The following is a 135,325-nucleotide window of genomic DNA, read 5'->3' as shown; positions in this document are numbered from 1 at the left end:
AAAAGGTCACGGCAGATATAATTAGTTAAAATGAGGTCCTATTGGAGCACATAGACCCCTAATCCAATATGACTGATATCCTTATAAAAAGGGGAAATTTGGATACAGACAGGGAAAATGCCGTATGAAGATGAAGGCAGAAACTGAGATGATGCTTTTACAGGTCAAGGGATACAAGTTATTGACAAGAAAAACTAGAAACTAAGTGAGGGCTATGGGACGGATTCTTTCTCACAGTCTCATAAGGAACTAACCCTGCTGACACCTTGATCTTGGACTTCTAGTTTTCTGTACTGGGAGACAATAAATTTCTGCTGTTTAAGCCACCTACATACTTGTTTCAACAATCCTAGCAACTAATATAGGCATTAACCTATATTTGGACCTTTAATACCCTGAATTAGATTTACATTGCTGACCAAAGTGGCTCACTGGAAAATGACAGGCTGACATAGATCAATTATTGAAGTCTGACGTGCAGCCCCAGAAAACTCCTCTAGACTTTGCACTTAAATTGGGCAAGAATTTAAGGATATTTTCTTAGTAATGGTGCAACAATTGCCCTAGATTAAAGTGATCTCCTTAAAAAGAAGTTGCTGCTGTCCACGTCAATCACTTGTCAGCTAAAGTGAGCAAACCCCATGCCCCCAGTTGGAATACAGTGTTGCTGTGGCTGCTGAGTCAAGGGATCCCCACCTGCAGAGTGTTGTGCAGGTCAGACTTCGGAAGCCCATTTTGTTAAACCATGAGATGCCGCTATGTGCAAGAAACTAAAAGCAAATGCTCCTGGCTTAGTGGATTAGAGCCATTCTTGCTCTCTTTACCCCTTTACCCATCCTTTCTTCTCTACTCTGACCTCAGCAGCTTTAAGGAGAAAGACAATTACAGCTGACACCAAGGCCTCCCTGCACCCATGGAGAAACAAAGGTCATAAGCACCTATCTAAATATTTGAGAGGTGGGGACCTTTGGGGAGGGATAAGGAAGGAGATCAAAATTTTATACCTATGTTGTACACAAGTCACCATTCTACCTGGCCTTGTTGGAATGGGACAGTGAATTCAATTAATGGAATTTAGGCAGGAATCATAGTGGAGAAGGGAAGCGAATGTGCCTTGTGTTTGGGGCCTTTTAGGCTAATTCAATGCATTGTTGTCACATCAATATCTGAATGTATATTAGGTATTGATGTGTTATATGCTCATATTTCCCTGTTCCCTGAATGCCAGAAGGAATTCTCCTGATCAGTAAGAGCAGCATGTAGGTAAATGCTAGTAACTTTGGTGCCCTGCAACTTTAGCCTTATCTTTGAGCTACAAGTCTCTCCTCTGATAGTTTTAGTGATTACAGCCTCTGGTAAGAGGAGTCAGCCTTCCCCAGAAGTCCTCTTTGAAGTTTAGACTTATTGTCTCCCTGAAAGAGCGACTAAACAACTCTTACTATCAAACCTTTATTAGTCTGCCAGTAGGCTCTTGTCAAACTGAATGCCTTACCCATGAGGGTCTTGAGACCGTCCAACCTGATATTCCCATTTCAGAGAGAGTTGACTCAGATTCAGTGATTAACAAGGTGGGAATGGCTCACAAGCCTTGCTTGGTAAGTAGAAACAGGATGTTCAAGCTTGCAGCTAGTCTAACCCCAGTGGCATCTCAGCTTTCCATGGGAAAGTGGCAGCTATCACTGTGGAGAAACTTCATCCCCAACTCTGTTGCTTACAGCACAGCTACCGGCTCTGCGGAGCCTTGGTCCACCTACGTGTCTGGGCCTGTCTCACTGACAGTTTAGCCAAACTAAAACCCAGTGGTGCCCTGGTATAGTTTTACTTATTCCTGGGTTGTTGCTAATGTCCTAGCTCTTTGAACAATTACATATTAGCAAACTAAAGATACCCCTCTCTGGGGCCATGAAGAGTCAGAACAAATCACGATTGCTGAATGAGTCATGTAAACGCCTGCGATGAGGACCTGTTCTCTAAAGATATGGAATGGAATGCAGAAAGACTGAATGAAACTGCACCATTCACATTTCCACCATCACTACCCTGGATCCATCATTGTAGTGAACATAGCAACACATTCACCATCACAGCCCAGGCACAACAATCTCTTTCAGACCTTTGACCCCTTCGTGAAGCTATCAGTGGTGCATCACCAATGTTGACACTTTTTTTAGATCACAGTGTTGCGTTACAGCTGGATCAGCTCATTACAGTTACATTATTGTAGCCCTTGGAAATAAGCTCTGTATTGTTTTAGCTTTCTTGGAACATTTATAGTCTAACAATGGTGCATGTTTAATTGCAAAAGCTACTCAACAATGTGCTTATACTCAAATTATTCCACTCCATGCTTCCTACCATCCTCAAGTACCTGTATCATTGACCACTAGAATGAACTTCTGAAAAATTGACTAAAATTTTTTTGACTCTACTCCCATCACCTCCTCTTGGTTTACACACCTTAATAAAGAAGTTTGATTACTGAATACAGTTGTCTCAAGGTAGGAATTATCTCTTCTAGGCTGCTTCTTGAGTAATGAACAGAAAGAAAGGGATAAGGAGCTGCCAAATAGACCTAATTTAAAAATTCAGGACTTTGCTCTGACTTTTCCTGGGCATGAACTTCTTTCTGTTTGTAACAGAAATCCCAGGCCAGCATGGCTTTTTCCAGCCTCTGGGTTGGCAGCCCAGATACCATGGGACCTAGAAAATGCAGACTTAATTTGCCACTTAGATTCCCTTGTTGGGTTAACACGGTCCTAAATCATAGGGTGATCTCTTGATTGAGTATAATTTTTACCAAGTCCCCACATGGACCAAAGGAAGGAATTCAATCAATTTGTCTAAATTTTATTTAAAAATGCCCTTGTCAGGGCACCTGGGTGGCTCAGTCGGTTAAGCATCTGCCTTTGGCTCAGGTCGTGATCCCAGGGTCCTGGGATGGAGCCCCACATCCAGCTCCCTGCCGGGTATACTTCTCCCTCTCCCTCTACTCCTCACTCTGCTCACTCACTCTCCCTCTCAAATAAATAAATAAATAAATAAAATCTTTAAAAATTTTTTTTAAATTAAATAAAAATGCCCTTGTCTTTCACCATCTAGCCTTTGCAGGTGAATGGTCTGGGTGAAAATAGGGGGAAATTTACAAAAAAGTGAAGTTACAGCTACTAAAATAGGACTCAGATTCATGGTGATGAAGGAGAAGCAATAACCCTGGCCTGTGGAGAGCAAACATATTGACTGCCAGGAAATGTGGCAGAGGGGAGAGCATTAATGATCTTTATCATCCCTGGATCCTTCCTCATAAAAGAAGATGCTTTAGTTTGGTTCCAAACTATTTTAAATGCCTTAAATTTTGCTGACTACTGGCCTGCCATTTCCAATGAGACAGCTCTGAACATGAATTAATTACCATTCCCTTAACATTACTGAATCCATCAGACACAGGGGATGGCTCCAGCACATGCATATCCTACACAAACTATCATTCCCACCCCATTCCTATAGCTGTTGCTCAGTCATTCTGTGGACCTAATAAATACCATTGGCTGGTGGCATGGATCTTTAGGACAAGTTGGGCCAACTGTACTCAGTGCTTCCACAAACAAAAAAGTATTCAAATTGAACTGGGAACCCCACTGTCTACTAGCTTTCTGGGAAGCAACAGAGGAGAGGCATTATCAACCTGTTTCTCCTGACTAAAGTAGGTTCTACTTGAGAGATCCCAAGAATGGTAAACAAAACGATTTTCTTTCTAGGGCACCACATGCCTCCTGGGACTATACTCCTTGTGTGGAAGCACAGCATTAATTTTCCTTCATTCTGAAAACTCAGTGACTTGTACTGTAAGGTATGGAGTAATAAGGAAGGAATATGACACCTTCAAATGTCTAATGCAATGCCAAGCGTAGACACCTGCAGAGGAGTACAGAGATCTCTCCAGAGTGGGATCATCCTTGATTACCCAGGGAAGCTTCCTGGAGGGATAACTGACTGATTATCTATGCATACACTGCAAGCAGATGTCCTGGTGATGGCAGTCATACAGTTAGACTACAGTGCAAAAAAATTTTCCCCAACTTTAGCTGAAGTCAAAGTCACCATGTAAGCCCTCGAAGGCTTCACACCCAGCCTCAGTTTGCTGTTCTGGGTGATTATGAATATGATAAAATTGCCCTGGACTTTCCTCTTGCAGGTCAAGGTGGAGTCTATGCAATCTCTAACCTGATCAAGTGCAGAAGTCACTACAGAAACTTGAGGAGAAAGCCACCTGGCCTTCGAAATTAGACCTGGTGGTTTATGGGTCTTGTTCAGCTGTTTGGGTCTGGGATTCCGGGGCAAGGTTGAGGTCGGTATTCAGCATGGCCTCATTCTGCTGCCCAGAACGCTGTTGATACTAGCTATAATTAAATGCTGTATGAGCCAAATCGAACAGATTTGGACTCAGTTCTTTCAATCAGATTAATCAGGGTGCTATACTTGTAAAATTTACCAGAAGCCAAGATGGCATAGAAATTAGTGATGAATATTGTTGGGAGATACTTTTCCATGGACATCTCATATTTATGCATGTCTTATGACTAGAGTCTCTGACTGCCTTTATCCCACACTATCTTTTTCAAGGATGTTTGTACAGCAAACTACCTTGGAAGATACAGGTAGTATCTCACTCTGGAGCAAAGGAAGGCATACCTACAGTCCAGGATAAAAGACTCAGGTTCCCTAAGGTCAAGGTTTCTAGGTTATAATATAACCCACTGCATGCACAGGTGCCTCCTGGCCCACTTTGCATTATCCTGTGGGAATTGGGACTCAGGAAACTGGCTATTGCTATTGCTGTGAGTAATACAGTCCTTAAATCACTATCCCAAGAGTCTGACATTTTCTGCCATCACCCTTGGAACTGCCTCAGGCTAACTTTTTAGCTTGCAAGTAGGAAAACATTAGGGCAGAATGCCAAAATTTAAAAATTAGATGATTTTGCACAGAAATCCAGATCATAGATCTCACTAAGGGATTTCAGTATACTTAGCATTACTGGCCCATAATCTATCCTGCCAATGAAAGGCTGGAAAAATATTCATTTGGGCTAGAAAAATATTCACTGGCTCACTGCATTCCCCAACACTCCCTTTTGTCTTAAATGTACCCAATCAGTTTCATCACTCTTCTATTACCTACCCAACCCAGTGGGCTTTAGAGATTGTGGCTCTCACATATTTCTCTAGGATAGCAAACCTGCTTTATGAAAATTATGATAAAATGGAATGTTCACTGTATCAAAAGAGTCTTTCCTTTATAACTCATAGCTCATATTAGGATTTCATTAAATATCTACCCTTGATACATCTAAAAGTGATTTGATTTTATGGTCTTCAGAACTGTTATGTAGTTATCAAGAATACAGTTTCTATAAAGTGAGATTTATATTAGTACTGTTGCTCTCATAGTTCTGATGTGGGATAACTGTGTGTCACTATTTAAATTGTAGATGGCACAGAGTGGTAGGTTTGCATCCTGGAGCTGGCCCAGTACAGACATCAATAGTTTTAGGTTCAGTCCCCAGAGAGTGGTTGTGTCAATAACTCGAACATTATGACTCATGACAAACTTTCTGCCTGATGATTTTGAGACCAGATAAAGTCCCAGATTACACCTTTGCTTCCTGTTTACGGAAACAGTAATCCTCTTAACTGGAAAACTGGATTCTTAACACACGGGCAAGCCAGAGTCCCATACCCATTTGGATGGACAGAGTATAGGGCAAATAATGTCCTCAGCTTCCTGTCCTGCGAAGGTTGTACATGGTACAGGAGACAGAAGTATTACTAAGGTGAGCAATGCAATCTGCAAGCCCTCAGCTCGTACTGTGTTATTTAAGGTAGGCTAACCCTCAAATAAACAAAACCCAAAGTGTTAGTAGCCCGCGTGAGCTGTTTATCTTTTACAAAATGGGGGGTGGGAGGCAGGATGACATTTCATTAGTCATTCAGGGCCTGGACAGGCAAAACTCTCATCTTCAGCAACACCCTAAGCATAGATACCCATTGGGCAGAAGGGGAAAGAAAATGGAAATGTTTGTATGGCAGGTTGTTATGTTCGGGCTTGGAGGTGACATGTGTCCCTCTGTTCACATTTTGTTAGCTTCAACTGAGTGACATGGCTAGCCTCACTGCAAGGAAAGGGAAGAAATTGATCACATGAGTGACCAGCGCAGTTCCCAGCACAAAGATTCATTGAGGACATACTTAGTACTGGGCAGTGTTCTGCGCTTTGTGCCACCAGTTATTTGGCAGTCCCACATGGTCAGGAGATTGAATGTTTTTGGCCTCATCAGGCCCATCTTCAGGTCTGGAAGCAGTGTGGCACTGAGAGTAGGTGACAATGAAGGTAGAATCCTTTTTTTTTTAATTTAATTTTATTATATTATGTTAATCACCATACATTACATCATTAGTTTTTGAGGTAGTGTTCCATGATTCATTGTTTGCATGTAACACCCAGTGCTCCATGCAGTACATGCCCTCTTTAATACCCATCACCAGACTAACCCATCCCCCCATCCCCCTCCCCTCTAGAACCCTCAGGTTGTTTCTCAAAGTCCATAGTCTTGCATGGTTCGTCTCCCCCTCCGATTTCCCCCCTTTCATTTTTTCCTTCCTACTATCTTTTTTTTTTTAACATATAATCTATTATTTGTTTCAGAGGTACAGGTCTATGATTCAACAATCTTACACAATTCACAGCGCTCACCACAGCAGCCATTAAAAAAAATGAAATCTTGCCATCTGCAATGAAGGTAGAATCTTAATGTGGCAGCGCATGTAAGCCTCCAAGGGAAAAGCATGATGTACCTTCTTCCCTCTCTCAAAACAAGACAAAGTTGATGATGCTCTCTGGATTTTGCCCATCATCTGCTGAACCTACTGGACCAAGGCCTAGAACCCTTTATCTCCAGGGAAAGATGAAAAGCATCTGAGTGAAGAGCAAAAAACACCCTCCCTATTATAAACCTGGGGGGTTCCCAGGTGAGGGAGGTAAAGAACCCCAAAAAAGAAACCCAAATAATAAGTCCTATTATAACCTAGCAAAGGCAAGGAAATGTCTCTGATCCATAGGTGTCTTATGTGGATAGTGGGTGTCACCACTCTGGCTACAGTATGGGTTATGAAGGAATGCTGGAGGGGTTCATTCTCCTTTAATCAGAGCTCTGGCCAATCATTTCTTGCATGCTGGCTGCTTCCCACCCAACCAATTGCACACTGAGGGCAATTTTTTTCCAGGACAAGTTTTGCACTAAGAACAGAAATCTCACAGAACATCTGTTAATAGGAGCTCATCACTGCCAGAGCTGGAAAGAGTCTGTACAGAATTTTCTTGCAGCTGAAGCAACCTGCATAAGAATCTCTTGTAGTTATTTACAGGGTATTCCTTGAGCATTGGGTGTCATTCATTTTTAAACCCTGATACCAAGGGAGAGAAGACCAAGAGTACCATGCATTAGACTTCACCTGGGAACCAGACAGTGGACCTCTAAATGTGGACCACTTGCTTTAGAATCATTGGAGGAATGGGATGCTTGTTAAAATTGCAGAATCCTAGGGAAACAATCACAGACCTAACAATTAAAATAGCAGGATTGGGGCCCAGGGATCTGCATTTTACACAAAATTCTCAAGAATATTTTATCAGCATTTTCAGTCCCAGTAATCTATTATAGTTCTCCCCAAAGGGTTGGGGTAACTGTTAAGGTTTACCCCTGGGTTGCAAGATGTGCCAACAACTAATATTTTTCTAATCACATGGATTGCTTGGTAAGCATTTCAACCCACAGATCCCCTACTTCCTGTACCATAGTGATTTACCGAGGCAAGGAGCATGCACCTTCCTTGGATTCCTTCTATCTTGCTTATTCCTAGCTCTCCAAGGTTCAGTAGGTTAGGGAGATGATATGCACAGTGTAGTACACTGAGTCTAGAGTAAAAGAGACCCTAAAATGCCGGACCATACACCATACACAGGGTTACATCTGTGACAAAGACTAAATGATAGTTACTAAGAGTCTGTGCCAAGGAAACCATGAACCAGAAGATAAAATGGTAGAATTCAGACCTATAAAAGCCAATCAATCAATTGGTTTATAGGGATTTCACTGCATTTATTCTCAAATGATTAATCAGTATCTTTAGTGTAATCCATGATAAATAACCTTTTGATTTTTATTCACACACTCATCACTGAAATGTGACTCATCTTCTCTGGAATTTTTCCCTACCCCAAGATGATTAGTTTCATATGTTGCTCCCCTTTTCCTTTCCCAGCCTTCTAGTTTCACTGTTGGCTTTTTCTCAAGACTCATTCTCAACTCTCAGAATGAACTACCTCCCTCTATGTATTCCTGATGTTGAAATGCAATTTAAAAAATAGAAAAATTAATTAGTGTTGGGAAACAGACCAAACATTTTGGTAATGGTGTAAGGAAGGTTTCTAGCTCTGAGAAGACTGGCAGGAAAAACCTGCAGACCCTGTAAGGCACCTACCAGCACAAAAAGCAAAGATAATTTTTTAGTTCCCCCGGTCAAAAAGTATAAAATAATGCCATCTATCTTCTTGTAAAAAGGAAAACTCCCCAAATCTACATACTGATGTAATATCTACAACTGACTCAAATCAATAGCTTTTGGATCACTTCTCATGCAGGAAATAAATAGAATTACATGTAATTGATGTTTTTCCCACTATTTTTCCTGTCTTCTTTGTGACTCTGTGAATTACTCAGTATTCATATGTTTCCTTTTGTGTTTAAGTCAGCCACAGCAAGTTTCTGTTGCTTGCAATGCAGAACTTTGACTGATGGACAGACTAACAATTTCTGTGTCAATTAATTCTGGGGAAAGATCATTCTTTCAAAGAAGGCTGTGGCTAACCATAGGAGGGGGGCCTGTGATCCTAAATGAATTATAAGCTATATCAGTGTGATCCTTTTCTCAGTGAAACCTAACAGAGCCAACAGGAGAAGAGATCAATACATATAGTAATAAGATACGTAAGGAATAGAGTGGGAGATTTGCTACTATTACTGACATCTCTGAAAGATTAGCATAGAAATATAACTTATAAAAAAGAGAGATAGAGAGGGAAACAAATTCATAAGAGACTTAACAATAGAGAACAAATTGAGGGTTGATGGAGGGAGGTGAGTGGGGGATGGGCTAGATGGGTGATGGGTATTAAGGAGGGTACTTGTGATGATGAGCACTGGGTGTTGTATGTAAGTGATGAATCACTGAATTCTGCCACTGAAACCAATATTGCACTGCATGTTAACTAGCTAGAATTTAAATAAAAATTTAAAAAGAAAAAAAGAAATATAATTTATCGGTCTGTCTTATCTTGGGCTATTACAACAAAATACCATAGACTGATGGCTTAAATATCAGACATTTAGTTCTCACAGCTCTAAAGGCTAGAAAGTCTAAGATTAAGGAGGTGACAGATTCTGTTCCTGAAGAGGGCCCTCTTCTTGGCTTATAGATGTCTGTTTTCTTGCTGTATCCTCACATGGCTGGCCTCCTCCTCTTCTTATAAGGACACTGATCCCCTCTTAGGGATCCACCCTTATGACTTCACCTAAACCTAATCACCTACCAAGGGCCCTAATACTGTCACATTGGGAATTGGAAAAGGCTTCAACATATGGATTTTAGGGAACATAAATACTCAGTCCTTAACAAGATCTTCAAGAGACCTCAGAATTTGATTAGAAAAGCTACTGAGAAAACTGTATTAGTATCTTATTGCTGCTACAACAAATTAGCAAAAATTTAGTGGCTTAAAACAAAAGGTTATTACCTTACAGTTCTGAAGGTCAGAAGTCCTAAAATCAAGGTGTCAGCAGGGCTGCATTCCTCCTAGCAGTTCTAGAGAAGAATCCATTCTCTTGCCTATTTCAGTATTTAGAGGCCACCTGCATTCCTTGGCTCATGGCTCCTTCCTTGAATCACTCCCACCTCTGCCTCTATCACCACATCTTCTCTGACTTTGATACTCTTATCTCTCTTTTATAAGAACCTTTGTGATTATATTAGGCCTATTCAGAAAATCCAAGATACTGTCCACATACCAATATCCTTAACTTGATCTTGTGTACAAAGTCCCTTTTGCCATATACACAGGCTCTGGGGATTAGGCCATAAACATCTTAAGGAGAGGAAGAGGATGGAAAGGGGAGGGTATGATCCTGTCCACCACAGTATATCAAGTGTTACATATGTCAGAAGAGCCACATCACAGCTCAGGACTCCCTATTCAGGTCATAGTTCTCACTACACTACTGTACCACTTTTTTTCATATGGGACAATTCTTGGCTTCACTAAAATCACCTTTACCCTAGTTACACTGGAGAAACCACATATTTCCAAAGAAGGCCAAGAAAGTAAGTCTGAGTAGTCTTAGAAATTATGGTCATTTATTTACGGTCTTTTTTTAATGGGTCTCTTGGCAGAGGTGAAAATGAAAGGAAAGAAAGAAAGAAAGAAAGAAAGAAAGAAAGAAAGAAAGAAAGAAAGAAAGAAAGAAAGAAAGAAAGAAAGAAAGAAAGAAAGAAAGAAAGAAAGAAAGAAAGAAAGAAAGGAAGGAAGGAAGGAAGGAAGGAAGGAAGGAAGGAAGGAAGGAAGGAAGAAAGAAAGAAAAAGAGAAAAAGAAAGAGGGAGGGAAGAAGGAAGGAAAGAAGCAAGGAAAATGATTTCAATAAAATGAATGCACATTATTTTGGCAGATAAAATTTAAAAACATGGCCCTGGGTGGTTTGATTTTCATTCCCTTAGGATTATAAAATGGAATGAATCTAGAGCTGCTTTATTCTGCTGACTTTGGCTCCTATCTGTGGGGCTGGAGTGATAGTGGAAGGGATCAGGAAACCATGGCTTCTATTCTCTATAATGTCATTTAAGATTCAAGTGTTATCTTACCTCATGTTAAAGTGGACTATTTACATTTTTATGAATACATTTCTTAAATAGATTGTAAATTCACATTTGATGAGTGTTTACTGTGTGTCGAACACTGTATTATGTCATTTACATAAATTATCATATTTCTTCTTTACAGTTGCCTCACTTTCACAGGTTTAGACAGTTCAGTAGCTTGTCATAGTAGGGCCAAAGGTCAGAAGTCTTATGTAGCTCACTCTCATATCGCCTTTGTGGTATTTTCTCACAAGAACGTTCACAATTCATATAATTCAGACAGAAAACCATATAATAAAGATTGCAAATCCAATGTGCATTAAGTTGTACTGTACATAAAATACATTTATATGTATCTACTCACTTGATTCTTACCAAAATCCTACAGAAGGTATAAAAGGTACTATCTATTAACGTCTTTGGTTTAAAGACAAGAAAAGTGAAGATTATGTCAATTCTCTCTGATTTACATAGTTCATTGCAGATAACTTCTCTTTTGATTTCTTTTTATTCTATTATGCATTATAATAAACAAACACTAATTGTTGATTTCTCCAGACACATAAAGGAAAAGAATGATGTCTTAAGGAAGGAGCTATAGGTTAAGAATCTAATGATCTCCTTCGGGGTGAATGAGCAGAGCCATGACCCTTATCATTGTATGAGTCCCTCACTCCTCTGAGCCTTGGGTTCCCACATCTAAAATGAGCAAAACCCTCTCCCTCATAAACAAGGGGATGACGTGTATGAAAGTACTTGGTAAACTGCAAAAGTTATTTAGAGGCAAGATTTTTTTCTAACTAAACAGCATTAAAATCATTCTAGTAGAGCAAATGTTGTTTCACACTCTAATCTTTTCAATAGGGTATTGATGCTTCTCAAGTGAAACCTCATTACCAGCTCTTTGAATCTGGTTAAGCCAGTTTAGGACTTTTTGTTTCTACATTCCAGTTTGATGTTTTTTGCCATGTGGGGAGCCATCATATAGAGACAGCAGAAATCATAAAGATCCTTCAAAATGCATTCTAAATGACATTTTATTAAATACTTATGTTTTGTAAACATATTCATGATTACATTCAGTGAAATTGTTTTGCTGTAAATGTCAATGGAAATGAGTATTATTTTATCATATTGGCATGGGCTAATTTTAATTTTTTATGTTGCTGATAAAGTTCCGATTCAGAAAAAAAGAACCTCATGCTCTATGCAAATGGATCAATGGTCAATTTACTTCCTTTTCATTATTTTTACTCGTGTTAGAAAATGCATAACCTTATTGTATCATTTAGTTATGTTTGGATTTTATTTTCAACAAAAAAGAAAAGAACAGAGATATGAATGTCAAAAGTAGATGCAGCTGTTGGGAAGAAAGAATTTCCTATGCCCTCAAGATCCTTCTAGCTGGACCAAGAATCAAATTGACATGAGAGAGATTAACAGGAGGAAATCAAATTGAATTTCATACACATGGGGAATCCACATAGACATGAAATTCCAAAGACAGTGAGGCAACATGAGGCTTATATGAGCTAAGGAAAGGGATAAGAATCTGAGGATATAGAGGAGAAAGACCATTAGGAGGAGGGTGAAAGGAGATGTTGGAAGACAAAACAAATAGTTTGCATACTATTATACAAATAAGTCTCTTGGATAAAGAGGAATCTCTGTTAATAGCTCTCCTCCTGGTACCTGCAGGCAGTTAAGGGGAGCTTAGAAAGCTTTTTCTGAATCTGCTGGGTTGTGGTTGCTTGTAACTCAAAACAATGTTTACACCAAAGGGGCCCATCTTGGGGCAACCGGCCTTGGCCCCTACACAGCCAAGAGATAGTTGTCACTTGTCACTCAGTGCTTCTTTTGTGAGTCTTTGGTTTATTCAATTGTTAATTCCATACAATCAGTAACAGAGTGGGGTAGCTCTTTAAGGTTTAAGAGAAGCCTTCAAACATGTCTCATTTGATTCTTCTAGTACCTTAGTTTAGGAAAGTGGGCCAGGCGATGTTATCACCATTGTAAAATGGGGAATTTGGGACTCAGGTTAACTTGCCAAGCAGCAACTGACAAGTCTGATCTAGATCTTCCAATTGCTGTGTTTTTGCTCTTTTCACTATGCATTCATTGCCAGTGGTTGCCAGGTAACTTTAGGGCTGGCTAAGCCTACATTTCTGTAAGGTTTAAGGGACAGCCATCCTCACCCACAGACGCTCTCTGTCTCCTCCAGGGTAGGGTGAACTCCTTCTGCCGTGGTCCCAGGAAGGGCAGGGGGGCGCTAGGCTCCAGTGCATCCAGGCTAGTCCCCAGGGGTGAGGGTTCCGAGGCCGCCTCGTTCTGAGTCATCACTCCTATGGTGCCCGCGTCCCATTCACCATCACACGCACATGCACACGCTCACACACCCCCGGGTGGCTGCAGTGAGATGCCTTCCATCAATCCGGTCCCTACTCCGCACCTGTGGGGCAGGTGTGGCAAAGCATTCGGGGAGAGTTCCTAAATGCTGCTGGTCCAGGTGTGAGCAGGGTTGCCGTGCTGGCCCTCTGTCAGCTCCCTCCCGTGCGGGGCCCCAGAAGGCGCCCTCCTTTTATCCCCAGGATCAGCAGAGGCTGTGGCTTCCTGAGGGCCTGAGCTTCCTGCAGCTAGCCGTCCCCTGAGCTCCCCTGTAGCTTGTACATATGTGGTTGTGTGACACACCCTGGCCCCCGCGCTGTAACCACCATCCTGACGTAATGACTCCAGTTCCCTTACGTCCTAAACCCAAGTGTTAGGCTCTAGGCTCCTGTACTGTGTGTGTGCACTTAAAATTCTGTCCAATTAAGAAATAAATGTGGTTCCTTATGCAACACCAGGAAAAAAAAAAAAAAAAAACTCAGGGGGTTTAGTCACATCAATGGTTGATTGTAAAAACAGCAATAACAGCAGGAGCCCGGAGGGCCAGCCCCAGAACGCAGCAAGGCAGGGCCAGGTGCCGGCTCCCTGACGTAGTGAAAGGGTCGAGGAGCGCGTCTTAGAGGGACCTGGACCCAGGGCCCTGGGTGCCCTGAATCCTGCTTGTCTATGAAATGCAGTTAACACATCAGCTGGACCTATTTCCCTAATGCAGAGTGACTCTTCTATTATTTAAAGATGTAAAAAATGCTGGAGACTTGAGAAAAAGGGCCATGGAAGGTGCTATTGATGGTTCATCAATAAACCCTAAGGTGATTGTCAGTCCATTTCAGATACTTGTGGCAGCAAACAAAGCAGTTCATCTCTACAAACTGGGAAAAATGAAAACAAGAACTCTATCAACTGAAATTATTTTCAACCTTTCCCCAAATAACAATATTTCAGCTTTGAAAAAATTTGGTATCTCAGCAAATGACTCTTCAATTCTTATTGTTTACACTGAAGAGGGAGAAAAACAAAGAAATCAAGACCTAATATCTCAGGTTGAAGGTCATCAAGTTTCTCTAAAAAACCTTCCTGACATAACAAATACTGCAGAAGTCAAAAAGATATATAAACTATATTCACAAGAAGAAAGTATTGGAACATTATTGGATGGTATCATTTGTAGAATGTCAACAAAAGATATTTTGTGAAGTGACAAAAGTATTAAAAATTTTAAGCATCTATAAACAAACAAACAAACGAACAAAAAAACTCCAGCAATAACAGCAACAACCTCAAAAATAATATTAGCTGATAATTTCTCAGTGCATAATGGGTGCCACTCTTGTTTTAAGTATCACATTTGTATTAACAATTTGCTATTCACAATAAACCTGTGAGGTAGGTACTATTTTAATCTTCTCAACACTGGAGTGTATTGACCTACTATTTTTCCAATTTTATAAGTGATGAAACTGTATTCAAAGAACTCACATGACTTGTCCAATGTTTACACCACTACTAAATCATGGGGAGAAAAGCAGTGTGACTGAAGAATCTATGCAATTAACTACTTTACCATATTGTCCTCAGAGTTGGCTTTGATCGTTGGTTTTTTTTTTTCAATAAAGAAAAGACAAAAAGAGATGAATTAAGAGATGAATCAAACAAATGAATTAGTGGCTCATTCTCTCCTATTTCCTTTTGTATCGGTAATACTCAGTCATTAACTGAACATAGACTAGAAATATATAGAGGCTTTTAAGAATAGTGAACTGTTTTGGAATAGATACATGTAGCTCAAGTACCGGAGGCTCCACGAAGAAATATTAATTGGGCTCTGAACCATGCAGATTAAGAAGCATACAAATATAAATCAAATCAGAATTGTTGAAATTAAAGAACATACTGCTCCATGAAATGATCCAAAATAGAAGCCCTGATTCCATGGTGGGAAAAACTGGCAAAACACCAAAACTTGAAAAACACATGCACAGACCTGAGACCATCCTCCAAAAATGTGTTTCTTTTTATCACCAACCTAAGTTTTATTATTTTCACATCTCTGGAAAAGCCTTGAAAACAGTGGTTAAAATACATTTAATATTTAACTTACCAAACTAACTTATTGTCAGTCATTTCAGCTGATGTTTCTGAAAGCCACATACTGCCTTTTTATTTATTTATTTTTCATGAATTGAACTCATCTTCAAATAGTGTTAACTTTAGGGCTGGCCAAGCAATTCCTTAAGCTCCTCCTATTCCTACATAACCAATTCTTTTCAGCATGGGGAATACAGAGAAAAGGGTATCAGGGAGCAAGAACTCCTTTCCCCTTCAAGGATCCTTCTAGCTGGACCAAGAGTCAAATTGACATGAGACAGATTAACAGAAGATAATCAAATGTAATAGTATGTACAGGGAATCTACGCAGACATAGGAATTCCAAAGACAGTCAGGAAAATGAGGAATATTTGTCATCCTGAACTAAGGAGCGGGGGGGGTATTGGTCTGGAACTTGAGAGGAAAGGAATACAATTCACAGGGTAATAAGAAAAGCAGATGTTTCATAATTAGATGTTTGCCCTGCCATACAGATGGGTCACTCAGATAATATTTATGTCTGCTATTAACCCTTAATCTGGAAAAAATCTCCAACTTAGATTCTTCTATGCAGTTAAGGGAGGAGAAAAATTTCTCAGGAAACTATAGGGTCTCAATGGCCTTCAGCTCAAATAGTCTGCATGCCACGTGGCTCATCTGGGGGCAGCCTGCCCTTGGCCCTTACAGTTCCCTCCTCTGAAACTTCAGAGAAGGTGACCTGGTATACTGTTTCATGTCCTTGAACTAGTCCCTTACTTCCAACAATAGGTCAGTTCAGTTAAGTTCATTTCATGAGGCAGTGATGCAGTTGTGTTCTCAAAGTTAGGCCTATGGTTCCAGTAATCAAGTATTAAATGAAAAGTATTTCTATGGAAACAAAAGAAAAACAACAGTTAATGATTGGATCAAATTATAAACTGGTTTCTGAGTTCTCAGAGGTAGCCAGTCAAGATTTCTAGATGTCAGGCTCCAAGCATCTGCAGATAGTGAGGGCAAGCAGTGGCAATCTGACCGATTGTCCTGGTTTGTAGTTTAAGTGTCTGGGGATCTTTTTGAGTGGCCCACAGAGCAATAGACACAAAGATCATCTATACATCAACTATTGGGGCAATTTCCCTGCAGTTTATATCAAGTTGTTTATATTCAGTTTGAAGGGATTTAGAAAAAAGGGTAGTATTAGCTTTCAAATGATTCTAAGTCAAAAGATGGGGGAAAGCAATCGAATGTTAGTTTAGAGAGTTGTAGCCAGGCATTGGGGGACTAGAATAAACCAGGATTTAGTCCAGTTTATGATGAATAGTATCCAAATCAAATATCTACAAAAATGCACTATTGAAACAAATTTTCTCTCTATAATCGCTCTCATTTCTACCAAAGATAGCCAAATTAACACTACTTGCAAAATCAGTCTAGTTTCAAAAAACAAAATCAAAACTTGGCCTGATTATTTCCATAAGTCTTACAAGAACCATATAGATTATTTAAAAACTATTTACTGGAATTTTTCATTAGGAATCTCTAGACTGAACTTTTAACAGCCTCGGAAGGCCAGAACCCAAGCCAAATACTTGTTATCAGACTATGTCTACAATACATATAGATTTGGGTGAATTCCTTTCTTCTCGAGGTGCTCAAAGTATTGTCTCCTGCACCTGCTAGGAATGACCTTCTTTACTCACCTGGCAAGGCTCTGGGCAGTCTGTAAGCAAGGTACCAGGCTCTTATTTCCAAGGGGCTTTATTGACTCCATAAAGCCAAACTGAGTTCCTCAAAGCTGGTCATATCTGAGTGTATGCATGTCTCTCTCAAATATCACATTGCAGTCAAAACTTTAGTAATATAACCAATGAGTTCAGTTGTGTCCTGTCATAAGAAATATGGATTCTTACTGAACTTATGTAAATAAATATTTTGCCATAAAAATTTAAGAATACTACCTGAGAGTTTTTGAGTTCTAGAGGGTTCAGGCAGGGAGCAACATAAATGTTTCAATTTATTCACAAAGGCATATTTTATCAAATCATTGTCAGTTTGCTTAAAAGAAAAAGTTTTCTTAAATCAAGAAAAACAAAGCATTTTTTAAAAGTCAGCAATGTTACAAACAATAAGTTGTAAAATTTATAATTATATTCCTTAGTTATTCAAGTCCAATGATATTAATTCTTATTCTGCTTGAATTCAGTTTTTCTGGGCAAACCAGAAATTTTTACCTAGTTGAGTTTTATGATCTTAAGGCTATCAGACACCTGTCCTCAGAGTTCTTTCCATGAATCTCACTGAAGTTGAAGCATATCTGCAGGAAGCTCTTACAAGAGTGTCTGAGTAACAGTGTAACTGTCTGTAAATGAGAAAAGACTTAAAAATGGCCATGCTTAAAGAGCTGATTCGAATTCATTGCAATGCAATTGATAAGGAAATCTGATTATTTTGAACACACACCACCTCAAGATAAAAACATACCTGGTTATTATCATTAGCTTTCTAGGAGTTTTTTACAATTTTTGGAAAACTTATTTTAATAACATATCTCTAGAAATAGAATCTAAGAGGGTTTAATATCACTTTTTCTTCCCATGTAGTTTAACATATGAGATAAGCCTAATTAGTTTAATTTCTCACAATGTTATTGTTTGGAAATGTTTCAGGGGCCCGCTGGAAAATTTCAGTTAGATTGTGGTCCAAAGGCCTTATTTTAGAATTTGATTTTGGGAAGTATGTCAAAAAATGCCAAAAGGTTTGAATATTGATTAAATACAAACAGAAATCATTATGAAACAATATTGAAGTATACATTTAATCAAAGTGACAATAAAAGATATCAAAAGCAAATACAGAAGGTTACATAGTTGTGAGCAAAACTTAGTTCTTTTAATATCAACACTCAGTTTTCCTATGTAATCAAGGGCATACATATAACAATATATTATATATAATGAACATAGCAAATTATTTTGGCAAAACATGGAATCCTTTTTTCTTTAGGTAGATAACTTCAAAGGTAAAGAAAAACTTTCGTTTATCGCGTTTATATTTTCTTATTAAGAGCAAACCAATATTCAAGAAATCTTTGTCCTTTTAATAAAGAGAACACAAATATTTTGCACTAGTGTACTTTTTTTTTTTAAGATTTATTTGTTTATTTTAGAGGCGGGGGAGCAGAGGGAGAGGGAGAGAGAAACCCAAGTAGATACAGGGCTGAGCACAGCCCCATGTGGGGCTCCATCTCAGGACCCTGAGATAATGACCTGAGCCAAAACCAAGAGTCAGATGCTTAACTGACTGAGCCAACCAGGGGCCCCTGCATTAGTGTGCTTTTGGTATTAGAACTAATTTGCTTACTTAAATTTATCTTAATTGTAGCAAGCATTGATCACACATGTAACTCCTCTCTAACGATTCCCTCTCCACACACCTGCAACCTGTTTACATTCAGACTTTGTCCTCAGTCTTCCCTCCCCAAATAACCAGCCTCACTTTAGGACAAAACCACTTTCTTTTCCACCAAACAGAACCATATTCTTATTCTTTATACTTTTTCTTACTGAAATCACAAATCTTACTTTCCTTGCATGGAAAGTTGTTTCCCTTATCATTTCCAGTAGTCTTCATTATATTGATTAGATTTTGTAATGGTTAGAAACCTTAATTTCTCATGAAAGCTGAGTAATGAGCAATTTTGAACTGTCTGTTACACAAGAGTTCTTTTAAAAAAGAAAACATTTTATTTATTCATTTGAGAGAGAGGAGAGAGAGAGAGATGAATGCGCAGGAGCCCGGGAAGGTGCAGAGAAGCAGACTCCCCGCTGAGCAGGGAGCCTACCATGGGACTCTATCCCAGGACTCTGGATCATGACCTGAGCAGATGGCAGACGCTTAACCGACTGAGCCACCCAGCTGCCCCACAAGAGTTCTTTAGATTGGCAAATCTGTTAATATATTTCATAATTTTTAGAAACTTTTTCACAGTACAATTTTTCAATAAAGCATAAAGCATATTTACAAAAAGACCCAAATTTATCTTTAGTTTTTCTGTAATAAGACAAAAGTAGATAAACCCAAGTTTAGTACTTAATGCTTCATTATTTTATCTTATTTGGAAATAACCTAGATAGTCAACAAATTTAACTTGACTCATCATTTAACTTAACAGAACTTTGTTTTAGATTACCAAATATTTTGGGAGCTATTTAAAAGTTTATCCACTAATCTTTTCATTTATTTATATCTATTTAGTTTATTTGTTCTTAACAGTTATGTTTAGACTACCTATAAAACTTCATGAGACACTAGACACAGTCAGCCATTCTAAGCTTTTTTTCTAAAAAAAATTGCAACAGGGATATCATGACCTTATTTGACTTTCAGTCAACACAAGCAGAATAAAAGTTTTATATTTAATGCTGATAATTCTGAAGACAGACTTGTATATCTTAATTAAACCAAAGACGTTAAATTAACTATGATACCAAGTATTTTCCCAGATCATTTGAACCTGAAAACATCTGGGTTAGCTCTTATCTTTCTGAGTTTTAGAATAGCCAATCCTTACAAGGGCTTGCCTTTAAACTGATTAAATAGAGCCCTTTTACAAATTAATTTTAGCAACACCATCCAGAGGTAGAAAAAAATACCTCACATTTACAACATACATGGACACACATTTTAAAAATACACAGACAAGATGCAAACAAAATCTTACAGCTTTTGTTTTTACTAATATTTGTGCAGAGGATATTATAGGCTCAATTTTCAAAAAAACCTCTTTTTTTTTTTTCTGATGAAAAACTTCTCCCTTAAGTTTGCATTTCAAAGAAAGGTTCTCATTTCCTAGAGAATACATCACAAAGGCACAGAGAGACTATCCAAGATTTTTCCAAGGTGGATATTTGGAATATATCTGTCCATTACCTGAGGTGTTAGACTCTGTAGTTTGTATTTTAAAAAAGGCCTCTTTTATTTTTCTTTCTTCAGTCTCAGGCAACTGTGGGCTGTGTTTACATTTAAAAGATATAGTAAGATTTATAATTTGAAGGGACAGAGAAAGAATGTAATTAAAAAAAAATTTCCCTAGAGTTTCAGGGTAATTGCTATTTAAAATTTACCTTTTTTAAGTACAGAACAATTTTGTTCCAAAATCCTGATCTTTTATAATATCCACAAACATTTTGATAGGAATAGGTGAGCTTTAGTGATTGATAAAGATAGGTGGGTTTTGACTTGCTTCTAGAGCTGAGGTTCTGGTTTTGCAGAAACTTGTAAGACAAAAACAGTTGTTTCTAATTCCCCAAAGAACCGGATTACAGCCTAAATATCAAGGGACAAGTTAGTCTTTTTAACAGAATTTGCTTCTTTATTTGAGGGGGAATTTTTAAATAAAATAGGAACCAAAAGATCTATGCCTTGATGAAGTCTGTGTAATGTATTTTAACAAAACCCTTTTTTTTTTCTAGGTACATAATTCAATCTTGGCTCTATCAGCTCCTGAATATTGGCCTTCTACTGACCATTTGTAGGAGAGCATATGAAAAATTTTGGTCATCTTGTTTCCTCTCTGAAGGGAAGTTTGTGAATAGAGCCAAATAGTCTTTCTAAATTTGGTAGACTCTTTTGAAAGTAGAGATAAAGGGCTTTATAATTTAAAAGATCTGCTGCTGTCCGGGGAACACAAATTCTTTTGTGGTGGGGGTCTAGGATACACCTATAAAGGATATTGCCTAGTAATAATGTCTGAAATTGGCAGAGCCTGATTGCAAGAGCCCTGGAAGGTAGGCACAAAGCAAGCCCTATGGCCAGTCTGCGTGCTTTTGTTAAATTCATTTCTGGCTTTCAGCATTTACATGAACAACCTGTATACTTTATACCTAAAGATTAGGCCCAAGTGATCTCTGTAAATCTTCTAGGGAAATAAGGCTGGATTTTAAGAAGGGGATTTCACATTGGATAAGGACATTTATTTTTGTCCTAAGTCTGATTTTTGTTCTTTAATCTTGTCAAGGGAGTCCCTAAGATTAGCCATTATACTAATAAGACAAAAAGGGTGGTGTATTTCTGGTCTTCCATGAAAACATGAGATGTGTCGGATAAGGTCCACTAATCTGTGACACCAGGCTGGTGCTAGTGAGATGAAAATTTTCCAGCACCAACAAACAGTGAAGGTTGAGATGACAAAGGTTCCTATGGGCTCCTGCCTCTCCTGAGAAACTCCCCTAAGAGCTGGCACAGCAGGACAGAGAGACCCCAATAGACATTGGACTGGCCATCAAAGTGCACCCTATTAAGTGCATTCTTGGAAGGGTGGAGACCGAAGAGAATATTCTCACTGGTGAAAAAACAAGCTTTTAGGACATAGAACAAGATGAAAGAAAAACTTCCATGTGAAACAAAAATGAACTTTTGGGACTTCATCAAGATAAAAAGCTTTTGCACAGCAAAGGAAACAGTCAACAAAACAAAGAGGCAACCCACAGAATGGGAGAAGATATTTGCAAATGACACTACAGACAAAGGGCTGGTATCCAAGATCTATAAAGAACTTCTCAAACTCAACACCCAAAAAACAAATAATCGAGTCAAAAAATGGGCAGAAGATAAGAACAGACACTTCTCCGAAGAAGAAATACAAATGGCTAACAGACACATGAAAAAATGTTCATCATCATTTGCCATCAGGGAAATTCAAATCAAAACCACATTGAGATGCCACCTTACACCAGTTAGAATGGCAAAATTTGACAAGGCAAGAAACAAATGTTGGAGAGGTTGTGGAGAAAGGGGAACCCTCTTACACTGTTGGTGGGAATGCAAGTTGGTACAGCCACTTTGGAAAACAGTGTGGAGGTTCCTCAAAAAATTAAAAATAGAGCTACCTTATGACCCAGCAATTGCACTCCTGGGTATTTACCCCAAAGACACAGATGTAGTGAAAACAAGGGGCACATGCACCCCAATGTTCATAGCAGCAAGGTCCGCAATAGCCAAACTGTGGAAAGAGCCGAGATGCCCTTCAACAGAAGAATGGATAAAGAAGATGTGGTCCATATATACAATGGAATATTACTCAGTCATCAGAAAGGATGAATACCCAAGTTTTACATCAACGTGGGTGGGATTGGAGGAGACTATGCTAAGTGAAATAAGTCAGGCAGAGAAAGTCAATTATCATATGATTTCACTTATTTGTGGAACATAAGGAATAGCGTGGAGGCCATTAGGAGAAGGAAGGGAAAAATGAAGGAGGGAAATCAGAGGGAGAGATGAACAATGAGAGACTATGGACTCTGAGACACAAACTGAAGGTTTTAGAGGGGAGGGGGGTAGGGGGATGGGTTAGCCTGGTGATGGGTATTAAGGAGGGCACGTACTGCATGGAGCGCAGGATGTTATACGAAAACAATGATACGTGGATCACTACATCAAACAATGAATCATGGAACACTACACCAAAACAAATGATGTAATATATGGTGATTAACATAACAATAAAAAATTAAAAAAAACTAATGATGTATCGTATGGTGACTAACATAACATATTAAAATTAAATTAAATTAAAAAAAGAGAAAAACTTCTATGTGGAAAAAGTACATTAACTGCTTTATCTAAGCCTTGGATCTCTTGGAGCCACACTCATACCTAGGAGAGTTGTGCCACCGTGTGCTGTTTCATAGCACACCTCGTTGCGTGGAAGTTTTCTTGAAGGTGGTGGACCGCCTAGTATTAATCTGACCCATCTGTGACCAACTTCTCCTATCATGGGAGTCTTTCAGTTTGGTGGCTGAATGGTCTAACAGGTTTTAAATGCTCGACTCCTGCCCACCAGGTTTGTAGCTTTGCCTTCCACAGTTGTCCATCGACAACAGCCTTTACCTCATGCGCCCACATTCCAAGTCAGTTTGACCAACAACATGAAAGACACAGACAAAAGAAAACAAAGATGATCTCTGGGAGGAAAGGGATGGGTAACCAAAGAGTTGCTAAGCCAAGGGACTACTTCTACAGATATTTTCTCCTTCTAATCTAAATTTAGGAAGAGAGAAAAACGACTCTCACCACTCTTGCTCCATTGAACTCCGCAGATGGATTCCGGGGGCTGACATGGTGAGAAATCCTACGCTCCACGGCCTGTATGTCGGATTTCCCAGGATCTCTCAGCGGCAGCTATATCTAGGGCAAGCAGTGTCTGGCGAGTGAAAGGATCCCCGTCCACTATGCCAACTTTCCCGGAGCAAGAATTCCTGTTCCCTTCAAATGTTCTTCTACCTTGATTAACAGACAGATTCACAGGAGACGATAAAATGAACTGTGTACGAACAGGCAATCCCCACAGACTCGGAAATCACGAAGACTATCTGGCAAAATGAAGTATATATGTCATCCTGAACTAAGGAGAACGGGTCTGGGACTTTAGAGGAAAGCATTAAAAGACAAACACAGGCCCCAGATGGTGTCACTTCGTCAGAGTTCTCAAATCAGTGCTCAATACATAATCTTATTGCAGTTTCAATGTCTGACTGGGTTGGAAACCCAGAAATGTAGAAGTTTTTGGTCTGTGCCACTGAGTCTGCCACCTGGGTCCTCTCCATCCCCCAAAGAAAGATGAGGTAATCTGCATGAGACATCTTGCCTTCCCCCCTAGAAACCAGCTCACCTGGAACAATCTTTTTCTTTTGCTAATAACCTTCTTGTCCCCCATCATTCTCTTATAAAAATCTTCCATTTTGAACAACTCTTGGAGTCTTTGAACTCTACTTGCTAGAGAGGGTGCTGCCTGCTTCATGAACTATTTAATAAAGACAATTAGGTCTTCACATTTACTTAGTTTAATTTTGTTTTTTAACAGAAGAAATGCAATTCACAGGGCAATAAGAAGAACAGACATTTCATAAGCAGCTGTTTGTCCTGCCATACACATGAGTCACTCAGATAAAATTTATCTCTATTGGTCAACCTTATTCTGAAAGAAGACCCTCAATTTCGATTCTTCTATGCAGTTAAGAGAGGGGTAAAATTTCTCTTGAGCTTGCAGGGTCTCAAACTGCCTTCTGTTTGAAACAGTCTGCATACCAGGGGTGCCCCGCTGGCTCAGTAAAGCATATGACTCTTAATCTCAGAGTTGTGAGTTTGAGCTCCACGTTGGGGGTAGAGTTTACTTAAAAAATAAATAAAAGAGTTTACTTAAACAATAAATAAAAGAAAAAGAAAAAAAATAAGCAACCTTAAAAAAATAGTCTGCATACCGAAGTGGCCCATCTTGGGGTGGCCTGCCCTTGGTCCCTACAAAGGTAATACATTGTTTCTGAGAATACCATATAGACTACTTGTGACTGTATTCCTATGCTCCTTTGTCATAGGAATGGTGGTGGCAACAATGGGTAGGGTGTTGCAGAAGCAGAGTGACTTCCTTTTGGGATCCTCCACTGCTGGTGGGTCCCCCCTCTCCCCGAACATCATATCTTTTGTAGTATCTTCTGGGCCAAACAAAAGCTGGCAAACATTTGGTGAACAGAACTTTCTTTGGATTCAGAGTGAATATAAGAAATTAGAAAACAAAATAGCAAAATATACTTGCAAATGCAAATAGGTGTTGGACAGAAGGACAATCAATGCAGAAAGTTACCAGACAGAAGAACAATGATGGGGAATGTTTGAACTTCAGAGAGAGAGAACAAAAGTTGACAGGGACGCTCATCCTTCATTTCCTCTATATCTCTCTCCCGGTGGACTTTTCTTATTTTTCGTAATTAGAGAGCAGTTTCCCCTCTTTATCTTTTACCTATGAAAAGTCTAAGGTAGAGGACATCACAGCACACTCCAGACTGAGACGCAACAGGGGTCTACTGCTGGTCACAAGAAGACAGGTCAAGATATGATAAAAATTCTTTTTTTTTGGAAGATTTTTATTTATTTATTTGACAGAGAGAGAGAGAGCACAAGTAGGCAGAAGGGCCGGCAGAGGGAGAGGGAGAAGCAGACTCCCTGCTGAGAAGGGAGCCCGCCCGATGTGGGGCTTGATCTAACTTTGAGATCACAACCTGAGCTGAAGGCAGATGCTTAGCCGACAGAGCCACCCTGGTACCCCTGATAAAAATTCATTTTAACAAATTAAAAAATTATTACATCTTCATAGAAAAATATCAAAAGGTATAGAACATCATCTTACAAAATATAAAAGTCGATGTCTCCAGCCACTAGTTTGAATTATAGACAACAAGCAAATCAAAACTTTCCTATGCAACTCCCCAAAGGTTATGCTTACAGCAATGTGTGTGTGTGGTCTTATTACCCAAATAGCATTTTATCCTATATAACCAAAAAAATTACATTCATGTGTCATTTGTTTATTAAATAACATATTTTTCTGTATTGTTATGTATCTATCTTTTTCAGAGTTGTATAGAGTAATAGGCTATTTTAATGGTTAAAGAGTAATAGTTAATAATAAATAATAGTTTAGTATTTTATTTATTGTGTAAAGTGTTCCATTGTATGAATCTAATTGATCATTTCATCATTGATAAAATTAGTGTTTTTATAAGTTATTTGTTGTTTTGTTTATTTTCTATATAATTATTTATTTTTTAAGATTTTTAAAATTTATTTGACAGAGAGCACAAGCAGTGGGGCAAGCAGAGGGAGAGGGAGAAGCAGGCTCCCCACTGAGCAGAGAGCCCGATGTGGGACTCGATCCCAGGACCCTGGGGATCATGCCTTGAGCTGAAGGCAGGTGCTTAACAACTGAGCCACCCAGGTGCCCCTCTATATAATTATTTCTTTATCAATTACACCTCAATATAGATCTCTGGGTACCAATGCCAGTATAGTTTTCTTGCTTTGACATTTTCTCTACCATACTGAAATTGTTCTCACAGTAAACTATTCACATTACAGAATGGTATCCTGGCTTCTCAGGTCCACTTGAGACTGGTGACCTAGAAGTAATGCTTGTTTTCCCTTCCTTACTTTGGATCTAACACTAGTTAACCATATCCATGCGCCTCAGGCAGTTTTAATCAACAGAAAGTCCCTGTTCCTCTCATCTTTTCCCTGCGGTGGGCCTCAGAGCACTAACCAACATAAGTGTCTGGTAGAATGTTGACTGGGAGATAGATTACTTAAAAGGTTGCTCATTTTGTACTTTTTTTTTTTTTTCCAGTTCATCTGTTACCTCTGAGAAAGAGGAGCAGAAGTCAGTCCTGGACAGTTAAAAATTCCCTGGAGTCATGGCTCTTGTCTATGGTATAGGGTCAGGTGTCCCGCCAGGATCAAGCGCAGAACACGGGATCTTGTAGGGCAATTTAATAATGGGCAAAGTTGGGTTTGACAGGATGCTCACCAAACTGTATTATTATGCTCATCAAACTGAATGAATACTTTAGCGGGCTCACTCAACTAGTCTCATTAACTGCAAGTAGTATGTGTTAAGCTCAGTATTATTAGCTTTCAGTTTGCCAAAAGCTGTTGAGGAATCAAGCCACAAAGGAAATGTTTATCTGCAAGAGGACGATGAACATGAGGATGCTGACCATGAGGGTGTATTCCTTTTTAGGGCTTGACTGTTGCAACTCTCTCTCTCTCTCTCTCTCTTTCCTTAGTTTTTGCTACCCTTGAAGGCAGACCTTTGGGTAAGAATACATTTGGTGGGACCACAACGGCTGTATTCTTCCTCCCCCGGAATTCATGCAAGAAGCAAAACTGGGGCTTCTCCGTCGTCATGTAATGGCCTCAAATGAAAGCCTTGTCACCGGGGCGGGGGCTGGAAGGCACTGGAGCGCCCCAGCACAGAGAGCATCCGAATTCCCTCCTCTGTCGCTGACTGGTTGAAAACTGGGAGGCAACGACCAGCCTCCAGCTGCTCGACTCTCGATTGGCTGCGAAGAGGTGGCAATCAGGGCGGGCCGAGGCTCTGCACTGCTTCCAGCTCTATGCTGCCGCCGCGGTCCTGCTGCGCGGTCGCTGCTGCAGCCGCCACCCGGGTCCCTTCGACCGTGCCTCTGCGTGGGGGCTGCCTCCTCGGCTCGGGTCGCAGACACCATGGTGAGTGCCTCCAGCCGGGGCAGGCTAGGAACCTCACGCCGTGCCGCGCCGGGCCTGGTTGCCCAAGGGAACCCGCCGCGCCACCCGAGCTTGGAGCCGGGTCGGGGGAACGCACCGCCGGCCGCGGGAGCAGTCTCGCTGTTTTGCCTGTGTCCTGGGCAGGGGTGGTGGGAACGCTGGGGGTGGCGACGGGGGCGGTAAGTGCCTTCGCTCCTGAGGGGAAGGTCCGCCACTCTGCATCGCGCCGCGACTTCCCGGGTTCGGGAAGGGGACTTGCGGCTGAGGCGCGGCGGCTTTTCGGCTCAGGCGGACCCCACCGGCGTGGGTGGCTGAGGGCCAGAGGCGGGGGACGTGCCGGGTTCGCGTCCCCTTTGCCACACTTTCCCGGATGCCCACTCTGCTTCGGAGCGGTGACAGGTGAGCGGAGGGGTAAGAAGGTGGCGTGGCGATAGGGTGGACGGTGGCGGAAAGGATCGGCCTTTGATTGGGGTGGAGGTGGCGCGCGTCTGATGCCTCTCTTTAGCACCGAGTACCCCGAACCGAGCGGAGCTAGAGGACAGGGGACAAGGTTAAACCAGAGCTGTGGCAGCTGATGCTGCAGCCCACCCTCGAGCCCCTTCCCACCCACCGCTGGTCCCTGACGTTCAGGTTTCCCCTGTCCCTGCAGTATGGATTTGTGAATCACGCGCTGGAGCTGCTGGTGATCCGCAATTACGGGCCGGAGGTGTGGGAAGACATCAAGTAAGTGACTGGCCCCTCTAGCTTGGGCCCCGCTCTGGCGACGCGCGCTGCGTGTGCGTGTGTGTGTGTGTGTGTGCGTGCGTGTGCGCGCGCGGGGTGGGGTGGGGTGGAGTGGGGGTGGGGGGCGGCCCGGGGCGGCCCCGGCACTGTCCCCCGCGCCTCATTGCATCCTCCGCTTCCTGCCTGGGTCGCTGGCGCGCGTCCTCGGAGATGCCTCCGCCCGCCGCTCCCCGCTGCAGCTGCGCTCCCACGCTCCGGAGCGGGGACCCGGAGAGGAGCGGCGGCCGGGGCGGGGCTGCGAGGGCGAAAGCCAGGGGAAGGAGCCCCCGGGGTCACCGCGGCCTCCCGACCCGGCCTGAGCGTGGGAACGCTCTGCCAGCGCCCCGGCGGCTCCGAGCCTCTGCAAGCCGGACGACTCCCACGCGGAGAGGGGCCCCGGGGACCACTAAGGCCTCCGCGACGTTCAGAGAGCCTGAGGCCTTAGAAACAAACAGGAAACCTTGGCTCGTTTAGAATTCACACACCTCGCAGACACATAAAATAGTTAAGCCTTTTTAGTGTGCCCTTCTCTTGAGATGATTTCTTGAGCAACTGAATCAAGTGCATTTATTCATTTGAAATAAAGTAAAATTGGAATTTTTTTTCTTTCATTTTATCAAAATCTACCCCATCCCCCCCCCCCCCCTTTTTGGCTTCTACTATGGTGAAGGCTGCCTTGTAGGAGAGCATCCTAGTTTTAGTCTAGCGCCGGCGGTACTTTAGATGGGGATGGAAATAACCACAGCCACCTGAGACTTTAAGCCTGTTGGAATGATGGGTCATTTCCGCGGGCACGTTGAACATTTCGATCTAACAAAATTCTCTCTTCTCTTACTCTGGTGAAATTTGCGTTTGACTTGTATAGATGAGCACAACCCAACTAGCTACACCAAAACCATGTATAAGGGTTTTCATATTGGAGCGATGGAGCAACAATTGGTCACACTGAAATGGAAGTAGAGGAAATGATTACCTGGGTGGGCGGAGGAGAACACATTGTTATTCTTTACTTTCATTTCCTGACCTCACTGATTTCATTTTGTTATATCAAGTAGGTGGTGTTTTCATGCTATTTTTTTCTAAATACATTGCAACTGTTGGCAATCAATTCTAACAAGTCTTATTATGCAGTTACATGCTAATGAGTTCTTTTAAATATCCGTTTCCAAGGAAACGGCCAGGGTTAAATATTAAGCTCTAGAATGCGACTTTTCTCTCCCTTGGTTCTGTACAGTTGAGCGTGGTTTCATGTTCCATGAGCCATTTATGTTACCCACAGGGCATATCCACATATTATAAAGAGAAGTGGAGATTTGGAAATTATGGATTGAATCAAATGAGTATTTAGGTACTAAAGCTTACTTAGGGATTTGAATAAAGTAGATTTGGATCTACTTCATAATTTTTATTATGCTTGTTAGAGTTATAGAGAAGGCAGACGTCAAAAGCAAGATTTTAGAATGTAATTTAAGTATAGGATTATCTTTAAGCCAGTTTGTGAATTTATAAAAGCATCATGCATATCACTCACATGTTTTCTCGTCCATAATATAGAAATCTCCAAATTTCTGGGAGAATATGCTATGACAATATACTTGAAATTTGAGGGCACAATAAAAGATAGCTATTATGGCTAAATAGCTATTATGTGTTTTAACCAGATTTAGAGTGTATGTCCTACCCATTACCAACTTAAATCACTGTTAAATACAAAGATGAAAAATATGCTTTATAGAGAAATGTATCAAAAATTTTAAAAATTAAATTATCACTGATTTGTTTGTATTGGCCACATTTTCCCCAGAGAAGGTCAAAATATCGAAAAATATTCAAATTCCACTGGTGTGAGAACGTAACTCTGTCAAAGTAGGCTAAGAACTTTGTTACATTCTACTTTAAAAAATAGTGTATTGATTTTTAATTAAACATCAATATCTTTTAACTCACTAATTTATCTCTAAGTATTTCTGGACAGTATTCTTAATCTGTCTTAACACTTAACACTGTTCAAGTGTTGATAATTTAAATCACTCAAAATCTTTTTTTCCGGTAAAATGAAACAAATCATATGGGTCTTTTTATATGTACCCCTGCAACAATTATGTACCCCAGCAAGGGGAATACTGTTAGTTAAACTAGTGTTGTAATACAGGTGTTAACTTTAATCCTTTTTTGTCTGAGCATCCCTTTTGTTGGAGCCCTTATTGTCTTGGGTACCATTTAGGATCTGGAATAGAGAACATTGTTCAGTTTTCTGTGTTGAGAGGGATTAAAGCAGCTCATTGGTTTCCAACCCAGTCAGTACCCCTGAGGGGTGACTTTGTACTCCCTGGAAGAGCATTTGCTTAGCACAGCAAAGAGATTCTCACTGCCTAGGGGCAGGAGAGGAGAATTTGGAGGAGCTTAATTTGAACATGCTCCTTGGAAGATTCTGATGCCTGCTCTCAATTTCGTCTTCTACTCCAGGAGGGAAGGATCACTGGTTCAATATGCAAAATATACAATACACTTTCTGTTTTAACTTTTTATGAAAAACTAAATGTGTGTATTTTTTTTTTTTTTTTTTTTTTTTTTTGTCTCCGTAAGTACCAAACATCTCTATCTTCCGTTTTGGTCTGTGAGAAACTATATAAATCAATATTTATAAAACTTTATATAACTTTTTTTGGTCTAGTAGGAAATAACTATCCATTCTTCATGAGAAAGGATGCCAAACATTTAATGACAAATAAAACCCTAAGTAACAGATTCCAGACAGCAAATTCTAAGTGGTAGGAGCCAAAAATGCTTCATTGTAAACTCTGTATCCACTTACACTCTTACCAATCATATAACCATTTCACAGAGGCTTCAAATTCCTCCTTTTAAGAAAAAAAATCTAGACTAAGGGTCAGCAAACATTCTCTTAAAGGGCCAGATAGTAAATAATCCAGGTGCTGCAGGCCAAGAGTCAATATTGAGGATATTATGTAGGTATGGACATAACTGTTAAAATGTGACTCTCTAAAATATAAAAATGATTCTTTGCTCTCAGACCAGACAATTAGGGCAGTGGCCTGGATTTAATCCATAGGTTGTAGTTTGCTAACCTCTGATCTAGACCATCTATACATATGAAAAAGAAAAAGAGACCTCTGAATCTACTTTAAATCTTGTTTTCTTGGTTTCTTTTCAGTTTTCAGATGGTCCTTTCTAGAAGCCGTGGTCCCAAGGTGATGAAAAAAATCAATCATCATTTCAGAGAAACATGAAGTCAGAATATAGCTATTAGAAAAGCACTTAACTACTTGATATAATCATATCTGTTATTCTTCCATCATCCCTGGCAAAACTAATCGTTGCATCAAATTAATGGGTTCAATTTTAGATTGGTTTAACTTCACTGAAACATAAAGATGGATTCAAAAAACTGAAAAAATCTAAGATGATTAAAAGTTTATTGAAAACAAGCAAACAAAATGCCTTCCTAAAAACTACTTTGCCTCGAGTTGAGCAGGCCAAGGAACAAATTAAAAATAGATATGAAACTCCATAGTGCTATACAGTACATGGCTTAGCCCTTCTCTGTCTTAATAAAAGGTATGAGATAAATATTTGGATTGAAATTTTAGTATGAGATTTGAAAATGATGTAATCACACCATTAGTTGGTACGTGTTGGAGCAATTCCTCTAGAAGGCTGTCCATTATCTTCCTTGAATAAAGAATTCATATATGTTTAGTATGGTTTTATCTGATTTACCCACAGAAGGGCATCATACTTTTTCATTCATTGATTTATTCCTTTTTTTTTCATTTTCTAGTTAAGCTTAGTCTTCATGAGCATAGTGTAGTGTTTTAGGCACTGAGGGTAGAAAAGTAAGATATACTCCTTGCCTCTGAATAAAATCTTATGCTACTAACTCTTTTCAGAGTTATCAGGATATTTTTGTCTTATTTTTTCTTGACTTTTCTGCCTGTAACACAGACATGGAAAGATTTCTGCCTGTAACTCAAGCATAGAAACATGCTTATCTTCCGGTTTTGAAATTAATGTATCTAGTTGAATTTGCTAATCACAAATTAATCATTATGGTTCATATAGGCAAGTGCTTTGCTATAAGCTAGTTATGTGACTTTCCCAAGTTGCCTAAGTTTTCTAAGCCTCGCGGAGTAAGGAAAACATAATACCTATTGTATAGAGTTGTTGTAACATGTTGAAAAATATCTGAAAGTGCTTAGCACAGTTTTTGAAAAGGAACTATTTAATAAGTGGTAGCTATTATTAATTTCACTCTAGAACCAAAATTTTTCAACTTTTCTCTTCCCCAGCTCACCTGAAAGATACGAAGTTCTCCTTTAAGCAACAGTAGTAGCTCATTGAGGTCTACATAACTAAACGTTCCCTCATCACTCTAGGACAAGTAGTCACTTCCTTGTCATTTTCACTTGTTTTTCCCTTTTGTCCATTCTGTGCAACTGGTACCAGTTCTTTGAATTCGAAGTGCCCCTTAGACTCTCCTCTTCTTTCATTCTGGCTCCTAGCACTTTCCTTTGTCCTCTTAACAGCACTATGACTGGGTTCTCTGTGTCTGGTTTGCCCCACCCATCCTCTCCATTCTGCAGATTGTGGGAAGATTGTTACTTTCATGCCGCTGCTTCCACTTTGGAATCAATCTTACATTTTTCTCATCCTCCCTCACCTAATCCTTATTTATTGTTTGAAAATGTAGCATTTGCTCCTCATATATAGTTTATAAAAAAAAATTAAAACAAGCAAAATAAGGCACTGTTTTGCCATATTTTATTTATTTTATTTATTTTAAGATTGTATTTATTTATTTGATAGGGAGAGAGAGATAGTGAGAGAGAGCACAAGTAGGGGGAGCGGCAGGCAGAGGCAGAGGGAGAAGCAGGCTCCCTGCTGAGCAAGGAGCCTGATGGGGGCTTGATCCCAGAACTCTGGGATCATGACCTGAGCTGAAGGCAGACGTTTAACCCACTGAGCCACCCAGTGCCCCTTATGTTTTGTCATATTTTAATCAGATTTTCATATTCATGAGGCCATACAATTAAATTTCTATACCTTTCTGTACCCTTGTTCAAATAGGTTTTTATATATCACTGGTACTCTATATTTTAAAAATTGTTTAAAATTTCCAGTCTTTTCCTCTATGCAATTTCAGTTGAGTGCAACAGTACCCATTTGAAATTGGAAAGACTTTTCCAGCTCATTTTTTTCCTGGTTTATTGAGATATAATTGACACATAACATTGTGTAAGTTTAAGGCGTACAATGTGTTGATTAGATACATTTATTAAGTGTGAAATGATTGCCACCGTAGTATTAGCTACCACTTCTATTACACAGTTACCATTTCTTTTTTTGTGGTAAGAACATTTAAGATCTACTCTCTTAGTAACATTCAAGTATATGATACAATGTTATTAGTTATAATCAGTTTGTTAATCTTACAACTGGCAGTCTTACCCTTTGCACAACAGCTCCCCATTTCCCCCACCCCCACCCCCTGGTAACTGCCACTTTACTCCTTTCTCTGAGTTTGTCCTTTGTAGATTCCACAGATAAGTGAGTGCAATATTGTTTGTTGTTTGTTTATTTTTAGTGATAAAGCTGAGTTTCCAAGAGGTTAAAGGACTGTCCTAGGGGGTTATATACAGGAAGCTAAAAGGTCAGGACTCCAACCCTGCTTTTCTGGTGCCAAGATAGAAATGCTTCTCTTAAGATAGAAATAGGAGCTAATGTAATATACATATAAAGATGAAACCATATTGTCACACCCAGAAACTTCCTCGGTCCAAATAAAAAAATAATATACAGAAAAAATTGGTAAATTAGATCATTGTTAGGTTCGAGACCTTTTTCTGTAGGAAGACCTGCTAGTTAGCCTGAAAGATGGAGGTGGGCACAGTCTGTTGCTTGATAAGGTCACTAGCATTTGAAGTTATTCTTACTAGGAGAAAGATGTCCGTGTGTAAATCCCTCCACATATCTGCCAGTGAGCTCTTCACATAAGACTCTCCCGGAACCTGGACCATGTCTGGTGAGCAGCATGATGTGTGATAGGCCAGGTCATAGCCTGATCTCAGGGTATTTCTTTGATGATTTGAAGTATCTCTCTGAAATCAAGCTAAGTCTTTGTTTTACTTGCAATACTTGCAAATATTTTCTGCAATTTTTGAGAATTGAACACAAAATCATAGAAACATATTATTTAATTAGGTATTTCAGAGAAGGAGCTTTGCTCATTAACATCAGAGCCAGAGAAAAAATTAGAAAATCTGTATTCTCCCTTTTGACCTATCCAGACATAGCTGTGGCCGACGTTAACTAGACATTGCTACTGTTCACAAGGAACAATGTCCTTTCGACTCTCTTGCCTCTCTGCAGGATAAGGAACTTGAGCACATGTTTCTCTTCAGTGTGTTGGAAAGCGATAGTTATGAGTCGATAGTGCGTAGACATTAACAGGAAAACACACTTTAAGAAATCTGTATAACTGGCCCAGTTCAGAGGGTGACAACTCAGAAGACATGAGTACTTGCAGCTTTTCCATCTGCTTCTTTGCTTCGTTGTTCATTAAACAGGAAACAGTGGAAAATGGTGTTTTTGTGCCTAGTAAGATGGAGCACCTTTTTTCTGTCGAAAGATACTGAGGTTAAAGAAGTCTCTATTCCAGGTAAAAGGCAAATATTCTGAAGTATTTTTTGTACCTCTTTGTTACTGTGGTTTTGGATCCATTGCATATTCTGATCTACTTACCATTCATTGTCGAATGAAGAAGTGTTATATTTTTGTTTTATTGAAATTCTTTGTGATCAATTTTCATATCACTCAAACATGGGGATCTTTCAGTCCACATACCCTGCTTTCTCTCAGCACTCCAACCTCATGGGCCAGTTTTTCGTTCCTGAAGACTTTGAATTTTTTTTTATTATTATGTTATGTTAATCACCATACATTACATCATTAGTTTTTGACGTAGTGTTCCATGATTCATTGTTTGCACATAACACCCAGTGCTCCACGCAGAATGTGCCCTCTTTAATACCCATCACCAGGCTAACCCATCCTCCCACCCCCCTCCCCTCTAGAAACCTCAGTTTGTTTCTCAGAGTCCATAGTCTCTCATCGTTCGTCTCCCCCTCCGATTTCCCCCCCTTCATTTTTCCCTTCCTGCTATCGTCTTCTTCTTCTTCTTCTTTTTTTTTAACATATAATGTATTATTTGTTTCAAAGGTACAGGTCTGTGATTCAACAGTCTTACACAATTCACAGCGCTCACCATAGTACATACCCTCCCCAATGTCTATCACCCAACCACCCCATCCCTCCCACCCCACCCCTCCAGCAACTCTCAGTTTGTTTCCTGAGATTAAGAGTTCCTCATATCAGTGAGGTCATATTATGTGTCTGGATAACACCTGTGCTTAGCAGATTCTCCTCTTCACTCTCCCCATCCCTTACCCAGAAATGGAAATGTGTCTCGGCTCTGAGATGGCAAAACAAATGTGACTTCTTAAAGGAAGGCTTCTCTCACCTCCGAAACTGTGATTTTTCTTTATGGTACATACCAGGGTTTATAATTATGTATTTCTATTACTGATTAATATTTGTTTTGTCTCAGTAGATTCTAGGCTTTGTAACAGTTACCTAAGAAAGAGCCTGGTATATTGTGGTCTTTTTCTTCTCTCTCTCTCTCTTTCCCCCATGTGTATGTGTGTATGTGTGTATGTGTGTGTGTGTGTATGTGTGTGTGTGTATGTGTGGTATGTTATTATATATATAATATATTATATATATAATCCTTCACATTTTTAATTTCCAGGGACTAGAACACATACACATTCACAGATTTTTTTTTTGTAACCAGGATTTAGTATGTCAGATTGATGACATTTATAACCACTATTTAACACAATATAAACTCTGTTGAAATGGATTTTTTTTTTTTAATATCAGCAAAGGCAGAAGATCAAGTAGTATATTATAGCAGCTCCTTTTGGAAGAGTCAGAGTTCTTTTGTGTCATCTCTCCCTGTGTATGGATGTAATAGAAGATTGAAAACACTACTGTTGAATTACCAATTTCATATACCAAAAACCAGCTACTGGATTGGATTCAGGACAAGACTGAATCCTTTAGCAAGTGTCTAAAAGCTGGGTAGATACAGTGCTGTTGAAAGTCAGTGTTATAAACTGTAGATAATTGTTTGTAATACTGAAATTAAATTAAAAAAAAAAACCAGACGAGAATGCTCATCATGTCATTCAGTTTTGAACGTAACAGCTCATATATACCGCACACTTACCATAAGGTTCCTCAGTCCCAGTCCCCAGTGTTGAAAAGTGCTTTATACTCATTGTCTCACCTAATCCTCACAACCACCAGAGAAAATAGAGTTGTTCATTGTCCTTGTTTTGTAAGTAAGGGAACTGAGCCTTCAAGACTTTAAAACCCTGTGTCAAATCACTCAGCTGTTAATCATCACAGCAAGGATTTGAACAGAGGTAGGCTTGCAATGATTATATTATGTGCTTTCCCCCAAAGAGAAGAACCTATGACCTTCTTTCCAAAGGCAGCCAGTTTAGCATGGGCCTGGGCAATACGCATGTGTATTAGTACTACTCATTTTTTGTTTTTGTTTTCCTGGGCTTTTCAAGCACTTACACAGGTGATTTTGGCTATGACATTTTTAGAGGTGGTTTTATTCACCAACTAGCACATTTACTAAAGAAAACCAGAGCCTCAGAAATTTTGAGCAACCCATTTATTTTTAGAAGAGCTGTGACTCAGCAGGTCACAAGGTGAGTTCATGATGAAGTACACACACAAAGATCTAAGTGAATTCATTTGTCTGATGAAGCTACTGAAAATGGCTCATATGAGATGTTTATGAATGTGCCTTCAGAATTTGGGCAGTTACAAATGAGACCTGTACAAAGAAAGGAAATGCAATTATATATCAAGAGTGATGTCACTTTGCCTCAATATGTGTCACTCTTGACAGTATTTACTGTTACTGTTTATAGTACTTGGATGAGTGAACACATTGCCTTAAGGAGGGACCTTTATTAACTGAAAGAGACTCCAAGCAGGAAGCCATCACTGCATTTAAAGGACCCATCTCTTCCCTTGCTTCTCCCCTCTGCAGCTGCCTCAATCCAGAGTTTCTCCTTTGCAGGTTCAGACCTAGTGTGAATTCACTACTGAAAGTTGAGAGGTCATTAATACTTCACAACCACTCAGAAAAAAAACAATGTGAATTTTTAACTTTTTAGATATTATATAGAGTTACCTGTGTTTTGTAAGTGGGGGATTTCAATTTTAGTACTGGTTGGACACAACTCAACATTTATGATGTCCTTACTGTACACTAAAATAGACCATCTTGGGGCTATTGTCAAGGTGACATCTACATTCTGTTTTTTAATTAAACATGTTCTGTGATAATGGTTTTCAAAGATAACTGGCCAGGTTGATTGTTTGATATATGCTCACCTTTTCCTTCTGAGATCAGACCCTATTTTGAGACTTTATTTTTAAGGTGCCGGTATTCAGGGTCTACATCACAGAGCACCTGCTTTCTTACCTCTATGAGAAACCTCTTTACTTAAAAGTCAGGTCTTTCTAGTACACTAAACTTATCTGAAAAGTGTATAACAGCAGGAATTCAGCGTCAGAATATGAATTCAGGTTTTTGTACAATCACATTTCACAGTTAAGGATTAACTCCTTAAGTATGGAGTTATGAGAAATGCTGCCTGGATATTTATGACAAATTGTGTACCTAGTCTTTAAAAATTAAATAGTAGTTTGAAAACAAACTGCTCAGTTTTGCCAGTAATGTTTGATTGCTTGATTTTTAATAGGCAGTTTAGAAACATGTGAGGGAAATGGGTTTAATTAATACATTCACTTCTTTTAAAACATTCATACATTTATTGAGCACACGTTCTATTCCAGCACTTGGGTTAGGCACCAATAATTAGAAAAGCAAAAGGCAAAAGCCAAAACCACAGAACACCACAGTAAAAATACCTACTATTCTTTTGGGGAAAGGTAGTTAGTGTAAATAAAAGATCAACTTATATTCCAACAAATAGCCATCACTAAAAGTAGGAGGGGAATTGCTACTAGGAAAATTGTTCATGTGTGCCTACTTAATTTTTAAACACTTGCTGTGGCTTCAAATATACGGAACATGATGATTTCTTATTCCATCTCTAGGTGAGAGCTTGGTCTTTATTTTTAAAGTCCTTAGGGGGACAGGATTTATTTGTTCTTGGCTGTTTGAATTAAGAGAACTTACCATCAAATCAACAAATTAAGTGCACCTTTAGTTTGACTTTTTTGATGCTGAATACAAATTCCCAATATTTGATTGTCATTTCTTTCCTTCTCTTTCTCCACTTACCAGTTTGTCTTCCTCCTCCTTCCTCTTCTTCAACAACTAAAATATTGCCGGTTGGCTGTATTGGGCATTAAATGGGTGGGAGACACTATTCTAAATCCGTTATGTAGACTAATTCTGCCATCCAACAGGGTTACAGGTAAGTACTGCTGTTCCTCTATTTTACAGATGAAGAAATGGAAGCACTGAGAGGTGACCTGCCCAAGCTTAGTGCAACCTCCTATGGAAGTAGCTTAGCTGCTTCTTTTGCATGCTGCGTGAGAAAACACTCTGACTTATGGTACAGATGAAACCAGATGAGTTTCTCTGTCTAGGTTTACTTGTTAACCAAAGAAAGGGTCTTTTTTCCCCCACTTCATCCAACCTCATTTAAGCCACTTTAAAAATAAATCTCTCAATATGTCTTACCGTATGCTGACTTCTTTCATTGAATAATGCACCAAGTAGAAAAATGTAATGCTTAGCCCAAATACAGTTATTGAGTATACAGGTAAAGATAACACAAACTACTGCAAGTGATACTGTTTGGAAAGAGGGGGAAGACTGTATTCTTTAGGGTTATCCAAGAGATATTTAAAATAATAGGAAGCAGCAGGATATAATAACACAAACTCGGACATATGATGATAATAGTTCTATCGGTTGCATTTGATAAACGAACACTATTGAATATATTTTAATCCAGTTTACTTCTGGGTTCATATGATATTTGCTGTCATCTGCGAGTTATTGGGAAAAAAAAGTATGTCCAAAATCTTTCATTTTTGAGAAAATTTAAAATTGTTTCACAGATCAACCTCTGGCTTTTTTCACGTGTAAACTAAATATAATTTAGATAACAGGGAATTACACCCTTGCTTTGTGTATGCAACAATTTAAACAAAGTTAATGCTCAAAAAAATATATTCTGAAAGGTGAGTGATTCTAGAAAATTGGGTTAGTGTACTTGGCTGAATTTGGATAATTTAAGCACAAAAGAAATTCTGTCAAGAGAATAAACCTTAAATATTGTTAGAAATGTTATATCTATATATTTGAAGCATCCTTTACTTTTGCTTTTAAGAAAAAAGCTAGAAACTTATGGAGAATTATGAGGTGAGCTAATATTACATGAATTATAGAAATCATTTATGTAATCTGAATATTAGCTTACTTCCCAGCTTTTCTTTGCTGGTCACCCTCTGTGGTTTTAAGTAGGCTAGGGGAAAAAAAAAAATCTCCAAGAGGAGCAAAGGAAGAGTGTAATGTCAGAAGGAGGCCCATTGAAGCTTCCCTCAAAAAAGAGTGGCAGATATATCTTCAAGATGTATCTGAGAGATGGTTATTATCAACTCTGCACCCTCCGGAGGCTAAATCATTGACAGCATAAAGTCTGAACAAATACAAATTTGTCCAGAAGTTAGAAGAAAAGTAGTATTGAGAATGAAGACACATTGAGAAGGTATTTGTAGTAGCTTCTTTGATCTTATTGCCTGAAATTAATTATTTTGCATACTACTCCTTTTGCACTGTAAATTCTCTTTCCCCTGAAGAGGGAAAAAGATGAAGAATGATTTACAGAAGAATGGAAAATGGGTCCAGAAAGATTAGGTCATGGAGATCAATTTTACCACCTAAAATCTTGCTAGGAAATTAACTTTTCCAAGGAAGCCTCTCATAATCATTATTTTAATACTGTATCCTTCCCCTTCTTCCTACATCCCTACTCTCATCCCTTTATCCTCATCTACTTTGTTTTGTAACATTCATCACCTCATGATAGGTTATAAAATTTGAGCATATATTTATTGCTCATTGTTTCTACCAGTTAAAATGTAAGCTCTTTGAGGTCAGGGATCTTTATTTCCTTTATTAATATATTAAAAGTACTTAGAAAAGTGCCTAGGGCATAATAGGTGCTGAAATATTTGTGGCAAAATACCCCTTTCCCGGGTGAAGTGAGGGGAGAGTAATTAAAGAGCCACTCAAAATTCCAAAAGATTTCTAAGATAAATGTAAATAAGGAATCCTAAGTATTTTAAATAATTCATTAGAATTTAGTGTGACGTTTTTCAAAGAAGATAATTGTTTCCTTCCATGTACTACTGTTTAATTTATATTTCAACCTCCCTCCAGGGAGCACGTTGGGCTGATCATTTCAGGAAGTAAAGCTTAAAAGATAAGAGAGCTTATTTTATTAAAACAAGAGAAAGGAAAGAAGGAATGCATTGACTCATGGTTAGGGGTTTTCTAGGGAGATGGCCGTTCTTCTATTTTATGCAGAGGGATTGAGTATTCTGTTTGTACCTCATTCATTTAACTATTGTTATGGGTTATTGAGTGTTTCTGAGGAACTGAGTTTATTATAGAAATTTATGTCATCTGATTTATCCCAGTTGGAAGAGAGAGAAGAGGGCACAGTGAGAGCATAGATGAATTTATACTTTATTATATATTTAATTAAAATGTATCTATATTTTATTAGAATGCCCTAAGTTAGAGGTTTCAAAATTCTAATCTGTTGACCAATGCTATTTTGTAATAAAATGTTAGTGGCAAAATGAGAAAAATTAGGCTATCCATATCTTTCAAATCAGCAATCCCATTTCTAGGAATTTATTGTTTTTACATAGAAATACAGTTAATAGCTACAAAGACACCACTCATCACAACCTTGTTCATACTTGCAAAAAAATAAATCTCAGTATCTACTAAAACTTCAGTATGTCTATACAATGCAATTTTATGCAAAGTGTAGAAATGTATTGAATGAAATGAAGAGATATCCATCAAATACTAAGTCAAAAAAGGAGACTTTTAAGGCAGTATAATTGTGTGTGTCATCCATACAAGTATATTCAGGCATGAACAACTCCAATATAATATTAGCAGTGGTTATTGGGATAGGGGAGGATTCTTTAAAAGGTTTCCCTGCCTATATTTTATATTTTTATACAATTAGAAATTAGAATGTGTAAGACACATAATAGCATTTATCAAGAGATAAGTCAGTGTTTGTACATTACATCTTCAAAATTTGGGGATATTTCACTGACCTTCGGTATTAAAAAGACTTGAGGTTTGGAACATGTGTTCCCTTCATTTAATAGCTATGTAAGTTCAGCAAAAGGAAGACTTCCACATCTTATATGTGGAAGATATTCCACATCTTTTTAATTTGTTGAATACGTAGACATGGGAAGCACTATGGTCATTAGTAATACACACACACACACACACACACACACACACTCCTCAACAGCTTAGAACATACTTTTGCACACTGTATCTCTTAAAATGTGGAAGCTCGGTTATATTACAGCTCTTGTTTTTAAAAAGTGGGGGTTTAATGTTCATGTGCTTTGTCTGGGTTGTCCACGTTCATTCAGCTGGTAAATTCTGGGCTCTGAAATTCAGATCTCTGTGCCTACCAAAATCAGGTTCTTTTTTTTTTTTTATGCAATGTTATGCACAACTGCAGGCAAATAAATGGTATGCTCTTAAGCACACAGGGTACTTTTTAAGAATATCCCCATGCCCCCTGGACCTAATCCATGCCACCATTTGGAGTTCTTCCCTTGAGCAGACGCTGGTATTCTAGCCCGGAGAGAGAGGGGAAGGGACTGTGGCCTGCCTTGGCAGCATTTCATGAGTAGCTATTCGAGCTACTGTGTTGCAGCTTCACCTGATGATAGTGCTGGTTTGTCTTGCATTCTCCTGGCAGCCTACAGGGATTTAGATGAATTGGATTGAGAGTTAAATGGATTATATCCAAGCTCCACCTATTTGTGATTTTAACACTGGAAAAGATACCTGCAAACTTGTCAGTTCTCTTCTACAGCTGGCAATATTTTGAATAATAGATTTCTCCTTTGGGCACTTGTTTGAGAAAAATAATCCAAATCTTATCAAGATAAAAATACTTCTATGATCATGACAACTATTAAAAATGGTGAGTATAATTTCCTTTCATGAATACTGTATATATTTTGAGCTACTGTATTTAATAAGCTAAGGATATGTTAGGAGATTTTATCCATCCACTTGGCACCTCAAACCTGAGTTTTGGACATTAGGATGTCCAAAACTGCCCCCACGCCTGTTCCAGCCACACTGGCCTCTGCTGGTCCCCCAATGCCCCAGGCTGCTCCTGCCTAGCCCTCTTCCCCACATTGCTCTGGCTCACTCCCAGAGCTTCCTTCAGACTCTACTCAGTTGCCAGTATCTCAGCTTCTTGGCTTTTGTACTCAAGCTCCCTACCCCACTACCTGTCATTATTTTTCTTCAAACTACTTACCATTATATGTTACTTATTAGTTTTATGCCTGGTCTGTCTCCCCTCCTAGAATGCGTATGCCGCAAGAGGTCAGGTATTTTTGTTTATCTTGCTAAATGCTTGATACCTAATGCCTGGAACCATGCCTGGCCCAGTTAGGGACTCAACTGATATTTGCTATTTGTTGAACCAAAAGTTATTTCTTGATTATAGTTAATACCAGGCATTGTATTGGGCATTAGAGTACTATGTAAATGTTAGTCTTGCTAAACTATGCTTAAATATATCATGTTAATTTGGGGAGGAGAATGTGGAATGATTTCTTCTTAATCATTAGACTTTTAGGCAAATGGCATTGATTTAAACAAATTGGCCAAAAACATCCCATTTCAGGTGTCAAACCATCGTTTACGCAATAGTTTTAGCTATAGTAGCTATTTTTTTATTTCAGCATTTGCCTCCTGTCTGTTTTTGTTTTCCAGAAAAGAGGCACAGTTAGATGAAGAAGGACAATTTCTTGTCAGAATAATATATGATGATTCTAAAACTTATGATTTGGTTGCTGCTGCAAGCAAAGTCCTCAGTAAGTTGAATGTGACTTTCCTTCTTTGGCTGAGTTATACATAGAAGCCCAAAGGAGTACATGAACCAAGATCCCATTGTATAGTTCCATAGGTTGTACACTGCACAACAGCAGAGGGAAGGCTCAGGCTTTCCTGAGTCCTAGTTTTCCTTCACAAGCTCTTTAGAGAGTGGAGAAGCTCTCTGCACCCCCTCACAGAAAACCATGTGTTGGGGTGGAAAAAAATTATTGAGACTTCATGTAATAATAACTTCAGTTATGGTGTCAACAACACAGTAATTACAAAAGTGTAGTATGCAGAAAGTATTGTCCCCAAATCTCTCTTGCAATCTCGTGTTCCATTAACTATTGGTAAAAGAAAACAAGAAACTGAGGTCTACATCAGGGAAAGCTCATGCAAAGTAGGCAAAGTTCAAAAACAGCTTCATGGGAAAAAAAAGTTGTTCTCAAAATTATTCTCATGTGCTGAATTTACAACTAGGCCACAGTTTGGGTAGAACAGAAAAACTTTTGAGCTTTGCCACTGATAACTAGAAGAGCAAATACCTATTACAGAATACAAGAATTACAAAGAAAGAATGGTAATTTGTTAATAATAAAAATATTCAGCCTTGCTAGTAATCAAAATGGAAACAAATATGAAATTTTATTCATATAGATTTGGTAATTTTTAAAATTAAGTGTCTAGTGTAGTCAAAAGTAGAGTTAAAGAAGAAATCGCACACATTGTTAATCTGATGGTAAATTAAGACAACATTGTAGAGAATAATTTTGCATCATTAGTTAAAGTCTCTTAAAAATGTACAAACCCTTTAGGAATTTTTCCTAAAGGAATTTTTAGATCTATTTGCATTAAGATTTATGTATATTTTCATTTCAGGATAACTTGTATTATCAAAAATTGGAAAAGTCTACCTTTTTGATAAGAGTGGATTGGTTAAATAAATTGTTGTGTCCCTAAGTTAATGAGATGGCAGTTAAAATGGATATTACAGAAAAAACATAAAGATTTTAGGAAATATTAATAATTGAACATTAAGAAAAACACAGGATATTGGGATACATTTTACATGTAACCAACTTACTAAATATGCATATTTACATTAAGAAAACCATTTTTCACCAACATACTGTCATGTGCATTCTTGATTTTTTTCTGTGTTTTTCAGAAAAAATAAGTTAATACCTTAAATACAGATTTAAAAAAGTTCAAAATTAATTAAGTAGTTTGTTGTGAAAGCTGAGAAACTGTTTGGCACGTAGGTACACACCTATGCTGCTGACATGTCAATATTTTGTCTTCACAGATTTCATTGTATTGTTCAGGTCAGAATTTTTTCTTGTGATCAATGTCTACCTGCGCAAAAATTGAGGATATTTTAATTTTTTAATTATGCACCTATTTTCATTCTTCCCATTAACAATATTCTAGCTGTAATATGTTTTATTGTTGTTGTTCTCCCAAACCTATAAATAGATCTCAATGCTGGGGAAATCCTCCAAATGTTCGGGAAGATGTTTTTTGTCTTTTGTCAAGAGTCTGGTTATGATACAATCTTGCGTGTCCTGGGATCTAATGTCAGAGAATTTCTACAGGTAAGCAATTTGAAGTCTCGGAGTTAAAAGTTCTGAGTTACTGATTCTTAAACAGAGGCTCTAGAATACTTTTGCTCAGCCAGCTAGATGACGGTGTCTTGCTGCTAAAATGGAATCACAGTGAATCACATAAAATAATGGTTATTGGGTGGTATTGAATCCATTTTAGCATTTTTGTTTCATATATTTTTCTTTAACTTTTGGTTGCTGACCTTGAATGTTCAAGTTGTAAATTAATGCTCTCTGAGAATCTCAGCATGGCCTATTGTGATCTTAGTTTAACTGCCCCCTTTTTCATGATTTATATGTGCTAGTAGTTGTGGTTTTATGTTTCTGATATATAATGCGGTCTTCTTTTTCTCTTTTAAGGTATTCTCAGTTTGTAGAGTATAATTAAATAGTATCGATGACCTTCTCCGTGGGCTCAAAGTTTAGGAGAAAGCACGATGGCTTTCAGGTGCTCGGCCACCAAAACAAATTTGAGAAGCATTGCTCCCAGTTACCTATTAATTAAGCTACTGTAGAAAAGAAAATAGGAGAGCACTCCCAAAGTCAGTTTCTGTTCAAGTGAAAAAAATAATGTCCCCAAAGACCTTTGTCTTCTATGCTTGTTTAAATTACCTTAAAAGTTTTTACTAGTAAATTACCCATTTAGATGAGAGGCTATTTTTGGATTGACTGCCCTATTTTAAGCACAGGCATTTGTAAGACCCTCTTCTTGAAATGTGTTAACGTTGAAAATTATTTGGTTGTTTGTAAAGGATTATTTCTGACCCAGCTGCTGAGAGTGGCCAGATCTTGCTGGAAAATGATGTCAGCGCAATACTAGCTGAGCCGAAGCCCAGTTTGGAGGGAATGTAAACTACTTTCAATCCAGCTGCATTATTGATTTCATAGCCAAAATAAGAACTGTAGTGTTTAATCAAAATGTCTGTTGTTTACATAGTGACATTTTTCTTATAAACTTAAAACAGCACTAAATCAAGATGGAAACTGGTTTGCAATGCCCTGCCGTGGATTTATAGAACTACTGGTGTCAAAAAAAAAAAAAAAAAGCTGCCAATTCCAAATGAAGTCACTACCAGGAGATTTTTAAATTAAGTGTTAACAGGCTGTATTTAAAAGAGTTATTTTAAATGGATTAAAGTTTGGTATTGAAAGTTTATTGGGATTTTGGATTTTTGAATACATATTCCGTTTTTTAATACTTTTGTTGACTCCTGTCACCTTATTGGCAAAGTTGCAATTTGCAGTTCCTCTCTCTTACCTTTAACTTTTGTTCTCATGGCCACATCTCCATAACAAAACAACTATCCAAATGATTTTACAAAAAAAAATTTTTTTTTTAAGATTTATTTATTTGACAGAGAGAGACACAGTGAGTGAGAGAGGGAACATAAGCAGGGGGAGTGGGAGAGGCGGAAGCAGGCTTCCTGCTGAGCAAGGAGCCCGATGTGGGACTCGATCCCAGGACCCTGGGATCGTGACCTGAGCCGAAGGCAGACACCTAACGACTGAGCCACCCAGGTGCCCCACAAAAAATTTTTTAAACCTTTACTCCTTGTGACCCTCTACTAAATTTGTAACAGCACAGTTAGAGAGCAAGCAGCCTCTTGGTGGGTTTCCCTGTGTTCTAGAACTGCACCATCCAATAGGATAGCCACTAACCACGTGTAGCTACTAAGTATTTGAAATGTGATGTGCTATGGGTAAAATACAGAACAGATTTCAACAGCAGTACAAAAAGAATACAAAATTGCTGATAAATATTTTATATAAATTCCATGTTGAGATGATAATATTTTGGATATATTGAGTTCTATAAAAATATATCATGGACATTAATTTCACCTGTTTCTTTTTTTCTTTTTTAACTTTAACATTACTTATGTGGCAAGTATTTGTGCCTTGCTCTAGTGGCTTTTATTGCCTTCTGTTTCCATTGGATGGCATTACTTTAAGTAGCCCTAAGTCCTTTCTCCTCAAAGTCAATATGCAACTTTAGTTAATGTATCTTTAAATTGCATAAGATTTTTTCTTTCACTGTGAGTGTGAATAATGAAGAAACTAGAAAGTTAGAATACTGCGAAGTTTTCACCAAAATTGGATATTTTGTATCTAATTCTTTTGTCCCCTGTTTTTCAAATTGCATATCTTACCGGCAAATTGAATGGATTAAAATACTCCAGGTATTTGTCTTATGATTAGGCTACTTACATAGAAATTAAATGAATATTTTTTCTGTATAAGTGATTACAAAACAAAGCAACTGATTTTCATAGATTGTCTTAAGATCCTTGTTCCCAAATAAAAATTTACATTTCTCGGGGCGCCTGGGTGGCTCAGGTAAGTGGCTGCCTTGGGCTCAGGTCATGATCCCAGGGGCCTGGGATCGAGTCCCACGTCAGGCTCCCTGCTCTGCGGGGAGCCTGCTTCTCCCTCCGCCTGCCTCTCTGCCTACTAGTGCTTCTATCTCTCTGTCAAATAAATAATAATAAAAAAAAACTTTATAAAAATAAAAAAATTCACATTTCTCATTATATAAATTAATAAAACATTATTTTTTGTAGACTTTAATCCTTCACTAAAGAGTAAGATAAACTGGGTTTCATTTTAAAAGTTTAAAAACTTCTTTCTTTTTCACCCCCTGATTTTAATCAGTCATCAAAGCCTTAGAGTCAATTTCCTGAATACTGTATGTTGAAAATTCTACCACTTTTCTTCATTTCCTCTACACTTTTGTGAGAGCTATCATTCTTTAGAGATTGGATGGCTTCCCAGCCTCCCTTCAAGCCTCTTCTGATCTCGTTTCCATTCTATAACTCTGCTGTTTTTTCTGAAGTACAAATATATCCGATTATATCATTTTCTTGCTTAAATCCTTCAACGATTCTCAATTACTTGCTGGAAAAGGTCGAAAGTAATTAAAATGATTGAGACTACTTACATCCCCTGTCCATCCGTCCTCTTCCTGTCCCGCAGCCTGGCCAAAACGGAACTTCCTTTTTAGAATCTTTGTTTTTATCTTGCTGTCTCTATCCTCTGACCTTTGGCACCTGCTCTTCCCTTCGTCTGGAACACTGTTACTGCTACTTTCACCTAAATAAATCCTGCTTATCCCGTTGGTCAAATTACTTCTTCCAGGAGGACACTACTCCCCTCTCCAATCTCTGCCCTTTCTAAGTCAGGGTAATTGTCATTTCCCATATCTTCACAGTACACTTATTTCCCCAGCCCTCATAATTCTCACACTCTATTATCATTTCTTGTTTGTTGGGCTGGAATGTAAACTTCATGGAGCCAGAAACCATGTATAATGTCTTAATGATGTTATCTCCACAGATACAATCTGTATCTGAGAATGAATCAGTATCATTTTTGAAGCTTGAAGAATGAAGATTTGTTGTTTGTACAAAAAGAGGAAGCAAATACACCGAGAGCTCAAGATTAATTATTTTATTAAAGATAACAAAACTTATTTTTATTTTATTATTATTATTCTTTTGATGAGACGATATAACTTTTTTAGAGTTGAATTATAGTATGAAATATATAATAATAGACAACACACTAGACCAATTTCCACCTCGTGTGGACATGGCAAATTACTATTTATTGATTAATTTACAAGTTACATTATTTCCATCTAGAAACTTTAAAATGATCATTCTAATATCTCCATTTGGAGTTCCCAGGTAACAATAAAATAACTACTGGAATTATAACATGGAAAACCATTTGACTATGCCTTAGGCTGGGCAGCTCTGACCACTCATCATGGTTCCAGTGAGGAATTCCTTGGACGTTGTCTTTCCTCAGCTTCTCAGTTGGATACGTTACTAAGAATGGTTCTTGGGGCACCTGGGTGGCTCAGTCAATATAAGAATCCGACTCTTGATTTTGGCTCAGGTCATGATCTCACCGTGGTGAGATCAAGCTGCGCGACAGGCTCTGCACTGGGTGTAGAGTCTGCTTAAGATCCTCTCTTTCGGGGCGCCTGGGTGGCTCGGTCATTGGGCGTCTGCCTTCGGCTCAGGTCAGGATCCCGGGGTCCTGGGATCGAGCCCCGCGTCGGGCTCCCTGCTCCGCGGGAAGCCCGCTTCTCCCTCTCCCACTCCCCCTGCTTGTGTTCCCGCTCTCGCTGTGTCTCTCTCTGTCAAATAAATAAATAAAAATCTTAAAAAAAAAAAGATCCTCTCTTTCCCTCTCCCTCTGTCCCTCCCTGCTCCTCTCTCTCTTTAAAAAAAAAAAAATAGTAGATAAACCTTGGAATTTATTATCCTTTAATTTATTTAATAAACGGAAACATGATTTATCAAAAAGAGATAAAAACAAGAAGACATTTTGATTTTGATTTTTGAATTTTATACATTTTACTTGGGTATGTTGTCTTACAGATAAGATCATCTTTCAGCAAGAATTTTTCTTCTATTCTGCTATTTCCTTAATTGTAAATTAGTAATAAAATGTGCCGTTTCATGCTGGTATTGTAGTAAATTTCTATATGAAGCTTCTAGTGTATTGATTAAAACAGTGAAGAAAATATGGAGGATTTGAAACCTTCTTAAAAAAAAACTAGCTCATAAGGAATGTCCGATATGACAGTATTTGCACCTTAATCCACACTCATCTTACTTCCAATGTCCTATTTGCATTATTGCCGATCGTGTTTTCCAAAAATCACTGCATTAATATCTCCCACCTCACATGCTCCCCTGAAATATGATTTTGCCACTCCCATCACAAGGTAGAATTTGCCTTCCCTTGAATCTGAGTTGGCTTTAGTGATTATTTGACCAATAGAACATGGTAGAAGTAACATTTTGATACTTTCTAGGCTTGTTTATAAGAAGTCTTAAAGTTTCCACCTGAGTATCTGGGAATAGTTGCTCTTGGGATGCTCGCTCCAGGAGCCCAGCGTCAGGAAGTGAGAAGTCCAGCCCACGTGCAGAGGTCATGTGTAGGCTCTCAGACAGCAGTGTTTGCTCAACTCCCAGCAAAGGGCCAACAAGTACTACCAGCCTTTTGGGTGACCTGTCCTGGGAAAACAGCCTGGTAGAACATTATGATGACACCATCCCCAGCTTTATCTACCACAACCCAAGAATTTCCTGAGTCCAGAAAATTCACAGAGCCACTAGGGATAATAATATCTTATTGTTTTAAGCCAATAAGCTTGGGGTGCTTTGACATGCAGTAATGCATAATTGGAACAGCACTCTGTGTATTGTTTTGCTTTTCATTTTTTATATCTCTGTTAGTATGTACACGTGCACTTACACACATATTTACAGATGAGTCAAGAGTTTTGAACAGGCCATATTTGATAAGATAAGAACGATATATAGCCTCGGGGAATAAAACCCAAGTCAATCTACAGTGGGGTCCCCAATTCATTCTCAGTGGTGTTGTATTGCTATTACATTGTATATTGTTTACCTCCTAATACTTTTACAGAGGTAAAATGAAATTTAAATGAGCATGGAAAGCTGCCAGGTTGACTAATGAAAACTAAATGAGCAATGTGCAATCTTAGAGATTAGTCAGGATTTAAATTATGAGCCTGCTTAAATATGCCTCAGAATCTCAGTTGAATATCAAGCAAATATTCTGTTATCATTTGCTGGAAACACTGCTTCCTTCCACTAATTTTGGTATGGTGGCAGTTTCACTCATTCATTCAGTTCATATCCATGAATGTTCCTCTACCAGTACCTCTGTGCAGTCTGCAATGGGATTTTCTTCAAATTCAGGTGGACTCGAGGTTTTGGCTTTTAAAACACAGCAGTGATTTGGCCAGCCTACCAGAAGCAGTCTGGGATTGATGACGGATCTAAAATTCTTAAATGTTTGTGCGAAGTGTTATTTTGGGAAATATGAGGATTTTCCTGAACAGCTGTGAAATTCTAATACTTCCCTAAATTATTTATAATATTTCTTAGACAAAAATGCACCATTCATTTTATTTTTAACTTTTGAATTTCAAAAGGACCTGTTTCTCTCAACACCCAAAATGCCAATTTCTATAACCTGCAATTTTAAAATGGACAAGTAAGGACTTATAAGGGAAGATGAGTATTTTAGAATTGTAAGACTGTTTTCTCTTTGAATAACTGACATATATTTTCACAATTTTATAAAACATTGTCAATTGCAGTATATAAATGGGATATTTTTTAAGCATGAATTTAAAAGCAGTATAATAAGTAAAATATTTTACAGAGGTATGATTATTTGCCTTTTTTTCTTTAATTAACATACTTTTCTCGAGAGGATGGTAATGATAATTATATGTAGTTTTAACAATATTACCAGTGAAACGATTTTAGTGACTCTGATACAATTTCTTTTTAAACAGTGCCGTACATTATTTCTTCTTAAAAAGCTTGTATCTTTTCAGCTGGAAGGCTATTTCCCATGAAGTAGCTCCAAGAGGAAAAGGCAGGAGGGGTTATCATGAAAGCATTAACTTCTTAGTTGTTCTGATCTCATGCTGTTCACACCCCAGCCTTGGTGCTTCCCGTTATATGGGTTGGGTTTTCCACCTTTATTTAGGTGCTGCTTGTTTCATTTTTTGATGTTCAAGTTCTAAAATGACTTATGTCCCATAAAACTTGACAAAATATGTTTCAAATTGCATGCTGCTTTGTACACAAATGCTGGTGTTGGTCATGTTTTTCAGAAGTATAAGAAGTATAAAGAAAGGAAATGCTTGATCTCATCTTTCTTCCTTTAAAAAGAGAGGTTTGAAATGACTGATTTTGAAGGTTTCTTCCTAATCTAAACTTCAGTCATGTTCTCCAGTAACACAGGCCACTCCCTTCCCCCCATTCGCTAGGATAAGGCTACTTGGAGACTGAAAAATCTCTCTTAAAACTTTCAAGGCGACGACTTACTCCACCCGCTTAACATGTGGATCATTTAGATATTTTTCATTAGATGCCGAGGAGGCAGGGAAATGAGGTAGTTAATTCCTGGAAACTCTGCCTCTATAATTATGTATGAACTTATTTTTGCTGTGCATATTACAGAGACAACTTGCATTTATTTTGAACCATTCCAAGATCTTTGAAAATATGGAACTTCAAAGTATTTCTCAAAGGAATAATAAATTCTCGTTTGTTTCCTAAATCTGTGGATTTTACTAAATCCAGATCTCCACCACAGTTTCCCAGGATGCCACCACTCATTTTTCTTCTGTAAATAATAAATGCTAGGTGACAAGATGAATTGGACTTATGGATTAGCAGAATTCCTGAGTAGAAAAAGTATATTCGTTTTGCTTGTAGAAAAAGCAGTAAAATGATATCGGAACATAAGTGAAATGAAAACCTGACTCCTCTTTTTGGCATCTTGAAAGAAAATAGATAAATGAACCTGCTCTCTATCCCTTTCTTGTTTTCTGACTTTATAAAGCTAAGAAAAATGAAGTCAGAGCATACTTAAGCTTTGCTTTATTGTTCGCTGGGAATCTACTGTGCTAAAATATATGTTGTGTTTACATTTTTTTATGTCTCTTTTATGTACGTATACTTCTTTATAACTGGCCATTCAGGTCTTTTTTTGTATACCTATTCCCATGGTATATTTAGAAATAAAACAGAATACCAGTTTTAATATGAAACTCTTGTTCTCCAGACTACATTGCTACCGTCATGTGGATGAATAATTAGCTTTATATAGATCATATTATAAAAGGTGGACAGAGTTTTCCCTTGGCTTTTTTGAGAATCTTTTTTTTTTTTTGTCGTCTTTTAGGTTCCTGCAAAGAAATACAGTCTAACTATGAAGAAGGCTCATTTTTAGCAATAGAAATGTACTCAATGAAATCAATTTAATTTTTAATCATGAAGTCCATTTCTAATAGTAGACAGGCTGTGGTCATCACTTGAATTTTGAGAGAGTAAAACCAAGTAAGGAAAGCTGCAACTAAAGAAATCCTGAGAGTATTTTGTATGTTAGATACTACCTAAAGAAAATCAATCTCAGATTAAGTGTTGTTAAATCTTTTATGCTCCAGGAAAGCACTTTACTTGTCCATTTAATTAATAGCAAATTCAATAAAACAGGAAAACTCTGGAGAGTTGGTTACCACAAAAACTTAAAAGATGAACATTCTGGCTTGATGCGTTTTGGTATTCCACTTGCTTTGAAGTGATCAATTTAAGCAGTATTTTATTATCAATTTTAATACCTTAGGATTATTAGTATTTTTATTTAAATTAAAATGGGTCCACGTTTAAGATGCCGTGTCTACCTTTGTGTGACTCATGACCAAGGGTCTTGGGCTACCCAGGCCTATCCCTGGCCTTCGTTGGCATCAGTGGTGCTACTTATGTAAATGGTGTCAGTTACTGTCACACGCCATCTGTTTAGTTGCATATAGAAATGTGCTAATGGTACAATTTGACACAAGAGGAAAATAGGTGAGGATGGAAATGATGTTGGCATATTGATTTATGGTATATTTGAACATTTTGTAGAGGGAAAAATGTAAAGAAATCAAGATACATACTTCAATTTATCATTGGACTCAATTTCTTTTTTCTTTGAAATCAGCCACAGCATAGTACCTGGGACTGACTACATTAGGACGTTTCCTAAATGCAGCAACAAGCTCAATTTTTACTTTGTGAGAAATGGAAATAAGTACCCAACTTTTCTCGTGATGTTTCTTCTCACCAGATTTTCTCACATTTTTTTGCAACCCCGGTAGTTGTAGAAGGGATCTGGAAGAGTTATAAAGGAACAGCCTTCACGTCTTCCCTTCCCAGGGAAGAATTTTCATGAGGAAAACTTATAAGAACTTCCTACGACTCAACCAAGTAAAATAGTTTTAGGCCTTCAGTGGCTTGCAGTTTCTATAAACTGTCCAATACTTAGTGTCTGCCATATTGGATTCCTTTTATATGGCAATAGCAACCTCTAGAGGCAATCAGGACAAACTGAAACTTTTGTTAAGAGTGGGCCTGATTTGATTTTAACAGGTGTAATTTTCAGGAAGAAAACAAAAATCACTAGGCATGAAGGCAGTTGAAAAAGAAACCAGATTCACTCAACTGAGAAGACTATTGAAATAATTCTCTGAATCAGAACGTCAAACCTTTCATGACCTAGCTCAGGGCTTCTCTTCACCTTGAAGTCTTTGGACCCCATTCTTTCAGTCTGAGCTATTCGCTCCAATATTTATGCCTCAAGACCACTCTGCACATTTATTTGTGATATGAACCATGAGCTGCTTAAAGTCAAGGTCCAGGTCATACAGATTTGTGTCTGACCCTCTACCCTGCCCCCAGCTTGTACCTCATACAGTTCATAATATATAATGCATATGGAGTAACTACAGAATGAACGAATCATTGAATGGAGGGGACAGAAAAAAACTAAACCAGAGTGCCATCGGTGCCCTGGTGGAGTATTTCTCAAATCTGGGCACCCATGGAGCCACCTTGTACTCACTTCCTAATATCTCACTGGATTCGTCTCTGTTTTCCTAAATTGGCTTCTTTGAGACATTTGGAACTAGTTTTGGCCTCTCTCCAGCACCTTCTTTTTTGATGCGTTCTTTTATCCTCATGGGATTCTGAAACTATTTTATTTTACCTGTTTGTTTTTAGTGATAATGACCAGTTATTGATCGATTACTATTTGCTTGGTGTGTTAGTTTTTATTGCTACCATAACAAATCATCAGAAATATAAGTGCCTAAAACAACACAAATTTATTCTGTATTTTTTTGGTCAAAGTCCATTAAGGTCTCACTAGACCATAATGAAGGTGTCAGCAGGACTATGTTCCTTTATGTAGTCTCTAGGGGATAACTGTTTCCTTGCTCATTTAGGTGTTGACAGTTCAGTTCGCTGCTGTTATAGGGCTGAGGACAATGTCATGTTTTAAACCGAAGTCTACTTAATTCTAAAGCTACCTCACTCTTAATTCTTATACTGTGCTATGATGTGTGTATCTTACAACATGTGTGTGACACACACAGGCTAACACATTATGAACTGTTATTTGAAAGACCACGTTGGACCAAATAAAACATACAGTTTACACCATTGCTCCTGGTGCAATGGTGCAATTTATTATAAAATAAGTTTTGTGTATCAGTGAGTAAAACAGGATGCTGGGGAGTTTGGTATGTTCTATGTTAATGGCAAAGCTACAAGTCCAGAAAACATTTACTGGTAAATGTATTAGTTTTCCAAGATTCCATTCCAAAAGATAATTATTTCACAGGTCAGTGGTGATGCTGTATCTTGATTGGAGGGTACTAATAATATGAAACAATCCTGCTACTTTAACTTATAAAATGTTTTTAATTCTAAAATATTACCTCTCAAAATAATATGCTTATGTTTCATAGGCTTAATCATACTGCTTTAGCTTTACGTTCTCCATGGCTCTTACCTTACAGTTGTCCCAGGGCACAGGGGAAGGTTGTGTGCTCTGTGAACGTTCACTCAATCATTCTGCCAACTAACCTCAGATTTGGGCCCTGTTTCTCTATCTTGTTTTCTCAATGTCAGCTGCCATTGTGGAGGCATCATCTATTCGTGCCATTTCCTCTTTATTGCAGAACCTTGATGCTCTGCATGACCACCTCGCTACTATCTACCCGGGTATGCGTGCTCCTTCCTTTAGATGCACCGATGCAGAAAAGGGCAAAGGACTCATTCTGCACTATTACTCAGAGAGAGAAGGACTTCAGGATATTGTCATCGGAATCATCAAAACAGTAGCTCAACAGATACATGGCACCGAAATAGACATGAAGGTAATGGTCAGTGATGGAGACTCTTCTGAACACATCTGACATATAGAATATTAAGCATGATACCCTGTGAATTTACCTTTGGTTATCACTGCCAGTGGACCTCATTAGATATATATTTGAGCTATAACAGTGCTGCACCAGCAATACTCTACATTTGGCCTTGGAAATCATTCTACAGGATATTTTTTTTCCCTGTGGCAGCAGATATCTCTTTCCAATTATACATTGCTTAAGGCAACATGAAACCTAGTTTGCATCTCCTGTGAGCACACACCAGCTGGGCAGCAGAAGGATACGTGACTGGCTAAGCTGTATGTAACTGTATGCCTTCAGCATACAAAAAACCCATAATGTGGATAGTCAAATTCTAAGAGAATATAAAATCAGATATTGTTCTGCTGTTCATTATTTCTTTGTAGATTTTTTTGGTCTGTCCCTGAAATATAGTTGGAATCTCACATTTTGTGATGTAAAAATTTTGCTTTTTTAAAAAAAATCTAATTCTAAATCTAATCTATTTTTTTAAAAGATCTAATTCTAATTCTAATTCTTTTATTAGATTACAAGGTGAAAGAAGCCAGGTCTTATACTTTAAAAGTTGTGTTGCTATTGATAATACGCGGTCTTAGCTGTGTGCAATAAAGAGAACTGTTGTTTGACTCTTTGTGACCCACACGGTCTCTCCTAGTCAACTGCTTTTTGTGCGCTAAGCACATTCAGCCTTGAGAGCCATTTTTCAGTTGCCCTAAGTTAGAGAAAATTAGGGAAAGGGATACCCCATTTCAGCTTTTTTTCTTTATGGATATTTCCTAGGTGTCAGAGTTATGTTCTAGCTCATATGTGAAGCCCAAGCTTTAAGTACAGTATTATGCCAAATAAAAATTGTAGCATTTAAATTGATGACATTGGAAAAGTGTCCCGTTTAGTTCATCTAGTAGTGTTACATTAGGCTTTGTGGTTTTCTTTCTTTCTTTCAGGAGTTGGTGTCCATGCTTCATGGGGGCACTTGGTGATTCCCAGGTGCAGCCTTAATTTTTCTACAACCAGAGAGTGGGACTCTGTGTAACTTGACCTTATCAAATCCAGAGACATTTAAAAGTTAAATTAAAACCTTGGGCAATGAATACAAATTTATCCATGATTAGGAATCTCATTGGAAGTTAGTCAAAATATTAGATACCTTTCATTCTCATTTTTGATCCTGGTACCAAACTAACTGCATCTTTTTTTTTTTAAAGATTTTATTTAAATTTATTTGAGAGAGAGAATGAGATAGAGAGAGAGAGCATGAGAGGGGGGAGGGTCCGAGGGAGAAGCAGACTCTCTGCTGAGCAGGGTGCCCGATGCGGGACTCGATCCCGGGACTCCAGGATCATGACCTGAGCTGAAGGAAGTCGCTTAACCAACTGAGCTGCCCAGGCACCCCACTAACAACTACATCTATACTAAGTGAGACTTCATCAGGGGCTTTATGCACTGTGTCTTTCTACTTTTGGTTTTGTTTTTTTATTTAGGCAAGTTGAGCAAGAGACAAGTACAGAAACTTCAGGAAAGAAACACAAATTCGAGCACACTTGGATCCTGCAGTTGCTATGGTTATTAGTGTATTTGTCATGGAAGGTTGACAGCACACTCTATATAAAATTCAAGTTTTTACTTAATTATGTGCTTTACTTTATACAATATTTAGGTTGCCTTGTGGCCTTTATTGATTCAAGTACGCCATCACAGAATTCTGAAATATTTTCATTTTTAGTTATGTTTTGTATATTTAATTTTTGTCAAAGGCACTGTTTTAATTTCCTGAAGTATTATGTTGAATCTGTAAGCTTAACAGGTCCGGAGCTACCAGACAGTTTAACTACTTAAGGAATATTATACCATGTCAAGAAGTAATATGCCGAGGAGAGGTTAAAAATATGATCAGAAAGCAGTTCATTTTGACAATTTAATCAAAGCAAAAGAGCAGAATTGAGGAATTACTTAGTAAATTGAGGTTGCATATAATTCAGTTCCTGTAGCTAAAATGGAATCAGAGCAGAACATTTTAAAGATTGACTCTTATTTTGTTTATGAAACTTTAGAAAAAGCAACTTTAGTGGGATAGAATGCTTAAATCATAAGTAAGAATACTGATATTTAGCCGGTGTAGTAGATTAGGATGACACTGATAGTAGTAATATCCTAATTCCGTCAGGAAACTGTATTTGAAAGAATATATACAATAGCGGCCGTATTAATTGTGATTCATTCTGCAGTTTCAGAATATGGCGCAGTGAACTGAACAAAAAAAGCGAAAAAGAGCAACATTCTGCTTTCATTTAGTTGTAACTGAAGAACTCTTGCCCCAACTAGTTTCCATTTGGATTTGGCCGCAGTTGAGATACAGTATTTCCCTTTTTAAGGGGATGTGTTGTTTGTAGTTCCTTAAACTCAAAAGAAAAAACATCTTCTCGAAACCTTAATAATGTATTTGCCTATGAATAATATTTTAGAAATGTAGTTATTTCTTTAAATTACAGAGCTTTACTCACTATTATGATTACTTCCTCAGAATGAGTTCCTAGATTTGTAATTAAATCAGAGAATATAGAACTTTTTGGGGATTACTTATATATTATCAGTCTACCCTTCAGAATGTTTAATCAAGATCCCCTTCTGCTGGTGGTATTTGAGATGACTCTTTTTCTGTGTCTTACCCAATTTGGTATTTTGCATAATTGCCAACTGATGGATAAAAATGACACTGCATGTATTTTTTTAAAGATTTTATTTATTTATTTATTTACTTATTTACTTATTTATTTATTTATTTAGTGGGAGCCGGGGAGGGGTGGAGGGAGAGGGGGAACCTCAAGCAGACTCCTCCCTGAGTTCGGAGCCCCAACATGGGGCTCGATTTCACGACCCAGTGATCATGACCTGAGCCGAAATCAAGAGTCAGATGCTTAACCAATGGAGCCACCCAGCCACTGTGACATTGCATGTATTTTAAAATATATATCTCTATTAAATTTCATTTCTCTCTGTGAATATCATTTTTTATCATATTAAATAGAGCCACTTTGTATGCTTTGTAGGTCGTTCACTGAACAAGTGTACCTGGCTGAGTGGGCTGAACCTCCAGGACAAGGGGGTGCTTTTCTCCTAATTCTACCCAAGAGGCCATCTGGGCTACTAAAGGACCGATACCAGATTTGCAATTTTATTGTTAATAATTATTCAGTTTTCACATTGCACAAGACAATATCTAGAAATAGTTTCCTATTTAAGACATGCATAGTATTTGCATAGTTAACCCTCTAAGTGCAATTCTCATAACCAGTTTCTTAAGTATTTAGGTATTTTAACCAAACTGAAATGCAGACAATCAACACCATCTCCCCCTTTGAAATCCAGGTTATTCAGCAAAGAAATGAAGAATGTGATCATACTCAATTTTTAATTGAAGAAAAAGAGTCAAAAGAAGAAGACTTTTATGAAGATCTTGATAGATTTGAAGAAAATGGTACCCAGGAATCACGCATCAGCCCCTATACCTTCTGCAAAGCTTTTCCTTTTCACATAATATTTGACCGGGACCTAGTGGTTACTCAGTGTGGCAATGCCATATACAGAGTGCTTCCCCAGGTAAAATGACCTCACGCTTCCCTGAGGCTTGAGACAAAAGGCCATGAATACGCCATTGTTACATATGGTCATTTATTCATTTAACACATTGACTGTATATCATGTGATGTGCAACACATCACATATCATAAATTTTTCAAATGTGAGCTGAGTATATTTGAGCATACTGCAACTTTCTCTAGGAAAGCTACTTATTTATTTATTTTTCTGTTTTAGTCACTTACAGGGACAGTGGGAAAATTATATGGGAATGCTTTTTTTTTTCAAACGAGAAAATGGGTGATTTTCTGGTAACAAGCGTCTTTCACTTATTTATTCACTCATTGAGTAAATATGCGCTGACTTCAAATATCTTTCAAAGTCAATCATTGACATTTTCAGGGAAAAGAAGGGAATTTTACAAACACTTAAGAAGAAAATGATAGATTCTCATAGGGTTGAGCAGACAAAGCATCAAAGGACAACAGTTGGGGTGATGATGAGAATCTGCGTTTGATTTGTATTATTCAGACCCATTTGAAAAATCCTTTCTACTTTTTTCTCTCACTTAACTAACTTTTGAAGTTGTATCTAACATGTTAGGGTTACTTCGCACTTGTAGTTAAAGAGACTTATTAATTGAGGATTAGCCCAGATGGGATCTGTGGTAGACCTATACATCCAGAAGCAGAGTAGTGTACAGTGTGGGTTCCTATGCTGGCCCTGCCTCTCTCTCATTGTATGAATGTGAGCACATTACCTGGCCTCTCTCTGCCTATTTTCCCTTCATTATAATGTGAGGAGACAGAGTGCATAAAGAACATTTGGTCCACTGTCTAAGCAATTATTAACTGTTACCTGTTATTATTATTAGCCATCTCTTAATAAACTATGAGCATTTGCTGGTGGTTTTGCTATTTAAAGTTCATCTTAAGCCACAGGCATTTGAGACCTCATGCTACGTTTTTAAAAGACACGTTTCTTTTCTTTCTTCTTTGAAAATGCTTCTCTTGCTTATGTTAGCTTATATTTGAATATGAATGCTCTGAAGCCATATTAGGTTTCGTGTTCATGCAACGATATGATGCCCATTTGATTGCTGAGTGACATAGGTCAAGAGAGGAGTTCGTGGTTGAGGCAATTCCCCCGCCAAGTGATTATGGTTTTCTATTTTTAAGTCTTTTTGAGCTGGCTTAATCTAATCTCAAATCAAAAGAATTATTTCAGCTAATCACATGTTCTTTTCTTTTCATCTACATTGTAGCTCCACCCTGGGAACTGCAGCTTGTTGTCCGTCTTCTCTCTCGTTCGTCCTCATATTGACATTAGTTTCCATGGGATCCTTTCACACATCAATACGGTTTTTGTATTGAGAAGCAAGGTAATTAAGATGTTACGTCTTTCAATGTGATTGAGTAAGGGATGTTACAAATTAGAAGTGGCCCTGAGGGAAAGTTAGCTACTCTACCATTCTGTGATATGGAGAAGGTATAGACAGATCCCAACCAAAACCTCAGAGGGAGTCCTATTTCAAAGGCAATGTTACTGATTTTTGGTTTGCCTGAGGGCCAGTGGAACCTTTATCAACTGATCAGAATTAACAAAAATAAGTTTTGAGACTGTCTCATCGGGACAGGTCAGTTTCACATAATAAAACAAACATCTTTTACTCCCCAAAGCTACCATGTGCTATTTTAGAAATCAAAACTGATAAAGATGTTTTTAAATTTCAATCAAAGCCCTGATTTAATTCTTCCTTAAATTGTCTATTATTCTTCATGCCATTTTTGTGGGAAAATAAAAGTGATAACATATTCATTCAGTTGATTATTTAGGTAGCACCCAGATCTCATAGTTTCCATTCTTCAGATTGGTATAGCAAAAGTGTTGTAGAGTACACATCTTGTCCTTCCTGCAGCCCTTGCAAAGGCCTTACCCACATGTACTTTATGTATTTGGAACTACTCTCAGCTGGTCTGTGAATCCACGCGTGGAGAATGGAGACGCTTGGTTTATTTTTTGCTAGAACTTAGTATTATGTGTTGTAGCCCTACTAGAAAATCAGAAATACGATTCACGGAAGCTTTAAACAAATATGCCAACAGTAGTACACCTATTGTCTTTCTGGGTTTAAAGGAGATAGTCAATTCATTTCCCTGCAGTGTTTGCCAGGTAGCCAACTTTGCTTACTACCTAGTACCATCTTGGTGAAATGCCCTTCCTCATCTACTTGGTGCATTTATTCTCCCTTATGGTTTGGTGGGAAATGAAGCATGCGTGTCCTGCTTTTTTGCTGAATTGTTAGGTAGGGAGAAAGGTACTAGTTAATGGTTATGTCTTGCCTTTTCAAGGAAGGATTGTTGGATGTAGAGAAATTAGAATGTGAGGATGAACTGACTGGGACTGAGATCAGCTGCTTACGTCTCAAGGGTCAAATGATCTACTTACCTGAAGCAGATAGCATACTTTTTCTGTGTTCACCAAGGTAATCATTTTTTAGATTAATTATAATGGATATAAGTACCCATCTTTAGCTAACAGAGAAATTCAATAACATTTTATTTAATCATGTCTACATGTTCTAAGTGTAATCAGATTTTACAACCTTGTTTATATACCTCTCTATAACAAAGATAATTTCATTTCACATTTGTAATAAGCTCAGAAGAAATCATGTATTCTTTTTTTATTTGTCCTGTCTTAATCAGTCTGCTGAGTGTTAATGCCATTAGATGATGGAAAAATCTCGTCTGCAGGTAGCTAATTCTATAGCTTTATACCTTCCAAAGAGGTGTCATATAGAAAAGCAATTCTGTAGAGCATCTAATATGATGGCATGAATACATGGATATGTTTGGCACTGAGAAATTACTTTTTAAAATTATTTCTGGATTTGAACTATTTTATATCAAAAATATATAGCAACTTTAATCAGGATTCACTATTCAAAATATAGTATTACATTGAAATTTATGTAAATTATGTTATTTATAATAAACATCAGAGGGAAGTAAAACTGTAGGATGTTGTTTTTCCAATTTGACAAACCATTTTACTAAAAGATGCATGGGAACTCAAAATAAGAGAAATATATCTACATTTACTTAGAAAAAGGTAATTGGAACTTGTTAGGTGATATTTTGTGTATTTATAACTTTGTGTAACTGAAAGCTATACACATTATTTAGTAACACATTCAATCAAGCATTTTTGGTGAGCTATTGGCTAAAAATTTAAAGTTCGCCATGATCACTTTTCATTTAAAGATACTGCCTTAAAATCTCTGAAAAACATAAGAAACTTCGTACAACTTCCTTTAATACACTATTAAAGACTACATAAGACTAATGACTTTTTTTCCTGAGAATATGTATCACAAAAATAAAAGAGACAAAATTAGAGAACATAAATTCTTTATATTTTTTAATTAGTCACCTACATTGATCTGCTATATCTTCATCTACTTTAAGTGTTTGTTTCTTTTGCCTCTTTTCCAGTTGAGCTTTAGTAGAATGACAGCTTTTCAGTAGGGACAATTTCTATTCATGGAGATAAAGTTCTCTTTGGAAACAGAAGCAGACAATTTGGAGTCTTCTTGTTAATTGCCATATGCAGAAATTCACATAGTGACATATTCACAGTTTGTTATATTGTACCTGTCCGTATGTATAGAAAGATTTGTACTTCCATTAAATGAAATCACCTAAAAGTAGTTTTAGCTGTAAAGTAAATAATTTCCAGACGATTAGTTTAACTTTAGGAAAAAAAATGTTAATAGTCCATTAGAATAATTTTTGGAAGAGTGAGACATAATTTGATTGTTTTCTAACTCAATATGAGCATTTTCAGCCATTTTCATTTTAAGATTATAATCTTTTTTTTCTCTACTCATGAGTAGGTCTTGTATATCATTTAGCAGGTGATCTGACCTCTTTTCAGATGGGTTTTTTCTGAAAGTGAGCTTTAACATACATATGCATTTTAACAAAATCTAAAAAGACCATGTGTTTCATTAGTTAACTCTTTGATCATTTTATTTTTCTATACTGACATGCTAATTTTTGCTTTGATTTGTGGACATTTCTGCTGAGAACGTATAACAAGGAGACATTTTATCAATCTAAAATTCTTCAGTAAAGTCAAAACTTGTTATGTCATTTTAGAGAAATTCTTATTGGGAATGCCCAGAAGTAGTTACTTTGTGTTTAGAAAATTCAATCCAATAAATAACATAACCTTAAGACATTTTAAGCAAAAAATAAAGTTTTAAAAAGCAGTCACTTACCAGATCATCGCTATTCTAAAAATAACTTAGGTAAAAATAACTTAGGTTACAGAGATGCATAAAATCTAGCAAGATTAAATAATGTTTCAAAAATGAGAAAAATTTTCCAAGAAAAGAAGGGTGGTAGAAGAAATTAGAACCAGAAGGAAGAGTAGCACATAAAATACATGTCACAAAGTCATAAATACATAAAATACCTCAGGTCATAAATCTGATTATAAACTTCTAATCATTGCACCTAAAGAGGAAAAGTAACCAGTTACAAGAGTCCAAGAATCCGTAAGGCCAAAATGAACTGGGTTCTCAAAAGAAGCACTATCATCCCTGTTACAGAGGGTAAAAAGAAATTTTTCTTCATCTCTTTATAACGAGAGGAAAATGTGATAGCAGTGAATAACAGCCTTGTGATAAATACCTGATCAGGTCTCATGGGACGGATTTCTACCTTAACTTTCAATTTAGGCTGATGGCATCTAAAAGGGTGATTTGGCAAAATGTGTGTCTTTGATAGATTTTTAAATATATAAAAGAGTGAAGTCATAGTCTTCATGTGACTCCAAATTTTCTTGTCTTTAACCTGACCTATTGAATGGGTGGGAGAAATTGAATGGAAGGAGATGACAGAGTTATACTCCTGTATAGTCATTAGGCTCAGGATTATCATGTAGACAAGTTGGCGCTGATTTTGCCTCATTTCCCTGTATGACAGTGTGATGAATCTTGACGATCTGACAAGGAGAGGTCTGTATCTGAGTGACATCCCTCTGCACGACGCCACACGCGATCTCGTTCTTTTGGGAGAACAATTCAGAGAGGAATACAAACTGACCCAAGAACTGGAAATCCTCACAGACAGGCTGCAGCTCACGTTAAGAGCCTTGGAAGATGAAAAGAAAAAGACAGACACGTAAGAATGTAACCTCGTGGTGAAGGAAGGGCATCGTATACTGTGACTCAGCTACAGTTAAGTCTGATCACCACACCAAAGAGGCATGGAGCCCATTGTAGCTCCAGAGTAGTAAATAAAACCTTCCATGTCACTTAAAAAGAAATTATGCATACAGAAATAAATCAGTCTTAATGGTAGTGGAAATATGTCTTCTATTTTTATAAACCACGTTGAAAGAACAGATGCCAAAATAGCTCTCTCGGAAAATCAGTACAATAAATCAAATGAGTATTTAATGTTGAACTCTATTCATTCCTTCCTTCATGTGAGAGCTGTGTACTGAGTATCCTCTGTTTGCCAGGGACTGCCTGGGTTCTGAGGGTTACGTAGAACACTGTACTTAGAACTGGCCATTGTCTTTTAAAAGATTTCTCGGAGTCTAGATTATTTTAGGGCTTGGCAGATATGAATTTGACAGATTGTGATGTCATTTGTAATCACAACAATGGCATCTGTAATGACATATGTTAACAAAAATAAAATCTGGGGCACCTGGATGGCTCAGTCAGTTCAGGGTCGGACTCTTGGTTTTGGTTCGGGTGGTGATCCCAGGGTTGTGAGGTCAAGCCCCACTTCGGGCTCCGTGCTCAACGGGGAGTCTGCTTGAAAGCCTCTCTCTCTTTCCTTTTGCCCCCTTCACCCCCATGTGTTTTCTTTCTCTCTCAAATAAATAAATAAATCTTTAAAAAAAAAAACAATCTAAAACTACGATTTTTCTATGAATGGTGGGTTAAATTGTGAAAAATTGGACGAGTAGCATTAAGGATAAAACTTCCTTAAGTTTCAATAACTTCAAAAAATGTATATTATATAGTTGAAACTTAAGGAATAAAATTATGTCTTTTGTGCATGCTTCTGAACAAAACAAAGTTAGTAGTTAGAATTTTAATAAGTTATAATGCTATGCTAGTTACCTTTATATGAACTTTTAGAGCCAAAAGGGATATATAAAAACCCACAAATTTGGTGGGATGATCTGATCATTTCATACCAATAGTTTTCCCTGTCATGGGAGAAAAGAAAACCTTAAAAAAAAAGATAATTCTTCATTTTCAAATAATTCCTTTGAATACTTAAGATACATAAGAACTATTTCATTCTTCTTGAACACCCAGGTATTGATAACGGCATCACTTTCTATACTTTTCTTTCCACTGATACATGTGAAGCTGCCCTTGGATGAATGCTGTATCAAGACATAAACACATCAGTTAACTATGCATTAATAACATGGATTAATAACATGGATGACATGGAGAATGCCATTTAATGTCCGTCTTTATCCTTAGCTTCTTAATTCACTTGTCTGGACTAAGCTATGCTTAGTTTCTTGGAGACCTCTTCACTTTCCTTGTGGCCCTAAGTGGACTACTTAGTCTATCCAGGTATTTTGCAAATTTCAGAAAGCATATAGGGCAGGCAGCTCAAATTCCTCCCCCTGTTTGAGAAGCAATCCAAACTGTAGGTTTGATTAGTGAGTGGTACAACTTCATCCCTGAAAATAGCATATTTTATGAAGCCTGTAAGATTAAACTTAGCATGGAATGCCCTCTGGCTACAGGGAAGAAAAAAGCAGAGAGGTATCATTTGTTCTGCTGGATCCTCATGCCAAGAGACATCGGTTGCCCTTGTTTCTGCTTCTCTCCTGTCAACCCTCAGCTCTCATCCCCTTCCTGTTGTGCTTACCACACTTGTCCCTCAGTGTAATCCCTGAAGCCATCAGAGTAATCTCTGTATTACCTATAGAAATACAGTCTTTTCTTGCGTAGTCCAATCTTCATCTGGTTTATCAGTTTCTTCCACAGAGGAGTGAGGCATGCATGAAACTGAAGAGAAATCTACCTTTTTTTTTTTTTAAGATTTTTGTTTATTTGACAGAGAGAGAGTGTGAGCAAGAGAGAGAGCACGAGCAGGGGTGAGGAGCAGAGGGAGAGGGGAAAGCAAGCTCCCCGCTGAGCAGGGAGCCCAATGAGGGCCTGGATCTGAGGACCCCGGGATCATGACCTGAGCTGAAGGCAGACGCTTAACCGACTGAGCCACCAGGTGCCCCGAAATCTACTTCTTTTAATATTATTTACACAAATTCAGGTAGATTTCTTATTCCTAAGAGATAAACATGGTCCTGGTATTATGCTACTCAGACAGCGTTTTAAGTGCTCGTGATGACAGCTTTCATACTGTGAACCATAATGGCAGGTCGGAATTCAGTCCCACAGATGAAAACTGTGGCATCCTATGGCCAGTCTTCCGCTTTGCCTATTTATTTGTTTGGCTTATTTTCATTTGGTATGAACTGGTTTGTATGTGGAAATGTTGTATGTGATTAAAACAAATAAATGTCAGTATCTTCGATCCCTCCCTTACATAAATGGACAGTAATGGGTGTCCTATTACCACTCCAGGATTTTACAGTACACACGACATCAAGGCTCTAGGAGGTGGACAGTAGAAGCACTAAAGCTCTTCCCAGCATTTCTTACTGTGGCTTTTTCCCCACCCCGCCGAACTGAACAGGTTGTTGTATTCTGTCCTCCCTCCGTCTGTTGCCAATGAGCTGAGACACAAGCGTCCGGTGCCTGCCAAAAGATACGACAATGTGACCATCCTCTTTAGTGGCATTGTGGGCTTCAATGCTTTCTGTAGCAAGCATGCATCTGGAGAAGGGGCCATGAAGATTGTAAACCTCCTCAATGACCTCTACACCAGATTTGACACATTGACCGACTCCCGGAAAAATCCATTTGTTTATAAGGCAAGTCCGGATCGTATCCTAATGCAGGGCTCCTCCGAGTCTGAATTCTGGGACCCTAACGCTCAGAGGCACTGCAGGCACCTTCTCTGACGCTAGCCCTATAACCATGACGCAGCCAGCCTCCGTGTATTCACTGTTTGCCATTTTCTTAAATAATTCCCTCTTGTTACAAAACTTTCTCTTCCTGGTAACCGAAAGGAATAGCGATGATGATCCCCTGGTGAAAATGCAATGTTCAGCAGCTCATTTGCACTTACATTAATGAATCTGTGCAGGTTGTTTATCACACGTAATATAAACATAAAATTCGTTGTAGTGCTCTGCAGGAGACATTTTTACTGAAATATATAAATGCTTTGCATAGGAAAGAAGTCGGAGAACAGGAGAAGGGTACTGGGGACTCTGATTTGCTTTTAGATAACACTGACTTGAAGATAAACATTTATAAGGCATTTCTGCTCTTTGTTCCAATTAAAAACAGCTCTAATATTGGAAAACTGAAGTCAGGGGATTATTGCTTCATAAAAGCAAGAATGTTAACTAAACCATCTCCAGGCATCTGGAGCAATAGGAGTGCCACAAAATCTATTTTAGAGTGGTTTTCTGAAGTACACTGGAACACTTTGTGAGCACATCAAAATATAAATGGTTAATGAACATGGTAAATCACTGGGCTTTGGGCAGTGTCTCTTGTGCCGTAACCCATCATTATTTTAGGGAGTTATTGGTAATTAAATGTCCTATTGAATTGTAAGGTATCTGGGGTGAGAAACCAGGAATTATTAGGGAGAGAATAATGCTCGGTCTGTACCTGCCTGTAATCAAAGACCTCAAGTGCCAGTGTGTAAATTTGAAATAATTACAAGTTTTTATTACAATTACAATCTTATTGGAGTTGAGTGCACTAGAATTTTAAAAGAATTCAGAGAAGGAAAGTTTAAAGCTACTGGTAGCCTTGGAAAAACATTGTTTATATATATATAAGGGTAGCAAATGAAATGGTAATGTTTATTCTAACCAATGAACATGTAAATTATATGTGCTGTGTTAGGTGGAGACAGTTGGTGATAAGTATATGACAGTGAGTGGTTTACCAGAGCCGTGCATCCACCATGCACGATCTATTTGCCACCTGGCCTTGGACATGATGGAAATTGCTGGTCAGGTTCAAGTGGACGGCGAATCTGTTCAGGTTAGTAAATAAAACAGATATTATAATAGTAGTAGTAGACCTTTGTGGACATCTGACTCACATTTTTTACCAGGCAATTATTAATTATGTATAAGGAAAGACTCTTTGAGAACAAGGATTATACATAATCTTTTTCAAACCCATTGTATTCCATTTTTTCTTAGAGATGGGAAATCTGTCCACCTATTTGAAATTACTTAGTCTATTCCATGTGCTGAAATCATGAGGATGAGATAAAACTTCCTGTCCTTTCTGGTTTATTTATTTATTTTTATTGTTATTGTTATGTTAACCACCATACATTACATCATTAGTTTTTGATGTAGTGTTCCATGATTCGTTGTTTGTGCATAACACGCAGTGCTCCACGCAGAACGTGCCCTCCTCAATACCCATCACCAGGCTAACCCATCCCCCCACCCCCCTCCCCTCTAGAACCCTCAGTTTGTTTTTAAAATCTCTTTTCCTGTGTCTCATATAAGTTACAAGATTCATATCTTTGAAATCTTCAGGCTTTAGAAAAAGAATGTTTCTCTTGGAAGACTGATTTTGTGAGGGTTTTTTATTTTTATAAATACACTTGGAGTTCTTCTATTTTATAAATATGCTGTAATACGCTTGGATTTCTGGAGAATTCCTATGATTTTTATATGATGACTCTACATTCTGTAATATAAAGTAATCAAAAATTAGTGTTTTGGTGATTGAACTTATTGAAACAAAGGTTTGATTTCTGCAGATCACAATAGGGATACACACTGGAGAGGTAGTTACTGGTGTCATAGGGCAGAGGATGCCCCGATATTGCCTTTTTGGAAATACCGTTAACCTCACAAGCAGAACAGAAACCACTGGAGAAAAAGGAAAAATAAATGTGTCTGAATATACGTACAGGTAAGAAAACATGTCTTAGTATTTACTGATTTGCAAGAAAAATGTCTCTTTATGTGCGGCTTAACTCTCAGTGATTTTGTTATTTTTAAACGGTCATCATGGGGCACCTCGGTGGCTCAGTTGGTTAAGCGTCTGCCTTCTGTTCAGGTCATAATCTCAGGGTCCTGAGGTCGAGCCTGGAGTCAGGCTTCTCTGTCTCCCTCTGCCTGCCACTCCTCCTGCTTGTTTTCTCTCTCTGTGCCAAATAAATACATACATACGTACATAAAATCTTTAAAAAATAAGCAGTCGTCACTTAACGCTCTTCGGATTATTTATTTCTTATTTGAGAAGACTGGATCATTACTCCTACTTTTAATGATTTCACACCACTTTAGGAAGTCCCTATATGATCATTGTTACTAAAACCTTGTGTTACCTTTAAATAAAACTGTAGTGTATGTCATTATTGTCTCTATTTCTAATTTTGGTTCATGTCACTTTCTCCATGCAACCATACTCCATATGTCTCTCCCTATTCCCTGTCCCCTGTCTTTTAGATGTCTTATGACACCAGAAAACTCAGATCCACAGTTCCATTTGGAGCACCGAGGCCCTGTGTCCATGAAGGGCAAAAAAGAGCCAATGCAAGTTTGGTTTCTTTCCAGAAAAAATACAGGAACAGAGGTATGACTAAACAGCATGCAATTCCTTTTTTTAAAAAAAACAGAATATAGACAGCTAAAAATAAATAAATAAATAAATAAAATATAGAGGGAGCTAATTTATAATCACTGAGTATATGTTTTATTTGAAAAGAACTCTTGTTTACAGAAGTGAACTCTCAAGTAAAGTAGCGGAAATACTGGCAGAAATACTGAAACATTAATGAGCCAGTTAGAACAATAAAAACTTCTTAGGGGATACTTTATGGTTGCCGGCTTTTGTCCTCTCATGAAATTAAAACCAAAAGCACCAGATGGGGAAGACCTGTTTTGTCTGTTTGTTTGTTTGTTTGTTTGTTTTTGTTTTTGTTCTTCCACCAAAATCTGGCTCAAACACGGCTGAGGTGAAAGGGCTTCGAGAGACTCCCCGGACTCTTTCCTTAGCTCCTTAAGCCATTCTGAGATCACCACTGGGCAGAGTCAGGACCACAACTTATGGGAGTTTACTTCGTCATGAAGCTTCGGGTCCTTCCGAGGGTCAAGCCATCTCCCTGTGGAGTGTTTGGTGATCTCTAGACGTCCTAGTCCCTTGGGCGTTTTTCCTAGAAAGAAGAGCGATTTATAATCTTCCCGAACCTGAATGATTGTGTGGGGGAGCCTCAGGTTCGCGCTAGAGCTATGGTCCTACTCTAGCTGGAAGCCATATGCTAGAACAGTTCTCAGACGCTGGCCCTCCGCCCCGGAATCCCGACTCCCACCGGGCTTGCACACACCAAGGTCATGCCCCCTTTGTTCCCAAATGCAGTGCGCTGCATCAGGAGCGAGTTTGAGACTTTGTTCCCTTGTTGATGTATTGGTTCTTTAGAGGGGAGTGAGACTCGCTGATTATATTTCTTTTTTCCATATGCATACATCCCCTAAAAATGCTGGTAGAGCCTAAGTCCTAAAAGGAATGGAATGCCAGATTTTAAAATATTTATCTTTATCTTCTTTCTGCTCTTTTTACTTTAAATAGTTTACTTGTGGTGTTGGCATGCTTACGGGTGTTCTTCTGATAAATTAAACTCTACCTCAAGTGTTGCTCATTTTAGGTGGGTGGCCCAGAATTAGGGTGAGAGGACAGAAAAACAGATGCGAATGCAGATCACACTTCCATCTGAAGAAAAAAAGAAAGAAAATATTTTGGGGGATACTCCTAGCTTTATTATCACAAAATGAATCCCTGTTTATTCTACTCTTTAAAGGAAACAACACAGGATGATGACTGAATGTTAGACTGTGGGATGAAGAAGACCGCAGAATGGGCTCTTGTTGTCCACTGTCACGTGCCAAGCCTGGGAGCCATTATTCCCTGTGGATACAGATTTCGCTTTGTCTTTTGCAGTTATCCCAAGCCTTTCTCCTTGGTATAGCTTTCATGATTCATTACTCAACCTTAGCTCTGCTTTTGATTATGTTCAAGGTTTAGTATATTACCTGAAGTTTGGCTTTAGATGTGAATGATGTGAGCTTCCTGTGTTTTAAGATCTACCACAAGCATTGCCGAGCATGGTAATTTGCAAGTGGTAGGCACCCAATAAATATTTGTTGAATTTAATTAAGTGACACTGAACAGTATTTGGTCATGTGTATATATCATATCATGGCTTACCAAATCTGCTTAGTGTTCCATGTATATGTCTATGTATATTTTCATGACTATAATAACATACAACAAAGTTTATATCATGTTGGTGTACATCATTATAGAAATCATTTTATAAAGGAGTGAATTCCAAGTTTTAGGGGAAAAAGTGCCATTTATTTTCAGATTCCCAGAATAAGAATTAATATACCATGCTAAGAAAATAGTGACTATTTTGAATTGTGCTCCTTTTCCTTCAAAAACAGAGGATGCACATTTCTGTTACCAAAATATTTGGTTGTTCACTCAAGTCATGTGGCATTATAATTCCTCTAAAATTCTATCATTTGTACTATATCCCTTGTATTAAATCTCATTAACCACATGCAACAGTCATAAGAAGCCGTACTGTTCTACACTGAGCTATTACATTAGTTTGGGATAAATGTTAGGCGCTCTAACCACATCCAAGAATAAAATTGGAGACACTGCTGGGATGCCCCCGAAAGGGCCATTTCTGGCCTTTTCTTTCCAGAAATGAGCTTCTTTTTCTTAGCTTGGAAAAATGTGATTATATCCAGGCCATCACGTTCAGAAAAGTTACTTTAAATTTGACATAGAAAGCATTCCTGTTGGAATAATTGGCCTATTGTTCTTAAATATCTCTGATAATTTATTAAGACCTACCTTTATAAAATATAGTGCAACTACTTTTGTGTAAAAATGTTTGTCTTTAAATTTAGCATTTCATATCAGCGCCTCTAAATATGTATAAATGTCCCATGTTCATGTGTAAGAGAATCGCAATAAATTATTTTTTCCACTTGTCTCTAGACTGTATTTCAACAAAAATGATATTAATGTTATTATTGGCCATATTATTACTGTCATTTTTATAAGTACATTTTATAATTTGCCTGATTCTGCACTTTAAATTAATTTCGATTCACTGTTCTTACACAGTTGAATGGCTCCTCTTAGATAGCCTTATCCTCAAACGCTGTTTTTCTTTAGTACCAACAAAGTGGCAGAAGCAAGATTAGACCTGGAGGGCAGATCCACAGATCTATAGGAAATGACAACAACCTTGAGGATCTCAGTCTTTTAGGAGTGAAAGACACATCATATACAATTAATTAAAATATGTGAGACTGGTAGTGATGAAACATAGTTAACAGACTGAATGATTACTTAGCGAATGAGAAAGGAGAGGATGAAGGTGGGATGGGAACAGGAGAGGGCAGGGAGATTGGGGAGGGTTTTAGGAAGGTCTCCTTTAAAGGTGAATCAATGCCAGCACTGGCTGTTATACGCAAACAATCAATCATGGAACACTACATCAAATACTAATGATGTAATGTATGGTGATTAACAACATAATAAAATTAAAAAAAAAAAAAAGAAGCAAGGCTCTAGGCCAAGTCCAGTGGCCTACGCTCAGTGTCTCCTGTTTCTCCCCTGCCTTATCCTCATGGACAGCAGCAATCCTGTGCATTGAGTTTGCTTTGCATAAAGTTCTCTTCCTAATTTCTAAATTCCTTGAAGTCTCTCTGTTGCACTGACCCTGATTGCTTCGTATTTATTTTTTAAAAAAATTGTTTCTGGTCAATTACTTCACAAACATTTTTGGATAAGAATTTTAAACATAAAGAAAAGGTCAAAGGAGTTGTATAGGAGTTGTATTCCCCTGCCACCTGGATTCTAGAGTTACTAAAATTTACTAAATTTTCAACAATTCCCTTTTAATCCATTTTCTAGCTTTTTGTGGCCTGCTGGATTTTATTTTGTTGAGCTATAACCCAATAAAATTCACTCTTTAAAAGTGTACAATTCAGTAGTTTTGGTATATTCGCAAAGTTGTACAACCATCTAATTCCAGAATACTTTCATTACCCCCAAAAGACATCCTGTAACCGTGAGCAGTCGATCCCAATTAACCGCTTCCCCCAGCCCCTGGTAATGCTAATCTACTTTTCCGTCTCTAAGGATCGACCCATTCTGAGCATTTCATAAAAGCAAAATCATACATATGTGGCCTTTTGTATCTGGCTTCTTAGACTTAGTGTAATGTTTTCAATATTTGTCTATGTTGTACCATAAATCAGTATTTCCTTACTTGTTATGGTTGAATAATATCTTATTGTATGGATATACCACTTTTTGTTTACCCATTCATAAACTGATGGGCATTTGAGTTGTTTCCACTTTTGGTTAATATGAATAATACTCTTGTGACCATCTGTGGACAAGCTTTTGTGTGCATGTGTTTTCAGTTTTCTTGTGTATATACCTAAGAGTTTAATTTCTGGGTCATATGGAACTCTCTAGATTTAACTTTCTGAGGAACTGCTAAGCAGTTTCCCAAGGTGGCTGCACCAGTTTTCTTTCCCACCAGCAGCGTATGAAGCTTGCAATTTCTCTACATCTTGCACAGCACTTTCTATATTGTCCGTCCTATTGATCTAAGCCATTCTGGTGGGCATGAAGGGCCATCCATCGTGGTTTTGGTCGGTATTTCCCTAATGACTAATCATGTTGAACATCTTTTCATGTACTGAGTAGTCATTTGTATATCTTGCTTGAAGAAATTCCTATTCAAATTATTTGCTCTTTGGAGTCGGTGGGCGGTGCTGCCAGGCCACCCACGGGGTCCCCATTGACCGCCTTACCGCCGCCCTCTGCCTTGAAGGCGTTGAGTAGAGGTGTTGATCCAGAGCTGGAGGGGGAGTGTCCAGCTGCCTGCTGGGCTGCCCAGGATCCACACCCCCAACTCCCCCCATTCCCGGGCTCCCACCGCCATTGGGCTCTTCTCCCGCGCTGGCGCCCACTGTGGGTGTCCCACAACTCCGGAGAGACCCGGGCAGCTCCCCCTGTGCGCAGGACTGGTGACTGACGCACCAGGGGCCCACAGAGGCGCAGGAGCGTTGGTGATGGTGTGGGAAGCAGAGCTGAAGTTGTGCTGGGCTTTGATGAGGTGTGGCCGTTTATCATGAGGTAGGAAAGCGTGGATGATTACTACCACACCACATGGGCGAGGAACTTGGCAGGGGTAAAAGTCAGAAGGCCCGTGAACCTCTCTGAACCACGGTATCATCATCTGTAATACAGGAATGCTCATTTTCTCCCTGTGGATTTTTTCAGAGGAAATGAATGGGTGAGAGGGTCCTGGCATTTTGTTTTCTTTCACCGTTTTGTGGCCATTTTTCTTCTTGCCATGTCTAGTCTGCAAAATATAAGCTTAATAACATTACCAATGAAAGATATTTGGCTACTGAAAAGTTGGGGAAAAAACCCAAATTATTTGCCAAATTTATAAATTGAGCTATTATGCTTTCTTAATTGTGGAGTTGCAGGAGTTTTTATATTCCGTACACTAGACTTACCAGATCATGATTTGCAAATATTTTCACCTAATATGTGGGGTTTTTTCACTTTCTTGGTAGTACCCTTTGAAGCTTAAATTTTTAAATTTTGATGTAATTATATTTCTCTCTGTTTTTCTTTGGTTGCTTATGCTTTAGGCATCTCCAAGAAACCATTGCTTGATCCAAAGATCACAAAGATTTACATCTGTGTTTTCTACCAAGAGCTTTATAATTTCAGCTCTTACATTTAGGTATTTGGTACCTCCTGAGTCAGTTTTTATATGTGGCAGCCCTAGGGGTCCATCTTCATTCTTCTGCTGGTGGAAATCCACATATCCCAACATCATTTGTTGAAAAGACCATTCTCTCCTCACTAAATTGTCTTGGCACCCTTCTTGAAAATAAATTGACCATAAATGTAAAGGTTTATTTTTGGACTTCTCAATTCTCTCCCATTGATTGAGGTCTATCCTTATGCCAGTACCACAGTCTTGTTTACTGTAGCTTTGTAGTGAGTTTTGAGATTGGGAAATGCAAATTTTCCAAGTTTGTTCTCTAGCAGCTAGTTAAGCATTGATGTTCCTTGATTTCTTCCTCATGTCCTTTAATAATCTCACTTGTCCAATCTGTGATGACTAATAATAATGACTAACAGTAGTTGCACCTTAACTTTGTGCAAGATTTTATTCTTGCCACTTTATATGGCTTATTTCATCAACATCCTCACAACCTAAATAAGTGTGTTTTATTTTTTTAACATGCCACTGTATTTTGTTTGCTAACATTTCACTTTGATTGTTACATCCATTTTTATACAGAAGAATAGTCTGTAGTTTTGTATGTTTTGATGATGTCCTTGTCAGGTTTGGAGAACTGATCATTATTTCCTCACATGTTAACAAATGTGAAAGTTTGCCCAATTTTTTTCTGGGATAGTTTAACTAACATTTTCATTACCTGACCCTTAAAAGTCTGGAAACAATTTCCTATGAAGATCTCCAGATTTAGTGCCTTGTTTTGTTTTGTTTTGTTTTTGTTTGTGGAGTAGCTTTCTATTGTTTTCTCTGTTACTTCTCTGGGAACTGATCTCTAACTTTTTAACTTAATTAGACTTAATATTAGCTTTTTATTAAAAAAACTATCAATTTCATTCAGATTTTTAAAAGTATTTTAATAGGCATACAAAGTAAACTTTTATGATATTTAAATTTTTTCTCACTTTTGAAGATTATTTTGCCTCAAATAGTGTTTTTTTTCCTTCATTCGTCCCTTAGTCCTGTTAATTAGTGACCTTTTCCTGTTTCCATAAAACCGGCTTTTGGATTAGTTTTACTATTTTCCAACTTTTAAATTTCTGTTTTAATCATTAATTTTTTCTTTCTCTTTTATTTAATTCAGGTTTTCTTTGTCCCACTATTTTGAGTTATATGTTTGTCTTAAAAATTGAATGCTATAAAATGTCCTCTGATAAAAGCATTTGGACCAAGTATTCTGATATATCATGTTTTAGCTATCATGATTTTTTTCATTATTATTATTTTTTAATTCTCCAATTTTACTTGGTATTTTCCTTTTCTTCCAAGACTTGTGCAATCATGTGTTTTTAATTTTCACCTTTTTTTCCCCCACCTTCCCTTTTCTTTGTCCCAACTGTTCTGTCCTGATCAGTAGGGATTCTATCCCTGGCGCCATCTCTTCTGTACAGCATTCGTCCTGGGAAGGAGAATTTGTAGGTTATTTTCTGTTGTCGTAGATCCCATCCCATCCCATCATCATCAGACCTTCCCCTAGTCTCTTTATACTCCCTCAGCAATTGGTTTCTGTAAATTGCCGTTCCAGTTTTTGTTGCTGCAGTCTCAGATTGGTCGACTGAGCTTTCTAGTAAGTATGCATTTGTGATATTGGATCCTCTGATCTGGAGCACCAGGTCCTTCCTCCTATTTCCTTCTTCATAGATAATAACACCGTCTGATGATTTTAGCTATCAGTGGTTCCCTATCCATGGGTTTGGGGGTACATTTGGGTTGCAGTTAAGATGATTTTGTTCTGATTTAGGCATCTTGTGGGTTTTTGACTTCGCAATTTTAATTGTTATGCCTGTCTTAAAGGGACATTCAGGAAGAGTAAAAAACTATAGTGAACTGCCATCTTCCCAGAATCCAGCGTACATTTAATGAGTGTTAACTTGTGGCAGGCACTGTTCTAGGTGTTGGCGATGCATCAGTGAACAAACATCCCTCCGTTTGAAGCACTTAAATTTCAGTTTTGGCATCTTGAATATTTTTTAAAGTCTACTTTATTCTGCCTACACGTCTCACTTCAAGCATTCATCATCTCTAACCTAAACAGTTACAAGATCTTTCTAAGGCTTATCTACTTCCTGTCTTTCCACTTTCCATTCCCCACTCGCAAAGTGCGGCCAGAGTGGTCTTTCTCAAATCAAAATTACTCTTTGCCTAAGATCACTTAATTGCTATTCATTGTCTAGACACCCTAGGAGAGCATACACAATTGTCACTTTTACCAGCCTTATCTGTTGTTCGCTGCCTTTGTAATTTTCTACTTTGCTTTTTCTGGAATGCCTTGTACCCATACTCTGCTGGCAGATTCCCAACTGAGTGTCTTTGGCACTCAGTTCAGTGTTCTCTCGTTGGAGATTTCCTAGGCAAATTTAGTTCCTTATTGTTTCACAATACTTACCATGGTTAGCACATTATTTGTTTATATGTCTGTTTCTATATTAGGCTTTAAGTTTTTAAGGTTAAAATAGTTCTTCCTTTCCTAGATTTGTCCCTTGAGCCCACCACAAAATGGACACTTAATGTTTGTTGAGTGAAGGAAGGGGGAGAGCAGTCCCTTGGAGTGGTGGGGTCAAAAATCAGAATTGAAGAGAATGAGAAATGGGGACTGGACAAAAAAGACTTCAAAAAATGGCATTATTCAATTTGTACTTGGAGGAAACCATTGTCATTGGTGGGCTGATTTAGAGAGAGGGGCTGACTTAGAGAGAGAAGAATCAGGATAGAGGATGGTGAGGAGCCTCTCGTGATTGTTTTTGGGCCTGCTTTAATGTGGTGGCAGGACAGAAGTTTTATTGAAGACAGATCAGAGTTCAGTGAAACAAACTAGTGAAAACTACCAAAAAAAATTAGAGCCAAATGTTAGGAAAATGTTTTGACAGTTTGAATTGAAGATATAAGTACATGTTTTAAAACTTTCACAGTAGAATGCCAATTTATATACACAAAAAATATCTTTTAGAACCAATTCATTATTTTATTTAAATACATAATGATTCACCAAATGACATGTTCTGTTTTCTTTGTCATTGAAGTGATATTATAATCAATAGTAAGAATATATATATGTTTCATCTCTGAATTTCCTACGTGATGAGAGTGATGAAGTATCTTTTTTACATCAATGAGGTGACTTTTAGGTCACACCTTCAATGGTGGCTGGTTGCCAGTGGAACCAACCACTAATTACAGGGTTCCACTTTCAGTACCACACCTGAGCTCCGAACTCCAGGGGGGACAGAAGGGTTGGAGATTGAATCGAATGGCCAAATGGCCAATGATTTAATCAATTATGCCTGTGTAATGAAGCCTCCATAAAACCCCAAAAGGACAGGGTTCAGAGAGCCCCTGGTTGGTGAACACGTGGAGATAAAGGGTGAGTGGTGCCCTGGGAGAGGGCATGGAAGCTCTGCCCTCCCCCTCACCACCTTGCCCTATTCATCTCTTCCATTTGACTGTTCCTGAGTTATATCTTTTTATAATAAACTGGTAATTTAGTAAGTAAATGTTTCTCTGAGTTTGCATGCCACTCTAGTAAATTAATAAACCCAAATAGGGGATTGTGAGAATCTTAGATCAGAAACACAGGTGACAACCTAGACTTGCAATTGTCCTCTGAATTGGGGACAGTCTTGTAGGACTGAGCCCTTGTCCTGTGGATTCTGATACTGTCTCTCAGTAGATAGTGTCAGAGTGGAGTTGAATTGTAAGACTGATAATTGACTTCCTGTGACTTCCTGAGAATTGCTTGGTGGTGTAGGGGAAAACGAAAACAAAAACCCATACTGTAAGTGGGTGCCAATTCTTAAAGGGGAAAACTCACTTACCTGCCTACCCCTAAGTAAGTTTCTCTTTTTGCTGGCCTCACTAACAACTCAGATGCTCTAGAGGGCGGCAGAGAATGCTATTTAGAATGTAAGCTTGTAAACCTGGGAGGGACATGAGGTTATCTCGCAGAAGGGCAGTTCACCACCTTGGCTCCCACCTGACTGTCACTTCCTGTGTGCAGCCTTGAATCTATCCAATCCACCCCCCCCAGGTTTAAAGGAATGTCATAAAATAATTATTTCTATCTCATTTTAACTATTTGTGTAGCATGAAACCTAGGCATACATATCTTTTTCCAAGATTTCACCCACATACTTCCTGCTAATTCTATAGGAAGCTGTCCAAATTTATTAAAACAGGCAATTGTGACAGAAGCTTATAATTTTGTACAGAATTATTATAGACAAACTAAGTTGTATTTGTCTCATGTTAAAAGCTATCAAAGACAAATAAGAAAGTGCTATTTATTTACAGGGAGAAAATCAGAAAACTTATTTTGTATTAATTAAAAGTGTATTTAAATGATTCTTCCTTAAAAAAAAGAATATTCTTCCTTGCTACTTCTACCACATGGAGAAAGGAAATAACTTAGGGTAGGTTTTAAAAAATTCAAAACAAAAAAACATTGGACAGAAAGTCAAGAATCTGAGTCTAGTTCTCGCAAGGTTAGCCCTGTGTTCTTGACAAATCATTTAACTTCTTAGGATTCAGTTTCCTAATCTCTAAAAAAAGGAGTTGAATGAGATGATATCTAAAGTTAATTCTTACTCTAAAATTCCACTATTTCTCCAGTAAAAATTTCAATGCAGTGATGCTGTGACTTTGGCCTGGCCCTTTTGGAAATAGTTAGACAATCTGTACTTAACTGTACTCACGTTAATGGTTAAGGAACATTGAGTAATCAATTGAGGGATTTTAAAGGTAACTTCTAAGAAATACACAGATCCAAGGCAAAGACCTGGTGTGGACTTTTGGCTGCAAGATAAAATCAGAATGACTAGATCCTGATTAGTGTATGAAAGTATTAGTGTATGTGTTTCTGTTAAAAATTGGTCTTATATTATTTACCTAATTATGTTACATACGTTCAAATTCCTTAATAAAGAGTTGTGTTTTTGATTCTCTAAAAATAAGGAGAAAAGTGTACCTCTATTTCAAGCAGTCATCCTTTGAATAGAAAATTACCTCTTAAAGACAGAAAGTATCAGTGTTACATGTAAGATTATTGCTAGTGAAATTTATTGCCCATTTTGTATTAACTTATGAAACATTTCCCTTAAAAAAAAAAGAACTCTATAACTGAAACATGGAAACAATCTGTGTCCATCAATGGATGAATGGATAAAGAAAATGTGATATATACATATAAAATGAAATATCATTCAGCCTTTAAAAAAGAGAAATCTTACCATTTGTGACAACATGGATAGACTTTGAAGGCATTAGGTCATTATCATAAGTAAAATAAGCCAGGCACAGAAAGGCAAATAATGCATGATCCAACTTACGTATAGAATCTAACGAAGGTGAACTCCTAGAAACAGGGAGTAGAAGAATGGTTACCAAGGAATAGGGATTGGAGGAAATGGGGAGATGTTGTTTATAGGTACAAACTTGGGGCACTTGGGTGGCTTAGTCAGTTAAGCAACCCACTCGATTTCGGCTCAGGTCATGATCTCATGATCTTGGGATCCAGCTTTCTGTCAGGCTCTGTGCTCAGTGGGGAGTCTGCTTGAGATTCTCTCTCTCTCTCTCTCTCTCTCTCTCTCTCTCTCTCTGCCTCTCCCCCTACCGGCTCACTCTCTTTCTTTCTCAAAAATAAATAAAAACAAAACAAAACAAAAACAAAGGTACAAACTGAAGATGAAAGTTCCAGAGACCTAATGTACAGGATAATGACTACAGTTAGCAGTAATGATGTATTGTATACTTGCAATTTGCCAAGATCTTAAGGGTTGTACGCACACACAGACGGTAAATATTAAAAGTGATAGGTATGTTAATTAGCTTGATTATGGTAATCACTTCATAATGTATACATACATACATCAAAACATCATATTGCACATCTTAAATGTATGCAACTTTAACTTATCATTTATACCTCAGTAAAGCTGGGGAAAATGGTTTTGGCTATAGTTTAAAGCCTATGTAGCTGTTTGTGATTGGTTGTCCTTGGGTTTCAATTTCATAACCTTGAGGCATTTACAGGCTTAGATCTTGGCTTGTTTATGTTAGCTTCCATGGCATTCCAGCCACATCAGTCTAATGGCCTCATTTAATTAATTTAACACCAGCCACTTTTCAAGTGGGCTCAGCGGTCACTAGAAGCTGATGGTGATTATCGGACAGTTCAGGTCTAACTACACAGGATGCTGACTGGATCTTCTATAAAAAGTGAATAGTCATCTGAAATATTTGATTGTTTTGTTTCTTCCTTGCCAGTACATTGAATCATACCTTGTTATTTATAAAAACAAAACAAGAGAAATAGCTGAATAGTTGAAAGTGAAAGTGGTCATGGGATAAAGAAAAAAAGTATATATATGCTTATACTTTTTTATTTAACTTATAATATGCAGTTTGAATAGAGACTTATTTTTTAAAGATTTTATTTATTTATTTGAGAGAAAGCAAGTGAGAGAGAGAGAGAGCACGAGCTGTCGGGGGAGGGGCAGTGAGAGAGGGAGGAGCAGACTCCCTGCTGAGCAGTGAGCAGATGTGGGACCGGACCCTAGAACCCTGAGATCATGACCTGAGCTGAAGTCAGATGCTTAACTGACTGAGCCACCCAGGCGCTCCAAATAGAGCTTTTCTTTTGAGCTTCAACACTCTATGTATTACAACATAATCTAAACAGTGATAAGAAGAGTAATAAAAGAAAATGAGTTCTAGCTGAGAGATTCTGAGAAAAATATTTAAGGAAAGAGAAATCAGACCTTTTTATAAGTTGCTAAGAGTAGCAACTTAATGTTTTAATATATAAAGATTATAAAGAACCTTACATTTTCACTTGACAATTTTCTTGAAAGTTTTGCAAGAAGCAGTTATAAAGCACTAAGCAGCACCTATTGTTTTCTGACAAAGCTAAGACTATAAAGATCTAGTTTCCCACCCACATTCCATTTCTTCTTTTCATTTGTATTCCTGTTAAATGTTTCTTTTTCCCTGTCGACTGAGCCTATTTTTACACTTGACAAGATTATTACCAAAGTACTAACTGAAAATGAATTACTCAAAAGCTGTCTACTAGCCGTTTTGCACACTTGTGGACACACGAGCAATTTTTACTTCATTTGTGCTCAATAAAATGTCCCTAAAATGTAAGAGCTCTCCAGACTTAAGTGGGAGAAAAGGTGCCTGTCATACTGACCACATGCTCTTCTCTCTCATGCTAAACCATTGTTCCTGATTTATACATTTTTTCAGATTCGAAACTTTATATATAGCTCATTGCATTTGTTAACATGTAAACCCCTTTAAAAAGTTCTTTTAAAAATAGTGTTAAAACTATAATAAATGTTACAAACCTCTTTCAGTATACATTTCTTTATCTTTTTATTTTTTTAATTTAAAAGATTTTATTTATTTGTTTGAGACAGAGCACACGAGAAAGCAGGAGTTGGGGGAGGAGGGGCAGAGGGAGAGGGAGAAGCAGACTCCCCGGTGAGCAGGGAGTTTGATGTGAGGCTCCACGCAGGCCTCAATCCCAGGACCCTGGGATCATGGCCTGAGCAGAGGGCAGAGATTAACCGACTGAGCCACCCAGGCACCCCTACATTTCTTTAAATATTGTACTGTACTGTAACAGTTATTTGAATTTGGCTGGAAAAAGATTTGGTAAGAGGTGATCAGAATCCCTGCCGCCCTTCAGGCTCACAATAAAACCTACAGTACCGATGACAGGGAGCAATATTACTGTCCCTGGGTAGCCCCATGAGCCCAACACTGTTTGGAACATTTTGCATTTGCATTAAACATTTGTTTAATCCTTACAGGAACCCATTGGTCTATCACCTCCACTTTATTTTATTTTATTTTTTCAAACTGTATCGAGCTTTATTAAAGATACTTTTCATAAACAATCATGGTGTTTCAGGCAGGACATGGGCAAACAATCATTAACAGTATACAGCAACTTTCAAACCCCCTTCTTCAATGGACTCCCGAAATCAGCAAGCCACTATAAAACACAGTGAAGTCTTCATGTGATGCTCTGAACATCAGAGCGAGTGTTCACATTTCACATTTAGCATGTTGTTTAACAACTTTCCACAACCCAGCCCTGACTTCAAAAAAAAAAAAAAAAAAAGAATGGCAGAACACCAGTCTGAAGATCCACAAGCTAAAAAAGGAACTCTTTGGAGGGACACCATCTCCATGGTGACACTGCAAAGTCTGGATTGCCTGACATACTGGGAACCATGTCTTGGCATCAGATTCCAACAGGTCTCTGAGTTTAAGGGAGTCAAGTCTACAGGGAAGGCAGAGAAGGAGAAGAGATCGTAAATAATGAATTTTGTTTTTTTCACACTACAAAGCATCTGTGCCAATGTGGCTAATGTGTGTCAACGTAAAGGAATCCCTCCTCCCGGGAACCAAGAGGAAGTTTCTCACAACTAGAAGGGAAAGGTGTTTCCCCCCTGTATCAATCTAGCTTCAGGGACACCCTATTAGTGACTTATGCCTTTCCGCCAAACAACAACGAAAAGCTCTGTGTGCTAACAACATAGCTTACAAAACAAAAAGTAAAACAAAATCCTACATTTTTATAAAACTTGATAAAAAAGAAACAGTATTTTAAACGGTACGGTGACCAGAAGCACACAGTTATTAAAAGTGCACACACCTCACGTGGGGCACGGCCCGCACGCTCAGCTTTCCATTTCTGCTCTGTGCGGGCACCTCCATTTTCTGCAAGGTTATTCTCATCCTTGCCAGAAGCAGCTTTCTCCTTTTTCCCTTTGTTCCTTCTCTCCTTTCTTTGCAGGGGCCTTTTTAGGCTTGGGCTCTGGCTTTGGAGGAGCAGGGTTAGCAGATGACCTTGCAGATCTTCTCTCATCCTTCACCTTGGCTTTATCTCCTTTAGCATTTCCTCCAGGCTTCCCCTTGGGCATGGCAGCGGCAGTGGGACCTAGGTCCTGGCCTTTGGCTGCCCTGGGGTCATTCTTGCCTCTTCCTCTTCTTTTTTTTTAATAAATAAAAACATACACTATTTATTTATTTATTCATTTATTTTCATACAATATAACTTCAATGAAATAACTCTGTAGTTAGTATTATAAGGAAGTCTTATATACTTATTTTTATCTTTATCTTATTGCCTGTTTTTATTTCACTGCTTTTAAGATCTCATTCTTTTTTTATTATTGTTATGTTAATCACCATACATTACATCATTAGTTTTTGATGTAGTGTTCCATGATTCATTGTTTCATTCTTGCCTCTTCTTTACACTTCTGTTACGTCCATTTTACTTAAACGGAAATGGAGCACATAAAGTTTGGTTAAGTTGCCAAAAGTCAAACAGTGGAAGAGCTAGTAATTACACATGGCAACTGGATGCCAGAACCCAAGCTTCCAAACCAGCACGTCTGACGCCTACCATATTAGAGATAAGCAAAGCAGTTGGTGAGAGGTGAGCTTCTGATGCAAGTTTGAACATCAGATTGCTGTCAGGTGATGAAGTTCGAGTTGGACAAGTGAGCACGGAGTGTGAGGGAGATATGACAGGTGGTTTTAGCCTTTTAAACCTTATGACTAACAACGAATGACAGGATTTGGAGGCCTGGGGTACAGGCAGGGGACAAAAGCAGGTCCAGAGAAGGAACACATGATAAAACTCAGAGGAGGTCACAAAGCAACAATCATAAGCACAGAACAAGAGGATCCTATGGTATGCAGCAGGAGAAATGTCATAGTGACTATACACATATTTCCTTATATTGTCTTTTACATTTTATAGTTAGTTATTCCTCTTGTATTCATCTTAATTGATATTGAGTTTACGATGGTATATGATAAGAGATAAGAACTGAACTTGTAAAATCCAAAGAGTTGACTGCAAATTCAAATACCCTTCTTTCCCCTAGTTGTAATGCTGATTTATTACTGAACTGATTTATTACTAAACTTTTACATACTGGGGTGTGTCTTAGGGTCATCAGTTTGTGCCATGTACCTATTGGTCACCTCTCCAACCAGTACTGTAGTTCTTTATGTAAGTTCTTGATAATACATTTAAGAATTTGATAAGAAAGTCTCCCTAAACTTTACCTCAAAAATTACTGCTTTTTTCTCTGGAATATAACTAAATTTATATTAAATGGTGGTAAATCTTAGTATTATTAATTTCCACAAAAAAAACCAAACCTAAGCCCAATAAGATATCGGTTAGAATAATAAGCCTATTTAATAGGTTCAGAAACTAACAATTTAGCAAAATGCAATTTTAAATCCTTTGTCTCATTCCATATGTGTTTATTTTACATATTTCAATACACTTTTATAGTTATCATCATAAAAATCCTGAATATTTCTTGTTAATTTCTATACATTCTGTATTCTTGTGTTCATAATTTTTACTGGATTTTGTTTTTTCTAAGTAGATAATCATTACCTTTACCAATAATATTGTTTCTTTCCTGTTTTCAATTGCTATATCTAATAATTATTCTTTCCGTGACTCATTGAATTAGTCAGGACTTCCCACACATGGTGAAACATTAATGTGCTTCTCTGTTATGTACCAATTTTAATGGCAAAGCTTCTGGACTTTCAGCACTGAGTGTAATATTGGCCAGAAGCTCGTTTGTTTTTTTTCTACCATGTTAAGAAAATTTCTTTTCTAGTTCTTTTAAGCCTTTTTTATTTCCAGGCATAGATGTTGAAATTTATCAAATAATGTGTTTAGCATTGATTAGGATAATCAGGTGTTCTATATGCTTTGAAATACATACCATATCAATGAATTACTAAATATTAAACTATCCTTGCCTTCCTGAGATAAAAATCTACTTGGCCATAGTTGATTAATCTTTTAATTAGGTAATTAAGGTGATAATACTTTTGCTATGTTGATTAATTTGATAATCGTTTTTCTTATATTTAATCAATATATAACATACTGTATATTTGTTTTGGAGTTTTCTCTAGCTTGTATGCCAAAATTACCATTCAGTCCCTGTTTTCTATTCTCCATATTTTATATGCTTTGACAAATATGCTAATTTATCTTCTAATTAAGCCTCATATATAATCAAATTTCATATATTCTTTTGTAAAATTCAAATAATATTATACATACCATTTGTGAGAATTTTCCCATATCAACCCAAAGTATCTCTGGATAATCATTCATTTAATTTAACACATTTTTAAAATTACATTTGTTTCCATTTTTAACCATTACAAATAATGCTGCCATGAACCTCATTAATCATAAATTTTTGTGCCTATTTCTTCTTAGTTTCAGATAATAAATTTCAAGAAGAGAAATTTCTTGATAATGTTTAATACCTTTCAGTGTATTTCCAAGTTACGCTCACAGTGAGACAAATTAGTAGTTTAAGAATAGGTCCATTTTCCTGTACTGTTGGTAACAGCAGGTAGTGTTGTGTTTTTATATTTATTAAATCTCTGAGGCCCTCATTTGTTGTTGGTGTTTTTGTGATGATTAGTGAGGTTGAGTACATTTCATGTATTTCTGGATCATTCTTATTCCTTCTTGGGGGTATGACATATTTGCATTCTTTAGCCTCTTCATGGGTGAGATGTTTGTTTTTATAAACTCTTAGAACATACTATGTAGGGGCATCTGGGTGGCTCAGATGGTTAGGCCTCTGCCTTCGGCTCAGGTCATGATCCCAGGGTCCTGGGATCGAGTCCCACATCAGATTCCCTGCTCAGCGGATACACTGCTTCTCCCTCTCCCTCTGCACCTCCCCCTGCTTGTGCTCTCTCTCTCTCTCTCTCTCTGTATCTCTCTGTCTCAAATGAATAAAAAAAAATCTTTAAAAACAAAGAACATACTATGTAATAGAGATATTAATACTCTGCTAATATACACATTTTTTCCTAATTTTTATTTCTATTTCTTTCAAAATATTTATTTGTGGTTGAGCATTAACTATTAGCCTAGTATCCTGAGTTGGATAGCTCTTCCTTGTCTTTTATTTATTTATTTTTCTTCTCTGTTTTTCTTCCTTTCCATTTAGATCTTCTGACAATCTCTAACCATGTGGAGAGTCATCTTCTGTGTAGTAGAACTATTTTATATTCAGTTTTTTTGTTTCCAGCATGCCCAGATCACAGGGATGGATTTCTCCTACAGTTTTCTGCATCACATTTATGAGACTATGCGTCCCACTGTGCAGCATGCAACTGCGTGTCCTTTCCTTCTCCAAATCGTGTTTAAAAAATGAGGGCTGTGGACAGCTTTTTTTTCTGAAGATTTTATTTGTTTATTTGTCAGAGAGAGAGAGGGAGAGAGCATAAGTAGGGAGAGTGGCGGCAGAGGGAGAAGCAGGCTCCCTGCTGAGTAGGGAGCCTGATGTGGGACTTGATCCCAGGACCCTGAGATCAGGGCCTGAGCTGCAGGCAGACGCTTAACCAACTGAGCTGCCCAGGTGTCCCTGCTGTAGATAGCTTTTATCTGCACCAGATAAGAATTATGCAGTTCCCATGTAGTAGAGGTAGCTACCTAGCTTCCTTCTTTCGTTCTTTCGTTCGTTCGTTCATTCCTTCCTTCCTTCCTTCCTTCCTTTGTCTCTTTCTTTCTTTCTTTCTTTTACATCTCCCTTGTTTTCTGATTATTCACATATTTCTACAGTACTTTAATCCTCTTTATTTAAACTTCGGGCTTAAAACAACATATTCATCTTTGTGCTTCTGCTCCATGTGGCTTTAGCTAGGGTCACTCATTCAGCTCTATTTAGCTGGCCACTGTCTAAGAAGAGTTTATCCACTTATTAGGTACCTCAGTACTCCTCTATGACCTTTTTCTCTTCCTGTGGCCTACACATGGCAGCTGGACTCTCAGTGTTCCAAAGGGACAAACCCCAACATACAAGCTTATTAAAGACCTATATATTTTTTAAAAGACCTATATTTTATTTATGATATTTATGATATATATGATATATACATAAAACAAATACATAATATACTACACAGTATCAAATATAGATTATATATAATATGTATTTATGTCCCCAAGAGTAAAATTGCTGGATCCTAATTATGTATATATTTAATCTGCCTAAGTACTTGCATGTTGATCTCCAGAATTATTTCTGTCAACATTACTATTGACTGTACATGGAGATTCCCATACTCTGTGCTCATAATTGTACCATACAGCCTATTTTTCCATTCTGTCTCCAACCACAATCTAACCACTCCATTTGAGAAACTATAGTGGCTCTTTATCAATTTGTTACAGGATGAAGATCAATGACCTTACATAAGAATTCAAGGGTTCCTATAATCTGACCACTCCTTTTACTCAAAGGGATTTCCAGTTCACCATGACTCGCCTTCCACTCTCTCTAAACTAATCTCCTTGACGTTTGGCAAACACACTATACAAATCTGCAGCTGTAAGATTCTTTTCCAAGCTTCTGCGCTGAAGGCCTTGCCTTCTCTCTGTTTATCCAAGTTTTACCAATCTGAATCATAGGATTCATCTCTGTTTTGATATCTCCAACAATGCGAATAGTTATTTCTCTTCACCTCCTCTGAAAATTTTTTTTTCAGTAAGTATTCTGAAGCTTAACCATGTATTAACACACCAAATCCTGTTTCTCAGGCACCTAGTCCCTCTTAGGGTGGTGAGACAATGTTGGCTAAGCCCCACAAGGGCTATTGCCACTTTCTGATTGTGTTTTATGCACCTTGGTGAACAGGGCCCCCTAGAGAATGGGAGTTCAAAATATTCAGCTTGTAGGTACCGTCCTTTCTGAAGACTCTGTGGGTGAATCATCAGTGATTTATGGCTATACAAAAGTATGAATAGGATAAACATAACCTGAAAAACAAAACCTAAGAGATGATTCCAACTTGTTTATTTTTCAGGCAGGTCACCAAAGGATGCGGATTTATAGCTTTTCTTCAAATACCCCAAATGGCATTATTGGGTCAACTTTATAAGTTGGCCTCAGGTCACTTTTCTATCTCAGAGGAAAAGCAAATGAGCATGGATCATGACCTACCACCATACCCGAGAGAATTAAGAGTATCAGGACTCTTGTTCTGAGGCGCCTTCTCAGGAACAGAATGGTAGAATTCTTTCCCAGTGTTATTTGTCCTTCATGTGCTGCCTTTCCATCTTCCACCGTTTCTGCCTGTCCACTTTCTTTTTTTACCTTTCTTAAAGCAGACGTGGCCTCTCTAGGTGAGAGTTTCAGATTCAGCCATACCATCCCCTCACAGGCAGAAATAGCCTTCCTAGAGTGTTCCCATTTGTCCATTTCCAAGAAAATGTACCATTGAAAGGTAAAGCTCATGGGACTGTATTGCGACTACAGGCAATGGACCAGCACTTCCAATTAGTCCCAGGTGAGCCCACAATGTGGAACCAGTCCATTTGTCCCCTTAGGAATAGTTATATTTTCAGGGGCACCTGGGTGGCTCAATTGGTTAAGCATTGGCCTTTAGCTCGGGTCACGATCCCGGGGTCCTGGGATCAAGTCCCGCATCGGGCTCCCTGCTCAGCAGGGAGTCTGCTTCTCCCTCTCACCCTACCGCTCCTCACCACTGGTTCTCTTGCTCTCAAATAAATAAATTTATTCAGGAGATATCCTGAGTGCATGTGATGTTAAGTTTCTCACCTCACCTCGTCTTGGTACATTAACAGCAGTGATGTGTCACTTTGAACTTTGGTAGACTCAAACAGAAACACAATCTCTTGTTCCAAACCCTTGAGGGGATTGGCTTCAGTCAAAGGGTAATAAAGCCCAAAGTAGTGGAATAGGCCCATGCCTATTCCAGTCAGAACCCATTTGAAGTCCCCTGGCATTACTGGTAAGAGTTCCACGTGGGGTTACTGGTAACCTACCTGCCAGCCATTGTCATTATCTTACCCAAAGCCCCGTAAGGCAGTTTCTTTCCCCTTGGCATACTGGGAAGTGTTTTACCACAGGAGAAGAGAATAGGTCACTTTTCTACCCATCACTGCATAGTTTGAACACCTCTGTGTTATTATATTTCATATACCAAGTAGCTAGCTCCAGGGGCCAGAATAAGCCTCAGTCTTTGCATTCCAGACTCCTTTTGAGTCAACTGCTAGGCTTTTCAGATGGACATCTACATAACCCATTTAGATTTTTCTTCAGAATTCTTAGAGAGATTTCTAAAATTGCATTCCCTGCCGAGAGCTATTCCTAATTATCCAATTTTTGAGGGCTTATTTGATTGGCCATAGAGCAAGGCTATTAGATCAATCTGTTAGTCTATAAATATCTAAATGTTATTCTGGGGGTGGGAGTCCCAAGCTTCAGTATTCCCAAATATAATGCTTTCTTTTACGTTCTTTTACATTCATCGTGTGGACCTACTCTGCCTTCCTTAACCAAAGATTTACCGCTCATAGGGTGAATGGGGGTTGATTTCCAAACTGACTTACATCTGTCAGTGAAGAATTTTCCATCAGCATATCAGGCAGCTTGCTTTGCTAAAACAGAAGGGAAATGACGGTGTCTGTGCCATTCAGCAATAGGAGCTCACCATTTGGGGGCTTTTGTCATTGGCCCTAACTGCACAGCTACACCTGTTCTTGGATGCAGTATACTCCCACCCTTCCCTTCCTTCACAGTGACCGTGAAACATGCTTCTGTAAGTACCATTTCCATCTTATCAGTGAGTCCTTCTGCATTGTTCTGTCTTTATTGGAAGGTGTCTCTGACATTGCAACTGTATTGGGGTTTAGAATTATTTGATGTCTCAGTGGCAGGATCTGTCTCCACCAAAGCCTGGTAACAGATCAATCATTGACTCCTCTAAGGATCATCTGTAGTTGCTGCATTTAATGACTTACAGGCCTAAAATTCCATGCTAAGATGCAATGCTAGACTTCTGTCAGGGGGACAATCATCTTCATAAATCTGCTCAGCGGGGAGCTTGCTTCTCCTTCTCCCAATCCCCCTGTTTGTGTTCCCTCTCTTGCTGTCTCTCTCTCTCTCTCTGTCAAAAAAATAAATAAAATCTTAAAAAAAAAAGATTGGTTTCTGGTAAATCTGTTTTAGAGTTTTTGCTACTTTAAACCAAGGGTACGGTGACAACCATTGAGCATCAGAATCTCATGAAATCCATAATACCTATTGTTTCCCCAAAGTAATTCTGATCTATTGATTCAGGGATCCAAAAGCTACTCCTTATATTGCTCTGCATTGTCCAATTCTCTTGACTGGCATTATTGTTCCAGGGTCTAGGGTCTAGAGTCTAAGATCTTGGGTCTGAATTAAGAGAAGTAAAGCTTATGTTCTAAGAATCTCCATTCTTAATCAGTTACTTCTTTCATTACAACAATCTTTATTTAATTTTTTCAAACAATATATATTTGTAATTTTTTAAAAAGATTTTATTCATTTATTTGAGAAAGAGTGAGAGTGAGAGAGCACAAGCGGGGCGGGGGGTTGGGGAGCAGCAGAGGGAAAAGCAGGATCACCGCTGAGCAGGGAGCCCGATGTGGTGCTCAATCCCAGGATCCCAGGATCATGACTTGAGCCGAAGGTAGATGCTTAACCGACTGAGCCACCCAGGTGCCCCTCTATTTGTAATTTTTAAAGCATAGGAATATCAGAAGATAAGTTAGTGAAAGTCATGTGAAATACTTAGAATTTCTTATAATTCAAGATTCATCAAGTCCAAAAAATAGAGGAGTCATCCTGATTATATTCTGCTACTTTCTCATTTATATTAGGCATACAATATTTGCGGAGTCCTTCTTCCATGAATCACTCACAATACAAATCGTTTAAATATTTTTTTCAATATGTTAAAAAAAAGAGTAAGAATAGTATCTCCTTGGTTTAGCTTAACAAATTTGGATAAGTAGAAGGGAAAAGAATTGTAATATAAGAAGGGAGAAGCTGCCTTGCACTAAGCCTGAGACTCAGTCATACTATTAGCGCAACAAATGATTTTTCACAAGTGTCAAAACAAAAACAAACAAATAAAAAAAACTATGGCTTTGCAGCCAAATATTTTATTCTATTTTTTGGTCCACAGGACAGAGAAATGAGTGAATTTTCACATTGCACTGTCATCATTCTTGTATTTCCTGTTTATTTATTCACCTTGTTTATTTCATTTTGTTCTGTTTCCCCACTTCTCATTCCCCTTTCCACCACAGGCAATCTTTCTAATGTGCTTTTTATGTAAATATTTTATATTATATTTTTGTTTACTTTTTAAATACGTGTTCTCTTAAGACATATATACTTATTCTGTGTACATGCGTATTCAATTTACGTAAACTCTCCCATGATAGCCTTTGGGAGTGTTTTATGTTTTTAATAAAGCTTTTTTCTTTTCTTTTTTTTTATTTATTTATTGAGAGCGAGAATGGTAGAGAGAGAGCGCGAGAGGGAAGAAGGTCAGAGGGAGAAGCAGACTCCCTGCTGAGCAGGGAGCCCGATGTGGGACTCGATCCTGGGACTCCAGGATCATGACCTTAGCCGAAGGCATTCGCTTAACCAACTGAGCCACCCAGGCACCCTTCCTTTCTTTTTTTTAAGGAATTTTATTCTTTCTTTTTGTAAGATTTTTTATTTATTCATTTGAGAGAGAGAGAGAGAGAGCACGAGCGAGAGCATGGGCAGAGGAGAGGGGCAGAGGGAGAGGGAGAAGCAGACTCTCCGCTGAGCAGGGAGCCCAACATGGGGCTCCGTCAAGACCCCGAGATCATGACCTGAGCTGAAGGCAGACATTTAACTGACTGAGCCACCCAGGAGCCTTTTAAGCTTTTTTCTACCTAACATTTTATTTTTAAGATTTATCAACAGATCAGTTTTGGGCGTGATCGCGTTTACTCCAAAGTGTCTCTCTGCTGCTTTGTCTTTCATAGCATGTCCCCACACCACTGACATAGGTCTCCCGCCTGACAGCTATGTAGATAAGGAAACTCCTAGCCTGTCACGTGTCTGTGGGAGAATTTTTTTGAAGTATTTACCATGATTGGGATTTCCAGGTGATGAGATATACGTATTTCTCATTTGCTTAGGTCCTGTCTGATTGCACTGGCCTCATTTCCAGGGCACTTAAATAAGTACATGGAGATACTTGGAGAAACTGACAAAACTCTATGTACTCCCGGTATACAATAAATTTAACTTTATTTTTAAATAGATTTATTTTAGGTATTCACCTGAATAGGAAATAGAGACTCCTGCTCCTCCAAAAGTTATACAGTAGAAGTCTCCAGACAAAATAATGTTGAATATTAGTGAAAATAAAAATTCTCTGAAATTTTGTAAAGCACAAATTACTTATTATTTTCTCAATAAAAAAGTATCTTGTCTCCTCAAATACAGTTCCTTCACCAGGTCCAACTTGCATATCCAGTCATAAAGAATGTCTTTTTGCATTACACAAACACTCCTTCATTATAAAAAATATTTATGAAATGCTTAATACACAATCTCTACTGTCGTAGGTGCTGGGAATTCAATGGTGAAAAAAATAAAACAGTACTTGTTTTTCTTTATATATAAATTAATATTTATGCATAAATACAGGCAGACATAAAGATATGTATAAAGAGATAGATACCTACAATGACTTTTACTGAATCCCCAAACTATAAGATGAAGTTACATAACAATGAATTAGCCATGAATAAATTTGAATGCGTTATGAAGAGAAGAGCAAAAGTTTTTGTCCTACAGGAACATTAGCATTCTTCTATGCGATTTTTCTTCCCCAGATGAGGCTGAGGTGGACGAGCCCCCTGCGTCATTTCCGGTATCTTCAGCAAGAACAAAATGCATATCCAGTAGAAATTGGTGAATATATATTCAATAATTTCTATAATTGTAATCATACTGGCCCCACAAAATAGGCCCAGTTGTCCGCCAACATCTGCTGTAATAAAGCCAATAATGACAATGAATAAATCACATTTTTTATAAAAAGCAAATTAAACATTACTAGAATTTAAATTATTTGAGGCTAATAAGTTAATCAGAACCGATATAAGAAGATGAGTTAATTGTATCATTTTAAGTTTGGTATAAATAAAGTAACAGCAATTAATAATATCTTAAAATAATATTTATATAAATCATCTCAAAAAGGAGAAAGTTATAGAAAAGGCACCAACTGATGCCTTGAGAGACAGAGAGAGAGAGGAGAGAGAGAGAAAGCAATTATAAAATCTGTTTCCAAAACTATGCCTCAAAGATTTAGGAAGCTATTAAATCGAGGCAAATTAATAAAACATCGTAGACAATTACAAATTCATTTCCCTGTGTTGAATGAAGAACGGAAATGTAACATTTAGATGGCTTTATTGAGTGATGATGTTTTCCAGAAACAAATTTCCAAGCAATTTGGAACACTGTCTTTTTAAGCATTTGTAATATTTCATCCAACAAAAAAATATGTTAACACAATATTTCCCTGTGTTTAAGAAACTTTTAAAATCTGTATTTGTCTTTATTGTTTCTGCTTTCTTTTGGTAAAATGTAACATAAAATTTGCCATTTTAATAGATTTTAAGGGTATGGTTCTGTGGCATTATGTACATCCACACTGTTGTGCAACCATCACCACCATCCATCTCCAGACCTTTTTCATCTTCCCCAACTGAAACTCTGTACCCATTAAAAAAAAAAAATCCCCCCAATCCCTCATGCCTCCTAGGCTTTTGAAACCACCATCCAACTTTTTGTCTCTATGAATTTGGCAACTCGAGCCAAATTAGAGTACATTATTAATCTTTTTCTCATTGCCCTGGGCCATTCTCAGGATCATGCTATTTTTGTAAAGTGTGGTAATGAAGTATGGGTTGCCCCTAGAGCTTTGACGGATTTGTATATTCCCTCCTCATTCAGGGGCTCAGCTGCCAGGGTGTGACTGGCTGTCATTTTGCCTGAATCTGACACTCTCAAGTGTCTCCCACATGACTTCCTCTAAATAGTCAATGAGATCTAGGAAATCGGCCGTTAAGTTTGTTAAGGACGTGAACAGACAATGGTTGTAACTTAAAGGTTCAATTTTGCTTGGTCCACCTCTTCTTTTCAATGCAGTCTGGGTGGAGTTCTGCGTGGAGGTCTGAGATGTCTGATAGTCTACTCAGAGCTAGGATTGCTGAAACACTCTACAGTAGTCATTTGCTGGAGAAAGGGGTGGTGTCTGAAGGGAAAGTAAGATGCTGGGTATAAATACGAATGTCAGCCTTTTCTTTGTGAAAGTTGTTGTGAGGTTTGCTGGAGTTGTGTCTAGAAAGTGGGAAAGTGTCAGATTTAAATGACAGACGAAAGACAACCACTATCTCTTTTCCTCCATTGATAAGCTAAAATCTTAAGTACAAATGGAAAAAAAAAGAAAAAATGTCTTAAAAATTGAGGAACAGCTAAAGAACACTTACCAAGTAATTCAGACACACTCACTGCTTTTTGCTGCTGAGTTATCTTATAGTTTAAGTCACTATAGTTTATTTCAATGTTCACGAGATTCTCCCTGGGGATAAAAATAAAATTAATCTAGCTCAAGATTGTCAGCACTACTTTTACTCTTCTTTGATGAAAGTAATACTCATTTTTTAATTCAGATTCATGTAATGTTGACACTGTAAAGCTATTGTGATCACAATAAATGGCAGTCATTTACTTTATATCCTTAATATATTAAGGCAGAGATTCTGCTTTCTTAGTGTCTTCTAGAAATCTTTATATGAGACCAGAGCGAATAAAAACTATTTTAAAACAACTCTTCAAGTATGGGCACCTGGATGCCTCGGTCTTTAAGCGTCTGCCCTCGGCTCGGTTCATGACCCCAAGGTCCTGGGATCAAGTCCCACATCTCGGGCTCCCTGCTCAGCAGGAAGCCTCCTTCTCCCTCTCCCACTCCCCCTGCTTCTGTTCCCTCTCTCACTGTGTCTCTGTCAAATAAGTAAATAAAATCTTAAAAAAAAATAACTCTTCATATAGTCTTGGATACTCTCAAACACTCTCTGTCTCCAGCTCAGATCTTACTTTGAACCTCAATAAAAATCCAACTGCCTCATGGTATTTTCAGTTGAATATTCAATAGGTATTTCAAATTGAACATATTCCAAGCCAAGCTCTTGATATTTCCTCATTTATATTGCAATAACACTGCACAGCCAAATCCATGTGTAAATATTTGTTTTACCTTCAAAATAAATACAGAATCCAACCACCTCTCACCCCATTCACTGCTACCACCTTTGCCTAAGCTCTCATCATTTCACCTGGATTTTTTCAATAGCTTTCTGATTGGTCTTTCCACTTTCAATTTTAATGTATTTCACTGAAATACGCACATATCCTCTTTTCATCACACAATAACCAAAATAATATTTCTGCAACTTGCAAATCATATCACTCTTTTGCTCAAAACTCCCCAGATATGTCTTAGTATACTCTAAGTAAAACTCCATGACCCTGTCTCTGCCACCTACTTCCTCACTTTGAAATTTCTCAACTCATTCCCTACCATCCTTAGCCATTGCTTACACTGCTTCCTGCCACACCAACCTCCATTCTGTTCTCTCCGTACATGAGGTATGCTCTTGCCTTGGGATCTCCCTCTGCATTTGATTTCCCCTCCTTCTGGAATTTTCTTCCACCATTTATTATTGAGTCTAGTTCTTATATCTCTTTTAGATCAGCGGTTTTCAAAGTGCGGTCACAGATGTTTGGGGGCCCCCAATATCTTTTTGGAGGGTTCACAAAGTCAAAATTATTTTCATAATATATGAACATACTATTTGACATTTTCACTGTGATTGTTATCTCAAGAAAGCTACAGTAGCCACATTTACATGGAACATCATTTTTACTTGAAAGAATGACTGGCAAACTACGGTTGTTCAGACTATGATATTTGGCAGACATTGTCATAAAAATGAAGAAAATGGCTTGTTACTTCAAGAGAAATAACTGATAAGATTTGTAGTTAATAAATTTCAAGCTTAGCTTTTATGCTAATAGTAATAATTTTGGAAAATTTGTGTCTGTTATAATGAGCTTGACAATACCTACTTTTAAAAGACTTTTCTGATAAATAATGATATGAAAATGAAACATATATTATATATTAAATGGATCGATATTTGGAAGATCTCACAACTTGGAATTTTTCTAATGACAGCAAATAATGTTCAAAATCATTCATGGATGAAAGATCCATTGAAAATACAAGATCAATAGATACTAATATATTTCAATATGAAAACTTCATTGATAAGTTTTGATATTTCACTACTTTCAAATGGCAGGTTTCAAATGACAGCTTTCCCTCTTCTTGTCCCATAAGAGATAAGCTGATAAGAAAGCCCATGTACTTTTTCCTTTGGCACCTGTGAAAGTGTAAACCCTTGAGATCTCTCATCCAACTCCTACTTCATGACCACAGTGAAAGGTAAAACCAGTTGCCTCTCCTTGCTCTTCCAAACCAAGAGAGGATCTGCTTGGGAGATCCCAGAGCCTTCCCAGAAAGTCTCATTACATGACCAATGAATTTTTTTCAAACCCCTCTTGATGCATCTGTGGCATCATAGGTCCCAACATCCAAATCAAATTTTGAATGGAGAAACAATCCCACTTCCCATGGGGCAACCGCAAGATACAACTTGCAATTAACATTTAAGAAACTACACTTGTTGGGTTTTGATGTGTTATCAAAGAAAAGTGTCACATATCTACAAAGGTTATTAAAATATGACTCTCTTTCCCAACCGCATATCTGTTTGACCCAAGATTTTCTTTACATTCTTCAACCAAAATTACATAAGCCAACAGATTAATTGCAAAAGTGAGAATCCAGCTAGCCTCTATTAAGCCAGATACTGAAGAAATTTACAATATTCTAAAATAATACCACTCCTTTTCCTGAATTATTTTTTGTTTCCGAAAATAGTTTATAAAAAGCTTTTATCTATATTGCCATCTAGTACATTTATTATTGTCATTGTAAATGAATTAATATATAACATTTTCATAGTTTAAATTTCCAATATGACAAATATTGATACAACTCACACAAAGAAAAGCTCATTGGACTCTTCAGTAACTTTTAAGAATGCAAAGGGACATGGAGATCAAAAAGTTTGAGGACAACTGCTTTAGGTCTTTACTCAACGGTCAACTTCCCAGGTAGATCTCACCTGATCACAGTCCTCAACACTGAGAACAACCCTCCCTGACTTTGGCTTCCTCAGGCCCCTTTTCTGCTTCCTTTCTCTACCCAGCACTTAGCACCATCTGACATGACTGTATATATATTTATTGTTCATCTTCAACCCAATGAAAATAAGTGAACAAATCAGGGTTTTTGTCTTTTGTTCACTGAGGAATCCTTAATGCCTAGAACACCCCAAATCCTGACACATAATAGGTGCTCATTCCATATTTGTAAAATGAACAAATAAGGGAACAAATTGAAGATGAAACCAGTGAACAAAGAGGTAAATATTAACCTGTTTTATAAGCTGAGGTGGAAACCAACCACCTGATGATTTTCAGATGGCAACAATAATTGCCATTAAGAATGAATCCTATTAGCAATGTTTCCTAGAAATACATGGTGTCCTCTAATATATCTTAGGAACATGGTTGTAAATCACTCTCCTAATTGTTCAGAGTTTTAAGAAATCAATATTCCCAAATACACTTAATTCAAAATATATCATTAATATGTTTACTTAATTTCCATTGGTTTAACCCGGGGTAACAGGAGAACGTACTATGTTTAAGTAGATAATCAGGGGGTACTGTCATATTTACAAACAATAAAAGAGTTGCCTAAGTGAAGGAAATAATAAAGTTGTCTTGGAAGTCCAGTAATTTTAGTAACATTGCAATCTTTTTGTCCCCCATCGTGCTCCTAATATGCAGGTACACTGATAATACTGTTTAATTTCCCACGCACAAACCTCATAACCATTTCCAATCATTATTCATCTGTATTTTTGAGAGAAGATAAGTTCATCCCTTACAAAAATACTGTGATATTTACTCAACTTCTCTCAGGCAGGTGACTTGCCCAGTAATTGGGTCTCATTGAATCTATGCCATGTGAGGCCGTTGCTGACCCCCATTACAAAGATAATAGGAAGCTTAGCTTGACTAAGGCAGGCAATATGGAGATAAATATAAGGATAAATTTTGGCTGAATCTTAGCCAGTCTCATTAGTTCATTAAATAAATGAACTTTTTAAATTGTTCTGTTTGAATTTAACATTTTTTCAAGCAAAAGTTGTATGAAATTGTTTGTTTTATGCAAAACAAATTCATTCCCCTTAATATAGCACTCATACTCAAGTAACTGGAAGTATTTATGTAGTGGTTTGTAAATGCAGTAAACACTCAATTTTTCCTTGATCTCCTTACCATTATTAAAATCCGGATATTTTATAACTGTGCCTCTCCTGACCCAAACTGACATTCTTGGACTTAAATCCTGAACAATTTCACTACATCACGAAGCATATTAAGTAATGATGTAACTCAGGAGATCCGATCAGCCAAAAGGCACACAACTGCACTTCTCAGTCATATTTAAGTATAACAGAAATAATACCATAAGTAAATCACTTTCCCATATTGAAATGGAATACAAAGAGACAACTCTTCCAGACACAAGAGCATTAACAGAGAGATAATTGCAAATTTTCATGCCTTTCATCTTTGTATCTGCCGAGTATTTGAAATCATACCTATCAACTCTGTCTTGATGAAAGTACTTTTTCTTCCTGACTTGTAAAGATCACTTTATTGTCTGGACATTTCCATGGGGAGAGTATTTTATTTATTTCCTGAAAATAAACACCAGGCTAAAAGTGGAATCAAAATGTGCTTTCAACGTCAGATACCTGGCTTTTAATGAGTTAGTACATATTCATTATATTAAAGTACAAACACCCATGTACCGTATTACTGTTTCAGGTACTCAGCTTAAAAATATAAACAAAAAAACAAAAAGAAATGTCAAGGTTGCACCCTCATTTTAGAACAAAGAGTTCTCTATGAAGTTTGACTTGTAATTTTGAAGAGGCAGCATGGTGTAGCAAAAAGAGACCGAAGTTAATCTTTGGTCAATCAAACTTGGAAGGATGTATTTTTGTGGAAAAACATAGAAGACTGGAGTCATAGGTCTTGGGCCTAAGTTCTTCCTGTGCCACTGACCACCTTCCTAGGACAGTTACGTGAGATGCTGTATGTGTCAGTTTCCTTGCCTGTAAAATGAGAATAATAATTTGTGCTCCATCAACCTTATAGTTACTAAAACACTCAAACTATGTGATACGCAGGTAAGGAGTTTTCCTGTTTTAAAAAATCAGCTGATGTTAGTCAGCAGTATTATTTGCCCTAGTCAGTCAACAAAGGTAAGATCATGAGCAAATTACTCAAGCAGGCCTCATTTTGCTTTTCACACAATTAAATTGAAGGGCTGAAAGGCATGGCTTTATCCACTTTTAAAATTCTAGATTTTCATGGTTAATTTAGTGATGTAAGCCATTGCCTCCTTTGATTGATCAGAATTTAATTTTCTCGGCCTTTAAAAGTTTTGAGTAAATAAAATATTCCTGTTAATTACAAATAATTTATAAGACTAAGAGGATTACCTGATATATTCCTGACTCTGATTTAATTTCTTCGAAAGATATTTCAAAGCTTTTTGACTTGGAAAAGTAGAATAAGAAATAGTAGCAGGGTATTCTGTTTCTTCACACGGAACAGGGCAGCTAGAATTATGTGTTCCCATTGTACATAATCCCTTAACTTCAATGAGGTCTGAAATGAAAATCAGGGCAGAATATTCAGAGAAGAGGACTATTCTACAGTGGGGAGGACAGAGCTTTTAAAAATTTTATCATTTTACTTTCAATGCTAAAAAGTGGCTAACGAGTTCTATCATTACTTTCTTAGCAAATGGTGTTTATATTTTATTTATATTTCAGTATAAATAGAGCAAAGGAGACAGAATATGAAACACGGGAGTTGTTATCTTCTAAATTCATTGAGTCACTGGATTCTGATCTTTGTTAGAAATCAGAAATTCTTTCCAGAAAAGTCTCTGGGCTTATTTCCATAAAACAGTATTCATTTGGACAGGAAAAAGATGGAAAGTTGTTTATCTGACATTGTGTCTCTTTGAGAAGAAATTTCAAACATAATCCTGGAAGCCAATGACGCAGGTTTAAAGTAAATTTACTCTTGGGTTTATCGCAAGTTCTGTGAAATATGTGGCCGGGTGTTGAGATTTTCTAATATCTGTGGACCCAGGGACTTCTAAATCAGCCACAGGGGTTCTCTGTCCTGTCTTCTCTAGACTTCTGCAGAACTATTAGGCTATCTTTGCAATTGTATACTGAAAAACTCCCCTGCAGGAGGTGATATTTGTCTCCAGTGTTCCTTTGGACCACGTCCCAGTGTCCAGTCTCACTGCTCCTCACTCTTGGTAGATATTCCGGTTCTTGTTTTCCCTGTGGCTGTGCTACTGAAACTCTTTGTTCTCGTGAACCCTTTGTTCACCAAGACCCCCTGATTAATGATAAACTTCGGACTTTCTTTTTCCAGAATCTAACTGTGATGCTCCTTCAGGGCATGACTTCTGCGCATGTCTTCTAGTTCTTTATATTGGTTAAAACCACCACTCTTTCTGTCTACTCACACAGACACATCCACTCACACACACACATATACTCTCACAAACACATACTTGTCTGTGTATCCCATTATCCTACAACATTCTCTGAAGAACTGCATGCATGATTTGTTTCCCCAAACTTTCTCTCCAGCCCCCATCAAATATAGGAAATTATAAGAAATTTTACAGTGTACCTCTTAACTCCCCTGGTCACTAATCGACTTCTGCATATTCAGCTTGGAAGCTATTAAAAATATATATGAGATCCCTTCTACCCATATCCATTCCATGAAATATTTTACAACCATGAAAAAGAAACTCCGAATTTTGATTCCTGGTTTACTGGAGATATTTCCACAATGGGATATAATAGCAAGTTTTATAGGAGGGTATATAATATTATTCTATTTTAATAAAAAAACCCCAAAGATTTAACATCAGAAATATGAAGCTACGTATGTAGAAAAAAAATAAAGGTACAATATACTAGAGTGTTAACACTGGTTATGGGTTAAGATAAACAATAAACAATAAAACAAAGCAAAAAAAAATGTTGCTTAAGAAGAGATTGTCCCCAGTAAAGGTGGCATGTATGATTTTGATCTCATTTGCATAAAATTTTCATATATGCATTTATATATGTATTGATATATAATATATGTATAATTAAATGAATAAATGAAAGAATGGCCACCTAAATAATAAAAGTAATTCTCAGACTGATGCAACTTCTATTGATTTCCATAAGATTCTTCTCTGTTCTGCAATGTTTGAACTAGTCACAACATGCATGCTTTATGTAATAAGAAAAATCCAACAAAGCTATTTTGATTATACAAAAGTATCAAATTTTAAAAAACATAAAACCTAGAAATAAAAATCAAAACTTTCTTGCTGTTACTTTGTGACTGAAAATCTTTCAATCCAGATTTATCTTGAAATCAGAGGGTTTTGTTTTGCTTTGTTTTGTTTTACTGTCTATGTTTATAAAAGCTACTGTGCTTAATTTTAAGAACACTGGAAAACTCCCTCTTTACAGTCTCTATTCTGTTTCATTTCTGGACTAGCCATAATATGATTTAATGTGCTGTAGAGGAGCGCCTGGGTGCTCAGTTGTTAAGAGTCAGCCTTTGGCTCAGGTCACGATCCCGGGGTCCTGGGATCTAGCTCCCCATCAGGCTCCCTGCTCAGCAGGGGACCTGCTGCTCCTTCTCCCTCTGCCACTCCCCTGCCTGTGCTCTCCTGCTCTCTCTTTGTCAAATAAATGAATAAAATCTTTAAAAAAATAAAAATAATGTCTTGCATAACTCTGAGCAATTTTCACATAAATCCTGAGACTAAAGAAGTAAATTAAACCACTTACCAAGTGTAGGAGAAACACAGTTGTAAAACTTTTGTAGGTCACATTCTATCCCATTTCCTTAAAAATAATAAATGTAAACATAGAGACTTTACATTTTGTGAAATAAGTGATATAATGACAAAAATACCTTTCATCCATCCATCCACCCATCCATTCATCCATCTATCCATTCTTTTTCAAAACAAAACAAAACAAAAACTATGCAAACATGTTAATATCTAAAGAAAATATACATTGGGAGGGAAAATAGTAATGTTTTTGTTTATTTCCATGTTTCTTTTCCTTGGTCTATATCATGCTAAAATCCTTTAAGTGGAGATACTAATTTAAAAATGTAGCTTTGAAATTTAAAATTGTTCTCACATTTACCATCTCATTTGTTCCTACACTAATCCTGTGATGTGCGAGTCATCATTTTACAAATAAAGAAACTAAGGTTCAGAAAGTGGCTTGTCCAAGCCCCTGCAAGGGAATAGGGCTTGGTTCACCATCTGTCCTGCTCCCTATATCTATGGATTGATTGATTTTTATTTTTTATGGTATTAGTTGAAGGACGCACAACATACCGTGTACTTTCTTTTTTTTTTAATTTTTATTTAAATTCCATTTAGTTACCATACAGTGTAATATTAGTGTCAGGTGCACAATTTAGTGATTCAACACTTACATCCATTGATTTAAATAACTTGCACACCTGGTGGGCTGCCTTTCTAGTGGTCAGATGGAGCAGATAAGTACCAATATTAGTAATCACTGGCTGTGGACCTTGAGAGAAATTGTAAAATCGATATGTAGCAGAGCTGAGTTTAATTCCAGGCTGATTCTAAAGCTTTAGTCATTGCACCTTAACACAGATACTTGTCTATTGCTATAACCTTTGCAGTCCCTAGGGTTAGGCTCAGTGTTTACTTAATGTTCTTGTAAATAACCAAAAGAGATAGTCTATTTACAAGTTGTAGATAAATTTGGCTAACTATGAGGAAGTGTTCTTCATAAGGGAAATGAAAGAAGCAAAAAAAAAAAAATATACTTCCAGCATTAAATTAATAAAAAAAAAACCCTCTCTTTTCAAAGTATGCCTTGCTTCTTCCGATGGTATTTGTCCCATTACAAGGAACAATGACATTTTGGAAACAATCCATATCTGAAAAGCTGATTTTCAGGATTGCCTCTGCAAATTGTTAATAGAGGTACTTTTGCTATTTCAGTTAATGACTATAGATCTCAATTTCCTCATCTATAAATAGACATTGGGGGATATGTGAAGATCAAACCAAATAAGATATCATTCTGAAAGCAGCTGGTATATGCTAAAGTTTATAAAAATGCCATGATTTGTATTTTATAGTTCATCTTGTTTCTGGTCCATATTTGTTATCCAGTTCAATTTGCAAGAAGTAATACATTATTAAATTATAAACATTATAATCCATCTACCAATTCAGATTTTCTTCCCCCAGAAACTTTGGAAAGATAATTAGGCATGACAAATCAGATCCAGCATGAGCAGTTTTATAGAATGACAGTTTGGGATTACTGGCCAGAGACCACATAATCAGAATTCTAGAAAAGAGGAAGCAATGATTCTCTAAATTCCTAAGAAGCAGTTTGTCAACTAGAAACCATTGTTAATAAGAGCAGAGGTGGCGGGGCGCCTGGGTGGCTCAGTCATTAAGGGTCCACCTTCTGCTCAGGTCATGATCCCAGGGTCCTGGGATGGAGCCCTGCATCGGGCTCCCTGCTCCGCGGGGAGTCTGCTTCTTCTCTTTCGGACCCTCCCCCTTCTTGTATTCTCACTCTCTCAAATAAATGAACAAAATCTTAAAAAAAAAAAAGAGAGAGAGCAGAGGTGGCATTAGTCTATCTGTGTGTGAGAGGTAGTGTGTGCATGAGATGGGCCATGGCAGCCAATTTAAAGAGCCAAACTGGTATTGCCTTTAATACACTCTCCATTTCTTTATGAATTTGCTGGCCAAGGGGGATGAGGCAAATCTGAATAAAAATAACCAAGACTTCAATAGAATATATTCTGTGTCAGACGTGTTTCAAACCACTTACATGCTTCTTTCATCTGTATGACAATCCTCTAAGGAAAGACACTGTTAGTATTCTCCCCATGTTATAGGAAGTACAGAGAGGTTTAGTCTAAGGTCATAGAGAGGAGAAATTGTGTAGCTGAGATGACCAGACTGGTTCAGAGTCCAGCTCTGATCCACCCACCCTTTGCTACTGCCTCTTTCAGTGTTTGCCGCGAATATCCCTGGCTCCGGAAATGTTCCAAATTGTACACAGAGGGAGCCTAGAGCTGTTTTCCTGACCGCAAAGAAAAGAATTTCCCAATAATGACATATTCATGGTTGATTAAGATTTATATAGATGATCTAATTTTTCTTTTGAATTGAGAAAATGGTGACGATCGGTTTTAGATATTTAAGAGCACTCAATTTTTCCATCCTGAAAATAAGAATTGGAGACTGGCTTAATTTTCTTTTCTTTTCCTGAAATCTCCGCTCTAATTCCATGATTTAAAATGGGTCAGGTAAGGTCATTATTGGTGAAGTAGATGACTTTCTGGCATAGATTTCATAAGAATGGAAAACAATTTTATGATATGTTATTTCCCATGATTCAAGTTAAATAAAAATAATTACATAAGAGGAAATTTGTCATTCTTTATTTACCAGGAAGCAGAAAAGGTAAACATCCACATTGTTCTTGTATATGCTGAGCTTTACATTCTTTCAAGCAACCAGAAGTGCTGTAGGTACTAAAATTCTGTAGCTTGATGTTAGGGTTGCATTCTCCCCAAGGGTATTCTTGATGAACTGTCTTAAGAGAAAATAAACACCCGGCTCACAAGGTATATCTGAGTCAATCCATACATTTCTATTCCAACAAGAGAAGCTAATATATATATATTTTTTTACTTTTCTCTCGGAGCCATTTGATTTTTTTTTTTTTTAATTGACTACCTTTGCCTATGTTGCTTACTCTACTAGCCAGAAAATCCCTGAAGGTAAATATAACAGTGGAAATCCCTGAAGGTAGATATAACAATGGTCCTTTAACACATATCCCCAAAGCTCTGTACCTAAAGTGAATCAACAAAATCAGACAGACTGACTGCTCTAAAAATTAACTCACGTAAGAAAAAATAGTATCATTTATGGAAATAACATTAGCATATTCATAAGTCCACTTCCAAAACAGCAACCAAATTACACACAAAAAATCCCTTCTTGAACACTTATTATGTGCCAGGAAATATGGTAAGTGCTTTTTTTTAAAAAAAATTTAAGATTTTATTTATCTGTTTGAGAGAAAGAGAGAATAGGGGAAGGGGTGCAGGGAGAGGGGGAGAGAGAACCTCAAGCAGACTCCCCACTGAGCACAGAGCCCAACATAGGGCTTGATCTCATGACGGTGAGATCATGACCTGAGCCAAAATCAAGAGTCAGACGCTTAACTGACTGAGCCACTTAGGCGCCCTGGTAAGTGCTTTCTTTATGTTATTTTACTTAAACTTCATAGTTACTATAATAACTATGAAAAAGAGATATTATCTTTATCCGAGAGAGGAGTTGGAATTTCAGGAGGATAATTAAGGAAACTGCAGAGCAAGTGAGTGGCAAATGGAAATCTGCCAAACATGCCTTACTCCAAGATTCTTGCTCTTCCCACTTATTTCTCTTCTTCCCAGAACATCCCATTGAGAAAACATACAGTTCAGCAACGTGAGGGTCTCTTCATGTTTACTGATCCTTTCCATCTCTAATGAAACTTAAAGTTACCTTGAATTTGCCAGGCTTCCCAGCTGCCACTTATATTGTACCTGTGAATTCACTGATTTTACTACATATGTACCTCCTAGTAATGGGAAAGAATCTGAAATGAAGCTAACTATGGAATTTCCGGAGGTCTTCTAAAGGCATGGCAGAAAGAGGTTTCTAGTGGATGTATTATTTATGTGTATATCCATTTACAACCCTACCTGATTGCCTCAGATTCTACACACTGTACATGTTATTTACCTTGACTTGGCGGATTGATACCCGGGCGTGCATTCCCACAGGTGACGACAAGCCTAAACCATCAATCTGTGGCACTTTCTTTGGTGAATGGATCACAAAGATGATTCCAGCGTCAACAAAACCAAGGTCTGGGTCATCAGTGAAATCCTCCTGAAACAACCAAAAGTTTTCCCCAATTACAAATTGATATCAATTCTATACAAGTTCAAGATTTTGTTTTATTGTCTTGTGAGAACACTTGACTTACTTAAAATCAAATATTTCCTATCACTATCGAATTTCTTTTTATATACAGACTGAAAAGTAAACCCCTAAGATGTACTTTTTCATGATTGAATCACATGTCAAGGTGTCAACAGTTTCTATAGATTACTTTCGCCTTAGATGAATACCATAGCACATATCATGACTGCTAATTGTCTGATTTCCTAGGGGCCCTCTCTTCACCTTGTGGCCTTTTAGTTGCTTCTTTCTGGGCTATTCTCTTTGCTTCGCTTGTTTTAGAAAATCATTTGGCTCCTTTCTTCTCCTTGCAATTAAAATCTCTGGCCTTATTTAAAATTGAAATTCAGGGGGTGCCTGGGTGGCTCAGTTGGTTATGTGTCTGCCTTCGGCTCAGGTCATGATCCCAGGGTCCTGGGATGGAGCCCCACATCGGGCTCCCTGCTCAGCAGGGAGTCGGCTTCTGCTCTTCCTCTATTCCTCTGACTACTCATGCTCTTTCTCACTCACTCTCTCTCAAGTAAATAAATAAAATCTTAAATAAACAAATAAAATTGAAATTCATTTCCCCCTAAGATCGAAGATTTACACTCTGTTTTTAATACCCGTGCTCTTCTATAAATCCTATGCCAGATGAAAAAAATGAACACTCTACTTCTGGTGATTTTGTTATTAAAGTTCTTCCTTGACTTACAGTGAGGTTACATCCTGATAAGCCCACTGTAAGGTGAAAATTTCATAAATCAAAAATGCATTTAATACACTTAACTTACAGAACATCATAGCTTAGCCTACCCTATCTTAAGCATGCTTAGAGCACTCACTTTGGCCCACAGTAGGGCAAAATCATCTAACACAAAGCCTATTTTCTAACAGAATGTTGAATATTTCATGTAATTTTTTGCATATGGAACCGAAAGTGAGAACCAGAATGGTTGTATGGGTACAGTACGGTTGCAAGTGTATCCGTTATTTACACTGTTGATTGCGTGGCTGGCTGGGAGCTGCCTCTGCCCAACATCACGAGAGAGTGTCGTACTACATATTGCTAGCTCAAGAAAAGATCCAAATTCAAAACTTGAAGTATGACTTTGACTGCGTACATATCACTTTTGCACCATTGTAAAGTTGAAAAGTTGTAAGTGGAGACATTGTTAAGTCAGGGACTGTCTGTAGTTGTAATTTTAGATTATAAGGAGAAAGAAAGGGCTTGGGAAATACGATGATTTTTCCTGTGAATGGGTCAACTGCATATGTAATTACATTTAATAAACATGCTTAATATTCTACTTGTAACTCAGGACCCTATTTCTCTGGGTCTGTTACAACTCTCTAAGAAACACTCAACTGGCCAGTCTGGACAAGTATTTAGGAGCCACTTACTTATGGAATATTACTTTGCATTTGCAGATTTTAATTACATTCTAAAAATATTTGGGAAATTCTAGTTTGTAAAATTCATAATATAATATTTGAACAGACTATATGGCTAGTATTTAAATGACCTAGAAATATAAATCAAATATATGTACAATAAATATATATATATACATTTATATATAAAATCAAATATATATATGTGCATTATACTGTGCAGTACTGTGTTGGAACAAAAAGTATCTTGAGTGGGTTACAAGAAGTTATGAAACATACCTTTAAGAAAAATTCTTTGAAAGTAGCCAGTGGCCCCATTCACTTGGATTGGGAGATAGGATAGTTCAATGGGATTTGGGGAAACTAAGTTTATTTCTCAACTTTTCATTAATCATATGATTTTGGATGCTTAATTTATCAACATTTCAGAATCTTCATTGACAAAACCACAATAATGAAGCAGAATATCTCTACATGTGTAATACTAGGAACAGTTGTGTAAGATAGAACATAAGAATTAACCTTGGTGGGGGGAGCTATACCAAGTACCCTTGAAGCTGACAGCTACTGCATCGCTTAGGTGTCTGGACATCTGCCTCTCAGGCCTAAACACTTAAACTTCTTGGACCAATTACAAGTTTGTAGAAGCTAGGCTTAGGCAAAGTCAATTTATACAACATTCTTTATATAACAAGTATTTTTTTAGTTATCCTTCAGACTATAGATTCCATGGTTTGTCAAATGTGCATACATGACTTCTTTCTAAAACATATTGCCTTTTTTACGTAAAAGTCTTTCTAAAAATATTCTTAAAATACATGAAGTCATTTTAAATTAACTATATACATTGTGATTTAGAAACTTCTGGCTTCCTTATTTTGTGGCATGAACATTTCTGGAGTCACAAAACTGATGGTCTGTAGTATAGTTAAAAATGTCCATGTTATGTCTCTAAATTTTGATTTTTTAATCTCGGAGTCAATATTTGCATCCATGGGACTCCAGACTAGGCTAACAAAAACTGAAGTAATACCACCTGTGGGAACAGTATGACAGGGCAAAATATTTTGATCAAATCTTTTGAAACCTCGGCACATTCTTGTTTGTCTTGACCCCGATGAGGTTTAAGAAAATTCAGTACCTGATTGACATTGAAGAGCAAGCTTAAGCCTCTTCCAGAGACACTCACTTTTTCCTTTGCTTGAATATGTTCGCCATGATTAAAAGTGAAACAATTTCCATATTCAGTGAAGACATGTGCAAAGTCCTCAATATGAAAATAATCCAAATGAAATGTAATTAGTTAGGCATTTTGGCCACTTTTGAAGTTTAAGTTGCTCTAACTTAAAAAAAAAATCAGATGTCTAAATGAGAAAGCAGAAATATCAGAAAGAATAGGTAATATGGTGATTCTGGTTTGTGTTCATTAAAGTTTTTATTTTTTTTAATATGCACTTGTCAATCTGTATGTGATTATCTCATTGAGATTTTTTTATGTAAATAAGCATCTTTTAAAAAGTTATTTGTTGGATGTTTAGTAAGGATTCATGGAAACATGTAAGCTTACCTATATGGAAAAGGCTCTCATATCCTCTCTTTGAGGAATTTCCCCCTCCCCCACCATGTTGGGGCAGCCAATCACATTGCTCTGCTTCTTTGGGGATCCTCTTCCTCCAAATGCCAATACCACAGAGGCACCCATATGATAAAAACTGGACCAATCTGAATACCCGACTCCCTCACTTCAGTGATTGGTTTAGGAATTGACATGTGTCCTAAGTGAAGCTGATCAGTCTTGCATGGAATTATTAAGAGGCTACTGGAGGGTTAACCTATGATAATGAGAGGCGAGGGTTGTCAGCAGTCCTCTCGGCTCTGTGAGGAAAATTCACACAGGAAAAAACCAAAGTGAGTCATGAGAAAGAAAGAGAGCGAATGTTAACGATGTTGTCAAAGTGTTTTGGTTGAACCTTTTCTGAAGCTAGTCCTACTCTTAAAAGGTCCCTGCTAATTAAACCAACGCATTCTTTCTACTCTCTAGCTTCCGGAGGTGGGTTTCTGTAAGTTGCAACTGAAAAATTTCTGTCTAATACAAAATTTCTTGGTGACAAGCTTAAACATGTTGGTTAGTAAATAACAAGCAACACAGAAGAACTTCTCTAAATTAAGAGTTTAGAAGTGGGCTTCATCTCAGTCAGATGTCTGTCAGGCCTTTTTTTGTCTGTTTTCCGTGTGCTAAGGAAGCTACTAGAAGGATAAGGAATTGTGTCCCAGAATCATGAATTTGTGAAGTTTACTTGGAATCACCTAACAACACTTGCTACAGAATTACTGATACTAGAACTAGGGTGTCAAAGTGCCTACATATTCCTTTGCTAATAGTTTCCAGGGATATCCAACACTTTATCTGAAATGTAAATTAATTATATAAAGGATAAAAATAGGATGTTATGCGTGATTAGAGAAATATATATAATTTTCACAGAAAAATGCTGGTGGCTGCTCATTTTCTACAGCCTCCAAGAGAAAAAAAAATTTTTTTTGAATGTTGGCTCCTTAATGATAATAAAAATGCCATCTTGGAATATGTTATTGAAGAATGGGAAATATTAAAATATTCCCTTGGGTTAATTTTTTTTTGGAGATTATCCTGCAATAAAAGTAATCAAAGATTTCTGTTCTCTATTTTCTCTTATCTAACCACCTGGAAAAAGAAATATGTCTCATGTGGATTCCACACCCCCTGATGTCATAAGGCTGAGCTAATGAAATATATACTCTTTGAGCAAATTTAGATTGATTCCCCATGAAAGTAAACTTGATCTGAATGTGAAACAGTACAGTGCAGTAGTTTATTATGTTGATGATATTTGAAGAAATATCAAATTGTTACCTGTGGACCACAGGGCTTTCCAAAAAAGTCACATTCCAACAGAGTGCTATTGTTGAGATAAAAACCATTTTCTTTTACAAACTCTGTAATGCTGAAGTTTTGATGACTTGCAAGAAAATCAATAGCTTCTTTAAAGCCAGTGTAATTGGACCTGATTTCCTGAAAATGGAGGACCTTGTATACAATATTCCATAAGAAAAAAATAACACCAAATTTGGCTGCAGCTTCTGTTTGGAACCTATTAGTAGGAATAAAGGCAATATTTAGAATAGCAAACACTTATGATCTAGAGGACAGACACCAAACATCTCGACCCTATTAGCTTCTCCAGTTTATCTGCTACATTCTCCTTCATTCAAAATACATTCAAGTAAACCTGAATTCCTAAGAGGTCTTTGCCACATCCTGCAATTTGCCTTGTGTTTGAACGTGTCATTTCATTTACCTAGAATACTTTCCAGACCTTGATCTGGATACATCCTAATGGATCTTCAAGACCCAACATGAAGAGAGAGGTGGTAATGCGAATTTGCTAAGAATATAGACTCAGGGGCCAGATTTCCCGGGTTCAAATCCCAGCTCTGTCATTGTGACTTTCTACCGTGCCCGTGTGGTTATGTTGGAACTATTTTCCAACATCTTCCCTGTATGTATCGTTACAATCGTAGAGTGGGAACTTCAGTCTCAGACGCACTTTGTGGTACATCTCCCGACTCAGCTTGTTAGTATGGGGCAAGAACCAGGACTGGAGCCGTTTAATGATATGACATCATTTCACTGTGACTCCGGTTTCCTCACTTGTAAAATCAGGGTATGTTAAAAACCTACCTCAAATGTTATTTTGATGATTAGGTTATTTTTTCTAAAACCTTTAGAAGTGTGCCTGGAATATAGTGAGAGTCTCAACTATTCATGAAATTAATGCCCCCTTTATTGTCCAAATATCTTCCTGGCAATTAAAGCAGAAGGAACCTATTTGCCCTAATTACAATAAGTACGCTGTTAATTCCCTTCTGCTGAGCAATTTCTGCCTTGCCTTATGTATGGTTGTTTATTTGTGTACCATATATTCTTTTCAAAATTGATTGGTATTTTCATATTTTGCATATGATGTAAGTCTTGAAGCTGAACAAACACTCTCCATTCAAATTTACTGCTAGAAAGCGGAGAATGAAGAGTATATCCACTCCTGCTAAGTACACAGAGCCATGTGGTGCTTGGTTTGTGTGTATGTGACCTCACTCTTGGACTTCTTTTCTGACCCAGATTTTGTATTTTACCTTCACTTTCTATTATCTTTTGCTTTTCCTACAAGCCACATTAAACCCTTTTTCAGTCAAGGTAGAGCATATATAAAACAAAACATGGAAAATAAAAAAACACACCCAAACCAGCATCATACATCCTTTTAGAGATGAGAAACTGTTTTCATGGTCAGGTCTAAATAGAATCTTTTACTTAACCAGCTTTGAACCTTGAAGGCCTGCCTTATACCTACCAGCCGAGGTTCTAGAATCCTATACATATCCTCCTTTGACTTCCCCTTTCCTTAGAGACACTGTTAACTGATGGTGGTGTTCTACCTAAGGAGAGTATATCCAACAACCTTGCTTTTCTTGGTCAAATGTGTTTCTAGTGATCTTTGCGGAGTTAACAGTCTACATTTGCAAGTGATTGCGGGGGGGGGGGGGGGCGGATCACAGTGGCAGACAAAATTGAGGAATGGACCTTGAACTTCCTTCAGCTTTCTATCTCTCTGAATGATGACACCATACCAGGGATCTGCTCCAAAGCCCTGCAACTTTGGGGGTTCTACCCAGGCTGAGAGTAATGTTCACTGGATTCTTTTCAAAACGACTATGCAGAGAAACAAAAGAATTCTCACATGTGTAGGAGGTATAAATAGAATAAATGAAGAGGGTAAAAGGGAGGGCATTTTAAAATATTCTTTTGAAATGATTTTTTTATTACATCAAAATAGTTGAGACCATGAGGGCAATTTAGGCTGATGAACTAGACTTAATGAATAAAGTTAACAATGTTTGGAACAAAGGAAGTAAAAAAATTGAGACATATTGTTCAGCCTAACACCAAAGTGTCTTGCTCTGAGTCTTTCCAACTTTAATTCAAATTTCTAAACCTGCCCACGTCTATTCTTTCAGAAATCTTGCTTAGAGTTTGGCTTACTCTTTTATTTAACATACACTGGTAAGAGGTTGGCAAAAGAAGACACTAATAAAAATGCATTGCTTTGTTGCAACAAGTTAGTAAGTGATAGCCAGTTACAGAATGCATGTGGGAATGCCTCTAACTACACATCCCCAGATTTGGGGACCCAAATGCACACGTTTCATCTGATGTCCAAGTTGATGCCTGACTCAGCCCTTCATCAGATCCCACCAAAACAGATCGAAGCCTAGCATGTATTAACAAGAAATGTATATTTTGCAGATCATTTTGTGGAGAGGAAAAATAGGGAAGAACGTCTTCTGTTTGGATTCTCCTATGAGCCAATTTTTGTTTCTTACAGTTCTCTACAGAAATAAAATCTGTGACATGTGTTCAATTTATCTTTGTATAAGAGTCATGATTTTATCTTTGATTTAAAATCCCTTACCTCATATTTAAACAGTAGATTTGGAATAAACCAAGAAGCACAGTGACTACTGGGAAAATAAACGGAACTTGAGTTACTCATTCTAATACAATAGCTCAAATAACATCCATATTCACTATATCCAGGCATTATTTCTGTTTTTTATTCTTTATTTATTTTATTTCTGTGTTTAGCAGAAGAAAACAAATTTCAGAGGGTTTTTGTTGCTGTTGTTGTTTTGTTTCTTTACCAAATAGGATATAATGGAAATCTGTGATTAATTTTATGCTGAAGATAGTTTCGTGAACAGGTTTAACACAGGAACATCTGAGAGTCACTAGAACAGATCCCACAGGAGCAAAACCATAAGCAGTATTGCAATTCCTGAAATTTACTGTGAGGTGTGATTTTTAGAAACCTCTGCCAAATGTATCCTGATGAGTTTAAGTCTTCTTTATTTAGTCATTGCTTCGTGGGAAAGAACTTTTCAAGATTAAAATTAATAAGTATTTTTCAGTCAACTGTGAATGAAACTATACCTACAAACCCAGCTGTGTTGGGTGATTCAACATGAATATATAAAGAAGGTTAATTTTGATGAAACAATTGACAAATTTGCAAAGGCTGAAAAAACGGAAGCTACGATGCTACAATTATTCATCACACTGACAGATCCAAAATAAAGGTCTTTTCCTTTTATTTCAAAAATACATTAATGTTAAAAATTACCAATGTATTAGTTTTTTCCTATTTTTGTATTATATTTACTTAATTAATATTTTTAGAACAAATATATAGAGGCATTATTGCTATATGTTTAATTTCATAATTGTAACTGAAAATAATTTTGTTATATAAAGGAGGGGAATGTTACAAAAATTATCTACTCTAGGCCATCATATACCTTGCACAGGTCCCTGAGACCCATGGTAAAAAGTAAACCCTTCCTAATAATCTGAGATCCCTTGGCAAAATTTCCTCACCTCAGGTATCGATTCCTGCTGATAAGGTAGTTTAGCAAGAGTACAGCTATTAGGAGCCAACAGCAGACCTTTTTTCCAGTCCCTAACTAGTGACTTTAAGAAAATAACAATGGGCTGAGCCTGGGTGGCTCAGTCGTTAAGCGTCTGCCTTCGGCTCAGGTCATGATCTCAGGGTCCTGGGATCAAGCCCCACATCGGGCTCCCTGCTCAGCGGCCTGCTTCTCCCTCCCCCACTTCCCCTGCTTGTGTTCCCTCTCTTGCTGTGTCTCTCTCTGTCAAATAAATAAATAAGATCTTAAAAAAAAAAAAGGAAATCTCAATCGTACGCTTTACTTTCTCTCATGTGAATTGGAGGCAATGCAGCTTAGAATAATGGTCTTCAAACTGGGACATGTATTGGCCTGAGGGTACGCATGCACAGTTAATTTTAAGGGAATAAATTTCCAGATCTTCAACTTTCACCTAAGGTTTAAAAAGAGCCTGTGTTCACAATGGTACTTTTCCCATTTACGAGAGTTTTTATCTGTCACTCATCATAAATCTTAGCATATATTAATACTTACTGGTGTTTGGCAAACTCAGAGCTTCTAGTAGACCCATACACAATTAAATTGTATCTTGCTTCAGAAAAGACCCTAAGAATTAATCAAGGCTCCTTAAATTTTGTCTTGCTTTGTCATGTACATATTTCTGATTAGGGTGAAGCTTGGCGTTAGACACAAGGGGTTTGAGCACTTGCTGGGATCTTCTGAATTGAAAAAAGCTATAGTAGTACAGAGTAGTACAATTTGTTATTTTAAATGTAACTGGGTTATTCTGTGCGACTTCTAGATTATTGAGAAAATCAAGTAAAGTCCGTAGATAACAATTTATGTGATTTATATCAATGTGCTTTATGCAATAAAATCGCTAAAACTTCATGGAATCACATAAAATATTTATTCTTATGACCGTCAATCCTTATCCTACTCTATCTCATAAGATTTATAATATTTTTGATCTCCTAAAATAAGAAACTCATTTAAAGTTATGGTTTAAAATTTAGATATCAATTTAAAATATGCAAGTAGAATAAATAGTTTTTCAAAGTTCCATTATATGGCCCAAGAATTAAAACGTTTGAAGACCACTGGCTTTGAGAACCAGACAGTAGATAGCTTGAGTTCTTTCCCTCATCAGCCAGTAATTTGCCGAACTATACTGAGTAAGATGCTCATATACTGAGATTCAAAGTATCTACCTATAAAACTAAACTTTGGGAGATGAAAATGTCTCTTACTCCTATAGTACGGATGTCACCTAAGTTCTTTGTCATCTAAGAAAGAATACTTCCCTTTTAATTAAGAATTTCCCTATTCTCTAACTATAGTTTCTAAAATACTGAATATTTTTTTTGTCTGGGTATTTACGGTATCTAACTGAGCTAGAATACACTATCAGTTTTTTTTAAGATACACCAACACAAGAGCCTAAATCATTGATTTGTGATTTGAGCTATGCAAAATGAATTAAATTTTTATACTAAAAATTATGAAAATACTTATATCATAGATTATTAAATATTTTCTTTGAGATCTTTATTTCTAGAACAGGTGCTTGCAGCTATAAATTTCCCTGGCAGCATGGCTTCAGTGGCATCCCATAATTTTTTTAAAAGATTTTATTTATTTATTTGAGAGAGAGAGAGCATGCAAGTGGGGGTGGGGGGAGAGGGACAAGCAGACTCTGCCCTGAGCTTGAAGCCTGCTGTGGGACTCTATCCCATGACTCTGAGTTCAGGACCCAAGACAAAATCAAAAGGCGGATCCTCAACTGACTGAGCCATCCAGGCACCCTGGCATCCCATAAGTTTTGCTATGTTGTATCCTCATTTTTCACTCACCTCAGAGTATTGTCTAATATCATTTTATTTCTTCTTTGACTTGTTGGTTATTAGGGTGTTTAATATTCACACCTGAATTTCTTTCTATTAATCATTTCTGATTTCACTCTATTGCTGTTGATGGACATACTCAGAATGATTTCAAATCTTTTGAATTTATTGAAGTTTATTTTACGGCCTTGCCATAAATGCTTCACGTACACTTGAGAAGAGTGTGTATTCTACTGCTATGGCATGGAATGGCCCACAGATTCTTTTAGGTCTAGTTTGTTTCTGGTTTATATGGATGTTCAAGTCTGCTCAGTCTTTCGTTTCCTTGTTGAGCCTCTGCTCTGTTGTTCTACTGATTACTGAAAGTGGGGTACTGAAGTATGCAACTGTATATGTTGAATTATATCTTCCTGATAGATCACCCCTTTTATCATTATAAACTGACCCTCTTTATCTCCAGTAACATACTTTGTTTTAAATTCAATAATGAGAACAATGAATGGGAGTCCCTGTTGCTCCACATTGTCACCAGGATGTGAGGTCTCTTTTAGATTTTGGCCATTCTGATACGTGTCTAGTGGTATCTCATTGTTATATTAATTTGCATTTCCCTGATGACATTTGATGTGGAGCATCTTTTTAAGTGCTTAATTGTCACCTGTACATTTTCTTTGGTGAGTTATTTGTTAATGTCTTGGACTCACTTTTTAATCAAGTTGTTTTCTTATTTTTAAGTTTTAATAGTTCTCTGTGTGTTCTGGATAACAGTCCTTTATCAGATACATCTTTGGCAAATATTTCTCTCATTTTGTGGCTTCTCTTTTCATTATGTTAATCTCTCCGGGGAGAGATTAAGGGCATAGATTGACCTGCAGTCTAATCTAATTAAGTGTGAGCCCCTTTAAAGGAGTAGATTTTGAGGCCAGTCTTTGAGAGTTCTTCTAACCCCAGGAAAACTCTTCTTGTATATCTCTTCTCTGTATTCTTACGAAAAACTAGCTGGCCTGTAGTTTAGTTTGTTCTCATAAACCTACTAACCTCCTCTTAATTGTTTACCACCAAAATCTATGTTGTTTTGAGGGCTTCCTTAGGCTTGAACCATACACTCTGTTACAAGCCAAGTTGAATTTCACCACACTCTGTTACAAGAAGAGTTCCATTAGGGAGAACGGCAGACTTCTTTGTTCTTATGGCCCACCTCTCCCACTGGGTAAAATATTTATAATCAGCATTCTGGACAGGGCAGTGGTTTACAGTCTTCTGACCATGCCTCTCTCCGTGTGGAACCTCCACCCTTGAGCAGGCTGAGGTGAAGGCAATTAAGTGTTCTAGTCTACCATGCCCGGGTTAGAGCTTCTACCCTGTAAGTGGGAGTCACAAGTAATGCAACTCCCAATCTCTTACCTGTATGCATCTGGAATTTAGCCTTTGCAATATGAAGTTGAATTGAATGAGTAGTGCTGGCAGCCTGCATTTCCTGGCACATAGTGTAGCCCTTGACTGGAAAGGGGGAAGAGACAGAGCTCTGTCTTTTTGGTCAGACCCACCTAGACGGTAGCTTCATGTCATGTCAAGAGAGAAGGGAGAGGTTTGTGGTACAAGTTCTATAGACTTTCAACTGTTCCTACTGAGGCTTAGTGGATTTTTTTTTAAATAAATGTTTCTTCATTTGCTGTATTCCCTGAGGACAATTTCCAGAGACTTTAATGGTTCCTTTTAAAAAATATATTTAGGTACATTTTATTATATTCTAAATATTGTAGTAGATACAATGATTTTCTCTTTTTTTCTACTAATTCATTTAAAAAAAAACTTTATTTTATGTGATAGGAACACTGAACAGAGAGATCTACTCTCTTAACAAATCTAAGTGGACCATACAGTATTGTTGATTATAGGTACAATGCCGCCCAGCAGGTCTCTAAGGCTTCGTTGTCTTGTATAACTGAAACTTTATGCTTATTGATTACTAACTCCCCATTTCCATTCCCTTTCCCTCAGTCCTTGGCAACCACCATTCTACTCTTTGATTCTGTGAATTTAATTATTTCGGATACATCACGTAAGTGGAGTCATGTAGTATTAGCCTTTTTATGACTGGCTGATTTCATTTAGCATAGTGTCCTCAAGATTTATCCGTACTGTTTCATATTGCAGAACTTCCTTCTTTTATAAGGCTGAATAATATATCAGTGTATGCACATAACACATTTTGTTTATCCATTTATCTATCAATGGGCATTTAGATTATTTCCACATTTTAGGTATTATGAATATTGTTGCAATCAATATGGGAATGTTAGTATCTCTTTGAGATCTTGTTTTAAATTCTTTTGGATATATACTTGAAGTGAAATTGCTGGATTATATGGTAAATCTATTTTTAATTTTTTGAGAAGCCTCTCTGCTGTTTACCATAGTGGATGCTCCCTTGTGCATTCCCACCAACAGTGTACAAAGATTACAATTTCTTCACATCCTCACCAACACTTGCTGTCTTTATTTTTGTTTTTGTTGTTGTTTTGTTTTTTTTGTGTTTTTTTTTTATAATAGCCATCCTGACAGGTGTGAAGTGATATCTAATTGTGTTGTTTATTTGCATTTCTCTGATGTTCAGAGACGTTGAGCGTTTTTTTTTTTTTTATATACCTGTTGGCCATTTGTATGTCTTCTTTTAAGACATGTCTATTCAAATCCTTAGTACATTTTTAAATTGGGTCATTACATTTTATGGGGGGTTTTGCTATTGAGGTGTAGGAGTTCTTTTTATTTTGATGATTTACCCCTCAATGATTGCTTTTTTTAAAATATATATATATATATATTTTTTTTTACCAGTTATGGTTGTTTCTCTGAAGAGAAGGTCTGTGAAGTTCCTCATACTGCCATTCTCAAAATAGCATATACATTTTATTTTAATAACAGATATCTTCAACCAACCTTTGCTTGTATTAGAACACAGACCACTTAACATAAGACAATAGTATTAAAAATCTTTGGGGGGTGGGGTTGATTTGCTTTTACTATTGATACACACCTTGACACATATCTAGCAGTCACACAAACATGCTATAATATCTAATACATATGGAACACCTGTCCAAGGAAGATCCCAAGAATGAGACAAAATGGTATATATCTTATCTCGTCTAACGTAAAAGCAAACGAAGCTCAGAAGATTAAGTGGCTTGTCCATGATCAAGTAGTGGATCAGGGGTAATTCTTAAAGAAATCAACCCCCCACCACCTCCCAGATAAGTCCTACATGTGGTCTTTCAGGCTCATCCATAGGCAAATACAAGGCTTTCTCTGGACGGCCTCTTGGGGGACAGCTACCCTCCTACAGGAGGCGTAGGGTAGTTGTTGAATTGCTGTTTTCTGGAGGGAGTTGTAATTAAGGACTCAAGAACAGCAGAACACTAAACCAAGTGCAAGGCTTTTCGAGCTCAGGGCCCTGTGTGACTGCACAGGCCAGACGTCCGTGAAGCTGGCCCCCCTCTGCTACATTCAAGTTCTCATCATGAATGCATCAGAACATTTCCTGTCTCCAAACTACTTTTGCTCAGTGGTTCCCTCTTCAGGTTCTTCCTCATCTCCACCTAGAAACTGCTGTTTAGCAGATGTCTAGGGCATCCTTGATACTCGACTTCTGTGATACCCCAAACGTAGCCTCCCAACATAGCCTGCCACCTGCCCCCTGTGCTTTCAGAGCCCTTGTGCATACTTTATGGTACTGCACAATGACCATATACATATTGCATTGTGATTGTTCATGTTTCTCTCTTTTTTGCTAATTAACAAACTCTTTAAGCACAAGGATCCAGACTTTTACATTGATCTAACCACAGGATTTGGTGTGCTGCCTAGTAAATAATTGTGGAAAGAAAGAAGGAAGAAAATAAAGAAGAAATCAAATAAGTTTCTTTGCCCTCCTAAATTTGGGTTTTTAAGTATAATTTAAGAACTTGATGGGTTTAGATACATTAAATATCACATAATAAAACTATATTTCAGCGATACAAGAAAGGTTATACTAACAAAGTTATAGAGACTTATTATACTGAAAGAGGAATTTTTACCTGTTTAAATTACAAAATGTCACAGCTGGGAAGTCGATCTTCTCCACATACTGAACCTCTATAGACGTCGTGGTGGGCCATGTGAAGTAGTTGACCAAGCGACTGTAGATCTGCCATACAACGAGTAAGACTGAGCCCAAGACTACCAACAACCAGAGCAGCTTTCGAATTTTGCTCTGGTTGCGAACGATATTGTGCACCCCATGAAAGGAAGTGGAGATGGCAAAGTCATGGTCAAACGTCTTTCGATCAGTGGGAGATAGCAGCGGTTTCTTTGACAGGCATAGCTTTATCTTTTCCAAGAGTCCTTACGTTTAACAAAATAATGAAACAAACAAAAGTATGGGTCAGAAATCCTCAAAGCTGTCTGTGAGAAACATAATTCAAAGAAGTTCAAACAGGTTACCCTTTGTATGTATAATGCATAAATATTCAAAATCCATCTTGGGTTACATGGTTTCTTTAGGTATCAAAATGTAGACGTGTTGATGGCATGGGTCTGATCGAATGGGTGGCTTGCAACTCATAATCTTCCAAAACTTAGCTCTCATTTTTGAAATACAATTTCTTGGGGTGCCTGGATGGCTCAGTCGGTTAAGTGGCTGCCTTCAGCTCAGGTCAAGATCCCAGGGTCCTGGGATCTGGTTGGGCTCCCTGCTCAGCAGGGAGTCTGCTTCTCCCTCTCTCTCTGCCCCTCCCCCTGCCACTTGTGCCCGTGAGTGCATGCTCTCTTTCAAATAAATAAATACAATCTTAAAAATAAATAAGTAAAATACAGTTTCTTGTTGAAGAATCACAAAGTCCCTTAGATGTCATGAGCAAAACCAGGCTGATTCTTCTGAGGGTAGTAAGTGGGGCTAAAAAGCAATCTGATCTACAGTAATGTATTATGTGGCTGAACTTCTGTAGCTCCCTAGGCTTTGAAACACAACTATTTTACTTCAGTTGGCTAATTTAGTCTGGAATATCTGAAGTTGCATTATCAGTTAAGCAGTGTATCTTCAGCCTTTTGAGAAAGTGAATTAATTCTTTCAATAGCGTCAGTAATCAGTCAACTCATGTTTATTTCTATTGATTGATAAGGACTGGTAAAGGTGGCCCTAAATTTTTTTTCTGGCAGTATATAACATATTCCAAATTTTCTGTTGTTTTAATTTGTTTTTATTTTTCTGTAGAAGATATGGAGAATTTCTTCGCTGAAGGAAGGCTGTGAAGAACTCAGAGGATGAGATGGTCTTTGAAACAGAAACATCATGTTCCTGGTCTAGGCCTTGCCTCTTATAACCTGTGCTGCTGTTCAGACATTGTGCCAAGTTCCTTAATCTTTCTAATACTTGGTTCCTCTTTGGGCGCCTGGGTGGCTCAGCTGGTTAAGCGACTGCCTTCGGCATGATCCTGGAGTCCCAGGATTGAGTCCCTCATGGGGCTCCCTGCTTAGGATCCTCTGACCCTCCCCCCCCTTGTGTTCTCTCTCTCTCTCTCTCTCAAATAAATAAATAAATAAAATCTTAAAAAAAAAATACCTGGTTCCTCTTCCATCCGATGGGTGAACAGTCTGCCTCATGAGTTTGTTGTGAGTATTAAATAAGATAATATCTGGGGATGGTTTGGCATGTCATCTGAGCCATGGTAAGTACTCAATTCGTCTTGGCTATTTTTGTTATTCTGCTAATTTAGTAGTGACATGGCAAGTGGTAAAATATTCAGGGAGTTTTAAACATTGTCTACAATTCTCATTTAAGAAATGAGTTCTTAATGGCCTCACACATGCTCATAATTAAGTGAATTGACGTTTATATTTTTTGCTTCAAGGAGTATTATTTCTGTTATCTGATCAGCATTAATTTATTTCTAAAATGTTTCAAGTGTGGCTTATCATTAAATCATGACTTAATACTTCATAGGTCCCAGTCAATTAGCTGAGTTTATGTCATGATATATAAAAGGTACCTATAAGCATTTTCTAAGGGACTCCATTTCATTTGCAGTGTTAGGACAGAAGTACAAATTATATTAAGATTATTTTACAGACTATACACTAAGCAGGAAATTTTGTATTGATCTGATTAGCTTGAGTTTAGACAAAAATTTTATAATAGTCCCACATACTGTTGTTTTTCATATTGAATTAGGTAATGTATATATAAAGTAACAGGCACAGTCCCAGGGCAAAATCAGAAATACAAGAAAAGCTATTATTATTATTCCCTAGCAAAATAAATTTAACAACGTTCTTTTGTGTGTTATGTAGCCATTAGTTACAAATATGAAGAAATGACTCTTACAGAAGGACAACTCAGTCTCTGGGCATCTGGCACCCTTCCTATTATGGAGCCCAAAGCTGTTCAAAAGGGAAGAGTAATCTAGTAATCAGTAACTGGCCAACCAAAGTATTGCTGTTTGCAAGCATTACCCTGAAAAATATGTTTCATGTTTCAAGCTTATTTGTTGAAAATCAGCTTGTTTCATATAGATCTGCTCCTTGACAATTGCTTTGGTTTTACTGGAATATTCTTAATCATTTGCTAAGGTTTTAAAAGAATTTTGTAAATAATTACTATTGTACACTAATCGTGAAGAAACAAGGTGAAATATTACCATGAGGAAGGTTAAAATTGGTTTAATAAATGGCACACCAGCGTGCCTGCAAAGCAAAGGAAAGGTCTTACTTTCCTGAACGATGTAAACACTACGTAATTATGGCAAGTGGCCCTTGCATTGAACACTGATCTTTATAGAGGCATTTTGAGGAACATCAAACACGTTTTGCTGTATTTTAAGAATAAAACTTGTAGGCACATGATAAATAGAAACCAAAAAAAAAACCCAAAAGCACACAAAAAAGAAAAACAAACAAAATAAAACCAAAAAATAGATTCTAGCATATAGTAATATTTTAAAACTATTTTCGTTCAACTCCCTCATACAAATTTCTTCTTTCCTATGTAACAAAAACTTTACTCATATCCGAGTAATATTGGAAATCAGACTTCCCAAATGAAAAAAATAATCCCCCTTTACCTTGGCTAATGTCTAACCTGTAGTAATGAACATGGTAACTGCTCTGAGGAGTTGACTCCTTACCCACCTTTCTCAGCGGATGCTTTTGGTTTCTCAGTCCGTTCCATTCTCAAGTTTAGTATGCAGAGTCCTTGGTGTATATCCAATTTTCATCAGTAACCATATTCATTTTGTGGGCTTTATATAAAATATAGCAGTTGAGGTTGTAAAACATGGGGGCAATTTAAATGTTTGTGTTGCTATGTTTTGCCTCATAAAACACATAATCTGCAAACCAAAAATGCTGGCAGAACCAGCCATGGGTATTTATGGACTGATGAGAAGCCATCTTAGAGTGAAACCAAAAAATATAATTAGGAAATCGTTTTCTTGGAATTAAAGAGAGAATCCCGACAGAAATCTGTGGCTTTAGAATCACCCCTGAGCAGCCTAGTGATGCACCTGGACAAGAGCCGCCTGCTTTTATTTCTACCTCTCTCTTTATCCTGCTTTGAATCAAAACACAGTTGAAATGAAATTTGGGGGGTAAAAATGTCTTTTTCCGGTTGAAGTTACTTTCTTATTATACAAATGAAACTGTTTTAAACAAAAATATTAATCAATGACAAAATAAAACATTAGAAAATCTCTCCTCCAGAAGTAATGATTGCCAGAAGCATACAAATTCAATAAAACACAAAGGCCAATTATTTGTTCATATTAACATTTTTGAGAAATTATTAGAACTTATTAAATAATAAACTGGAAAATATGCATGATTGTGTATAAATGGCACCACCTGTTGACACAACTCAGGAACTGCATGTGTCTCTGCTTGGAGTGTTTGGTAACACTAACCATTAACATGGCTAGATATATATATATATTTTTTAAGATTTTATTTATTTATTTGACAGAGAAAGACACAGCAAGAGCAGGAACACAAGCAGGGGGAGTGGGAGAGGGAGAAGCAGGCTTCCCGCGGAGCAGGGAGCTGGATGTGGGGCTCGATCCCAGGACCCTGGGATCATGACCTGAGCCGAAGGCAGACGCCCAACCGTCTGAGCCACCCAGGCGCCCCTATAAATATATTTTTAAAGACTTTTTATTTATTTATTTGACAGAGAGAGACACAGCGAGAGAGGGAACACAAGCAGGGGGAGCGGGAGAGGGAGAAGCAGGCCTCCTGCCAAGCAGGGAGCTGGATGTGGGGCTCGATCCCAGGACCCTGGGATCATGACCTGAGCAGAAGGCAGACGCTTAACGACTGAGCCACCCAGGCGCCCCATGGTTAGATATATTTTACATATATTTCCTTGGAAACTCAGTACTATGAGTTAAAACTAGTGTTATATGGAAGCAAGCTAAGAAATTTCAAGGGATGTAAATGAAAGTCCTGGGATGACTTCCCCAACAAATTAAAGATTTCAGGAAAAGTGTCAATCTCATGATGTATGGATTTCTCTATGAAAGAGCTCTTCTCTGGGGTTACGTTACAACCTCAGCTAGAGTATTTTAAAATTTGGTTATTCCTGAGAGGAATAACAGCTGACTTACTTATTCACCTTTCCTTCCCTTCCTGTTGTGCCTCATTTCTTCAGCCTACTCTCTCTCCAGAGCAGTTGGGGAGCCCTCGGATGAACCAGGTAACAGATTAGAGTGCTAAGATGGGCTAATGATCCGTTATCCACTGTTTGAACCTCCAAGGGAAGAGTCATTGGCTGATTTAAGGAGGGAGCAGACTGGTAGGAAGGGGGGCTAGTCCAGAAAAAACAGTCCAGGTGGAGAACAATAATAAAGAGGGAGGGGAGAGGGGTTCCTGTGGGGGGGGGGCGGGGGTGAGGGAAGAAAAATCAAGAGAAAAACAGTCTTCCAAAGCTATATTTCATTTGCTTCATGGTTTAACCAAGTGTCGGAAATAACTAGCAATTTTCTTAAGGTTTCTTCATGTTTTCACTCCCACTTCATTTCCTCTTTCTTGGTGCCCCCACCTTTAGTTATTTCCCCACAATGCTTTTGTGCATTAGAGAGGGAGAGAAAGAGTGCAACAGAAAGGAAGGCGAGCGGGCAAGATCTCTCCATTTTTTTTTTTGCCCATCTTTTACTTAATAAAGAAGAAAAGAAAAGAAAGCATCTTCTTCTTTTGTATTTGTTCAAACTCGTCCCTCTCTTCTGGGACATTTAAAAATGATGAAAGTATCTGCTCCTGCTTGCACTCAGCATCCTCATCTCTCCTCCACTTTAAGATGAACTTTTCACTGCTGCTTTTTTGCTGCTTCTCTCTTCAGCTTACAATTACTTCACGGTCTCCCCCACTCTCTTAGCGACTTTTAGTAAACTTAAATTCCGTCCTCTCTGTCTAGGGAGAAAATCTCCCACTCCTCTGCCCCGTTCTTGCCTGTTTGAGTGACATAGTAGCCGAGTATCCTTTCCACAGTTATCCCTTATTTTTTATTCCTCACCTGAACTTCCTTAACTTTCTGAAAGATCTCATTAAAAATACAGACATCCCCACGTTCCTTCCTCCTACTTTCTGGGCTGCTTCTGCAGTTGATTTGCATAGTGAGTGCATTTGGTAAAAGATAGATTTTCAGATCCCTTTCGACGCCACCCCAGAACATGCACACACACAAAGGTGGGTCATTAAATGGCAAACCAAATGCAGTGAGGATCGAAAGAGTTCTGAATTGTCATAGCAAAAGTAGTGTCAACTGCAGAAAAGTCACTCATCATTAGTGAGAAATGCAAAAGGTGAAATAAAAGGGGATGGAGAGGAGGGGGAAAGAAAAACTCTCACCTGACCCCGAATTTGAATCCAGAACATAAACCACATTAAGAATTTTATGCAGTGTCTAGAGAAGTGTTTTCTGGCCCAGTATCAATTATATAGACACACAAATGTGTCTTTTTCAAATATTTCCTATTTATTCTATTTTTCAAAAAAATTCATGTGTTTTTCATAAAAATGTTGATCCTATTGAACGGGCGTGTATCTAAAGGTATTTTAAAAAACTCATCTTTGGCTACTACTTTTAAATTTAGCTTTGAATTAAAACAAAATTACATTTTGTTTAGGATAATGCATAACCATTAATAGTGATGCATTTTTGTCTTTTTATATTTAGACAGATTTGAAAAAGTGTACGGGATCTGCAAAGGAAGAGGAGGTAAAGAATACTTTTTCTTTTATTGGAAATAGATATTTTTCCTCAATAATTTTGGAAAGAAAAAGCAAAGTGAACCCACAACTTAGCATGTTGTCAATAAATATTTTGATGGTATCTTGCTTTGGTTTGTAATAATACAAAAAGCAGAAGTGATACTGCTAGTTTTTGTTTTACCCTGTGTGTAAGCATTGTCGGTTAGTGTTTTTGTATCCAATGCACCACAATCGTTTTCTAAAACACTGAGTGGAAAAAATTAGCCACCATATCACATCTATCCAACACAAATAAATTCATGCATCTAAAATGACAGCATTTAGTGTAGAAAGGGACCTTACAATAGACATCACCAAGTCTAACCCTATTGCCGTCCCCACCTTCACCCATATAACAGAGGAGTAAGCTCAGACATGAGGTAAGAGAATAGAAGTTCCACAAAAGCAGGGTTCTTTTCCTGTTTGGTTGGCTGAGCTATCAACTCTGGAAAAATGTCTGGCAGGTAGGAGGCAGTCAGTAAATATTTGTGAATGAAGAGAAAGTTTGTCCCAGACTTGTACTTTTCTCATGACACCCATTAACATAAGCAAATTAGTGCAATTTTTTTCCAAACTTTTATTTTTAAAAGTGCAAACGGGGGTGGTGGGTGGCTCAGTTGGTTAAGCGTCCCACTCTTAAGTTTCGGCTCAGGTCGTGATCTCAACCTCAAGAGATTGAGCCCCACGTCAAGCCGCCCGTAGGGCTCCTTGCTCCGCGCCAAGTCAGCTTGGAGTCTTTCTTGCTTCCCTCTGTCCCTTCTCCTCCTCTCTCTCTCTCTCAAATAAATAAAGAAATCTTTAAAAGAATAAGATATAAAAGCACAAACTTACAGTAAAGTTGCAAGAATTGTGCGATGAATACCTAAATACTATTTACTATAATTCACTAATTATTAACATTTTCCCACATTTGCTTTATCTTCACTTATATATGCATCATCCTCTTATCTCTTAAAAAAAAAAAAAGGACAACCTTCTGCAGAAATACAATATAAAAATTTCACTCAGGGGCGCCTGGGTGGCTCAGGTGGTTAAGCGGCTGCCTTCGGCTCATGTCCTGGAGTCCCGGGATCGAGTCCCACATCGGGCTCCCTGCTTTTACCTCTGACCCTCCCCCCTCTCATGCTCTCTGTCTCTCATTCTCTCTCTCTCTCAACTAAATAAATAAAATCTTAAAAAAATTTAAAAAAATTTTTCACTCAGGAAGCTTTACTCTGATACAGCACCATTACTCATTATACATTCCATTCTCAGGATTCCTCACTTCTTCCCAAAACAGAAGATATTTAATTTATAATATTTTCGCACCCCGGCGAGGCAATTCATAATGTTATGGTTCCCCAATCCAGAATCCTATCAAGGATCATGGGTTGCATTCAGTTGTCATGTCTATTTAGTCGCCTGTACTCCAGAACAGTTTCCTAGCCATTAATTTATTTTGTTTTCTTGTTACATTGCTATTTTTGAAGAATCGATGTCAGATGTTTTGCAGAATGCCTCTCAACTCTTGATTGTATAGTTTCTTCTTCATGATCAGGTTCAAGTCAAATATTTAAGGTCACTGGAGAACAACAAGGTGATGTGTGTTCTTCACAAAGCATCACATCAAGAAGCACACAATCTGTTTCTTCTATTGTGGACAGCATGGTTGATCTCTTGGTTAAGGTGCTGTCTGTCAGATTTGTCCTTTCTAAATGTACTTGTTCCCTTTTGTAATTAATAAGTAATCCTGGGAGTGATTCTTAGAGATTAGAATGTCTTGTTCCTAGATTTTCATGCAGTGAGTTTTAACGTAAATCAACAAAGTTTGTCTGAATTAATCATTCCTACAGTGTTTCCAAAATGATGATATTCTCTTTCTATCATTATTTCTGTATTTTTGTTGGCATTCTTCGGGAAACAAGAGCATTAATTTCTGATTTCCTTGCTTCTTTTTTAACCAATGGATTATTTTATTGTTCTATACATGAAAACATAGTCCTGTGGTTACTCGTTGAAGGGATTCTTTCTCTAAATTGGCACCTTTTCTGGAAGGACTAACTAAAATAACTTCACTGTGCTTACTGCTGTCTCATTTTCTATAATTTTCTATTAAAACCTAGTAACTCAAATATGTTTTAGAAGAAAAACACTGTCAATTTGAGAAGACAACCTTGTAAGGCTTTAGACTCAGATTAATCAATTTAAAGCACTAAAATAATTAGCTGTAGAAGAAGAGATAGGGTTCATGGTCATCTCAGCTCTCAATTATTTGAGTGGTTATGAAAAGTGTGGGTAAGGCAACATATAGACATGTTAACTTCTAGATGTTCCTTTTAAATAACTCAACAATTTGCCTAAGCTATATTTAGTTTATGGTTTTCTAGCAGATGTACTAGAAGCCAAACTTCTTGGATCAAAACAACAGTGAAGAGCATATTATGTATTTCTTTATTCTATTTCTTGTTACCTGAGTGTATCTAATAAGACATTGAACTTGTTATCCAAACAGAATTCTTCTGATATATGTTTTCATATATTGATTGAATGAAGTGTTCATTCCTAGATCTTCAACTACAGGAAGCAACTGCTTTATAATTTATATAGGAGTAGTACACACAAGAAAATGTTACATATCTGTGCCATCATCATCAACAAACATATGAAATGTACAATTGATCTATTCTAATTATTCATGTATTTAAAAAGCCCATCCCTAGCTGCTGCGCTCAACTTTCTGAAAATGAAAGGCTTTTGAGAATCTGCTAATGAGTTTCTTACTCCATTTCTCTGCCATGTTCTGCTATTGGCTCAGTCTGTGGGAGGCTTCTGTTTGTCACTCAGCTGCAGCCACACCATCAGTGAAACAGCCTCTGTTTATACACCTCTGTGGTTTTGTTCGCGGTATTGAAAATGTTCCTGTTATTGGTCAAGGTAGGGGGAAGGACTCCACTAATGCTTAACTTGTAGGGCCAGGAAGTTGCAAAATTAAGTGTCCATGTACTACATGGGTCAAGGCAACCTGGATAGGGTCCAATTATACAAACATTCTAGCTGCAATTTTATGTGTTTTTTTTCTGTTTTCTTGACTCTAATCCCTTATCTTTTTGTGCAATAGAACATTTGAGAGAAATGCATTTGCTTTCAACTACTTAGAACAAAAATATTTATTTGTCATTATTTCCATACCTTTGAGGACTATTCTAAAGGAAGGTTGTAAGTTTTGCGCTTAGTGTATCTTACAAAGAGAAAGTAAAACAAAGCAAAGCAAAACAAAAATACAACTCAAAGATGGCAAAATTTAAAAATTGAACATTCAAGAGGCACAAGTCATGATGAATAATATGAGTGATTTTAAAAATTTCACCGTGTGGATTTTATACACTACAGTGGGATAGTTTTCCCCAAAATTCATGTCCACCTGGAACCCCAAGGGATCTTAATTTGGAAATAGAGTCTTTGTAGATGTGATTTGTTAAGGATCTCAAGATGAAATCATTTTGGATTTAAGGTAGACTCTAAATCCAATATTAGCTATATTTATAGAGAAAAGAGAAGAGGTAGACACAGATACACACACAGAGGAAGGCCACGTGAAGACAGAGGCAGAGATTGGAGTGACACAGCCACAAGCCAAGGGACTCCAGGAGCCACCAGAAGCTGGAGGAAGCAATGAAGGATTCTCCCCTGGAGCCTTCGATGGGAGTGTGGTCCTCACACACTCTAATTTAAAACTTCTAGAGAACTATGAGATAATAAATTCCTGGTTTCTAAGCCACCGCATTTGTGGTAATTTGTTAAAGCTGTCCTAGTACACAGGCAGAAGAGAAATCAGATGAATTTTAAGTGAGGATATATAAAAAGTTGTGAGGTTCCTTGGCAAATACAAGAATTTTAAGCTTTATGATACGGTCTAGTTCAGCTCTGTCTTTCAAAGTTGACCGCTGAGGTTGTATGGGGATGAAACTCTTGTGCAGCTCTATGACAAAACAATGTGACAACGCAGATGAATGCCAGGATAGATAGAGAAGATTTCTTAAATAAATGTTATTACAAAGGCAAGAAAATTCATGAACATCTATGTCATAGCATAAGGCCAAATTCTTTGTAACATTTTCATTAAATCATGAATAATGAAAAATATTTTTACACTGTACTTGGGTTTAGCATTAAATTCCCAGGGATAGTTATCTTCCTTCAACAAAGATAAACTAGCTAGTATGGCCCAGATACTGCTTCCAGCTGTGAAGGATGCATCAATGAGCAAAACAAATATCCCTATTTTTGTGGAGCTTCTAGTTTAGCAGGAGATCACAACCTAATCACGAGTAAGTTACCTAGTCAGATGGAAGATGAAATGTGCTATGGAAAAAAGAAATAAAACATGCAAGAGAGATCAAGAGTTCTCAGTTTGAGGAGATGGTGTCAATTATTATAAAAAGTGGGGTAGGCAGGGTAGACATACAGGGAAAGGTCAAATTTGAACAGTCTTGAGAGCAATAAAGGAATCACTCAGGAGGAGAAGAACATTCCAGGCATTCTGCATAGCTAGAGCCAAGGTCCTGGGTGGAAGCAACTTGCTTTTGAGGAGGAGCAAAGTAGCCAGAGTAGGTGGACTAGAGTAAGAGAAAGAGAGGAGAGAGGCTCAAAAGGGTAATGGGAAGACATATAATGCTGGGCTTGTAGACCACTGTGAAAGTTTTATATTTTATTTTAATAAAATGGAGAATTTTTGTAGGTTTGTCTAAAGAATGACATGATCCAATTTACATTTATTCTTGCTAAAGGTATTGGGAATAGTGTGTGTGTGTGTGGTGGGTGGGTGGGGTGAGTGAGTGGGTGTTGAAGGTCGCAGGAAGCTGTTGGATTCTTACATTTTTAAAGGTAGAGCCAAGAGGATTTTGTTGTGGATTACATGTAGGTTGTGAGAAAGAGATAGGAGTCAAGGATGACTCCAGGAGTTTGACCTGAGCAATCAGAAGAATGGAATTACTATCAAATGAGATAAAGAGGACTCTGTAGAGTTGATTGTGTAGACAGGGAAAGATTAGCTCAGTTTCAGAGCTGTTGAGTTTGCAGTGTCCATTAGCCATCCAGGTAGAGATGTTCAATAGGCATTTGGAGATATGAGTCTGGAGTTCGGAAGAGGTCTGGGCTGGAGAGAGACATTTGAGAATTGGTTGTAAATGGATTGTATTTAAGTCCATTAGAATGAGTGAGTCACCAAGCCAGGGCGTATAGCTAGAGAAGAGGGGATGACCAAGGACTGACCCCTGATCTCCAATTTTAAAAGCTATGGGAAAATGGAAGACCATATGGAATGACCAGTGAGGATGAGACAGGAGAAAAACCAAGAAAGTGAGATATTCTTATCTCCAAATGAAGAAGGTGAATCATAGGGGAAGAGTAATCAGCAGTGTTATGCTGCTGATGGTTCAAGCAAAACGAGGCCTGAAATTTGACATTGCACTAGGCACTGTGGCCCGTGTTGGAGAAGTGGTGGGTGGATATTCCAGTGGCTGAAGGGAGAATTCAAGAAGAGAAGTAGACGGTGCATATAAACAGTTCTCCTGAGGATTTTTACTACTAAATGGAAAAATTAAATAGTGCCAACATGCAAAATGTAGTCAATAAAAATTTTCACGAGTTTCAAATATAACAGCATGTTCACATGCTTATAGATACGATGCACTTAAGAGTGAAAGTGCAAATATATGGGAGAAGGAAGGCATTTTTGTTGGAGCAAAGCTCTTGCATCCAGGTGGATCATGACGTAATACACAAGTAGAGAGTTTTGTACGGATAGTTCATTAATGGTAAAGGGCTAGAACATAGAGTATTTGGTGGTTGATGCTAGGAGGTAATGACACAGTCAAAATGGAAATACTCCTCTGATTGTTTCAAATATTTCAGTGACAATAAAATCAGAATCATCAACTGAGAATAGATATAGGAGCAGGGGGAGAGGAGAAGGTGTGAAAATTAATAGAATGAATGGTCTGGGATATACTCTTACGACTTTTGGCAATATGAAGAGCCTGTTTGAGGTTCCTGGTTAGGATTTAAAGTGAATCCAGTAGTGCGGTACTAGTACTAGGCAAGTACAAAGTTTCCTGTGGCTGTAAAAAAGGTAGAAACAGGTGAAAATAATTCTAATAATAGATCTTATGTAACAAAATAAAGTATAATGTTGACTCGTAATCAACTTAAAAAGGAGACATTTTCCATTCTTCTTTTAGTGCTCAGTCTTTGCAATCCTGTATACTTTCCACTCTTTTGTCTGTTTGGACCAACCACATTTCAAGGGTTCGGTAGCCACAGATGGCTAATGGCTCCTGCACTAAGGGTGTGGGTCTGAGTGATCAGGGCAGGAGTGACTGGCTGAGACACACCGGAGTTCAAGATCGTCTGGTGGAGGAGAGGAGGAGAGTTCAGGGAACTAAACGGCCAGGGTGTTGGTAGGATCATCTTTACATATATTGAAAATTCCAAGAACTTACAAAGGAGAACTTTTGAAGAGAATGACAGACAATAAGCAGGTAGGTAAAACCAGTGAGGAACAAGGAGGAAGATATAAGAGTCAGCAGGTAGTAGTGACAGTGAGAAGTAATGGAATTTTTAGGGAGAAAAGTAAAACAGTCTGAAAACAAGTGAGTAGAATTTCTATCCCTCCTCATGGTACAATGGCTGGAGGGAGAAGAAACAGCCATCCCTGGAGAGATCTTCTTTGGGAATCAGTGTCTTCAGAGGTTTTCAGTAGGGTGAAAATAACCCATTAAGCAAGAAATACCTGTTTGCTTAGGATATAAATGTGTCTTGGCTGAGGTTGAAATATTGTGTAATAGACATTTTCGTAGACATACTTTTATTTTTCAACAGAAGTAAAGAAAATTTCGCCTAAAATTATATTAAGAATGATCGGGGCTCATCCTGGGGGGCTCAGTCAGCTAAGTATCTGACTTTGGCTCAGGTCATGATCTCAGGGTCCTGGGATTGAGCCCCGCCTCACACTCCCTGCTCAGTGGGGAGTCTGCCTCTCCCTCTCCCTCTGCTCCTCCCCCCGCTCATGCTCACTCTCTCTCACTCACTCTCTCTCTCAAATAAATTAAAACTTTAAAAAAATGAATAAAAACAATTGTTTTTCTGGACAGGGGAAAATTCAGGGAGCATATGATTCAAGTTAATGATTAGTTATTTCTGGGAGGTGGACCTCCAGTGACTTTCATTTTTGACTTGGTGCATTTTTGCATTAATGTGTTGTTACAATATGTATATTTTTGTTTGAATAAAAAAATGCAAAGACCTGTTCTCTCTGTGAGGTCTTTCAATTTGATATAACCTCTCTCCTGAAGAAAAAACAGGGTTTTCAAAAGAATTGCTAAGTGAATAAGATTGGTGTGTGTGTGTGTGTGTGTGTGTGTGTGTGTGAAATACCTAGTTAGATAAAAATACTAAGAACAACTGAAGTGATCAAGCAGTCATTAATGAAGGAAACCAGAAAATGTCACCCCAAAATATATTTCTTTGACTTAAAAGTTATTTTAAGCTGAAGGCAATTAAGAAGTAGTAAATGCAGAAAAAGC

At 37.7% G+C, this 135,325-nt stretch overlaps 2 protein-coding genes and 1 pseudogene across 2 annotated transcripts; 2 read left to right on the top strand and 1 right to left on the bottom strand.

Annotated features, from left to right (window-relative positions):
- The first annotated feature begins 14,009 nt into the window (after positions 1-14,009).
- LOC114210070 (EKC/KEOPS complex subunit TPRKB pseudogene) lies at positions 14,010-14,543 on the top strand (annotated as a pseudogene).
- A 12,838-nt stretch (positions 14,544-27,381) lies between these two features.
- On the top strand, positions 27,382-72,619 carry GUCY1B1 (guanylate cyclase 1 soluble subunit beta 1). Its single transcript, XM_028104442.2, has 14 exons — positions 27,382-27,468; positions 28,136-28,209; positions 43,400-43,500; positions 44,978-45,096; positions 55,676-55,873; positions 59,273-59,503; positions 60,747-60,863; positions 61,834-61,967; positions 64,477-64,674; positions 67,231-67,468; positions 68,520-68,660; positions 69,400-69,554; positions 70,094-70,220; positions 71,443-72,619. The coding sequence occupies exons 1-14, from the start codon at positions 27,466-27,468 to the stop codon at positions 71,464-71,466; spliced, it is 1,860 nt and encodes a 619-aa protein (XP_027960243.1). The 5' UTR covers positions 27,382-27,465; the 3' UTR covers positions 71,467-72,619.
- A 21,585-nt stretch (positions 72,620-94,204) lies between these two features.
- On the bottom strand, positions 94,205-124,692 carry ASIC5 (acid sensing ion channel subunit family member 5). The gene is made up of 10 exons (XM_028104307.1): positions 124,653-124,692; positions 121,565-121,871; positions 112,034-112,271; positions 110,282-110,407; positions 107,545-107,694; positions 106,195-106,342; positions 103,514-103,570; positions 101,126-101,294; positions 95,903-95,994; positions 94,205-94,395 (listed from the first exon to the last, which is right to left on the bottom strand). The coding sequence occupies exons 1-10, from the start codon at positions 124,690-124,692 to the stop codon at positions 94,205-94,207; spliced, it is 1,518 nt and encodes a 505-aa protein (XP_027960108.1).
- Positions 124,693-135,325: the final 10,633 nt, after the last annotated feature.

The sequence above is a fragment of the Eumetopias jubatus genome, unplaced genomic scaffold, assembly GCF_037043125.1.
Source record: "Eumetopias jubatus isolate StellerSeaLion01/CBP00866 unplaced genomic scaffold, mEumJub1_p1.0 scaffold_2, whole genome shotgun sequence".
In the NCBI taxonomy this organism is placed as follows: Eukaryota; Metazoa; Chordata; class Mammalia; order Carnivora; family Otariidae; genus Eumetopias; species Eumetopias jubatus.
Note: the sequence above shows the minus strand (reverse complement) of the source record. Positions and strands in the feature narration are given on the sequence as shown.

Excerpts from the sequence above, each read along its gene's own strand:
- GUCY1B1 (XM_028104442.2), top strand. Across the intron at positions 43,501-44,977 it reads TGCTGCAAGCAAAGTCCTCA|ATCTCAATGCTGGGGAAATC; the intron begins GTAAGTTGAATG and ends ACCTATAAATAG. Across the intron at positions 59,504-60,746 it reads TATACAGAGTGCTTCCCCAG|CTCCACCCTGGGAACTGCAG; the intron begins GTAAAATGACCT and ends TCTACATTGTAG.
- ASIC5 (XM_028104307.1), bottom strand. The coding sequence starts at position 124,692 with ATGGAACGGACTGAGAAACCAAAAGCATCCGCTGAGAAAG. Across the intron at positions 110,408-112,033 it reads GAAAGCCCTGTGGTCCACAG|GACTTTGCACATGTCTTCAC; the intron begins GTAACAATTTGA and ends TTTCATATTGAG. Across the intron at positions 103,571-106,194 it reads TTTACCTTTTCTGCTTCCTG|GAAATGGGATAGAATGTGAC; the intron begins GTAAATAAAGAA and ends ATTATTTTTAAG.